The 136,868-nt window shown below is 54.7% G+C and overlaps 8 protein-coding genes and 1 non-coding gene across 14 annotated transcripts in view; 7 read left to right on the top strand and 2 right to left on the bottom strand.

Annotated features, from left to right (window-relative positions):
* The window catches only part of SLC1A5 (solute carrier family 1 member 5), an 11,994-nt gene extending 3,427 nt beyond the window's left edge, over positions 1–8,567 (top strand). Inside the window, exons 2-8 of the mRNA XM_059152229.1 lie at positions 473–515; positions 947–994; positions 1,874–2,040; positions 3,694–3,927; positions 4,859–5,053; positions 5,187–5,321; positions 7,775–8,567. Of these exons, the coding sequence (XP_059008212.1) occupies positions 473–515; positions 947–994; positions 1,874–2,040; positions 3,694–3,927; positions 4,859–5,053; positions 5,187–5,321; positions 7,775–8,009 (1,057 nt within the window). The 3' untranslated portion in view covers positions 8,010–8,567. The remainder of the gene's footprint in view (positions 1–472; positions 516–946; positions 995–1,873; positions 2,041–3,693; positions 3,928–4,858; positions 5,054–5,186; positions 5,322–7,774) is intronic.
* A 4,390-nt stretch (positions 8,568–12,957) lies between these two features.
* FKRP (fukutin related protein) lies at positions 12,958–22,985 on the bottom strand. 2 transcript variants are annotated; one of them, XM_059152955.1, is made up of 3 exons: positions 22,927–22,985; positions 21,270–21,327; positions 12,958–17,007 (listed from the first exon to the last, which is right to left on the bottom strand). In XM_059152955.1, the coding sequence occupies exon 3, from the start codon at positions 16,966–16,968 to the stop codon at positions 15,481–15,483; it is 1,488 nt and encodes a 495-aa protein (XP_059008938.1). In that variant the 5' UTR covers positions 16,969–17,007; positions 21,270–21,327; positions 22,927–22,985; the 3' UTR covers positions 12,958–15,480. The 2 variants fall into 2 exon arrangements, with proteins under 2 accessions (XP_059008938.1, XP_059008939.1); XM_059152956.1 differs by having other exon boundaries at positions 21,270–21,324; positions 22,927–22,961.
* On the top strand, positions 22,561–47,833 carry STRN4 (striatin 4). Of its 3 annotated transcripts, XM_059152954.1 has the most exons (19): positions 22,739–22,873; positions 29,684–29,801; positions 30,635–30,738; positions 31,276–31,349; positions 32,382–32,460; positions 34,239–34,436; positions 36,453–36,594; positions 39,077–39,236; positions 39,789–39,902; positions 40,244–40,359; positions 42,009–42,184; positions 42,269–42,316; positions 42,648–42,769; positions 43,874–44,041; positions 44,209–44,349; positions 44,786–44,884; positions 45,031–45,117; positions 46,380–46,614; positions 46,870–47,833. In XM_059152954.1, the coding sequence occupies exons 2-18, from the start codon at positions 29,793–29,795 to the stop codon at positions 46,547–46,549; spliced, it is 2,007 nt and encodes a 668-aa protein (XP_059008937.1). In that variant the 5' UTR covers positions 22,739–22,873; positions 29,684–29,792; the 3' UTR covers positions 46,550–46,614; positions 46,870–47,833. The 3 variants fall into 3 exon arrangements, with proteins under 3 accessions (XP_059008935.1, XP_059008936.1, XP_059008937.1); XM_059152952.1 differs by lacking the exon at positions 29,684–29,801 and having other exon boundaries at positions 22,561–22,873; XM_059152953.1 differs by lacking the exon at positions 29,684–29,801 and having other exon boundaries at positions 22,561–22,873; positions 40,265–40,359.
* A 2,491-nt stretch (positions 47,834–50,324) lies between these two features.
* PRKD2 (protein kinase D2) lies at positions 50,325–82,986 on the top strand. Of its 3 annotated transcripts, none has more exons than XM_059152949.1 (19): positions 50,325–50,619; positions 50,887–51,312; positions 53,752–53,890; positions 59,347–59,478; positions 62,802–62,956; positions 63,075–63,297; positions 64,569–64,646; positions 64,733–64,886; positions 67,333–67,450; positions 68,187–68,264; positions 69,547–69,805; positions 71,249–71,301; positions 71,432–71,504; positions 72,186–72,292; positions 73,134–73,295; positions 76,594–76,692; positions 79,377–79,644; positions 82,108–82,193; positions 82,526–82,986. In XM_059152949.1, the coding sequence occupies exons 2-19, from the start codon at positions 51,073–51,075 to the stop codon at positions 82,736–82,738; spliced, it is 2,637 nt and encodes an 878-aa protein (XP_059008932.1). In that variant the 5' UTR covers positions 50,325–50,619; positions 50,887–51,072; the 3' UTR covers positions 82,739–82,986. The 3 variants fall into 3 exon arrangements, with proteins under 3 accessions (XP_059008932.1, XP_059008934.1, XP_059008931.1); XM_059152951.1 differs by having other exon boundaries at positions 50,326–50,619; positions 51,223–51,312; XM_059152948.1 differs by having other exon boundaries at positions 50,476–51,312.
* Positions 62,281–62,387, top strand: LOC131819003 (U6 spliceosomal RNA). Its single transcript, XR_009349010.1, has one exon. It is a non-coding gene; the product is annotated as a U6 spliceosomal RNA (small nuclear RNA).
* Positions 82,987–89,501: 6,515 nt separating the features above from the next.
* Positions 89,502–98,972, top strand: DACT3 (dishevelled binding antagonist of beta catenin 3). The gene is made up of 4 exons (XM_059152821.1): positions 89,502–90,024; positions 95,332–95,428; positions 95,595–95,747; positions 96,697–98,972. The coding sequence occupies exons 1-4, from the start codon at positions 89,776–89,778 to the stop codon at positions 98,091–98,093; spliced, it is 1,896 nt and encodes a 631-aa protein (XP_059008804.1). The 5' UTR covers positions 89,502–89,775; the 3' UTR covers positions 98,094–98,972.
* Positions 98,973–107,598: 8,626 nt separating this feature from the next.
* On the top strand, positions 107,599–109,843 carry GNG8 (G protein subunit gamma 8). The gene is made up of 2 exons (XM_059153400.1): positions 107,599–108,893; positions 109,137–109,843. The coding sequence occupies exons 1-2, from the start codon at positions 108,810–108,812 to the stop codon at positions 109,263–109,265; spliced, it is 213 nt and encodes a 70-aa protein (XP_059009383.1). The 5' UTR covers positions 107,599–108,809; the 3' UTR covers positions 109,266–109,843.
* Positions 109,844–116,514: 6,671 nt separating this feature from the next.
* PTGIR (prostaglandin I2 receptor) lies at positions 116,515–121,598 on the top strand. Its single transcript, XM_059151828.1, has 2 exons — positions 116,515–117,630; positions 118,683–121,598. The coding sequence occupies exons 1-2, from the start codon at positions 116,863–116,865 to the stop codon at positions 119,067–119,069; spliced, it is 1,155 nt and encodes a 384-aa protein (XP_059007811.1). The 5' UTR covers positions 116,515–116,862; the 3' UTR covers positions 119,070–121,598.
* A 2,723-nt stretch (positions 121,599–124,321) lies between these two features.
* CALM3 (calmodulin 3) lies at positions 124,322–133,693 on the bottom strand. The gene is made up of 6 exons (XM_059151829.1): positions 133,533–133,693; positions 129,101–129,131; positions 126,797–126,940; positions 126,523–126,629; positions 126,182–126,317; positions 124,322–126,023 (listed from the first exon to the last, which is right to left on the bottom strand). Exons 1-6 carry the CDS (start codon positions 133,533–133,535, stop codon positions 125,995–125,997), a joined length of 450 nt encoding a protein of 149 aa, XP_059007812.1. The 5' UTR covers positions 133,536–133,693; the 3' UTR covers positions 124,322–125,994.
* Between the last annotated feature and the right edge of the window lie 3,175 nt (positions 133,694–136,868).

Genomic DNA, 136,868 nt, shown 5'->3' on the forward strand with positions numbered 1-136,868 from the left:
TTCCCACACACCCAGATCTTCCCCATACCCTGTCACCCACTCAGCCCGGGCACCAAAGCCTGAGCCTTGAGGGAGGAAGTGGCTGATGCAAGATGCCCTGGGTATTAAGTTTGCTGCTTGGGGTGGAGCTGAGGCACAGGGTGACCCTGCCCCAGCCTGCTCTGGGAAGCCAGCATTCCTCACCTCCAGTCCACAATCCCTCGGGGCTGGTCGAGGCTAGCAGGCCAGGCTTCGGGGGCCCTCGGATGCCAGCTCAGACTTCCCACCCCCTGGACAAGCAAGCGGGCCAGGGCCCAGCTCTGCCTGACCACACCCAGCCTGAAGCATGGGTGGGGACCACAGCTGGGTGCCCCTGGGGCCTCCAAGTTTCTTTGCTCCCAAGAGGCCAAGGCAGCCCCCCAGACCCCCGCCCCCCCCCATGCTCCTCCTGGGGTATTTAATAACCTACCGCCCTCCGTGTCTGTTTCTGCAGAAATATCTTCCCCTCCAACCTGGTGTCCGCAGCCTTCCGCTCAGTGAGTCCTTGGGGCTATGTCCCGAGGGGTGGGGGGCAGGCGGGGAGGGACACAGCCAGCGGTAGCCCCTGGGCACCTGCTTTCGGGTGGTTTCTTGGAAAAGCACGCGCATTCACGAATTGTTGAATGCTCTTGGAGAGTTCGTGGGTGGCCTGTGAAACCCATCCATGCCCCTCATCGAAGAAGGAGAATATGGGTTCTGAGCCCCTTTGGGGTTCTAATTCTAGGTGTGTAATCCTGGGCAAGTGCCTTTTCCTCTCCTTGCCTCGGTTTCCACCTCTGGAAAATGGGCACATGGTAGGAAAATGCCACCTTGGTGGGGTTGCATTGAGGGGGTGGTTAGGGCTGGCTTGGAGCACTGTTAGTGCCAGGATGGGGTGGGGTGGGGCCTCCTTGGCATTGATACTGACCTTGCCCACCCCTACCTGCAGTACAGTACCTCCTATGACACACGAAGCATCAACGGGACCAAGGTGAAGGTGAGAGAAGGGGACCCATCCCTCCGCCCATTCATGGGGTTTTTCTCTTTTGTTCCAACCCAGCTTTTGCTTGCCCACCTCTGGCATCTTCCGACATTTGGTGGTATTTGCTTTATACTCTGCTGCCGCTGCCCAATTTCTGTTTTTTCTGGTCTCTCCATTTTTGCTCCTTTCTTCTCCCTCCCTGATGCAGGCTTCTCTCTGTCCCCAACCCACCCTGGCCCCCTCTCTGGTCTGCCCCCTGGTTCCCCCCTTCCCCCTCCCCTCAGCCTGGCACAAAGTAGTCTTTCCCCAAAGCACAAACCTGACCTGTTTCCCTCTTACCCAGAGCCCCTTTCTGCTCCCTAGTGCCCTCAGAAGAAAGCCCAGCCTCCTCGCCACAGTCCATGAGATGCTGCGAGCTCAGGCTTCTACCTAGCCACCCACCCAGCCTTGTGTTTGGACTCTGGCCGGCCTATTCCAGCCCCAGTGGCTTTCCTTCCATTCTTTGAATGCCCATGGGGCTCTCATTTCCAGACTATTGCACATTGTTTCCCCTCTCCAGAATCTTCTACTATGTCTCTTGACCTGGTTAATCCTCCTGTTCTCCAGAGCTCAGCCTCTTCCTCCATGAAGCCCTCCTTGATTCCCCTGCCACGCCACCTACCAAGCCGACATCCCCACTCAGTTCTGACACTCTCCTGGGTTTCCCCTCTTCCAGTCACTCTGGGTGGTCCCCGGTGACCTGGGAGGTCTCCTGGACCTGGACTGTGAGCCTTGGGAGGAAGGGACAAATGAGCTCCAAGAGCTGTTTCATCCACGTTGGGTCCCAGCAGGGCCATTAGTGACTGTGCAAGTTAACTGAGCATCCTCCTGTCCCAATTTGTTCCTTACCCCAAGGTGCCTGTTGGTACAGAGGTGGAGAGTATGAACATCCTGGGCCTGGTGGTCTTTGCCATTGTCTTTGGTGTGGCCCTGCGGAAGCTGGGACCCGAGGGGGAGCTCCTCATCCGCTTCTTCAACTCCTTTAATGACGCCACCATGGTGCTGGTCTCCTGGATCATGTGGTAGGTGATGGCAGGGGGGTGGGGGACGTGGGACGGGGCAGCCCTCGCATTTCTCTGCTCAGTGGAGCCAGACGGCCTGGATTCACATCCCAGTGTTGCCCATCCCCTGGTTGTGACTTTGGGTGAGTGACCTACCCTGCCTGTGCTTCAGTGTCTTCATTCTAAGATGAGGACAGTCCTGTATTCCCTGGGAGCTGAGACTGACGCCAGCCGGGCTGTGGCCATAGCTTAGTGAATGCATCTCTGCTGCAGAGATTTGAACGGGATCCAATGTCCGCGTTACCATGAAGAGGGAATGAGTAATAGGAGGTCTAGGTCAAGCACTTATGAAGTGTTTTAAATGCCCAGTACCTCCTGAGCTACTCTTAGCAATGATCATTATCATTATGACTTCCCATCTGTGCGCCCTATCACAAGTGACTTACCGCATTCTGCCTCAGTTTCCCCATCTGGAAAATGGGACTGACAGTATCAGACACAAATGAGTGTAAACTTCTTGGGACAAAGCCTGACCTATAGCATGGCCACAATAAAGAATATCAGCTAATATTTATCAAGCATGTCCTTGTTTAACTTCTGGGCACCTCCCACTGGCCGGAGCTTGGGCATTTGGCCAAACCTAGCTGAGCCAGATTTGGACTTAACCCGTGGCCCCACTGGGCAATGGGGCCTTTCTTCTGTTAACCAAAGAGGGGAAAGGCTTTGGGCAACAACTAGCCACAGGGATCAAACTGGGAAGGCAGTCTTGGGGGAGGCCTCCTGGCTGGGAGGCACGAGCCCCTCTGGGACTGTCACTCCAGGAGAGGGTGATAATAGCTCCAGCAGAAGTTTATGGATCACTTACTCTATACAAAGAGCTTTCAAGGCACTTCCCGTGGCACCCCATTTCCCCAACATACCTATGAGGCCAGTAGCCTTAATGTACCTGTTTACAAACCTATTAAATTCTTTTTTTAAGATTTTAATTATTTGACAGAGAGAGACAGCTGGAGAGGGAACACAAGCAGACAGAGTGGGAGAGAGAGAAGCTGGCTTCCCACTGAGCAGGGAGCCTGACTCAGGGCTCGATCCCAGGACCCCAGGATCATGATCTGAGCCAAAGGCAAATGCTTAACTGACTGAGCCGCCTAGGTGCCCCTACCAACCTGTTAGATTTTAATTCAACTATGGCCATGGAGGACTAAAATAGGAGCTTGTGTGGCATTGTGGTAGATTCCATTGTGTTCCAGGGCTCAACCCAAGATAAATGCTTCGTGTCTGGGTGTTGTTACTAAGACACGAGCTACAGACTTTTTAATTTTCATGATGCGGTGAGAGATTGTATTGGTTTAAATCACCAAAGGTACTGTAACCTACAAACACAGAACATGTAAATTATTCACTTGGGGGGCCACGGGTCAAGTCCGAATCTGGTTAGTGATTCAACTCCAAGTGGCTTTAGAAAACCCCAGGCTTCTTTATCTCCCTGCTGTCCTATCTGCAAGGGGAAAGAGCTTCGAGGATGGCAGGCAAGGTGCCCAAACTTTGGCACACGCTGCTCTAGGTGTTTCCTGCCCACAAGGGAGGCTGCGGTCAGGCTATGTACTGAGCCCAAAGCCTGGTGCTTCCGTGGACACATGGTCAGAGGCCGCAATCTGTCTCCTGGGTGCTTAGGTATGCCCCTGTGGGCATCTTGTTCCTGGTGGCTGGCAAGATCGTGGAGATGGAGGATGTGGGGATGCTGTTCGCCAGTCTCGGCAAATACATCCTGTGCTGTCTGCTGGGCCACGCCATCCACGGGCTCCTGGTGCTGCCCCTCATCTACTTCTTCTTCACCCGCAAAAATCCCTACCGCTTCCTGTGGGGCATCGTGACAGCGCTGGCCACTGCCTTCGGGACCTCTTCTAGGTATGGCCTCAGGGGAGACTCATGCAGGATTTCTAAGCTTAAGGGGCCTGCGGTAGGCATCAGCTGTCTGGAGACCCTTGAAAAAAAATTTGTTTTAAAGATTTTATTTATTTATTTGACAGAGAGAGAGATCACAAGTAGGCAGAGAGGAGGCAGGCAGAGAGAGGGGGAAGCAGGCTCCCTGCTGAGCAGAGACCCCGATATGGGGCTCCATCCCAGGACCCTGAGATCATGACCTGAGCCGAAGGCATAGACTCAACCCACTGAGCCACCCAGGTGCCCCACCCTTGAAATTTTGTATTTGGAGACACTGGATCTGGGTGTAGGGGACATACTTTGTGAGTTGCTTGTAAGGTTCTGGGATACCCCCCACCTTCCCTGTTAGTAAACCCCTGTCTTAGAGATTTCTTCTTTTTTCCTTCCTGAGAACCACTCCTCCTCCACAAGACCTGGCCCTGGGGGGCGATGCGCTCCACCCTGGATCTAATCCCTTAGGAGCCCTTTCCACTCCCTTCTAGGTGTTTTGTCCACCTGTACCCTCAGAACCCGGCCTTCTCTCCCCAGCAGCGTTGCTGACAGAAAAGCAATTCTTAGACAGGATCTGTTATTGGTGGAGCAGGGAGGGAGTGGGGGTCAGTGAGCTCCGAGGCATTTAGGTTTGAATTTTTGTGTGTATTTTGAAGGATAGCAGTCTGTACTCTTCCAGGGGGTCCAGGACTCCTATGCTTTGGAATCCTGGCACTCTGCAGGATCCCAGGCTCCTCTGGCTCTGGAAGAGTAGAGCATGGAGGGCTGGTGAGGATAGGGTAGGGGTGGGTGGTCTAGGCTGGTGGGCGGAGCCTGCAGTGCGCTGATTGGCCCATGGGACGGTAGACTGGGTGGGGCTTCGGCAGGGGGTGGAGCACGCGCTGACCGCAGCTCCTCCCCTCAGCTCCGCCACGCTGCCACTGATGATGAAGTGTGTGGAGGAGAGGAACGGCGTGGCCAAGCACATCAGTCGCTTCATCCTCCCCATCGGTGCCACGGTCAACATGGATGGTGCGGCGCTCTTCCAGTGTGTGGCCGCGGTGTTCATTGCACAGCTGAACCAGCGATCCCTGGACTTTGTGAAGATCATCACTATCCTGTGAGTGTGGGGTGGCTGCGGCCGGTACTTCCGGCCCATCTGACCCTTCCCCCGAGAACCGACATGGGCTGGAGGAAGCCAGCTCCTCAGGCTTCCCGGGCACCCATCCCTGACCTCCACTTTCTTCCCCCAGAGTCACCGCCACGGCGTCCAGCGTGGGTGCTGCGGGCATTCCTGCCGGGGGTGTCCTCACTCTGGCCATCATCCTGGAGGCGGTCAACCTGCCCGTCCAGGACATCTCCTTGATCCTGGCTGTGGACTGGCTAGTGTAAGTGTGGGTTTGGGGCTTCAGGTTACCTAAAATGTCCTATATCTGTAAGAATGGAATTTCATTCAGCAGTGAAACTGAATGAAGCATCCACAAATTTGTACAGGCTAGCATGTGGGACCCTTGAAAATCTCATGCTAAGTAAACGAAGGGAGAATACAAAGGACCACATAGTGAATAATTTTTTTAAAAAAGATTTTATTTCTTTTAGATTTTTATTTTTAAAGATTTTATTTAAAGATTTATTTATTGGGGCACCTGGGTGGCTCAGTGGATTAAGCTGCTGCCTTTGGCTCAGGTCATGATCTCGGTCCTGGAATCAAGACCTGCATGGGGCTCTCTCTGCTCATCGGGGAGCCTGCTTCCCCCCCCCCCCGCCCCGCCCCGCCTAACTCTCTGCCTACTTGTGATCTCTCTCTGTCAAATAAATAAAATCTTAAAAAAAAAAGAGAGATTTTATTTATTTATTTGTCAGAGAGGGAGAGAGAGCATGTGAGAGCACAGGCAGGCAGAGTGGCAGGCAGAGGCAGAGACAAAAGCAGGCTCCCCGCTGAGCAGGGAGCATGATGTGGGACTCGATTCCAGGACCTCGGGATCATGACCTGAGCAGAAGGCAGAGGCTTAACCAACAGAGCCACCTAGGCGTCTGTGATTCCATTTCAATGCAATGGCCAGAATAAGCACTTCTATAGACCATAGATTAGCAGTTGCGGGGGGCTGGGGGATAAGTGCTTGGTGGGTGTGGGGGTGTCCTTTTAGAGCAATGAAAATGTCCTGGAATTAAATAGCAGCAAAGGTTGTACAATATACTGAATATACTGAAAAGTACTGGGTTGTGTACTTTTATTTATTTTATTTTATTTTATTTTATTTTTTTTTAAGATTTTATTTATTTGTCAGAGAGAGAGAGGGAGAGAGAGAGAGCACAGGCAGACAGAATGGCAGACAGAGGCAGAGGGATAAGCAGGCTCCCTGCCGAGCAAGGAGCCTGATGTGGGACTCGATCCCAGGACGCTGGGATCATGACCTGAGCCGATGGCAGCTGCTTAACCAACTGAGCCACCCAGGCGTCCCTACTTTTATTTTTTTAAGAGAGAGAGAGAGAGAGCATGTGCATGGGTGAGGGAGGGGGCAAAGAGGGGCAGAGGGAGAGAAAGAATCCTAAGTAGGCTCCATGCCAGGTGTGGAGCCTGATGCAGGGCTCGATCTCATAATCCTAAGATCATGACCCAAGCCAAAATCAGGAGTCAGATTCTTGACCATCCAGGTTCCCCTGAATTGTATACTTTTGAAAGGTGAGTTTGGGGACGCTTGGGTGGCTCGGTCAGTTAAGTGCCTGCCTTCACCTCCGGTCATGATCTTGGGGTCCTGGGATTAAGTCCCTGCTTGGTGGGAGGTCTGATTCTCCCTTTCCCTCTACCCCTCCCCCACCGCTGCTTCTCTCTCAAATTATTTTTTAAAAAGGGTGAGTTTTATGGTATATGAATTATAGCTCAATTTTCTAAAATGGGATGTACACACACACACAAAGTATAAAGAGGAAGTGAAAAGAGATATCTAAGATTATAAGTAGAAAGGCCTCAGTGAGAAAGTAGTCTATCAGGGGGAAGAGGAGAGGTAGATGGGTCTTCTGAGGCCCCAAGAGAAGGAAGGGGATGGGGTGCCTGGGTGGCTCAGTGGGTTAAGCTTCTGCCTTTGGCTCAGGTCATGATCTCAGGGTCCTGGGATCGAGCCCCACATCGGGCTCTCTGCTCAGCAGGGAACCTGCTCCCCTCCACCCCGCCCCTGTCTGCCTCTCTGCCTGATTATGATCTCTGTCTGTCAAATAAATAAATAAAATCTTAAAAAAAAAAAAAAGAGAGAGAGAGAAGGAAGAGGTGACTTTTTGAAGTTCCAGGAGGAGCAAATTGTGTGATTTTTTTTTTTTTTAAAGATTTTATTTATTTGACAGAGGTTATAAGTAGGCAGAGAGGCAGGCAGAGAGAGAGGAAGGGAAGCAGGCTCCCCGCTGAGCAGAGAGCCCGATATGGGACTCAATCCCAGGACTCTGGGATCATGACCTGAGCTGAAGGCAGAGGCTTTAACCTACTGATCCATGCAGGTGCCCCCGTGTGATTTTTTTGGAAGAAGAATCATCTGGGCTCCTGGGAGGATGGAGGGAGGAGATCTTTGGGGTTCTGAGGCAGAGAAAGTGTGGGAATACCTTGGGATTCCATGGGAAAGAAGAGAGGTAGGGGGCTGCTTGGACTCTGGATGAAAAGGTCTTTGAGGTTCTAGGAGGAAGGGATAATTTGGGTCCTGAGAAGATGGAGGGATGACCTGGGTCTAGGAGGAGAGCAGGGTTCCACAAAGGAGGGTGCTATGGGGACTCTAGGCTTTGGAGGGAAAAGCCGGGTGGTTGGGCCCTACCCTTGGCTCTCCCACTCACTTCCCTGTCACTCCTGCCCCTTCAGAGACCGGTCCTGTACTGTCCTCAACGTGGAAGGCGATGCCTTTGGGGCGGGACTCCTCCAAAATTACGTGGATCGCTCGGAGTTACGGAGCTCGGTGCCAGAGTTGATCCAAGTGAAGAGCGAGATGCCCCTGTCTCCGCTGCCCGCCCCCACCGAGGAGGGGGACCCTCTCCTCAAACGCCGCTCTGGACCTGCTGGGGACACGGACCCCTGCGAGAAAGAATCAGTTATGTAAGCCCCATAGGGGCATTCCCTGCCCTGATGGGCGCGGCTCTGGACATCGGGATTATGAACTGGGGCTTTGGAGGCTCTGTCTGCACGTTGGGGGATCCGGGGGCCCTAGGCGCTCCTCCCGCCCCCCGACCCGGCATCAGATCTGGGAGGCCTCAGTGCCGGGATATATGGGTATGTGTGTGTTTCTTCCCAAAGCTTCCCCAGTCCTCGATTTGTGTTCCCACCCATGGCTGGGAAACAAGTTGGAGAAATAGTGTAAATGTCTTCTGGGCTCCCCATCTCCAGGCACCGGTTGTCACGTGGACTTCTGCCCTCTTCAAGAGGATGAATGTTCAGTGGGTTACTGGCTATTTTGGTAGCTCTGTGTGTGTGTGTGTGTGTGTGTGTGTGTGTGTTGTGACTCTATGGTACATCCCACCCTGTCCCCAGGCCCTCTGTTCCCTCCACAGTAACAGAAACACTCCATGGGACCCCGCCGGGGAGGGGAGACCAAGAACAATGACTGCTGTCACTCCAAAGGGCCTTTTTGAGCAATAAAGTTGTCAAGCATTTCTTATCAGATGTTTGTTATCAAGTCAACATATGTGCATTTACCAACAGCTCAGGAGTTCCACTTAAACCAAAGAGAAAAAAACTGTCCCCCCAAAGTCTCCAGGACACAAATGTCTTCAGCCGCTCTCCCTGTAAGTGCCCCAGATTTGAAATGTACAAGTTGATAGATCAGTACAATCGTTCTGTGATGGACAGCCACTCTTGGATGCATTCCATGGATAACATTTGGAGTGGAAGAAGCTGGAAACCATTCATGCAACCTGGTTCCATTTCTGTGAGGGTCTGGAACAGGCTAAACCGGTCTATAGTGAGAGAAATCCAAACAGTGATGACCTATGAGTGTGACTTTGTGACTGGAAAGGGACCCAGGGAAACTTCACGATCTGGTAACCGTCCCGTATCTTGAGACTGGCTTTGCTTACACAGACCTATACATTGGAAAAATTCCCCTGTGAACTTAAGATGTGTGCATTTTATTTTGTTTTAAAGATTTTATTTATTTATTTGAGAGAGAGACAGTGAGAGAGAGCATGAGCGAGGAGAAGGTCAGAGGGAGAAGCCGACTCCCCAGGGAGCTGGGAGCCCCATGTGGGACTCTTATCCTGGGACTCCGGGATCATGACCTGAGCCGAAGGCAGTCGTCTAACCAACTGAGCCACCCGGGCGTCCCAAGATGTGTGCATTTTAGCCTGTGTAGACCCATCTTCCAGCTGAGAAACTTCGGGCGACTCCTGGGAAGAAATTGATTTTCCAGTGTAACCAACAAAGGAATGCGGGTGTTCCTTGATACTTGGAACTCTCACTATCCAAACAGTGCCAGTAGGGATATATCCCCTCCCTTCTTTTAAACCCCGAATTTGCCGTTCGAATAAAATTGCCGCCGCACAACTCTTTTTAAGTCCTATTTGAGTCCAGGATGTGGATGGTACCATTGGAGCCTTACAGGCTCTAACGATCCTTGTACCTCTGACCCGCTTTGTACCTTGCTGAGACATGTTACATGTTACTGATCATTATCTTCCCCTTCCCAGGGCCCTACTAGGCTCCTGCCCAGGTGCCTGGAGGCACCACCAATCTGAGTCCAATTACAGATGGTATCTTGAGTATCTTTAGCATTTTTTTGGTTGTTGTTTATTTAGTTACATCTCATGATCGTTGCAGGGTGAAAGAAAAATATAATTCATATTTGATTTGGTGCAAAATCGTTGTGCATTGCATACAAACATAACCACTAATGAGTTCATTAAGTGTTGAATAATGAAGTAATTAGCATTTTCCATGCTTTCCATTATGCCAAAATCCTTGGGTGGTTATAAGAGTGTTTTAAGAGTTTTAATGGTATTTGGGGAAATTGGTTGGGGTTGTTGGAAGGAGCTGGGAGTGCATTATTGTCCCCACTTAAAATAGTTATCTTCAGATTTTCACTTTAATGCTTTTGGGGGAATGGATCAGATTTAGATTATGAAGGATGCCTGTTTAAAGAGATTCATGCACATGTGTGTAATATAGTGCATTTCTTATATTTACGATATATGTGCATACAAGGAATCCATAACTAGCCTAAGTTCCAATTTCCCCATTTTTCTATTCCATTTTCAAGATTTGCTCGGTACATGCCACTAACTTGCCTAAGATGCTGATCTGGGTCATTTAAAAAGTCTGGAACCCTGGGTGGCTCAGTGGGTTAAAGCCTCTACCTTCAGCTCAGGTCGTGATCCCAGGAGCCTGGGATCGAGCCCCACATCGGGCTCTGTGCTCAGTGGGGAGCCTGCTTCCTCCTCTTTCTCTGCCTGCCTCTCTGCCTACTTGTGATCTCTGTCAAAAAAAAAAAAAAAAAAAAAAAAAAAAAAAAAGTCTGGAACCATTTCAAGCCTCCTGAGTGTGGACAGGGGCTCCCACACCTGGACCCCACTAGGATGGGCACTCCACGAGGCAGCCACCTTTGTCCTATCCACCACGGTCTGCCCAGAGTGCAGCATGGTGCTTGGTACATAGACACTCAATAAATATTTGCAGAGGGAGCCTGGGTGGCTCAGTGTCTGGCTCTGGTCATGGTCCCGGAATCCTGGGATTGAGTCCTGTGTCCGGCTCCCTGCATGGCGGGGAGTCTGCTTCTCCCTCTGCCTCTGCTCCTTTCCCTGCTCATTCTCTCTCTCTCTCAAATAAATAAGATCTTTAAAAAATAAATATTTGCAGAATGGATGGATCGGGCTGCAGCTACAGAGCCGCCTGGCTAGAAGAGGCTGTCACCTGGTCGAGATCCTGTTTCTGCTGCCTGCCAGCTCTGTCGCCTAGTGTAAGCATGGCGGAGTCTCCCCCTCTGGTGACAGTGGCTCTGTTATGCCTTACTCCAAGGTTATTGGCAAAGGTTACATAGAACAGAAGGAAAAGCACCTGGACAGACATCCTCTGGGGCCCTGCTCCCACCTACCTCTCCCTCTCTCTGTGGCTCCACCCACCCCTGTCTTGGGGACACCCCTTTTGCTCTTTCGAAGGAGCCTGGCTTGGGACGGAGTCCTCACGCTAGCCCTGCATTGGGTCTGGACTTTTCATTCTAGACTCAAAAGTAACAGGAAGGGGGGCTCTCAAGCTCAGAGTAAGGACCGCTTTGTCTTTCGAAACCTCGCAACAATGTTGGATTCCTTCTCCCAATCCGCTTTTTTTTGGGTGGGGGCTCAACCTTATTAAGATATACTTCGCATACAATAAACCACATCCATTAAAGTAAGTATTTGGATAAAATTGACAGATGCATAGTTAGTGAAAACCACCGCGATCAAGATACACGATACTGCTACCACCCCAGATAGCCTGGTGCTCCTTCGCATTTTGTTCCTCCCTCCGTCCCCAGCCCAGGCAACCCCTGAGCAGCTTTGGGATCGCCAAGGATTAGTTTGTCTCGCCTAGAATTTCCCATTAGTGGAATCCTATAGCAGGTTGCTTTTTTGTGTCCTGATTCTCTAGCATAATACCTTTGAGATTTTGCTATGTTTGTGCATTTATCAGTTTATTCCTTTTTGTTTTTAATCATGGACGAGTACACCACTCTCTGGGCGCAGCAGTTTGTGGCTCCATTCCTGTGGAATGGATACCAGACGGGTTCTGGTTTGGGGCTCTCGTATAGACGGTGTGTCTGTACATGGGTGGGTTGTCTACCATCGATCTCCCATTGCTATGGAAATCTTTTTGTAATGCCCAGGGAGGACACACAAATATTTACTGCTTGGTTAAAGGGAGCAGTTCCTCCCAACAGCAGTGGGGACATGTAACTTCCTTCTTCCCTGATGGGGAGTTGGGGCAGGGGGAGAAGTTCAGGGAGACCCCACAGAGGCATTCATGGTGATGACTGTTTACCAACAGACCAGTAATCTACAATGTAATATTGTCATGTTTTAACCACCATCATGGCCACACCAGCGCCTGTGTTGGCTTGAGTGTCAGCTCTGGGAAAATCCTCTTGGCTCTGCTGACGTGAAGGTCATGGATACTATGACCTACCTGCACGTGATTTGATGTTATTCATTTTTTAAAGTTTATTTATTTAGTTAGTTTTTAGTAACCTCCACCTCCAAAGCAGGGCTTAAACTCCCGACCCTGAGATCAAGAGTCGCATGTTCTTTCCGACTAAGCCAGCCGGGTGCCCCTGGGGCTTGGATAATTCTTAAGCAGGTTTTTCCAAGTGAGGCTAAAATTCAGTTAACGTGCACTAATCTGAAGTGCTGGTTTTGGGACGCCTGGGTGGCTCAGTTGGTTAAGCAGCTGCCTTCGGCTCAGGTCATGATCCCAGCGTCCTGGGATCGAGTCCCACATCGGGCTCCTTGCTCAGCAGGGAGCCTGCTTCTCCCTCTGCCTCTGCCTGCCATTCTGTCTGCCTGTGCTCTCTCTCTGATAAATAAATAAAATCTTTGAAGTGCTGGTTTTTACAATACTGAAAAGCTTCCGTTCTGGCTGGTTAATCATACAAGAGTCAATGAGTGAGCGCTGAAATTCAGTGATATGTATCCTAATATAAACTTGTTAATTCAAGTTAATTGCTACAATAGGTTTCCCCTCATATTATTTACCTAGTTGAGAATAAAAATACTGAATACACAAAGCTGTCAGGCAGGATTATAAAGGCTACAAAACTAGGGTTTTTTGGGAAGATTTTATTTATTTATTTGCAAGAAAGCGAGAGTGCATGAGAGGGGCTAAGTTCAGAAGGAGAAGCAGACTTCCTGCCAAGCAGGGAGCCCGATGCTGGACTCGATCCCCAGACTCCAGGATTGTGACCTGGGCCAAAGGCAGACGCTTAACCAACTGAGCCTCCCAGGTGCCCCAAGGTTACAAAAGTTTTTAGTGTACATTGTTGTTCATTCAGGAACAAGGAATAGAGGAGAAAACACCAAAACACTATGGATGGTGCTAAGAGAAATTCTTTTTTCTTTTTAAAGATTTTTATTTATTTATTTTACAGAGAGAGATCACAAGAGAAGCAGGCAGAGAGAAAGATGGAGAAGCAGGCTCCCTGGTAAGCAGACAGCCCGATGTGGGGCTCTATCCCAGGACCCCGAGATCACGACCTGAGCTGAAGGCAGAGGCTTTAACCCACCAAGCCACCCAGGCGCCCCAAGAGCAATTCTTGATCTGTTGAGACCTCAAGTCACCTAATGGTACTCAGTTTAATGGGAAGTTGCCAGAAGCACTTGATGTGGTTCTCTTATCAAATCACAGCTAGCCAGTGTTATTTTATATATATTTTTATCTAATAAATAAAGTAATTAAATAAATGAATATATATATATATCATATCAATCAAGAAACTGCACCAACAATTTCTAAGTGTTTCTAAATAAAACAAAATCATTGCATGATTTAACAATGATCTGAGTTTCAGCTCATGTTCTTGGCAAACAATTCAAAGAAATATGTATATACAAATCATTTCCATCCTTCAGAGAAGAAAAAAGAAATATTTACATATTGTGATGCATATATTGACATATATATTAATTTGTACCAGTTGCATAAGATTTTGAACATCGCACTCCCTTCAGGAATGTCCAAAGGGGCTTTCAAAACTGTATGTGACAAGGGCCAGTGCTTTACCCTGTGGAGAGGTCCTGTCTATTATGACCTCTCCACCCCTGGGCTATGCTTCCCGAGTCAAAAGCATCACCTGATCACGCTGATAACCTAAATCATCCCCTTATGTTTCCAGAATGTTCCGTGGAAACCCAACAGTCTCTGGGAACTCTTTGCAGGTTCAGTGGCTAAAAACAGAGGCTGTGATCTAAGAAGTCAGACTTTGGATGTCTGAGCCACATTTGAGATGGGACCAGATTTGCATTGATCATCTTCTTCCTCCCCCTCCCCCTCCCCCTCTGGCTTCCCGCTTGGGCAATCTTGCCCATCCCCCACAGGCAAGTCCCTGCCTCCCTGGACTTGGGGGAGTCGCAAGTCAAGGGACTTGCCTAAGATCACAAGTAAAGTTGGCCAGGAGCCACACACAGCCTTGATTCCTGAGCCTTTACCACTCAAGTGGCTCACAAGCACCCCCGTGGGGGGAACGTTCACCACCTGCATTTCCCAGGCACAGAGCAGAGGTTCGGAGAGGCAGAGTCATGGTGGCCTAAACTCCCAGTGGGAGAAAGAGGCAGAGCTGGGTTTTGACCCCAGGCCTCTCCTGCCTCAGAGCCTGTGGTTCCAAATGGGACAAGTCACTAAGATGAGCCACGTAAACAAAACCCTCTTTGCTTTTTTAAAAATGGAATAATTTAAGCCTTATTACTAAAATACAGAACGATAGAAGTACCTGTATATAATTTATAAATAAGTATATTCGGGATACTTGCTCAAATGGCATTTAATCTTGGGTGCATGAGCATAGGAGGAAGGCCACCATGGCTTCACCAGCTAAGGGATGCAGACTCCCGGGGACCCCCCTCTCATGTAGCATAACTAGAGAGGGGGCACAGCAGCCAAATTCAGTGTGCGCTCCAGCCTGACCGCCGGGGTTCAAGTCCCTGGTCTGTTGCTTTCTAAGCTGTCTGACCTTGGGCGACTCTGCCATTCTGGTCTCAGTGTGGCCTCAGAGGGTTGAGGTGAGAGATGGAGCAGTCTCTCCGCATCCAGCACTGAGAAGGACGCTGCGCACACCATATGAGCTGAGTAACTCGAGCTCTGATTGCTGTTCATCCCGCCGCGCAAGTGGGCTACCAGGTGCGGAGCGCTGAAACGAGGAGGTAACGCAGTTAACGTGGAGTGGCTCTGGCATCCAGAGCTTGGTTACCCACTGTGGCAGGTCAAGGCTGAACCCGTTTCCTCCTCTGCAAGATGTGGTTAAGAGCAGCATGCAATTCACAGGGCGCTCGCAGGAGGCCAGGAGGTCACATTCTGGAAGAAGGGAGACAGTCATCCTGTCCCGCCAGGTACAGGGGATTGGAGAGACCAAAAGGTTCAAGTTAGGGAAGCTCCAGGAAGGGTAGTTGTTAGGTGCTTGACTGGGCCTTGGACCCCAGACTAGGACAGAGGTGCCCTCTCGTGGCGGAATCAGCTCCAGCAACCATGCGTCCTGTGGGCTTTTGGGTCGCTGCGAGGACACTCCCTGAATCCTGGAGAAACTGGACACTCACCCGGCCGCCTAATTAGGAAGTGGCAGAGCTGGGGTTATAATCGCGGCAGTCCGGGCGCAGAACGTACACATTTTCCTCTTTACAAAACTGTCTGTGCTCCAAATAAACCCAAGCTCTCGGAAATCTTGGTCGGGGCATGTCTTCCAAGTGTAGGACAGTGCTGGGCCTTGCCCCGCAGCTCCGCATCCCCGACCTGCCCACCAAATGCCAGCAGCACCATAGCCAAGGCCAGGTCCCCCCCAGCCCCCACTCCCCACTCCTTGGCCTGAGTTTTCTCCAGACCCCCCCAGGGCGGACGTAGGAACTTCAGCCACTTCCTGCCAAACGCAGGAGGGACGGGTTGGGGTACTCTGGGTTCTCGATGACCCCGGGGCCGAACTTGAGCTCCAGGAAGCGACGGTAGTTGTTAGGTGCTTGCGCCACGAAGCCAGCAAAGGACAGGGGCACGAGAGGCTGCAGGAAGTGTTCAGGGAACTCGACATCTTGCCGGTGATCCAGCCATGTGTCCTTGGTCATGACTCCATTGCGGGGGTAGAAGGGCCAAAGGTCCACGTGCAGATGGTTGCTCTCACTGTACTGCACACGGAAGAAGTCGCCCTCTACGGCCTTCTCCCACACGAAGCCACGCTCGTCCACCACGGAGCCCGCCTCAGCCCCCCGCAGCTGCTCGCAGTTGCCCACGTCCTCCAGGTAGATGCCCAGGTCCACATCGTAGTCCCACGGGATGATGTCCCCATGGCGGGCGGCCCCGAGCAGCGAGCCGCCCTCCAGCCAGTAGCGCACACCGGCCGCCTCCAGCACGCCCACCACATAGCGGGCGGTCTCCCGCAGAGCGCGCAGGCAGCACGGGGGCGTCCAGCGCTCCTCATAGAGGTAGGCTGGTGTGTCACCCACCACCGTCCCGAAGCAGCGCGGGGTTTCCTTGCTGCAACCGAACCACTCGAGGCGCCCGCCCTCCCCGCTTACCAGGCGGATGCCCAGCGAGCGCAGCAGTGTTGCCCGCCGCGCGCGCCCCTCGCGCTCTGCCTTCCAGCGCGCGTGGGCCGTGGCCAGGGGTGGCTGGCGCGCCACGCCGAACGGCAGGTCGAGTAGCTGCACCGCCCAGCCCCGCAAGGCCGTCTGCAGGAAGAGGCCGGTGCCCAGCGGCCGGGCCAGAGGAGCCGACAGGTTGAAGAGGTCGCGGGCACGCAGGAGCACCACCGCGTCTCCGTCCAGGGCGTCACAGCGGGGCACGGAGGGCGCGGGGCCGTAGCGGGCAGTCCACTCCCGCAGGCTGACGTTCAGGGCTAGGCACCGGGCAGGGTTGGCTGAGGCGACAGGGGCGGCCACCAGGCGTGCCCCTCCTGCCCGGAGCACCTCCACCATGCGCTCCAGTTGGCCCGGAGCCTCGGCCCTCGCCCCGTCAGGCACGAGGGCCACGAACTCGGTGGTCACGTAGGTCTCGGGGCGCGAGGCCGCGGCGGGCCGGTCCAGGGCCGGCTGGAGCAGCGCCAGGCGAACGTTGGGAACCCGGGGAAGGGCCAGGGGCGGGTAGGGGAGTGTGTCCGCGGCCACCACCACGGGCTGGGCGGCGTCTTGTTGCAAGAAGGAGTCCACCAGCTCAGGCACTGCGTTGTCAAAGGCCTCGAACTCCCGCACCAGGATGGTGACACGGGGGCCAGCAGCCGCTCCACGGCGGGGACTCCGGGCCCGGGAGTTCCTGGGCTGGTGCTGCAGCCATGAGACATAGAAGAGGACCAGGAGGTTGAGGGTGATGGCGGCTGCCAGGGCAGCCTGGCAGCGGGTGAGACGCATGGGGCCAAAGTCGGGCCCTAGCTGGGCTTCCGGGGCATCCTGGGGAGGGGGGAACGAAAGGGGAGGCTGGAGGTGGTTGCCAGAAGCCTCCTACCCCTCAACACCCCCATCGCTAGTGCTGCCCTTCTATCCCAGCTCTTTCTCTATTTGGTTTCAGCTCTGACTTCCCCTCCTCCAGGAAGCGCTCTCCGACCTTCCATCCAACCCCTCTGGGGTCCCTCAGCTCCTTGGCTTCTCCCACCCCAGCCCACCACTCTGTGCTATTACTGCGTGGGAACAGGTCTGTATCCTCCCACTGGGCAGGTTCTGAGCTTGTTTCAGTCACTGCTGGGTCCCTAGTTCCCCCCAGCACAGAGCCTGGTGCTTAGCAAGGTTTTTACCAAATGATTCGCCCTCCCTCCTTCCTTGTTCAACTGCATCTAATCTTTATCCTTTTCTTTGGCAACTTCTCATTCAGGTTTGGATTCAGTTACAAATGTCCCACTCCATTTCCAGGCCCCGCTTGCACCTTCTGCTCCACCATTCCCTCCTCCAGGAAGCCCCCCCCTCCCCCATCTGTCTCTCCTGTCCTCTCACACTCTGGCTGGGGTGGGGGGGGGTGGGTGGGGGGAGGGGAGGAACGAAGCTGCTGGCCTCAGCATTGGCCCACCAAGCCCCTCCCCCACTGTCCTCTTTTAACTTCCTCAAACCCTGGACCATCTGGCTGTCTCCTTCCCACTGGTCAGCCAGGTCGTTTTGGTTTTGCAAGAGAAGCTAGAAGTGTTTTCTTAAATCACAACTATCCCAATTTTTAATCTTGACCACTAATTAAAAAAACAAAAAACAAGGCAATTTTATCATATGTGTTAACTAACTAGAATTGAACTAAAAACCTGAAATTAAAAAATATAAATACTTTGAATGCCACATCCTATCAAATAAGAAATTAAAAGATAAAAATAAAATAATGATTTTTTTTTTAAGCCTCTTCTGATAAGCGACTGTGGACCCGAGGACACACCCCGGCCCTGAATTCACCTGCTGTACTCCTAAGCAACCTCCAGAGGGCGCTGTCTCCCAGTTCCCCAACGCAACGCCAAGCTCCCGCTGGTCTCCAGCACAGGAGGTGTTGGGCTCTGAGCAAATACTCAAAAGTTTCTCCATGAAGGATTTCCGGAGGGTTCTACTCCTCCAATAAAGGGGGACATCAGAGACCCGGCCAATCTCGCCTTCAATCCTGGTCCACCCAGATCCCTGTTCAGCCTCCCCTGGTCTCCCGACCAAGTCGGCTGCTCATGGTAGCCAGAGGGATCTTCATAAAGCACAAACCTGACCTCTCCTTCCCTGCTCAGCACCTGCCATGGCTACCCAGTACCCTGAGGAAAAAGTTTCAGTTTCTTATAACATCCCACCAGGCCTGGGAGGACCCTGGGTCTCTTGCTGGTGCACCAGTCCAGTTCCACCTCCTGCCATGTGCCAAACTCGGCCTAAGCCACCTTGGACTTTTCCTCCCACAGATGCCTTTGTTTTTTTGTTTTTTTTTTTTTAAAGATTTTATTTATTTATTTGACAGACAGAGATCACAAGTAGGCAGAGAGGCAGGCAGAGAGAGAGAGGGAAGCAGGCTCCCTGCTGAGCAGAGAGCCCGATGCGGGACTCGATCCCAGGTCCCTGGGATCATGACCTGAGCTGAAGGCAGCGGCTTAACCCACTGAGCCACCCAGGCGCCCTCACAGATGCCTTTGTATATTCTGTTCTTTCTGCTTAGAAGATGCTCTTCTCGAACACCCCTTCTCCCCATGCCTCTTTTCCCCTGCAGAACTCCTGCCTCCGCTTTTAGGCCTCAGCTCTGATGCCTCCTCCTGCAGGAAGCCCTCCCTGAACCCCAAGCTGGGCGATAAGTTGTCTGTGGGCTCTTGAAGGCTCTGGGCTCCCCATCCCAGCCCTGCGCATTCTGCTGGGCACCATCCAGTGATGGGTGTGTCTGCTCCACGAGACTGAGACCTGGGAGGGTAAAGCCAGGGCTTCTTCAGTCATCTCTGTGTTCCCGGCACACAGGTGGGCACTGAAAGTGCACTTGATGGAAAACTGATCCCCCAGGTCAGGGTTCTCAGAGTCTATAAGGCCTCAGGCTCCTGAAGCCAAATTGTACTGTGGCTCAAGGCCCCGGGTCTTCCTGCCTCCTCTCTCCCCTCTCTTTCCTACCAGGAATGCCCTCCTCTCCCTCTTCACCCATCCCAGGCCTGCCTGCCCTCCTGTGACCCAGCTCGGTTGGCATTTAAGAATCTGAGTTGCACTTTAAGAGCAACTTCTTAATCTTTAAAACCTTGGAATCACCATCTGGACCTTAGATTGATTCTTCCTTCCTTCAGTTTTTCCCTCTCTGTGGAACTCCTACAATACTCCTGGCACTGTTCTAGGCATTGGGGACCCAGCAGCAGACACACAGCACACAGCAACAGACAACAACCCTGACCTCACATTACTGTGCAGGCAGGCGGGCATGGCGGGGGTGATGGGGGGAACCTTTGGAATCATAGAATCTTCAAGGTCTTAAAAACCTTAGACTCTTAGAGCTTATGTACGCAGAAGCCCCGGAGAGACCACTGATGGTTCTAGAATCTTCTAAAGACTCTGTAGAGACCCTTTTCCTTCTCTGCCCTCATTCCCCTATCTCCCCAGGGCTGTTCCCCACTTGGCACCCAGAGGGATCGTGTGAAAACTCAAATTAGATTCTGTCCTGCACCTGCTCGAACCTTCTGTGGCTTACAACTCAAAGGAAAAGCCAAAGTCTTCACCTGGGCCCATAAGGCCCCATGTGGTCCCAGTCTCTCCCACTGTCAGCTCCAGCCATGCTGGCCAAACACTAGTCTTCAAATTCTCCCAGGGCACAGCAGCCAAAGCACTGGCGATGCCCTCTGTCTGGACGCTGTCCCCAAGGCATCTGCATGGATCCTCCCTTGTGACCCTTGCATCTCTGCTCTGATGTTACCTGTCCAGGAAGCCCTTTCTTTGGCTACTCTCTTTCAAAACCTATCTCCCTATCATCCATGTATTTCCTGTGCCTCATCCCTGCGTTTTTCTCCCCTAGTTGTTAGCTCGTAGATTTGACTTACTCTTTTGTTCCCTGCTGTGCGCTCAGGGCACAGCTCAGTGCCGGGCACGCACTAGGTGCTCAATAAATGTGTGTGGCACAAACGACTGACTCTGCGTGATCAGATGGGGAAACTGTAGCTCAGGGACAGAAAGGATGGAGGGAAAACCCCGGTCTCTACCTCCCAGGCCCTGGTGCTCGGCATGTTCCATCTGACTGCCTCTGGGCCACGAGGAGCCCGGCAGGACAGAGGACAGAAATCAGGGCCTCGGAGACCAGTGGGTGTGGCAGCCAGACCAGCAGGGCAGGGGACCAGAGAAGAAAGAGCAAGGAATCACCTAGTACCCTGACGCGGTTGGTCTTGGCTTCCCCAACTATAAGGGCTCAAAACTCCTTTATCGAGGCAAAGGGTTTTAAACGATGGTTCTGAAGGTCTGAATGTCTGTGTTTCTCTGAATCGCAGTATGATGATAGTATCAACAATTCTAGCTGCTCACCATAGGGCCAGATCCTTTTCTAAGCACTTAAATTACCTTGTTTCGTTTTTATGTTCTGATTACATTTAAAAAATGAGGACAAAGCAGCACAGAGAAGTGAAGGCACTCATTCAAGGTCACACAGCTGGGAAATGGTGGACTCAGGATTTGACCCACAACCCTGGCTCCAGAGTCATGTTTTCAACCAGGAAGCTCTGCTCTCTCTTAGGTCCACTCAAGACTGCCTAGCTTACTGTCCACCTTCACTGAGCATTCTGCAGCCCCAACCTGACAGGTGTTTTTCAAAGCTGAATATGGCAAATTACTGAATTAATTCACCCATTAACTCAACAGACAAGATACCTAGTGAGGACTCTCTGCGCCAAACCGTGTTCTGGGAACAGGGAAAGATCGAAGCAGTCACTTGGCAGGCCCTCCAGAGGTGGGAAGACAAAAACCACACACAGAACTTACAGATGGGTCAGGAAACCGGCAGGGGGTATGAGAGAGAAAAGGTGGTCTAGGGAGGAGAGGACAGTCAAGCTGAGACTTTGTCTCTCCATTCCCCAGAAAACAATGTAAGTAGACTCAGGTTCCCTTTTGGCCTAGGTTCACCTGGCCTGAGCTCTGCTCTGGACTGAGTCTCGGCTGCCCCATCTGTGGAATGGGAATGTGACAGGCAAAGAAAATGAGTGATACGGGGGGAAGGGCAGTTTCCACAGCAGCATTGGTGACACTCAGGAACTTCTTACCTCCTAGGTTGCTGCGGGAGCTCGGGGTGGGCGGCTCCAGCCCAGCTCAGCTGCACTGCTGAGGGAACGAGAACCAGAAAACCCCAAATCAGCCAATTTTGCATAGCAGAGTACGATTTCACCTTGCCTGCAAAAGTGGCAATGAGAAGGTCAGAGAATCCTTTCTCTTTGAAGTTCCATGAGCTCGGGCCCCACCTGGGGTATCTCAGGAATGGGTGGGAAGGATGTCAGTTATCCCAGCAGCCTAAAACCATCCCTTCTTATATATGTGCCCAGAAAGGTGGGGTTAGAAGTGACCAAAGCCATTACTGTAAAAACCCCTTCCCTAGACCCACTCCATCCTGAGACACAATCTTAAAATTGTCCCCTATCTTCGTGGGCCTGGTTTTTAGGGACCCGGGAAAGGGCACTATCCTTGTATGTCCCTGGTTACCATAGCAACCAGGGGTTGGCCTTGCCTGTTTCTACCTCCTGGTCCAGGCCCTGTAACCATAGCAACAGCTCCTCAGCAGAGCATCTTCTCTAAATAAAAACACCTGGTTGGCTTGGTCCATGGACCTCCCACGATGAGAAAGGGGGGGGGAATGGTTACCATGGTAATGCCAGCTGGGTGGCTAGGAGGAGGGGTTGGGAAAGAGATGTTCTCTCAGCAATCAGTGTCTTTGGGGCTGGGGTCCTTTCTACCTGAGTGCTAGGTGAGGTTGCCATAGTAACCAGATGAAGGTTGGGGCAGAAGGACCACGAGGGACTTAAGTTACCTTAGCAACCTCCTCCTGGTGCAGGGACAGGAGAGGTTTGGGGCTCCATAACCACAAAGAGGGAGGGTTCCAGGCTGGGGAAGGGTTACCCTGACTACCGACCTGGGCCAGGAAACGGGAGAGGATGGGGCCGTTGCTGAGACCACCCCTGGTGGTCGCCCTTTCTCTCAGAGGAACAGTGTCAAGGAGAGTGACATTTGGGTCTGGAGGGAGTTAGTATTTTTCTTTGGGGCGAAGCAGGAAGAGGGGCAGAAAGCGGCTCCTCCCAAAGTCCCGCTCTTCCCAGGCGCGACCCCAGCGCTCCGCCTGGGTCTCGGTTAGCCCTCCTCGGGGCGCGCGTCTCCGCCCCGCCCCTTCCCGCCCACCCGCACGCGCGCGCGCGCTTTTGGGGTCGACCCGGGTGGGCGAGGCGCGCGCACGGCCTCGTTCCCATCATCGGCCCCCCCACCGGCCCCCGCCGAGCGCGCGCGCGGGCGGTGCGGGGCGGTGTGGGGGGGGTGCCGTTGGTACGGCCGCGCAGGCGCGCGAGGCACAGCGGGCGCGCGGGCCGGCCCCGGGGCCTCCATGATGGAGGAGCGAGCGGCAGCCGCGGTCGCCGCCGCCGCCTCCTCCTGCCGCCCGCTGGGCTCCGGCGCGGGCCCCGGCCCGACGGGGGCGGCCCCGCCCGCTGCCCCTGCCCCGGGGCCCGGCCCGGCTGGTAAGGGAGGTGGCGGCGGAGGCAGCCCCGGGCCTACGGCGGGGCCTGAACCCCTGAGCCTGCCCGGGATCCTGCACTTTATCCAGCACGAGTGGGCGCGCTTCGAAGCGGAGAAGGCCCGCTGGGAGGCCGAGCGCGCCGAGTTGCAGGTGAGCGCCGCCCCGGGACCCCCGACCCCCCGCCCGGCCCGGCCCGGCCTCACCCGCCGCCGCCGCCGCCGCCATCTTGGAGCAATGGCCGCCGGGACGGCCGGGGGGGCGGGAGGGGACCGCGACCGGCCCGGAGACGGAGTGAGGGGCCGTCCGAGGGGGGTCCTGAGGGCACCCGGCGGCTGGAGGTGGGAGGGAGACCCCGGGGCTGGAGAGTCCGACCGGGGCCGGCCGAGAGGAGGGGCGCAGGGGAGCGGAACCGGCTAGGAGCTGGAGTGGGAGTGAGCGGACCGGCAGACGGGTTCCCTGGAGAGGACCTCGGGCCCTGAAGGGAGCCCAGGAGAACTCAGCAGAGAGTGGTGGGAGGACTCGGGGTGGGGGGGCTCTTGTTGGGAGTGAGCAAAAGCCTGAAAGGTACCGCTGGCCTCCCAACCCCGTCCCAGACCAGGTGAGGGTTGGAGTTGGAACCTGATGGGCTTCGGGTGGGAGAGGGGGGGCGTCGGGGAAACTTGGGAGCCGCCGAGAGCGAGAGTGAGTCGAGCGGGGAACTGGCCTGAGTGGAGAGAGGAAGTCAGGGAGCCTGGGACCGGGTGTGTTTCGGAGCGTTTGGACGGGGGAAGGAGGTGGGGGGGATTGAAAGATGGCTGTTATATGAGGACTTGGGATGAGAAGAGGGCGGGGGCGGGTTCCCAGGAGGAAGATGTATGCCCTCTCCTCTAAGAGGAAACTTTGGGGAGGCCGGCATGTGTGGCTATCGGGTGTAGGGTGGGGTGTCCCGGGGGTGGAAGCGTGGACAGGGCCAGGACTTGCTCTAGGAGCCTGTATGGAAGAGCTGCAGAGCCGAAACTGCAGTTTGGGGGGTGTGGAGGAGTGGTGCGGAGGGGGTGGGGGGGCAGGCTATGGTCTTGAGATGGGAGGTGTTTAGAGGATGTCAGGTGGAGAACACTGTAGTGCTGTGGCGTCCAACATGGAGATAAAGGGACCTGGGACAGGAGGACTTGGAGGGATGTTCCTGGAGGGTGGCAGGGAGAGGGTTTTGCGGAGCAGGCAAACAGCATTGAAGAAGCATTTCAGAAGGACTCTGGGAGGAGAATGTGTTTGTGGAAGTTTCTGGGAAAGGACCCCATGGTTTGTGGAGTAGCGTGGGAGAGGAGTGTGCCCTGGGATGATGTTTATTAGAGCCTGAGGAGTTGGGCTGGGTTTGGGCTTGGTTTCGTGACCTTGAGAAGTGTGGGTCTGTTTGCCGAGTGTCTGGAGGATGGGGCATCAGAGCTGGGAGGATTTGAGGGGATCCATGGATGGGCCATCAGGACTGAGGGTTCCTGAGCTGGGATATAATTAGCAGAAGCCAGTATCTACTTTTAGCAGCCCAGTTTTCCCCTTCTGGTTCATGGTTTCCTGTCCAGTTGATATGGGGACCCCATATAAAGAACTGATTAGAGTTTTGTCCACAGGATGAATGAAGAGAGCATTCTACATTTCTCCCCCCTCCAAAAATAGGGATCTTAGCTGTGTAGTAGATGAGGGTTGGCTTTGAGGTGGGAGAGGAATCCTTACATAAGCACCCCTCACTTTTGTGTTCAACTCTGTTTCTGGCGCTCTTTCCCAGCATCCATCTCGCTTGATCCCAGGACCCCATTATGGAGATCGGGCAGGTGTCCTTGCCCTCACTCAGCAGTAACGCTGGCAGCTGCTGTTCGTTTGGACACAAAGGAGGTGCCAGGCACTGTGTGTAGCACTTTAGATACATGGTATCATTTCATCCTTGCAACATTCTGGGAGCGAGGTGGTCCTCTTCCTTGTCCCTGTCCCTTGTTTTTTTTTTTTTTTTTTTTTTTAAGATTTTATTTATTTGACAGAGAATGATCACAAGTAGGCAGAGAGGCAGGCAGAGAGAGAGGGGGGAAGCAGGCTCCCTGCTGAGCAGAGAGTCCGATGTGGGGCTTGATCCCAGGACCCTGAGACCATGACCTGAGCCGAAGGCAGAACTCAAAGAGTCCGAGAGGAAAGGGAGGCTCTGAGGGAGAGTCAGGCTGGGACTGAGCTAGGATCCCAGCCTGTGAGCGGCAGGGCTGGTCTGTGGGCTTTTAGAAGCCCATTCTCTGTACCTCCTTACTGCCCAGTGCAGACGAGGAACATGTAGCCTGGTGGCCTCCTCAGGATCATGCAAGCAGTCGTTAGCAAAACTGGGATGGAATCCTGGTCTCTGGGATTTCACACCAGTGCCCCCTACAGCACTCACCGTACCACCTTGTTGTCCTTGAGATTGAAAAGAGAAGAGCTGTGTGTTTATGCCCTTACCCAGTGGCTCTTCTTGGAGTTAAAGAGGAGCTTGCGGAGAGTGCCTGCTTAGGCTCTCCCGGTCTCGGCTGCAGCATCACTTACTGTGTACTGCTGTTTCCTTTTGTCCTGTCACATTAGTAAGAACACAGAGGTCTCACAGGTGTGTGTGTGTGTGTCTGTGTGTCTGTGTGTTTATGTATATATGAGTGAAAAGAGAAAGCCACCCCTCCGTCCTTTTTCTGCTCATCTCTGCAACCGTTCCTGCTAGAAAAGGGGTTCAGCTCTGTGTGTGTAAAACATGAGGTCACATACAAATCATGTTGCAACTTCTTTCACATACCTGTGTCTTGGCGTTCCTTTCCTGTCGGCACCGAGAGCTTTCGTACTATTTTTTTTTTTAAGATTTTATTTATTTATCAGAGAGAGAGGGAGAACAAGCGAGCACAGGCAGACAGAGTGGCAGCAGAGGCAGAGGGAGAAGCAGGCTCCCTGCCGAGCAAGGAGCCCGATGTGGGACTCGATCCCAGGACGCTGGGATCATGACCTGAGCCGAAGGCAGCTGCTTAACCAACTGAGCCACCCAGGTGTCCCGCTTTCGTACTATTTTGATAACTATACTCCCCTGGATGTTTATACCGCAGCTCCCTTGGTTGACCCTTGGTGACAGACTTTAAGCTTCTTTCCAGACTCCCCTCCCTGCCCCCCCCCACCCCCGTCAGAAATGGCTGCAGTGAACGTCTGTATATTCCCCTGTGAGTGTAAAGTGGCCTGGGGGGGCGGGAGGGTAGAACAGCTGTGCTCATGAAACGGAGGTCGGTGCAGGGTGCCCCCACGGTTCCACACACCCCCTTCCGGGGCACCTCACCGCTTAACAGAGGTGTGACTCCTCTTGTGAGATCCTTGCAGGCTTGGCCCGTGTCAGACCTTTGCGAGGAACCCTGAATGTGTCTTCTCCAGATGGCCGAGTCCGGCTGCTCCTGGCACAGGACAAGTTGCGCCGGTGGTGCGCTGGGTGAGGGCGTGGCGTGGCAGGGAAGGCAGCCCCTCATGAGGTCCTGCCAGGAGGTACCCAGATATCAGAGCAAGGAGGTGGCTCAGATGCCATCGACAATAAGCAGGACTTTGTAGGGTGGGAGATTCTGAGAAGCAGGCAGTGAGGTTTCTGCCCTTCAGAAGCTTTGAGGCTAACAGAGGCGGCTGGTCTGCACGAGAGCCTGCAGAGAACTGGGCACACTCGCACCTTAGGGGAGTAATTCGATTGTGTGGCTCTGCTTGAAGCCCCGTGATTATTTGGATGTAAGCATAAGATATTTTAATGAAAACGTAAATTAAGGTCATATGTATTTCTGATTTCAAAGATATGCACGCTATACGTTTAAGGTAAAACAACACAGGATAAACATGAAAGGTCACGCGCAAACCCTATATAGTTTATAGATTGGAGGCCCTTTTGGGGAGGGGAGCTCCCCAAGGATGGGGGACCCTCTCAGGGGAATCTCAACTGGACATTCCTGGAGAAGCAGTGATGGGGGATGTAGGGAGCGAGGTGGGGGCAGAGCAGGTGTGGGGCCGGTCCCTTCCTTACTGCCAGCCTCCCCAGGGGCTCTGAGGGATTTGGGGGGCAGGAATCCCTGCCAGGAGCCGCTGGAGAAGGAGCGTAGGAGATACAGGGCTGGGTGGTCCCGAAGAGAAACACACAGGACTGGCGGCCAGGACGGAAGGGTCCACAGTAAGATAGGGAGAGGCATCCGTCTGCTCCTGGGAGGACTGAGACCCTTTGGGTCCTCGGGAAGCCTTTCCAGTGCTTCCTGGCTGTAGAGAGGGAGCAGCCGCAGGGAGGCCGCAGCTGCGTCTGGGCACAGTCCCCCCGGGGTGTGTGTGTTCTAACATTCTGGCCGGGGTGGGGGGGGTGGGGGGGGTGGATATGGTGGGTGGAGAACTTCCAGATCCTGGGCTTACCTGCCAGCCCACCATTGCACTCAGAGATGAGGCAGCGCCGGCTGCTGGCATTTTCGGAGGTAGGAGGAACTGGCCGCCAACACTTCCCCTCTCTGTGGGATTCCTCCCAGTTGGTTCACTTGAGCCAGATGTTTCTGATTTTCATTTCTCCCTTTGCCAGGGGAGCTGGAAAGGGGACAACAGAGCAGAGCCGGCTGAGTCAGGTTCCCGCACCATAATTAGAAGGGAGATCGGGGCTTGCTGTGGTGATACCAGGGAGATTAAGGGGCCAGGCCCAGCAAGTCTGAGGGCCTGGTGTGTTCCTGCCTTCTCTTTCTTCTCCCCACAGATTGAGTCACCTGTCTTATCAGTCCTGCCTCCTTATTACTGCAAATCCACTAACCCAGCCCCCCTTCCTGGTCTGGGCCACTGTCAGTTCTCCCTGGGATTTCCGGGACTGCCTCCTGGACTGGACTTTAGCAACCCCCCAGCCATCAGTTCTCGGCAGTATAGCTGCAATTGTCCCTGGAACATGCACTGACTACATCTCTCCTTTGCTTAAAACCTTTCCGCGGCTTCCCCTATGCTCTGAGGACAACTTTCAAACTCCTACTTGGTCTGTGGTCCTTTCTCGGTCCTTCTCGCCATACCTGGTGACGTATAGTGATCTGTTCATTATTTGTCCTACACCCCGAGAAGCCTCTCTGCCTTTCCTCGCTAACCCTGTTACACATTCTCATGTGGCTGTACTGGCCTTCTTAGCGTTCCGTAAGTCTGCCATGTAGCTCTTGTCTCTGTCCTCTGCCTGCAGCACATGCTACTCCCCTGGCCAACTTCTTCTTCTTTTTTTTTTTTTTTTTTTAAGATTTTATTTATTTATTTATTTATTTGGCAGAGAAGAGATCACAAGCAGGCAGGGGGGCCGGGGAAGCAGACTCCCTGCGGAGCAGAGAGCTTGATGCGGGTCTTGATCCTAGGACCCTGAGATCATGACCTGATCATGACCCGAAAATTCCAGCAACCTGAGCCAAAGGCAGAGGCTTAACCCACTGAGCCAGGCAGGTGCCCCTCCCTGGCCAACTTCTAACAGCCTTCAGGTCTTGGCTGAGCTGTGCTTCTTACCTCCAGGAGCAGGTTGGATGTTCTCCTCCCATAACACCCTTTGTTCCCTCGCAGTGCCCAGTCACATGGTTTGTTGGTTGTGGATGCTCCTGCCTGTTTCCACACTGCACTGAGAGCTCTGAGGCCAGGAACCAGTCGTCTTCTCCGTGACTCTCCAGTGGCTCATGCGGGATCGGGCTGTCTAGGCAGTCACCAGTGCGGGATGTTGAATGAACGTGGGTGTTCAGCAGGCTGTTCCGGCGCTTGGGAAGTACAGGGCTCACTATGGAAGCCCCAGAGGGTAGCGAGGACAGTGAGGAGGTAGAAACTTGGGGCTTCTGTTTGGTGATTGACCTTCTCTTCTCCACCTCTACCCCCACCTTCTAAAGGGACTGGACAGGGTGGCTTTGGGTGAGTGAGATGATACACAAGGGACAGAAAATCAGACTGCTAAGGTGGTGACCACATGTGAGTCTGCCTGTCTGGCCTTAGGTATTTATGCGTGTATGTGTTGATTTAAAGTGTAGAGAGAAAACGGTGTTCAGAAGGGGGAAAAAGTCCATTCCCACAAAGGACAGATTGGGCCCCCCCCCACCCCAACGCCATACCTGGTGACATATAATGATCTGTTCATTATTTGTCCTACACCCCCCTCTGGAAAATGCAGTCTGTCTTGAGTGCTGTATCCTCTGTCTGCACCTGTACCTGATACAGAGCTGGGGCTTAGTAAATATTGGTGTTGTAAGTGAATGGGTGCATGATACTTTTGTCTTACATTGAGGCAGGGATGCTCCTTTTTATTTTCTGGAAGGAAGCCCACGTTGCACTTATGCCTGTAGGCTACGTCCCTGGAAGTGGACCTGTCAGGGCAAAGGGAGTGTGTGTTTAATATTTCTATAGATGTGACGGAACTGCCCTCCAGGAAGGGTGCATCGATGTATGACCCCCACCAGAGGTATGTGAGTGCACGTTTCCCGAGTTCCCGGCCAGAGGCAGGCATTAATTAGCACGTGCTCAGTTCTCAGCCAACCAAGGGAGAGATCTGGTCCCTAGAGCAGGGCTGAGGCCACAGGAGGCTTGTAGGCACAGAGCTGTGCCACGCTCCCAGAGGTAGGTCCTCTGGGCCCTTCGAGCCTCAAGGAGAGGGAGAGAGTGCAGGTGTGCATCTGAGAGGCTGCGGAGAACTTGCAGTCCTGGAGCCGGGCTCTGAAAATGGGCACGGCCTGGAAAAGGGGTCTGTGGCCAGACCCGGGGCTTCTGGTAGAGTTACCGAAGTTCGCCAGTGAGCATGTGGTATTTGGGGATTGGCTCCAGGAAGATGCAGCTGCCTGTGGGGGCAGGAGGCCTGCCTGCCACGGACATCTCTGCTGGATGGGGCTTGGGTCTTAAAAGAACTGGGCCTGTTTCAGTGTTGTGGAAGAACAGACAGGGAGAAGAAACATGCGGAGAGGTAGGAGCTGGCATTTATTAGCCCTTCTTCTGTGCTAGGCCTCGGACTGAGAAGAACTTAACACATGAGGGGCAGGCACTCTCGTGAGCCCCATTTTCTAGAAGGGGAAATGGAGGCTCAGAGAAGGCCGATGACCTGCCTCAGATCATGCAGCAAGTAAGTGGCCGAGCCCGGCCTGGAGCTCAGGCTGTCCCAGCCTGTAACAGTGGAGCACTTGGGGAGAAGCCAGGGTTGAGCCCTGCTCTCAGGGCTTTGGCACAGGACTTCTGGAACATGGTCAGGGGCCAGGATCCTGCCTCGAAGGCCGTTGGCCCAGTGTCTCCAAAAGACCTGTTGATGGACCAGAGCAGACTGGGGTAGCCCATGCCAGCAGACGGTGTGAAGTGGTTGGCAGGGGCCCTGGGTCATGTCTGTGGCATGTCTTGCTCACCCTGGGCAGACTCCAGTGGGACGCTTGGTCCCCGCAGTGGGGGTTGGGTGGTAAAGCTTTTGCATTGGAGCGGGAGCTGAGCTGAGCCACCCACTCTTGTCCCTAAGCTCCCGAAGTAGCTTCCTACGCCTCCCAGAGACAGATGCTCTGGTAGAAATAGTGAGACACCACCTCCACCAGCAACCTAGGGGACAGCACCTGCCTCGGGGTGGGGGAGAAGGAGCCCGGAGCTCTTCATGCCTCCATCCCCCACTTTCATCCCCTATCTGACTTCTCCCCAAAAGGCAGGGTCCAAGTTACCCATTTTAATGTCAAGGGTTAAGGACTCCTCCTCAGCTCTTTCATGGTGGGTCACATGGCAGGGGACTCTGGAAACAGATCCAGCATGCCCTGTCGCTGCTCCATTGAACCCTGGCTCAGGGTGTTCACGCCTGAAGAAGTGGCCGCTGCATGTCATTGTGGGGGTGGGGGCTGGAGCTGATTGTCCTTGCGTGAGCGAGGGACACGCGTCAGTGAGCTTGAGCCCTGCTGTCTTCCTGTTCCCTTCTGTCCCCCCCAGGCTCAGGTGGCTTTCCTCCAGGGAGAACGGAAAGGGCAAGAGAATCTCAAGACGGACCTGGTGCGGCGGATCAAGATGTTGGAATACGCGCTGAAGCAGGAAAGGTGAGCCCTGCCACCCCGGGTCAGTCCCAGGCAGGAGGCTCCAGAGGCCGCCTGCAGTGCCTTCCAGCCTGGGGAGGTTTGGAAACTGGCGTTCCGTTCCCCGTCACCCAGTACTCTGTGGTTCTAGCACAGGGGGACAGAACAAGACACGGTAGATGGAGTCCAGGATCGGCACTAGTAACAACATTCATAGCGTTGATGGCCCCATGGAAGACTCATTGCCTCACTGACCCCTCCCAGTCCCCTCATGGGGACAGGGGAAGCTTCCAGAGGGGGAGGACTTCTTCTGGGACTTATGGAGCTGGGGTCGCACCCCAGACTGCCGGACTTCGAAGAGTGGGTTCTGCATAATGCTGTGTGTGGTGCCTCTACCACCACAGTGGCTTCCTAAAGGTGGGGGTTGGGGGGTGGGGGTCGGCTCATCTTTAGCGGTCGGGGAGCGGACTGTGGGAGGCCCTGGGATCTGGGACCCCTGATTTGAGGGCTGGCCCTGTCTATTCCTCTGCGTCTGTCATCATTAATCATCTGCTCTTCTAGGGCCAAATACCATAAATTGAAGTTTGGGACGGACCTGAACCCAGGGGAGAAGAAATCAGAACCGGCAGAACAAGGTGCCCACCCCCAGATCTGCCCGTCTGGCCCACCCCACCAGACCAAGCTCAGTGTGGTGGCGCCGTGCCAAGTTGGGCCACCTCTTTGTACTGTGCTCCACAGAATGCAGTCTTGACCTGGGAGTTGGGGAGGGCGTGAACTTCACTCTCAGTGCCCCCTGCATGGGCTGCTCTGCAGGGCCCCTGAGTGGGGAGGGGGCTAGATAGTGATGAAGAAGGCCAGTCCTGTCTGCTGTCCCTCTGACACAGATGGACACTGTCCCTAACATTCTAAGCTCCTTGTTCATCAACAAGTGGGTAGGGCAGGTGTTCCAGGTAGAGGGACACGTGTACAGAAGCGTGGCAACAGGAAAGAGGGTGGTGTGTTAGGGGATGGGGAGTTACTGGGTGTGGCTGGAACACGGTGCAGGACAGTGGAGGTGAGGGACTGGCGACCCATCAAGGCCTTCAGGGCTGGGTTAACAGGGATGTTGTTCTTCATATCAGACCCCTCCCACCAGGATGGGAGTCCCACGAGGGCAGGGCTCTTTGTAGCTCAGGCACCCAGCCAGGTGCCTGGTAAATGCCCAGTAAGTAGCTCATGAGTAAAATGAACAGATGATCTCATTTAATCCTCGCAAGAATCCTAAATGCTAGGTGCTGCTGTTATTAACTGTTCTTCTTGGAAGGGGAAGCTGAGGCTCAGAGAGGTAAACCACCTTGCTCAAGGTCACACAGCTGGTGAGCGGCAGAGCCTGTCTCAAAGCATAGAGTCCGCTCTGCCTGCGCTCTCAGAACGGGGCCAGCTCCCCGTGTGGCAGAGTAACATAAGTTGGTGGGATCTGAAGGAAGGCTGGGGGGTGGTTTGGGGAATGACTTTAGGAGAGTAGAGGGCGTGGAGGGGTGAGGGTAGGTTTCACATGCCCTCAGGAAGGGACTCGGCAGGACCTGTGACAGTGACTGAGGAGGGTTTGAAGGGGAGGAAGGTGAAGGAGGTGATGGGTACCCAGCGCTCCCCGAAGACAGCTTGCCTCCTTTGTCTCCACTCTGCAGTCTCCAATGGCCCTGTGGAGTCGGTCACCCTGGAGAACAGCCCGCTGGTGTGGAAGGAGGGGCGGCAGCTTCTCCGACAGTGAGTGCGCAGGACAGGGGTGCTGGGGTGGGGCAGGGAGAGGGACGTGTTTGGCTGGAGATAAGCCTGAAGACTCTGCAGCCCTTCCTGTCCCCCCTCGGGGTGGGACTGTGGACTGTCAGGACCCCTGTTGGTCACACTGTGGGTGGAGCTCAGCCTGGGAGGGAGGGCACACTTGCTACAGGAGGCAGGGTGGGGGGTGGGGGGGCTCTCTACTCTTGGGAAGTGACCCCAGATATCGCTCACTTTAAAAAAAAAAAAGGTGTTACGTTTTACTATTAAAGAGATCCATGTGTTTTAGAGAATGCAAGAGTTATTGGGAAACACAAAGAAAATCACTCATAATTCCACCACCCAAGGAATCTCATGCCCCTGTAAACATTTTGGCGACTCTGGTGGGGCTGTGTGTGTGTTTTATAAAAGCAGGTGCGTGTTTCTCTGTGTCTTCTACTGCCTTGTTTTCTCAAAGTGCTGTGGACGTCCTTCCACATAATTTAGTTAGGTTGCATCATCGTAAGACCTATGGGGTCGTCTGTCCCATGGATGACCGTCACCTTCCGTAGCCAGTCACTGCTCAGACATCATCCCATTGAAGATGCTTCCATAGCATGACCAGCACCAGGAAGGTTGTTTGTCCCTATCCCCGCTTTCCCTAAGCCAAGTGTCCGGAAGCTTGCTAGCTGACGGTGTGTGCCAGCCTTAATGATGGAACGGTTCTATAGGCAGCACTTGCCGGGGTGCCTGTTACTGCTGCGTACGTGCATTGATGCCTGGTGGAAATTCCCACGCGGCAGTATTCCCCCCAACACAGAAAGGCAGGGAGGGCGTGTGCTGGCAGGAGATGACACAGCTGGTAAGTGAGGGGGTCTGAGATGTGACCTCGGGCACTTGGCCCTCAGAGCCCAAGCTCTTCACCACCGTGTTCCCCTGCCTCTCCTCGGCCCCAGGCAGGCACGCGGGGTGACACAGCAGGTGAGGGCAGGTGTGCTCCAGCCTGTGAGAGGTGGGTTCAGGGGTCCCAAAGGGACCAGGTCATGGTAAATGTAAAAGGCTTCTGAAGGGCCGGATATCCATAATTAATTTTTTTTCCCTGTTTGTAACTTTTAGACCTGTCCCAGCTAGCTTTCATTGTTTGAAATTGTGAAAGTAATAAATGCTCATTTGTAGAAGCGAGTAGAGTGAACTGTAAAGGTCGCTCTTACGTCTCTAATCCCTTATTCCAAAGGTCCAAGGTCACTGCTGGTGCACCAAGTATGTATCTTTCCAGGCCTCATGGGGGGCACGTTTCAAATATGTGTTTGCGTGTGGCCTGTACTTGTACACACGTTAACTCGTTTTTTTTTTTTGTTTTTTTTTTTTTTTTTTTAGTTTTTTAAACAAACATGAATTGTGTGGCTCTCATAACTTAGGATTTTTGTTAAGCTGCTTATTGTGGCCATCTTGGCCCTGTGCCTCTGTTATTTTCTGCTTCGTGTCCCCATCAGTCATTTGCGGCCACAGTCGTCCGCAGTGGGCATGTAGCGTGGCTCCTGTGTCTTGGCTTTTCCGTACGGCATCCCCACTAGCATCTGTGTGACCGCTTTGTGCCTGTATGTAAAGGTTTACCCTGGAAATAGACTTGAAAGTGACGCATTGGGGCCTAGGGTGTGCTTATTTAAAACACAGGCATGTAGTCTTAAATTGCTTCTCCAAAAAGCCTGTCCCCGTTTGCCTCAGCCCCTATCTGATATAAAGAAACCAGGAGACACCCGAGCTGCCCTGGTTCTGTCTCCCTGCAGGTACCTGGAAGAGGTGGGCTACACGGACACCATCCTGGACATGCGCTCCAAACGCGTGCGCTCCCTTCTGGGCCGCTCGTTGGAGCTCAACGGGGCCGTGGAGCCCAGCGAAGGGGGGCCCAGGGCCACGCCAGGTCCTGGGGGGCTCAGCGGTGGGGAGTCACTGCTGGTGAAACAGATAGAAGAGCAGATCAAGAGGTGAGCGCTTGGTGCGTCCTGACAGGCCCGGTCCTCTGTTGCCCCTCCTCCTGGTGATGGTCAGTGTCATAAAGTCAGCAGTGCTCCCGGGTGCTGCGGTGGCCACTTCCTTCCTGAAGCGTACTGTGGGCTGGTTTGTTCCAGAGCCCTCAGTCCCTTCGCTGTGGGATCCTTGGATCCTGTTCTGGGTCACCCTGCGTGTCCTCTCCCATGGCATCGTGTTCATGCCCATATCATGCCGCAGCTCATGCCCAGCCCAGCCCCCCTCCGGAGGCTTAGGCCTTACGCTGCTTAGCACATGGAGTGTCTCAGCACATGGAGGTTGGCCCTGGGTAGTGCGCTGGGGTCCAGTGGGGAGCCAAAATGCATGGCCGCCGGCCCAGGGACTTTTCCTTGTTCCTTCTCTTTTCCGTAGTTGTTACTCGTCAAAACAAGTCATTTAACGATTGCTGATGTTCAGTGCTGCAGGGAAAGGTGGAAAGGAGGAAGGACAGGGACATGGGCAATGGTGAGGGGCATTCTTCACGGAGGTGACAGTGGGCCGAGAACCACAGGAAAGGGGAGAAGAGGCCACACAAGTATTAGAAGGAGAATATTCTAGGCAGAAGGAGTGATGATTGATAGGGTTCTACTTGGCACGTTTAGGAGCCCACAGCGAGTGAGCACATGGGGCTTGTGGTGAGGTTGAAATCTCGGGAGTCAGATCAAATGGGGCTGGAGCGGCCGCGATAGGCAGTTTGGAGTCTACGAGTTGTGGGAAGCCCGTGGTTTTGAGCAGGGGTGTGACACAGTCCGATGTGCTGGTTGGCTTGGAGAAGGAGGGTCCCTGGGGCCAGAGCGGGAGCCTCCTGTGTCTGTGAGACGTGGTGGATGTGAGTGGCGGAGGGCCTCTCCGCAGGTCTGCTTTTTAAAGAAATGGATGTGGGGGAAAGGAAGGAAGCGAGGGGGTGGCTCTGGGGTTTGGTCCAAGCAACAGGAGTGGCGTTGATTACAGTGGGGAGGGTGAGGGGTGGAAGGAATAGCAAGGGGCCTGTCGGGGGCAGGTGGTTTGTGGTGCTGGGTCACCCCCAGAACAAGTGATGAGCCGCCAGCCTGGAGCTCGACCGGGGGGCGTGGGGGGAGCGCTGCAGTCCGAACTCCCCTCCAGTTCACCAGTGTGCAGGTGGGATCTGAAAGCTGGAGGCATAGCACAGGAGGCTGAGTGGGCACAGCCAGGGTTGGGGAGTGGGGGGCACCTGAGCATACGTGCTCCGCCAGGAGGCTGTGCGCATGGTGGCTGGGGAGGGAACACCGGAGAGATCTGTCCTCCGAGCAGTGACCGTGAGCAGTTGGCAAGAACCGTCTAGAGGACCGACCTAGTGGCAAGAAAGAGAGATGTTTCATTTATCTGAACTTCGAATTGCACCTGCGTTTCTACCCTGGACTCAGGTTTGTCAGATATGTCCTTTGCTAAGATTTGTCATACGGTTGGAGGCATTGGACAGTTGGCCAGAAGTGAAAACGGGAGGCCATCTGTCAGTTAGGAGGGGACAGGCTCATTGACGGCGAGGCTGGCAGTAGGGGCGCAAGCATTTGCGAAGTGACCAGTTCCTCTTTCCCGCCGGGCGTGTCTGCCACTTGTCTGACCTGCGCCGGGGTTTGCCCGGGCCGTGGGAAAGTGGGCTGTCGAGTCAGTGGTGCTTTCTCGGCTGCTCTCCTGACTCAGCACTGGCTCAGCACGTGCCCACGGATGCATGGTCAGGCCGGGGCTCGTGCTCCGGGCCTCAGAGCCCAGGAAGGAGGGGCCCGGTGTGGGGTCCGAGTGAGGGTGTTCTTGTTGGGGTGAGTGTGTGTCAGGAGGAGGCTGGGACCTGTGCCCCCTGTGTGATTGGGGTCCACGGTCCTGTGGGGTCACAGTGGACTCAGCCCTCTTAAGAGTGGAGTCCAGGCTCTGGCCATGGCCCCTCGGCACCCTCCCATCTGAACTTTGTCACCTAGTGGGACTAATGCCCCCCTCTGCCCCCATGTCGTGGGCAGGAATGCGGCCAGCAAAGATGGCAAAGAGCGCATGAGTGGCTCGGTGCTGGAGCAGATCCCCTTCCTGCAGAACTGCGAGGACGAGGACAGCGACGAGGACGATGAGCCGGACGGCACACAGCACAGGAAGCCGCGCGTGAAGGTGCGCCCCTCCCCTCTGCCCTCCGGGGGCACAGAGTTGCCCCTGAGGGTGCTCTCTGGGCTCCCTTCATGGCCCGGTCTGTGTGGCCTGACTCTGTACCTTCCCAGGGTCCCTGGCCCCTCTCGGCCAAGCCCCTGCCTCAATGCTGTGTCAGGGCCGGCCTCTCCGTCCCCACCCATCTTCTCCCGTCCTCCCTTCAGCTCACACGTTCCCCAGAGGCCTGGACCTTCCAGCCTGGGCTGGCCATGCGCTGCCCTCTCACAGCGTGCTCCCTTGGCCTAGCCTCATCACTGTTGCGTTGAGATATTGTTGGGGTGGCTGTAGCTCTCTGTCTTCTCCCTCAGTAGACCGCGAGCTCTGCCAGGCAGCGACTGGGGGGTTTCCTTGCTCTTCTCTCCCCAGCACCCAGAATGCATGTGGTGGGGCCCTGGGTTCAGTCTGGGGCCAGGATGGGGGTCCCATGGGGACTTTGTAGGCGCGAGTGTCCTGTCTGCTCTTGTGTCAGGACCTAAGCCCAGGGCCACCCTGCAGGGTAGAGTGCAGATCTAAGCGTGGCTTCACCGTAATGGCTTCCACTGTGCTTCACCCCTGCTTCTCAGCTTCCCGAGCTACCGTGCTGCTGCTGTTCAGTGCCACTAGCCTGAGGCATGGCCTAGGCTGCTCTGGCCAATAAGTGTCAGTTTGGGCCTTGTGGGTCTAGCCCTGAGCCAGCAGCAGCAACGTGGAGACAGAGGTCCAGTCCCTGGCTTGGCGGAGCTTGTGGCCAGCGGCATGCCCATGCAGGGACCCTGTGTGTGGCCTTCCCATCAGAACCCCTTCCTGCCTCCTTCCGCCTCACCATAGCACCCCTCCTCCAGGCAGCCCTCTCTGACCTCTCACCCAGACCACTCTGGGTCTACCCTGCCTGGTGCCCCATGGCTGTGTGGGACCAGCCTTGTCTCCAGTGTCCCCGGTATGGCTAAGCACAGGGACCCGCCTGGTATGGGTGCTCAGGGAACACACAGAGCCAGTGTGCTAGAGCTGGGTTATGGGAAAGTCGGGATGGCGCTGAGTCTGGGCCTCTACCCCTGTTCCTGCTCCTTCCCACCCCTGTTGGGATTTTCACTCCTTTCTCAGTCCTTACCTCATCCTCATCTGGGAAGCCTGCCCGCTCCTCTCTGCTCCTCCCAGTGGAGATGATCACTGGCTTTCCGTGCTCCCTTAGGCCTTTGACTGTCACCGTTCTTGTCCCGCCGGCCCAGTGGGGTGGCTTATTGTGCAGGGGTCCCAAGGCCCCCCAGGCTCCCTCTCACCCGCAGACCTGCAGTGATCAGGCAGATTCAAAAGGCCTGCGAGAGTGGCCGTTGGTCTGGCACTTTGGGCATGTGATTCTGTCTCAGCTGCAGTTTCGGAACCCTTGCCTCTGGGTTGTTAAAGATTTAATTAACATGAACTCATGCCCAGAAAGCCCTTTGCTACGCTGGGTCTGGCCGCACCGAGTGCTCAGGGATGGCAGCGTGAGCCGAGCCGGGCACAGCGGGCAGAACAGGGGTACTCAGGAACCCGGTCTTGTGGACCCGGGAGGACGCCTGTTACGTTGCCGTGCTCCTCTTGAGCCCGAAGCCCCCATTGCCTCTCCGGGCATGCTGGCTGAACCTGGACCCCGGCTCTTCCACGGGGAAGGAAGGGCAGGTCACTGTGTCCTGTCCCTCTCCCTCCTGTCCTCCCACAGAGGCTGGCCTCTGGATGCCTGAGCGGTTTTGACTGCAGTCCTGGCTTGGACTGCTGAGCCTGTGGGAGGGTGAGCTGCGCCCTCGAGGAGCTTGTGGTCTGAGTGTGGCTGGTCCTGGGGGTGCCCGGGCCTCGGTCCAGTTAGGGAACGCTGAGGAGGGACAAGCTTCCCCTGAAGAGGCAGCGTTTGAGGCGGGGGTGGACAGAGCCCCAGTGTAGGGAGGGGGTATGTTCATAAGCCAACATTTGAAGCAGAAGTCAGCATCCGAAACTGTTAGTGAGAATTCTGGGGTTCCCTTAAGCCATTTTCTGCAGTCTCTGAGGTTCTGAGAACACAGCTCCTGGGTGGCCCTTTGTGTACGATGTGGTGACATCAGGCAGAACACGTCACTGTGGAAGGCTGTGCGTGAAAGGCATCCATGTGGGGAAGTGCGGGTGCCATGATGCCCCAAAACCCCAAGTCTGAGCGGGGGTCCCAGTGCACACATCGAGGCACACGGGAGGATGGGTTCCTAGCGCTGGGGCTGGCAAGGAGCTGCCTCTGAAGGCGCCCAGCAGGGGGAGCGCGGCAGCCCTGAGTGTACTGAGGGGGGCCCTGTGGGGGGGTGGGGGGGCGCTCTGGGAGAAGGGAAGCAGGGCCGCCCCTGGTGCAGGACGGTTCTGAGCAGGGCAAAGCCAAGGCCGGGAGCCCTGGCTTCTCTGCCCTGGAAACCCGTTGGGCTCAGGCTCCCAGCCAGAGCCTCCTGACCTGTCTGGCTTTTTCCATGCGCAGCTGCCCTCCAAGGCCCTGGTGCCTGAGATGGAGGACGAGGATGAGGAGGATGACTCTGAAGACGCCATCAATGAGTTTGATTTCTTGGGCTCAGGAGAGGAGGGGGAGGGCTCCCCGGACCCTCGACGGTGCACTGGAGAGGGGACCCACCACGAGCTGGGTAAGCGGCGGGTTTCCTGGCCAGCCTTCCTCACCGGGCGAGGCAGCTGCTTCCTGCTCCGGAGTCTCCACCGGACGGATACGCTTCCTGAGAGGAGGCTGGCCCAGGAGAGCAGGAGGCCCATACCGTGGTGGCCAGGCCCTCACCCCTTCCCTGGAAAATCCCTGCAGGGGTGCAGCAGCCCAGCTTTTCCTGGAGTGGGGCCTCCAGCGCTCCCTGAGAGTGGCTAGTCCTTGGTGGCCTGCAGGGAGGAAGAGGATGAGGACCCTGTGGGGAGAGGCAGACAGGGCAGGGCCGCACCTTCCTCCTGCCCCGTGACTCTGAGCTGTGAGGCCCTCAGTGGTCACGTAGGATGGCTAGGGACTTGAGGCTCCTGCCATGCTGGGACTGACAGTAGCCCCAGCTCAGTCTGTCGTCTCCGCCCATCCCCCACTCCCACCTTGAGCCCTCTGTGGGATTAGCCCTTCCTGGCTGCCCCACATTTGCAGGAGGGGAGGCTGGTGGCTGGGTGGGTTAGTGGGCAACTCCAGCCCTTTGCTTTTGTTCCCCCAGAAAGCCGGCGGGTCAAACTCCAGGGCATTTTGGCCGACCTTCGGGATGTAGATGGGCTGCCCCCTAAAGTGACTGGTCCCCCTCCTGGCACACCCCAGCCCCGGCCACACGAAGGTAAGAGGCCCCTCCCCAAAGCCCGGTCCCCTGGGGCCCACGGCAGAGGGGGGGCTGCAGAGCTAAGCCCAGAGCTTCTGTGGCCTCAGGGTCAGAGCCTGGCCTCTAGTCTGCAGCCTCCCTGTCGCAAAAGTTCGTCTGTCTGTCTGTCTCCCTTTTCTCGTCTGTCCTGCCCTGTCTGTCCGTCTGTCTCTCCCTGTCTCTTTCTTTCCAGCTGTGATTCTTGATCTTGTGCTCTCCCTGTCTCTCTGACTTCTTGCTTATCTCCCTTTCTGCCTCTTTCTGTCTTTCTCTCTCTCTCCCTGCCCCTCTCTGCCCCCTCCCTCCCCTACCCCTACCAGGTTCCTTTGGCTTCTCCTCAGACGTTTTCATCATGGACACTATCGGGGGCGGGGAGGTGAGCCTGGGGGACTTGGCAGATCTCACCGTTACCAACGACAACGACCTCAGCTGTGATGTAAGTTCTTGGGTCCCCCCCCCACCCCCCCCGCGGGTCCTCACTGGGCGTCCCGCATCATGCCTGCTCTCGCTGAGCTCTGACTGGGTGCCCTGCCTGCGCTTGGCCCCCTTGTGGGAGGGTGCTGTGAGGTCATTCGGCAGCTCGCCCTGGTTTACCAGAAGTTGTGGACATGGCCGGGGGGTGCAGGGCTTGAGGGGGTTCCTGAGGTGCGGGACCTGGTGCCCGGCTCCTGCAGGTGCTGCACCCTTCCACCCCGGCTTATGTGCGTCTGGCGTCCAGGCCCCCCACGGGCTCAGTGCAGGGCGAGGGGGCAGCATCTGAGGAAGGGGACCGTGGGGCGGCACAGCACAGGGAAGATGGTCTGTTGGGGAGGGGCGGTGGGCACTGAGCTGACTTGTGCAGCCAGAAACCGCAAGAGCAGGTGCGAGCGGGGCCGGTGGGCAGAAGGGCCAGGAAGGAGGTGTCAGGGCCAAGTGTTCAGAGCCCAGCACTCGCAGCGGGCCCTCTGGCCATCTGGGATTCTGTGCGTCAGGTGCGCGTGTGTGTTTCCCCGTGGCAGAACAGCTGCCACAGCCCTTAGCCAGATCTTGAATACTTGGTGACCCCAGCAAGGTTGGGGCACGGCTGTGGGATGCCCGGAAGGCGGGCTTCCAGGGTGCAGGCTTTGGGCAGGGGTGTGCCCGTGAGGGCATACCCGCACAGCGGCGGAGGCTCAGGGGTGATGGCACAAGTGGGGACCGTGGGGGGTGGAGTCCACGTGAAGGGGTTGGTCAGGTGTGAATAGGACACCAAGTCTCTCCTGACATTCTGCTCGTCCTCTTTGCCAGCTGGTTGCCCCTGGGTTCCCCCCCAGAGAGTCCACCACTGTCCACCAGGGCCTGGGCAGTGTCTCTGGCACACACACGCACCCCTCCCCCGCAGGTCACTGGTTCTGCTCCCCATTCTCCTCCCACTGTGTGGACCTGTCCCCATTTCCACTCCCCAGCATGTGCTCTGCATGCCCTTCTCTTTGCCTGAGAGGCTTTTCTTGACCCCTTAGCCTTCCTCAGCCACCCACATCTTCCCCGGTCCGCGTCTTTTCCCTGCTCTAAACCCTCCTAGACTCCCTGTTTCCATCGGGGTGAGATGCAGGTTCCCGGACGCAGCTCTGGCCTCAGCTCTGGCCACTCGCTCCCTTGCTCTCTGTGACCCGGGCCTCCTCTCAGGCTCCAGACCCGCGCCGGCAGCTGCGGGGACTTGGCACACGCGGTGTCCTTCCTCAGTCAACTCGCCTGATCTGGTTAAGGCCTGCTCCTTTGGTGTCTTCTCAGGAAAGCCTCACTGATGGCCACAGAGCCAGCCAGGCTGCTTGGGCACCTCTTCCCGGTCCGTTTTTAATTCCTAGCGCTGCTTGGAGTTTATAGTCCCGGGCACTGGGGGGCGATCTGACAGTCTTCCCCGAGCCCCCTCTGAACTGACTGCCCCGAAAGCAGCTTGTGCCTGCACTCTGTAGGACTCAGTGAGCGAGGGGGGCTGCAGGCGGGGAGCCCGGGGCTGGAGGCTATTTGGGGGTGCTCCACGGGGCTCTGGCTGATTTGACATCCTGGATGCCAGTCTGTGTCTGCGGGAATGCGGGGGCACTGAGGTAGCTCCCCCTCTTGGCCCAGCTCTCTGACAGCAAAGATGCCTTTAAGAAGACGTGGAACCCCAAATTCACTCTCCGCTCACACTACGATGGCGTGCGCTCCCTGGCTTTCCACCACAGCCAGTCTGCCTTGCTCACTGCCTCTGAGGACGGCACGCTCAAGCTGTGGAACCTGCAAAAGGCTGTCACAGCCAAGAAGTGAGGGTGCAACCGAGGGCTGGGAGGGGGATCTGGGTTCAGGGTGAGGAGGGGCTCTTGGTGACGCTGGGCTTCCTCCCGCAGGAACGCTGCACTCGATGTGGAACCTATCCATGCCTTCCGGGCTCACAGGTAGGGCAGTGCCCCTGAAGGGAGTTTGGCCCCTGGCCTGCCCACTGCTACCTCAAGGGGGCCCTCTGCACACGCACCCCATTGCTCCTGGTGCTCTGCAGACTGAGGTGCCCCATAGCTGGTTCTCAGCCTAGCCTTTGGAGTTGGAAACGGGCCTGAGGAGATGGGGGAAGGCAGGCCTGGGGGGAGGACAACCAAAGCCCCAGATGCTGAATTCCTTTTGGCCATCCTTGAAAAATCTGGCATAAGGCTTGAAGGTCCCATGCAGGGGGCCTGGGGAGGGGTGAGATTGAGTGTTTCATCGCCCCTCCACCACCTGTGCGTCCTGCAGGGGCCCTGTGTTGGCAGTGGCCATGGGCAGCAACAGTGAGTGCTGCTACAGTGGGGGGGCGGACGCCCGCATCCACAGCTGGAAGATTCCAGACCTCAACATGGACCCTTACGATGGTTACGGTGAGGACAGCTCCCTCCACCCACCTGCTCACTGTGTCCATGGGAGCCCCTGCATTCCCCCTGCATCCCCCTGTGCCTGACCGTGTGCCCCAACCCAGGGTAGCATGGAGCAGAGTGTTTATTTCATGATGGGGGTCGGACAGGCTGAGGCAGGAAAGAGATGGCCTGGGGGGACTGCCTCCCAGGGGATCTGGGGGGTGAGCTACCCAGCCCATGCACGGCGGGCTCTGGCGGTGCCTTCTGGGGGCTGAGCGCAGGGAGGTGGCAGCGAGAAGTCGAGCAGGGAGAGGGGAAGTTAGTTGGGTGGGGCTGTAGGGAGTCTGCACTATCCTTGGTATACCTTTAACAGCTAAGTGCAGAAGTGACCACACTCGTTTCTGTTCAGTGTCTGTCCCGTCCCTGGTGATGATTCTTTCGATAACTCTCTTAATGACACACACGGCTGTGTGGCATTTTGTCAGGTGGAGTTTAAAGGTCTGTATCTCCCCTTGAGGATCTTACGCTGTTTTCCTCAAAAACAGTCCCCACCCTGTGAAAGGTCAGGGGGTCAGTCCCAGGGAGTATGCGCTCTGGGCCAGGCAAGCTGCCCCACACTGGGGGTCGGCGGGGCCTGAACAGAGTGGCCCGTGCGGACTTGAGTGACCAGGGAGGCAGGGCTTGTGCCTGGGGCCGGGCCAGGGGGGTGGTTAGGGGGGTTGGGGAGGGCTGCAAGGAGCATGACCAGTCCAACTCAGAGGGTCCAAACTGCAAAGGGTCTGGGGACCCCAGAGCTACCATTGTCCCTTCTCCCCTTAACTGAGAATCACGTACCAAGCGCCTGTTTTGTGGGTCCTGTGGGGTTGGCAATAAACGGGGCATCCCTGCCCTCTGAGCTTCCATTCTGGGTTGCTTTTGGAGCCCTCAGATTTTTTCAGAACCACCAGTGGTCAGAGTATGAGCAGCTGGCTGGGCAGGTTCCTGTGGGGATGGCTCAAGGGGGACGAAGCTGGGCGAATGGGGGGTCCCCAGCCCAGTCACCTGGTTCTCAGTAGAGTTGTGCTAGAGCTGGTTAGGTTGGGGCTGGCGGCCCTGACATGGCTTGTTTCCTCCCTTCGGTGTGCCTAGACCCAAGCGTGCTGAGCCATGTCCTGGAGGGCCATGGGGATGCTGTATGGGGCCTAGCCTTCAGTCCTGCCTCCCAGCGCCTGGCCTCCTGCTCTGCCGACGGCACCATCCGTATCTGGGATCCCAGCAGCAGCCCAGCCTGTCTCTGTACCTTCCTCACAGCCAGCGGTGAGTGGTGGGAACAGGCCTGGAGGGACGCCAACACCTCATGGAGGAGCCTTGTAGAGTTGGAGGCCCCAACAGGAGCATGAGGGCACAGGCTTCCCAAGTCCTGTCCTGTAGCCCCAGGGCAGGACCGGGTCTGTTAAGCAGCCTTCCCTTCCCTCTGTCCTCAGATCATGGGATCCCCACCTCAGTGGCCTTCACCAGCACCGAGCCTGCCCACATTGTGGCATCCTTCCGCTCTGGCGACACCGTCTTGTATGACCTGGAGGCTGGCAGTGCCCTCCTCTCGCTGGAATCCCGGGGGAGCAGCGGTAAGAGGGGTCCAAGTGCCCAGGGCTGGTGTCTGAGTGCCCGCAGGGCCTCAGTCCCTCCTGTGGCTTTGGTGACCCGACATCCAGTGAGCAGAGGATGGTTTCCATACCTGCTTCAGGGGATCTGGGTGGGAAGGAGAAAAGCCCCAGCTGCCACCACTGTGGCCAGCACGGGGCTCTCAGGAAGGCCAAGGGAAGAGAGATCATCAGGGACTTACCTGTCAGGCGTCTTGGAGGAGTGGGTGGCCTGTGTGGGTGACTGTTCCCTATCCTGTGCCACCCCTGGGAGGGCGTGGTGCGCGTCTTGCAGATGAAGCACTGTGGTCCCAAGCAGGAGAGCGCCGGGCGGGGGGCAGGGCTGTGGACCGTGGTTCTCCTCTTGTCTTTGTCCTGGTCTCCCTAATTTCTCCCATGTTCTTCCCTTCTTGCCTTCTAGGCCCAACCCAGATCAACCAGGTGGTGAGTCACCCGAACCAGCCCCTCACCATCACCGCCCATGATGACAGAGGCATCCGCTTCCTGGACAGCCGGACAGGTGAGGCCCCGCCTTCCTGACCCCCGCTCCCTCATGCCCCTGGGGGGACTGCCCACGTGGCAGGCTCTCGGCATCCAAACTGGGCCTCTGCCTTCCCAGGCAAGGTGGCAAGGGACAGTAACCTGCCACCCACCCTTCCTCCCCAGGGAAATCTGTGCACTCCATGGTTGCCCACCTGGACGCGGTCACCTGCCTGGCCGTGGACCCCAATGGTGTGTTCCTGATGTCGGGAAGTAAGTAGGGACCCTCGGGGCTCCTAAGGAGAGGGTGTGTGGGAGCGGAAGAGGAGGAGACTTGGGCAATGGTCACGGAGGGTTGCTCCAGGGCTCCCTGAGGTGGGGGAGCGGGGGCAGGGGGCCTCTCAGCAAAGCATCCTGCACGCAGAGCCTCCTGGAGGCGTTTGCCTGCATCTCGATTCACGCAGGTAACCCTCTCGGGTGGGGGTGTCGTGCCTGCCGTGTGGACGTGTCACAAAAGCGACAGACTTTGGTTACAGCGTAGTGACTTGGGTGCAGGAGTGAAGTTGGGGTCTGGGTTTTGGTCCTCACGGGGTCCTTAGCATTCGGCAGCATGTGCTGTGTATGGATGCGGGCGCAGAAGCCCAACTTCTGTGCAGCCAGGCCCCAGAAGGATGGGGTGGCACGTGGGCAGATGGAGAAGGGGCTGTAGCTGCCCAGGGAGCTGAAGCTTGTGCACGGCTCATCAGGGAAGCCATGGGCAAGGGGCCTCCTGCCACTCGCCTCTGGTCCCCGCCGACAGAGCCTGTGGGAGGTGACGAGTGAGCACACGGGATGGGGACCCATTGTGGCCTGTTCTCCATCTGTCCTGTGATAGTAGCAGCTGATGGTAGAAGAGGTGGTCAGTGAGATCGAGTCCAGGAAGGAGAAGCTTTGGGACAAGGCCCAGGGCCCCTCTGTGAGGGACAAACAGAGCCAGCCTCTACCACAGCCGGCCCAGTCTTTCTAACACCTGAGTCAGGCCGTGTCCGTAGATAGCTCATGCATCAAGGCCCAGTCCTGTCTGCTCCCCACTCTCGGACCACCCCCCTCCCCCACCAGCCCAGTGCTCCTACTTGGGCTCCGCCAGCCTTACCCACCTCTCGCCAGTCCTCAGAACCTTCCCTTGGCCCACCCCGCTGTCTCCCAGGCTCTTCCTCCCGATACCCCCTTGGCCATTCTGTCATCACACTGACCAGGGCCCACAGCACTGCTGAGCCCCTGCAGGATTCGTTCTGCTATCTCGTTTCCTCCCTGCCACACTGGCATGTCAGCAGCCCCAGGGCAGGGAGCTTGGCCTGGTTGGCCTGGTACATTCACTGTGCCCCCCAGGGCTGAGTACACAGATGCCCAGTGAATGCTCCGCCACCGGATGGGTGGATGGCGGGGTGGGCATCCAAAGATGGCTGGAGAAGAGGCTGGTCCGTCCAGAGGCTGAGGGTCAGAGGAGCCAGGGTACGTGTCGGGGGACAGCCCTTTCTGCTCCCGCACCTGCGCAGGCCACGACTGTTCCCTGCGCCTGTGGAGCCTGGACAACAAAACATGCGTGCAAGAGATCACAGCCCACCGCAAGAAGCACGAGGAGGCCATCCACGCTGTCGCCTGCCACCCCAGCAAGGCCCTCATCGCCAGCGCCGGCGCCGACGCCCTGGCCAAGGTCTTCGTGTGATGCCCGCCTGGCCCCACCCTGGCCGCCGCGCTGGCTGGGGAAGGGGCCGGGCAGGTGGCGTTGAGGTGAGGGGTGGGACAGGAGGGAGGCTCGGCCTGGGTGGGTAGAAACCCCCCGCCTCCTCACCCCAAGTGGGACCTCACATGTGTCCCTTCGCTTGGCCCTTCTAAAGGGTTCTGTGTCCCAGGGTGGTGGCTGAGGCACCTTGTGCGAATCATCGAGGTAGCAGCCCCTGGGCATCGTGGGGGGTAGCCAAGGCGGCCTGAGCTCTGGTACCTGGGGCATCACGCTCCAGCCTGCCTTCCTTCTCTCTACCTCAGGAGACTCCCAGCCTCCCTGGAGGCCCGGCCTCTTCCCGCCTGCCTGGGAACCTGGTGGTGCTAACGGCCCTTTCCCCAGGAGGCCATCCCCCACGGCCTGTCCTTCCCCAAGCATCCAGCCTGGGGAGCAGCCTCCTTCAGGAATCCCCCTCCAGGATGGCCTCAGGGAGTTTCCTCTCTGTGCCCTGACACCCAGTCCTGGTATCAGAGCTGCCGTCTCGGGTGTAGCACAGCCAAGGCTGGGTGTCCTGGGGGATCAACTTTTCCAAGATGCCAGAAGGTGCCAGGTTCTCTCTTTGAACCCCCGACTCCCCTTCTCCATCTTCCCAGACCTGAGTGGGAGCTGTGCTTGAAGGAGCCCCAGGTGCCACTACTCTGGGTACCCTGGGAAGCCATGGAAGTGGCTGGACCCTGGGCTGTCCTCAGGGGGAGTGCCCAGCCTGGCCCACCCCAGAAGCACTCCCAGTCTCCCACCCTCCCCTCCAGTTCCCTCAACACAGCTTTCCAGACACTACCCAGCGCCTCCAGGGCCAGTAACTGCCTGGGGAATAGGTGATGCCCTCAGGGGAGGCGCCTACCCCTACCTCCCCCACCGCTCCCAGCACTCTTCCAGAGGCAGCCCCCTAGCCCCCATGGGGTCACCCATGGGGACAGATGGCCTTCTCTTGCCCCTTCTTGGGGCATGGAGGCTGGAGGGGGCCCCCGGGTCCCCCACAACTCCCTGTATATCTGTATAAATAAATGGGATGTTAATGGAGCCCTGCCCCCCACCCCCATGTCGTTATCACTGTGTGATAGTCTGTCTCCTCTCCTGGCCCTCCACTTTCTTCCTCTATTTATTTCACTCTTTTTTGGGTTCCACCCTGGGCCCTCGCGCCCCCTTCCAGGTTCCAGTTTATAAGCCCCCATCCCCCGTGCCCTGGACTTGGATGTGAGAGTCGTCTCAATAAACCCTTTGGAGTAAGATGGGTGGTGGCGCTGACTGTCAGGGGACTGAGGGGGCCGGGACTTTGGGAGACGAGTCTGGAGCTCTGCCTAGGCTGGGTGGAGCTCACGGAGGGGATATGGTGGGCTGGGGTTTTGTGGTAGGGTGGGGGGCGGGAAGAGAGGGGCCCAGAGTTTGGGCAGGGTGTGGGTGGAGGCCCGGAAATGGGGCACAGGACCGAATCTCCCGTGCCCCTCCTTTCTGTTCCTAAGTACTCCCTCCCCAGGGGCCTCAGAAGCAGCCTGGGGACAGAGCCCTGACAAGCAGATGATGTGAAGTGACAGATCAAGGCCTTCCCCTTCCCCCCACCCGCCCCCCCCATATGATGGGTGGTAGGAGGCCCAAGGGCTAGCTAGCCCCAAGCACTTCACCCCCCACCTTCCCTTCTCTCCCCATGTGGGCCTGGGCTTCCGTGGAGCCTCATCTCATATGGAGTGGGGACTGGAGACCCCGAGACCCGCCCCCCAGCATGCCTCTACCCTTTGGGGAGTGGCTGCAAAGGCACCGGCTATGGAGGTACCCAGTCCTTAGCTGCTGGTGCCTTGATGAGCCCCTACCCTCCACCAGGTCAGTTCCGCACTAACAGGAGCCAGAGCCTGTGCTCAGTTCCTCACACGCTGCTTCACTGGATCCTCACAACAACCTCAGGAAGTGAGGATCAGGAACACAAGTTACAGAAGACGAGATGGGGAGGCGCCACTCAGGGCCCCCAGCGGGTCATCAGAATCCGTAGCCAGTCCCGTGGGGCTCCCTCTGCACATCTTGGGGCTTCAGCATCCTCTACAACGGGCCCGATGCCAATGCCCACCCTCTGGGTTGCCAGGGGCTGCGCCCCTGGGCCCAGAATAGGACCTGGCCCCTCTCAGGGCCCTGGGAACATTTGAAGAAGGACGCAGGTGGCCAGATGGCCATCAGGTGAACACTGATAGGAGCCTAGCTACAAGCTCCACGTGGCCCCACTCCCCCCTCATCCTTCTGAGCTCTGAGCATCTTCCCCAGGTGGTGGTTTGGGTTTTCACTCCAGCCTCAGACTTCCTTCCCCAGCCCCCGCCAGCCCCCGGATGTGGTGGCAGAGTCACTACTGTACCGACCTCAGCTGCCCCCAGCAGCCCTTTAGCGGGAAGGGGGGGCTCCTCTCTAGGCCCCTATCCCCCACTAGCAGGGAACCCAGGCGGGCAGGTGGCCTGTCTCTGCCAGAATGCCTTTGAAGCTCAAAGCCAGGCCTTGATCTCTCAGTGAAGGGGGTGGGCCTGGCAGCAGCTCTCATGGTGATCTTGGACAAGTCATTTTGTCCCTAGGGGGTTCAGTTTCCTGAATGTAAACTAAACGGCAGCCGCTCTCTCATTATTAGGTGGGAGGAGAAATCCAGCCTGAGGGGCTCCTGAACGTGCTGAAGAGCTGTTTTAGCCCAAGCCTAGCACCTCACATAGTAGTAGGTCGGCATTCAGTACTGGCTGGCTGGATGACTGAACGAACGGCCTCCTAAACACCTGAGAGCTTGAGGTGCCCACCCCTTTATGTCTAAAGGGTTCTGTGGTGGCCACCGCCTACTGAACTTAAGCCCTGTGCCACCATCTCATTAATCCCAAAACACCGTCTGGGCACACTCCTGTCACTGTCCTATCTAAGAAACGACCAGAGAGGGGAAACCACCTACCTAAAGCCACAGTCAGACACGTGCACACTGCCCCCCGCCAACAACCAATTATCTAGAAGGTGGGATGGGTGTGCTGTCCTCCCTGGGGACCCTTTCAGCTAACCCCCCCAACCCCCCAGGTCTGTGGCTCTTCACTCTTCTGAGGCCTGGGGCAGAGTGGGGAGCTCACTGAGGGAAACGGCACCCCTGCCCCACCGGCCCTGTGTCTGAGCGGCCCTGCGCAGATAACCCAGCCCCGGCCCCTCCAGTTGCCTTCGAGCACCTCGTCAAGGCTGCCAGAGACGGGAGGCAAGGTCCTTCCCGCCCATCAGGAGGTCGCTGTCTTCCCACCCGTGTAATGGGCTACATCACAGCACCTACAGTACTGCCTCCCCTGCGCAGGGTAGGGGAGTGGGGAGGACGACGCTCTGCGAAGAGACAGGCTGAACCCAGAGGTCGCAAAGCGGGCTGGACCTGACACTGGTTTCCCACCTTTTCCCCTGCGGTGGGCGCCGGATGCAGACCAGGCTAGCCTAGACGGTCCCCTACCTTAAAGGGCCAGGCCCCTCCTCAGCCCCAGCCCCGCGACCGGTGGCTCGCCCCTCCTCTCCAGCTCAGGGAATAGTTAACTTTCCAGACCTGGGTGTGTTGGGGGAAGGAATCAGTCCCGGATCCCTACCGGGTATCTCGCACCCCAGACACCCGGACCCGGGCGGGGCTGGTGACGCCCCCGACTCGGAGGTGACGGGCCCGCCCTCCCCTTCCGCCCCCGGCCCCCACCAGGCTCCGCCCCTCTCCAACGTCACCGAGGCCCGCGCGGATTGGCCGACTGCGCCATAGCTCCAGACACTTCCTTCTGGGCCGCAGCCGCAGAGTTAAACTTTGGAGTGGGGAAAAAGAGCCACCGGCGCCCAGCGCCGGGCGACCCTCCCTCTCCCCGCCCCCGCTCCGCCGCCGGCAATGCCCCCTTCTCTGCGGCCCCCGACCGAATTTTTCTCCAACTTCTGAGACCCATGAGATTCCCTGCTTAGCAGCCCGGCCCTCGGGATATCTGCCTATCCCCGGGCCCGTCGGATCCTTGGGATCTACTCGATCACCGACTCAGAGACTCCTGTCCTCCACCCCCAAGGTCTGATGAATCCCTCGGGTCCCCTTCTTAATTGGATTCTCGTCTTAGAGCCACTGGATTGTGGGATTCCCCCTGCTGCCTTCTCAAGGCTTTCTCTCCCCAAGGGGCTTTTGGATCCTGGGCTCTCCTGATCCCTGAGATCCCGACCTACTGGATTTTCTTGATTTCTTGGAATCTCTCAAGCGCTGGGTCCCTCAAACCATTAGATTTCTCCTTTATGATTCCCGGGCGTTTGACCCACAGGATTGCCTTTCTTTAATTTCCCAGGGTCTCGCCATCCTCGAGCGCCCTCAACCTGCTAGGTTTCTTTTCTCGTATCCCCGGAATCCCCGCGCTTCCACCACCAGATTACGGGCTCCCTCGGATCCAGTGACCCGGCTTCCCCGGGCTCCTTCAGCCGCATCCCGGGTGGGCGCCGGGAAACCAGTCCCGGGACCTCCCCCCGACCCACCCATGGCCGCCTCCCCTTCCCATCTCGCCGGGCTCCCAGGCTCTCCCGGGCCGGGGTCTCCTCCGCCCCCCGGCGGCTTGGAGTTGCAGTCGCCGCCACCGCAACTGGCCCAGGTCCCAGCTCCGAGCTCCGGGGTCTCCTTCCACATCCAGATCGGCCTGACCCGCGAGTTTGTGCTGCTCCCCACCGCCTCTGAGCTGGCCCATGTGAAGCAGCTGGCTTGCTCCATCGTGGACCAGAAGGTGAGAGCGCAGGGTTCCTCCCAACTGGCTTGGGGAGAGGTCCGGAGGGGGTGGGGGTGCCGGCAGAGGTGGCCAGGAGCTTGGCATAGAGGAAGGGGAGAAAAGGAGGATTAAGCCTTGGGCGACTGGGGGGATGGAGATGGGGCGTTTAGCCTCCAGTTGGCTCCTGACCCCACTACCCGTTGGAGGGAGGCCTGGGCAGGGGCGGGGTGCTCCAAAGGCCTCCCCAAATTGCGTGTCCCTGCGTGTTATTGTTTTCTGCAGCCAGCAGGGAGGAAGGGAGGGGCCAGCTAGGTGTGGAAGTGAGCAGGAAGGGACAGGTCGGGGAGGGGGGCAGATGGGGGACCTCTCCATTCAAGCCCACCCCGACTTCCCATTTGGTGGAAACAGTAGAAATTGAAGCCGCCCTGGCCATGGCTATCGGGTGACATGTGTGGGTGTGGGTGCCTGCCACAGCTGCCAGGGGCAAGTGAGGTCTCCGAGTCCAATCTCTACCCTCCCCCAGGCCAGAGATGTGTGTCAAGAGGCAGGCACCTCTTTGGAACCCCCAGAGACTCTGGGGACTCTGTCCCCTCTCCTAATCACAGTGTCCCCACCCCTCAGGTCTGATGCTGGCCTATTAAAACCCACCTTCCCCAACCCCACCCTACTCTTAGTTTTGGACACCAGGGTGGGAAACTGGGGATCATGGCAAGGAGAAACCAGGTGGAACTCAGTGCCTGCATTCTAGAATGTTGAAAGTTAGGAGAGTGGGCTTTCCTATTGTTGGAATTCTACACTTTAAAAATGTTGACTATTACAATTCTAGATTATTCGACTATGCCACTGCTAGGTAATCGAACTCCTCTGATATCAAAGTGTCCGGGGGCACCTGGCTGCCTCAGTCAGTGGAACATGGGACTCTTGATCTCAGGGTCATGAATTCCACCCCCATGTTAGGCATAAAGCTTGCTTAAAAAAAAAAAAGACAAAGACAAACAAATTGTCCAAACATTAGGATCCTAGGTTGTTGGAATACTAAAACAATCAAATGTTAGACTAATAGAATTAGAATTCTAGATTGTTCGGATAGGCCACTGCTAGGTAATCGAACTCCTCTGAGTGTTCCAACATTAGATTCTAGGTTGTTGGAATCCTCAAACATTAAAATGATAGAATATTAGATTCCTGGATTGTTGGAATCCTAGAATGTTAAAGTGTTAGAATTTTGGAATGGTGGGTTGTTGAAATCCTTTAATAGTAAGACATTCAAATGAACCCCAGTTTATTAGAGTCCTAGGACATGAAAATACCAGATTGCTCCTGATCTAGGTTGTTGAAATCCTGAAACGTCATGATAATGCACTGGAACCTAAGATATCCGTATCCTATAGTATGTGAGCATGTTAGAATCCCAAAATGTTCAAATTCCAGCATCTTCTCAGAACCCTAGAAATGAATTCTTTGGGCTTCAGAGAAACATGGGGGAACTGTGCCAACTCCCCCATTTTATAGACAGGGAAACTGAAGCTTAGATACAGATCCCACCACCACCACCACCAAGGCAGTCAAGACCCAGGCAGTGCCTGTGAGCTGTGGACCCTCTCCCGGCAGACAAGAACAATATGGGGCTTCCTTGGTCCTCCACCAAGCCCCCAAGCCCAGAGGTCCACTTGTCACACCCAACTCAGCCTGCTCTTTGGAAAGACAGATGGGGGTGGGGTAGAGGCCTGACTGCCCCCTGGGTGTAATTTGTCCAGTGCCCAAACTTGGGCCTCCTTCCTCAGGCCTCACTCCAGTTTTGTTTTCTGTCTTCTGTCCAGGTGTGGCGGGGCCCCTTTCCGTCCTTCCCGCGGCTCCACCTGGGCAGTTTCACTTTCTGTTCTACAGGGTTTCACTTCCTGCCCCCCCCCAGCCCCAACTAGGGACACCTGGGTCCTTTGGACATTGGGTGGGGGGCACCCTCCTTACCTCCATCTCCCTTGAGTCCTAGCCTTCAATGCCTCCCTGCCCCCCCTCCCAGGAGTCCTAAATCCCCTTCTTCCAACTGGCCCCACCCCAGTGCTGGGCCTGGAACCAGGTTACAAGGACTATAGATCCAGGAAGGAAGCTGGGGTGGGGGCTTAAAGGAGGGGGTGTTCACTTAACCCCCCACCCCCACGGAAAATTCTAGGTGCTCACGCTCCCAGAGCCACTCTCCCTGCCACTCTAGTTTCCTGGTCCAGCCACCAAACTCCATGGGCGCTCGCTCCCAGCACACCTGGGGCCCTGGCACCATGCCCTCCCGCTCACTCACTCGCTCTCTCGAGCTGCCCTTGGGAGGGAGCAGGCAGGAAACGCAGGGCTGCGGGGTCTCTGTTTCCGGGGGAAACTGTGGGCCCTGCCCTGGGAGTGTTCCAGACCGCTGCCGCTGAGCAGCTCTGAGCCTTCCCGTCACCACCTCTCTCTCCCGCCCCTCAGTTCCCCGAGTGTGGCTTCTATGGCCTTTACGACAAGATCCTTCTCTTCAAACATGACCCCACGTCGGCCAACCTCTTGCAGCTGGTGCGCTCGGTTGGAGACATCCAGGAGGGCGACCTGGTGGAGGTGGTGCTGTCGGGTGAGCCAGGGGCCGCCTGGGGGCGCCGCCTCTAGTGGGGGGCGGGACTAATGGTGCCGGGAGAGGAGACGTGGGTCCAGAAACATGCTTCTTTTTTTTTTTTTTTTTTTTAATTTTATTTATTTATTTGACAGAGAGAGATCACAGTAGACAGAGAGGCAGGCAGAGAGAGAGGGAAGCAGGCTCCCTGCTGAGCAGAGAGCCTGATGCGGGACTCGATCCCAGGACCCTGAGATCATGACCTGAGCCGAAGGCAGCGGCTTAACCCACTGAGCCACCCAGGTGCCCCTAGAAACATGCTTCTTAAAGTCAGGGCTAGTGGGTTCCAAGCCCTGGTCGCAAATTAGAGTCACGCATGGAGCTTTGACAAGCTACCGCCCGGGAATGGGTAAATATGTTGCGTGTGCGCACCATGAATGTGGCGTGTACGCACCGTGAAATTCGCACAGCACTGAACGCAGGCCATGTCCAGCCACGTGGGTGAATCTCACAAAAACTAACGCGGAAAGGCATTTCCTACACATCAGACTACATATTGTCTAATTCCTTTTATGAAGTCCAGAGAGGGATACAGTTAGGAGCGAGGAAGGCGGAGCCTTCGCAGCAGGGGTCGGGAAGGGTACCACCATCACCTGGGGGGCACAAGGGAGATTGCTGGGGACTGATTTAAACTGCCACTTATCAGGGTGTTGGTGACACAGTGTGTACAGTGTGACCGGTCACTGAACCAGGCACTGGGGATACGTCTTTTTCTAGATGTATGTTGTACTTTGATACAGAGTTTGAAATGTTCTGATGCCCGTTGGTCCTTCCCGCTGAAATGCTAAAGGAAATGAGACTCTGCAAGGTCAGAGAAAGCCCGGGAACGTGTGTTTTCAGCCAGAATCTAGTCACCCACTGGCCAGGCTCATTTTAGAGATGAGAAGCTCTTGGCACTGCAGAGGAGTAGAGAGCCTAGGGTGCTTCTAGAAGGGTGAGGGGTGGGAACTACCTGCCTTATTCTTGGCTGTGTCTCCTCCCCCGGTCCTTGCATGCGCAATGCTCAGTAAAATGGGTTGAATGGATGGATGACAATTTGAAGTTTGCGTTTATAGCCCTCGTGACCTTAACTTAGGTTTTAAATCCTTTCCCATAGGCTGGCTACTCTTGGATTTTCATTCATCTTGGTCTCCCCCTCTGCTACATCCAAATCTTGGTCCTATAGCTTGTCCCCGACACTTTTACTTGGCAGCTCTAGGCAGCTCAGAGATGGTTTGTCCAAGGCAGAAATCTTGATTTTGTCCTCCTTTCTTCCATCAGCATTCACTCAGGTGCTCTTGCCACATGTCCTGGGGACATCCTGGTGACTCCTCCTTTTCTCTCACCCTTTCCCTTGATCTGCATCAAACCAATTAGTCTCACCTTTAAGATACCTCCTGAATCTGTTTCTTACTGCCTCCTCTGGTCCCGGCAGCGGTCACCTCCTGCCTAGACTGTTACCTATTACCGTAGCTCACAAGTCAGATCACGACACTTCACTGCTCAGAATCCTCCCATGGCTCCCCATTACCCTGGGGATAAAATGCAAACTCCTCAATATGGCCTTAAATGGCTGCCCATGATCTGGCCCCTGCCAGTTCCCTGAATTCACCTGTTACACTGTCCCCCTAACTTTCTTTGTTCCTGCCATGGTTGTCTGTTCTCTGTCCCTTGAACAAACTGAGCTTCCTCCCATCTCCAGGTGTGTGTACTAGTTCTCAGTGCCTCCCTCCCCGCCTCTTCTCGTAGCTAGTTCCTTCTTGCTAGTTGGATCTGAGCTTCAATGCCATTTCCTCCAGTGTCTGAAATTTCCTTCTGTGTGTGTGTATGTGTTTCCTGTCTGTCTCCCCAAAAGAATGTCAGCCCACTGAGAGCGGAGTGTTCATAGCTTTACCCTGTGTAAGCAGTGCTTGGCACATAGAAGGGCACAACCCCTTTCTTGTGCACGATAACAAGGACAATAGCTCAATATTAGACTGAAATTTGGGGGTGGGGTGGGGAGGGTAGGAAAGAGGATGAGGCTTAGTGCAAAAATGAAACTTGAAAAATAAAAGCCAATATTTATTGAGGACTTTCTATGTGCTCTATGGGCTTGGAACCCACTAGCCCTGCTTTATTTATTTATTTGACAGACAGAGGTCACAAGCAGGCAGAGAGGCAGGTGGGGGAGGGGGTGGGCGGGATGCAGGTTCCTCGCGGAGCAGAGAGCCCAATGTGGGACTCGATCCCAGGACTCTGGGATCATGACCTGAGCTGAAGGCAGAGGCTTTAACCCACTGAGCCACCCTGGCACCCCTATGTGCTCTGTTTAAAGAGCATTGTTTAAAATTTAAAAAAAAAAAATTATGGAGTCCTGGGTGACTCATTTGGTTGCGTATCTGCCTTTGGCTGGGGTCGTGATCCCAGGGTTCTGGGATCAAGTCCCACATTGGACTCCCTGCTCAGCGGGTAGCTAGCTTCTCCCTCTGCCTCTGCTGGCCACTCCCCCTGCTTGTGCCCTATCTCTCTTTCTGACAAATAAATAGATAAAACCGTTACTAAATTAAATAAAATAAAAATAAATTTTAAAAATTAAAAAAAAATATATGGGGCACCTCACTGGCTTAGTCAGTAGAGCATGGAACTCTGGATGTCAAGGCTTGTGGGTTTCGGCCCCACGCTGGGTGTAGAGATGACTTAAAAATAATATCTTAAAAAAATAATAAGATAAGAAATAAAGAGCACTGTCTTCTTCTTCTTCTTCTTCTTTTTAAGATTTTATTTATTTGACAGACAGAGATCTCAAGTAGGCAGAGAGGCAGGCAGAGAGAGGAGAGGAAATGGGCCCCCCACTGAGCAGAGAGCCAGATGCTTGGCTCAATCCCAGGACCCTGAGATAATGACCTGAGCTGAAGGCAGAGGCTTTAACCCACTGAGCCACCCAGGCACCCCTTTTTTTTGTTGTTTTAAGATTTTATTTATTTGTCAGAGAGAGAGAGATCACAAGCAGGCAGAGAGGTAGGCAGAGAGAGAGAATGGGGGAAGCAGGCTCCCCGCTGAGCAGGGAGTCAGATGTGGGGCTTGATCCCAGGACCCTGAGATCATGACATGAGCTGAAGACAGAGGCTTAACCCACTGAGCCACCCAGGCGCCCCAAGAACTCTGTCTTAAAAGCTTTCCATATAATAATGCATTTAGGCCTGAAGAAAGAATCTGTAGAGACTACTATTATGATACTGGGCATGTTCTTTCCTGGAAACCTACATGGCTCATACCCTCGCCTCCTTCAGGCTTTTGCCCTAACAACAACTGAAGGGGGCCCTCCTCAGCCACCTTCTAAAATTGTACATCTTGTACCTTCCCACTTTCCCTTCTCTGCTTAATTTTTCTCCTAAGCACTTATTGACTTCTAGTCTGCTGTATGTATTTTTTTTTTAGAGTTGTACTTTATTTCTGGAATATATATATTGCATATACTTATATATATAATGGGCAAATATTTATATCATTTACATCATATGTTTTAATATTATATATTTATATAATGTAAATATATAATAAATATAATATATAAATAAATAATAAAATTATATGTATTTACATTAAATAAATATATAATACATATATACTGTATAATATAATGACATGTAATATATAGTATGATATATAATGATACATAACATATATTACATAATATATATAACATGTTATATATGTTATAGTATATTAATATATAATAGATAATATAGTATATAATACTAATATATAATTTACATTATATACAAATATACAAATTGTGCAAATATGTATACTTATATGCATAGTATATGCATAATGTGCAAATATATATAAATATATAATTTTACCCTAGGGAAACATGTAAAATGACACGTATAGAAACTAAGAACATCAGATAAGACCATGCAAGTGTTTCAGCCGGGCTTTGTCTTCCAGAGTACCCAGTTTATGTTGGTTCTCTGTAAATATTCGTCCCGTTATTGAGATAAGAAACAGCTGCTTGACAGTTTTTTTTTATTTGATTATAGTAGACATATGCTGTATATTTTATTACTTAAACATTTCCAAGAGGCAGTAAATGCAGTACTGAAAGCATGAACTTTGGAGCCACACTGGCTCAGATTCGATTTCAAGTTCCACAGCTTGCTAGCTGTGTGACCTTGGGCAAGTTGCTTCACCTTTCTGTGCTATAATCTTCTCATCTGGAAAATGGGGGTAATAACAATGTACTTCCAGGGCTCTTGAGAGAACTGAATTCACTAGTATTTTATTTTATTTTTTATTTTATTTTTTAAAGATTTTATTTATTTATTTGTCAGAGAGAGAGCGAGCGAGAGCAAGCACAGGCAGACAGAGTGGCAGGCAGAGTCAGAGGGAGAAGCAGGCTCCCCGCAGAGCAAGGAGCCAGATGTGGGACTCGATCCCAGGACGCTGGGATCATGACCTGAGCCGAAGGCAGCTGCTTAACCAACTGAGCCACCCAGGCGTCCCAGAATTCACTAGTATTTTAAAGTACTTGGAGCAGTGCCTGGCACTAGGTAACTGCTAGGTTGGGCGATTTTTAAAAAAGAGATATATATATACATATATATATATACACACACACACACATAGACATATACATATATATCTATATTTTTAAAAGATTTATTTATTTACTTGACAGAGAGATGGAGAGAGCAAGCAAGAGAGCACAGCAGGGGGAGGGGACAGAGGGGGAGGGAGAAGCAGACTCCCTGCCCAGCAGGGAACCCAGTGTAGAGTTGGATCCCAGGGATCATGACCTGAGCTAAAACCAGACTAACCAACTAAGCCACCCAGGCACCCCTGGGTGATTGTTAAATAAGAATATTTATTTTCTTTATTTTGGTTGGCTGCCTCCCTTACTAGAGGCCAGGCAGGGAATTTGTTCTGTGCGGTGTCCCTGACACCTAGGGCAATGCTCTGTGTTTGTTGTATTTCCATTTTAAAGATGAGAAAACTGAGAAACATAGGGATTTGGTATTTTTCTCTTGACGCTCAAGCTCCATCCTAGACCAAGCAGATCAGCAGCTGTGAGGGTGGGACCCAGGCATCTGTATTTTTAAATTTTATTTTAAAATGTTTCATTGTGAAATGTACACAACATAAAATGTACCATCTTAGCCATTTTTAAGGCTCCTGTTCAGTAGTGTTAATTACCTTCACGTTGTCCTGCAACAGTCTCCACGAATGTTTTCATCTTGCGGAACTGAAACTCTGTATCCACTAAACAACTCCCCAGTCCATGGCACAGGTGTCTTGCCCAGCGGTGACGCTGGGATTTAAACTCGGGTACCATGTAATATGCACATAAATGAAGGCAGGCAAGATCAAACCTCCCGGCGGGGAGGACTGTGAGAAACCCAGGAACAGCCCTCACCGCTCCGGCTCAACCATCCGCCCCTCCCTGCTGCCTGCAGCTTCGGCCACCTTCGAGGACTTCCAGATTCGCCCGCACGCCCTCACGGTGCACTCCTACCGAGCGCCGGCCTTCTGCGATCACTGCGGGGAGATGCTCTTCGGTCTTGTGCGCCAAGGCCTCAAGTGTGATGGTGAGGGGAGAGGGGCTGGAGGCGGGGCCGGGGGGGTGGGGAAGAGGGGGAATGTCAGGAGGGCGGGGCGGGGTGGGGTGGAGCTCAGGGATAGGGGGCGTGGCTCGGAGAGAGCGGTAAGGGCCCAGAGACACAGCTTTGGGGAGGAGTTGGGGGCGGGGGTTGAGTAATGGGTGGGGGATTGGGCGGGGCTCAGCTGCGGGAGGTGGAGCCTGATGCAGAGCTCCCAGGGAGAGGTAAGGGGGCAGAGAGCTTGGGGGAGGAGAAGGGGACGGTGCCTAGGGAAGAAGGTGGAGTCTGTAACAGGAATCACCAGAGAAACAGCCAGTAGGAGGTAAATATTAAGGGATATTTGGAAGGAATTCGCTTACAGGAGTGTGGGGGCTGGCCCAGCAACTCTGAAATCCATAGGGCAACACGTCAGGAAGGGCAGGCTGGACAGGGAAGAGTTTCTTCATCTGGAAAATCTCAGCTCTGCTTTCTAACCTTTCAGTTGATTGAACCAGGCCCACCCGGATTAACTAGAATACTCTCCCTCACTTCAGGTCATCTGATTGTGCACTTGAATCACACGTACAAAATACCTTCACAGCAACCCCTACATTAGCATCTGAATTACTGGGGCTGACACAGAAAGCTGACCAGCAGAGTCCCCTCCTCACTGACTGGGCCCCTCAGTGTGCAAGGACCTGTCATAACAAAATACCACAGGCTGAGTGGTTTAAACAACACATATTTAGAACTCACGGTTCCAGAGCTTGGAAAGTTTAAGATCACGAGTCGGACAGGGCGTGGTTTCCTGGTTAGAACCCTCTTTCTGGCTTGCACACGGCTGCCATCTCACTGTGTCGCTCCCGTGGTGTGAAGAGAGACAATAGTTTCTCAAGTGTCTCCCTTATATAAAGACCCTGATCACGTTGGATCAGCGCCCCACCTTTAAGGCCTCATTTAACCTTATTTACCTCCTTAAAGTCTAATATGGTCACATTGGCAGTTAGGGCATTGACTTATGAATTTGGGGGATGGACACATGTTCAGCTACAACAAGCACCCACACGCATGTCCTTCGATCATACTTAAAATATAAAGGAACACACCAGTGTGTCTCAAGGTGAAGCCCAAAGGTCAGGTTCTGCAGGTCCACTCTTCCCTGATGAAGACCATCCATTCTGCGAAGACCACACCTCCATCAGAAGTGTATTCTTGAATGTTCCACCATCCAAGGATCTCCAGCTTCACGGCAATGGCACTCATACGGACCCTGTGTTCCAGAAGACCTGCAGCATTGACCAGGATTGTTACCCTGCAGCCCTAAAGAGACCTGTGGCATTTAAGGGCTCGAGGGATGATAGCCACATTGGGTCTGTGGAAAACCAATTCAGCACGTTCAAGGCTGTTGTCAGTACTGCCATCGTGTGCAAACCACATCCAACTCTTGGTGTCTTGACATTTGTAACCTTCATCCTGACGTGTAGTCCTGGTGTCATAAAAGGGAGGTATTTTGTGTTTTTTTGTTTTGAGAGAATGCCCGTGCACAAGCAGTGGTAAGGGGGGAGTAGCCGAGGGAGAGGGGGAGAGAGAATCTTTTTTTAAGACTTTATTTATTTATTTGTCAGAGAAATCACAAGTAGGCAGAGAGGCAGGCAGAGAGAGAGGAGGAAGCAGGCTCGCCACTGAGCAGAGAGCCGGATGCGGGGCTCGATCCCAGGACCCTGGGATCATGATCTGAGCTGAAGGCACAGACTTTAACCCCCTGAGCCACCCAGGCGCTTCGGGAGAGAGAATCTTAAGCAGGCTCCATGCTCAGCAAGGAGCCTCACTCGGGGCTCGATCTCACAACCCTGAGATGACCCGAGCTGAAACCAAGAGCCAGATACTCAACCAGCAGAGCCACCCAGAAGCCCCTGGCATCGTCGATTTTAACGGGCACCCTTAGCACGGATTTCACTGGTTCAGCCACACAGATGATGGCCCTCGTTCATGTGGTTCCAAAGGAGTCCCAAGTGACTTTTTTTTTTTTAAGATTTTATTTATTTGAGAGAGAGGGGGGATGAGAAGGGGGAGGGTCAGAGGGAGAAGCAGACTCCCCGCTGAGCAGGGCGCCTGATATGGGACTCCATCCCGGAACTCCAGGATCATGACTTGAGCTGAAGGCAGTTGCCCAACCCACTGAGCCACCCAGGCACCCCCAAATGACTGTTCTTAATGCCTTCATAACATCTTCCGATGCAAGTTTGACTCTGCCTTGATACTCAGAGAGTCACAGATGAGATTTTGAAGTCCTGTGAAGCACACGAGGGAGCAAAGGCCAGTGCTGGGAAGTGTTTCCTGTTTCCAAAGGTTGTGGACCATCCCGAAGCTCTTCTCATACCACCACCTTTGGGAAAGCCTATGACAGCCAGGCTGCCAGAAGATAGGCTCCATGAGGCAGTCCCAAAGAAGCTTCCAAAGCCTGGAGGAACATTCTTCACTCCAGAAGAGGGAGCCTTCCTGGAATCATTTGGAATCTCTGGAGATGTATGGGAACAAGTGTTCAGGAAGCCTGCTAGGAAGACAACAAGCTGAGCCTGATTCTTTCATGGAAGAGGATTTTGGATTTGTTTTTTTTTTTTAAGATAAATTAAGGAAGAAATGACAATAGAGTCATATTTCCATCTGATTCAGTAGAATTGTCCTGAGTACAACTGAAAACATGCTAACCCTTTTCCCCAGGAGATGATGCTTGTTCACTCTTTTCCTTCGATGTCCTGTAATTTTTTTATTTCTATTTTTATAATGTCATGTAACTTAAATACGAATACAGTGCTCCGTTCGGCAGCACATGTACTGAAATGGGGCCAATACAGAGAACAATAGCATGGCCCCTGGGCACAGATAACACATGTATTCCTAAAGCGTTACATATTAAAAAAAAATGTTATGTCAGATGATGGGAGATAGAAGGAAGAAAGCACAAATAGTTGGTGTACACACAGATAAGGAAGAACTAGTTATTGCCAAGTATGTGCCTCCTTTGTGCAGCTGGTTCCGTGGTCCCTCCGTTCTGCTACTGCCCCCCAATCCACATTCCCCGGGACCTCAGCAAGGGCCTCACCTGCTCGTGGTTCTTTGCCTGGTGGACTGGCTCAGAAACTTCTAGTCCGGTAGCGGTTCTACCCGATTTGGGTTTTTGTAATTTTTCGTTGGCTTTAGTGGCGCTCGCAGGGGGCTCTCCTGAGAGGGCTGCTGTATTCCTAATCTACAGAAAGGGAAGCGGGCGGGGCGGAGTTTTAGAGCCCAGGACTGGTGCAAGGATGTCTCTGATCGTCTGGCGCCCCCCGCAGGCTGCGGACTGAACTACCACAAGCGCTGTGCCTTCAGCATCCCTAACAACTGCAGTGGCGCACGCAAGAGGCGCCTGTCGTCCACGTCTCTGGCCAGTGGCCATTCTGTGCGCCTCAGCATCTCCGAGTCCCTGCCCTGCATGGCTGATGAGCTGGTGAGGGGCTGGGGAGCGGGCGGGCTAGTGGCGGGGAGTTGGGGGGTTGGGGTCGGACGACAGGGCCCAGGCATGGGGCCGCGCACTAATATGTTCCCTCCATTCCTGCTGACCATAGAGCCGCAGTACCACCGAACTCCTGCCTCGCCGCCCCCCATCCTCCTCCTCCTCCTCTTCTGCCTCCTCCTACACGGGCCGCCCCATCGAGCTGGACAAGATGCTGCTCTCCAAGGTGAAGGTCCCGCACACGTTCCTCATCCACAGCTACACGCGGCCCACCGTCTGCCAGGCTTGCAAGAAACTCCTCAAGGGTCTCTTTCGCCAGGGCCTGCAGTGCAAAGGTCAGCGGGACCCCCCTGGGGGAGACAGATGGGGTCAGAAGGCCCGCACAGACACATACTCAGAGGACCTGGGGCCTCTCTCACCTGGGCTTGTGGCAGGAACTAAAACTCCCAGTACTCTGGGGATGCCTGGCTGGCTCAGTCGGTGGGGCCTGAGACACTCAATCTTGGGTTTGTGATTTTTCCATACCCATGCTGGGTATGGAGAGGACTTTAAAATAAAATCTTAAAAAAAAAAAAAAAAAAAAAAAAAAAGAAAGAAAGAAAAAGAATCTTAGGAGCCCAGAGCTTCAGGAGAAGAGTGCCCTGAATCCTGGTGTTCTAGAACCTTTGGAATTTTGGAATCCTAGAACCTTAGAGATTTAGATCTATGAGCCACTTCATATGGGATTCTTAAACCGTAGAACTTGAGAATTCTGGAACCACAGAACTAGAACCATAGGCTTCAGGAATTCTGGATTATCGGGGTCCATGAAAAGAACCACAGAACCTTAGACTTGGAGATCCTAGAACTCCCAGATTATAGATTCTCAGAATACTGGAACTTTAGAACCATCAGATTTGAGAATGGTAGAAGCCTAGAAGCATCAAATGTAAACCTTAGAAATCTAGAATCATATACCCTTAGGGCCATGGGATCCTACAGTCCTAGACACATAGAACATAGAGCTCTGGATTATCAAATTCTAGAACACCAGACATTGACATCCATAAAATTTAGAGTTGTCAAATTCTAGAATTCATTGGAAGAGTCAAATTCTAGAATCTTGGGTGTGTGGAATCCTAGAACCTTGGAATCATCAGATTCTGGATGGTTTGAAGTCCAGAATTGTAGAACTATAGAATCACTGATATCTAGAGTTTAAGTTACCGATAATCCTAAAACCTTGGACATAAAGGAATCTTAGCAGTCTAGACTCTTAGAACTGTAGAATCATAGATGTGTCAAGTTCTAGACAGTCGGACATTGAAATTTGGAATCTTAGAACTCTAGAATTAGAAAAAAAAATAGAATCTTACAGGGATGTGCTAGTGGCATCTAGTGGGTAGAGGTCAGGGATGACCGCTAAACATATATGACGCACAGACCGGCCCCCAACAGCAAGAGATTCCCCAGCCCCGAATGTTCTAGACTCAAAGAGAGACAACCGACCCCAAAACAGCAAAAGCAGAATCTTCTGGGCCTGGGGGTTAGGAGTCAAGGTTCAACCCTTACAGGTGACATCTCTCTCCCCTCCTACATGTCTGCTTGCTCCCTGTCGTCATACCAGACTGCAAGTTTAACTGTCACAAGCGCTGTGCCACCCGCGTCCCTAACGACTGCTTAGGGGAAGCACTCATCAATGGAGGTGAGAGGCTGTGGGGTGAGCAGGGAAGTGGAGGGGGGTGGTGGTGGTACTGGGTAGAGGCTCCTCTGATGCCCTCATCCTGCTAGATGTGCCGATGGAGGAGGCCACCGATTTCAGCGAGGCTGACAAGAGCTCCCTCATGGACGAGTCTGACGACTCGGGAATCATCCCGGGCTCCCACTCAGAAAATGCCCTCCATGCCAGTGAGGAGGAGGAAGGCGAGGGAGGCAAGGCTGAGAGGTACTTGGGGCACCCTCCGGGAAAGGCCCATCCTATCTCTACAATAGCTTGATGTCCCCTGTAAATTTTCCAGGCACTCACACTTTGTTTTTAAATTATACCTTTTTCCTAAAAAATGTACATTTAAAAAATATTTTATTTATTTATTTGACACAAGAAAGAGATCACAAGTAGACAGAGGCAGGCAGAGAGAGGGGGGAAAGCAGGTTCCCCATCTAGCAGAGAGCCCAATGTGGGGCTCCATCCCAGGACCCTGTGATCATGACCCGAGCTGAAGGCAGACACTTAACTATCTGAGCCAGCCAGGCGCTCCCAAAATGTACATTTTTTGAAAAGCTTTCATAGAAGCGGATTTCTAATTTAGAGTATATTTCTCTTTTGGAACTGCTAATCCAGTCATTAGAACAGTAGTCAAACCCTCTGCTTCCCTGCTTTCCCGTCTCCCAGCTGCTTAGCTCCTCCCCCACGAGGATGTCTCTGGGATCAGCTGCTGGCAGGCCCTTCCAGAAACAGTCTTGTTGCAAAGTGACAAAGAGTAAGAACGTGGGAATCTGTTGTATGACATTAGGCAGGAGATTAACCTCTCTGGGCCCTCAGTTTCTTCATCAGTAAGATGGGGATAAAAGTAGGACCTACCTTTGCGGATTGTCCTAAGGGTGAAGTGAATGACGTTCTCTGGGCCGATGGCGCCACCTGTCTTGTAGGGCGATTTTCTAATTCCTTTAGATCACGCAGGTCAAGTGCTTGCCGGGTTGTAAACTCAGAGCAGATGGAAAGAGAATCCTCCCCGGTACTCTGTTCTTGAGTCCCCAAAGTGCGGAGGGTGGGAGGTGATCCATTCTGGAGTATGGGGACAAATATTTGCCTTCCCATTTCTCTTACTTTTAATCTCATCTTTTAGATGTTTTCGCTCTTTTGGCATGTTTTAGAATAATATTAACACACTATTATTGGTATATTGTACTAATACAGTAAGACATTTGTAAATGAGGGTAACCTGTGGATTGAAGCTGTCATCGATGTGTAAGTCTTTATCCTTGAATGAAATCCTTTTCAGAAGGACTGTAAGGAACACCACCCCTACTCCTAGGTTAGAAGATTGAAGTTTACTGGCTTCAGCCGGTCATTACTAAGAGAAAGGAGCTGAGACTTCACCCCATGAGGCCAAGGGGGCATTGATGTGAGGAGGGTGAGCCATTTCCATGGTGCATCAATAGACACTTATTGAGCACCGGCTGGGTTCTAGGACTTCCAAGCACCCAGCTGTGAACCAAACCAGGAAAACTCTCTGGCCTCATAGAGCCAACACTTTAACTGGAGAGACAGGCAGTAAACAAATGCATCCATAGCATCAGGTACCGATGACTGCTTTCAAAAAATAAATAAAAATAAAGATACATTTAAAAAAATAAAGCAAGGGGGGGAACAGAGAATGAAGATACATTGTTTTAGGGCCATTAAAGGGGGGCCTCTCTGAGAAGTTGACATTTGAAGAGATCTAAAGGAGGGCCGGGAGAAAGGAGAGGAAAGGAGACATGTGGAAGATAGTTGGTGGAAGAGCTTGCCAAGCAAAGAGAGCAGCAAGTGCAAAGGCCCTGTGGTAGGGCCAAGCATGTTCCAGAAACAACACTGAGTTTGGTGTGGCTGGAGCAGAGAGGGCCAGAGGAAGGGGATGGGAGACCACCCTGAAGGAAAGATGGATATGCAAGTCACAATAATTACAGAGAGTTTCTTACTGATTCTACCTGACTCGAGCTGCCTGGAAGTTCAAGTTCCCTTTCTGCCAGGTCTTTCCTGAAGTGTTTAGTAACAGAGTAAGAGGCTGTAAGAGTTGGATCTTGATGGACTTGGGTGGGATGGGGGTGTTGGGAGAGGCAGCCTATTTCACAGATGAGGAAACCAAGTCTCAGAGAGGCAAAGGGAAGTGCCAGAGCCACCCGAGTCCTGGTTTAGTGCAGGGATCAAGAGGTGGTTGAGCAAGTCTGTGAATCTCTCTAAGCATTTATTTCCTCTCTATAATAATAGCATGTGCACTGATAAGGGCAATGAGGTACAGAGAGGTTGAGTCACTTGCCTAGTGTCACACAGCTGGCTCCACAGTCACTGGGCTCAGTACTGATTAGCACTTATGGGAGAACCACTGGGTGCCAAGCATTGTGCTAAACTCCTAAGAAAGGTTTTCACCCCTTACAGCAACCCCTTTGGATGGAGAAACAGAGGTACCTTAGAGGTTAGGTGATTTGCCAGGCCACGTGACTTCGGACCCCAGCCTTGTATTGTGACCCTATCTAGCGTCCCCTTCCTCATGGGAAATGTGGAAATCACAAAAGTGTGGCCAAAAACAACCCCACTCCTGGCTGCCCAGAAATGCGCTCTGAGGCCCCTAGTGCTAATGGGTATTTTCCACTTGTAACCTCTTGCCTCTTCCTCTCCCCCTCTCTCCCAGCTCCTTGGGGTACATCCCCCTAATGAGGGTGGTGCAGTCGGTGCGACACACGACGCGGAAATCTAGCACCACCCTACGCGAGGGTTGGGTGGTCCATTACAGTAACAAGGACACGCTGGTGAGTGGGCGGGATGGGGCTAGGTGGGGCGGAGCTAAGGTTAGGGGCGGGGAAAACTCCGCTTTAGGAGGTGGGGCTGGGTGGGGTTGGGGGGTAGGCGGCGCCCATCTGGAGGCGGAGCTAGAATTAGAGGGATGGGTTCTAAGGGAGAGTGGACCGGTAGGGCAGAAGTCGGGAAAGACGCGGGGCTAAGGGCAGTGTCAGGGGAAGCGTGAGACCAAGAACGGGGAAGCTGGAGTTAGGAGTAGGGCCGAGAAGGGCTCAGGTTCTAGAGGATGGACTCAGAGGGTGCTGGCCCGGGCTAGAGGCCTAACTAGAGGTAATTAAGTGGGGTTGTGAAGTAAGGGCCAGGTGGGGCGAAGTTGGGATGAAAGGTGGGGAGGGCTTATAGTGGAGGGGTCTGGGCAGATAGGAGATAGGGGTGGGGCAGGTTTGCTGGAGGCAGACCTAAAGTTGGAGAGGGGTTATAGGGCGGGGCAAGGTGGGGTGAGCTAAGGCGGGAGGGGCGGGATTAATTTGAGAAAGGGACGGGGCGGGGTGGGGCTGCAGTTAGAGATGGGCGGGGCCTTACTGGGGACGGAGCTAGAATTAGAAGGGCGGGCGATGAGAGACGGAAGGGGTGGGGCATTCTGGGGCGGGGCTAGACTTGGGGGCGGGGCTTGGCTCCGGGAAGAGCTGGAGCCCCGACTGCGCCAAGGACGGACCACCTCACCTTCTGGAGCACCTCTCCCAACAGAGGAAGCGGCACTATTGGCGCCTGGACTGCAAGTGCATCACACTCTTCCAGAACAACACGACCAACAGATACTACAAGGTGGGCCTTTCGGCCACCAGCTCCCCCAGACCTCCTCCTCCCACTCCTCTCCCCGTTGCTGCCTGCTTGCATGTCATCGGCAAATGGGCCCACTTGGGCCCACCACTTTCTGGCTGGGGAACCCGGGGCGGCTTACCTGACCTCTCTGCCCTCCCGTCTGGCACCTGTAAAAGGCCTCAGTGACTAGTACTCACCGCAGGGCCGCTGCCCTAATTCAGCGATCACCTCCGCGAAGCAGTTAGCTTAGGGCCGGCTTGTGTGGAGCTCGCTGTTATCATTATTGCTTTATAATGAAATACTGGATCATTTATCCTATTCCTCACCACCCGTCATGGCCGCCGGGCGCTCAGGGCCGTCTCCTTCTGGGGCCTAGCTTCTGCGCTTCCCCCTACAACCTTGTCCCACATAGCAGCCAGAGAGGCTGAGAAAACCATCAGAATACTCCCTTTGCCCTTAAAATAAAACTCGGATGCCTCGGGGTTCCCTGCTTCGCAGCGGCTTCCCACGGGGTGGAGGAGAGGGTGACTTCTCAGCCTGCCCCTATTCTCGGCCACCCTTAGATGCTACCCCCACCACGTCTCTGTCCCCTGCCTTTATAAGGTGTGTCAGTCTGTCCCTGTTTCGTTCTTTCCTTACTTTAATTTTTTTCTCTCCCTTCTGCAAATGTGTCCTGCCCCCTCACCCCCGAGTTTCTCTTCCAGCACTTTTCAAAGCATGCTCTTTTCCTTCTGCACAGACCCTGCCCTTTCTCTCCCTGTCCCTTCCCCTCCACCTGGCCCTCTCAGCCTCCTTTCTGGTCTCGTGTCTCAGTCCCATCCTTTCCTGTCCACCCTCGACGCACAGCCAGACATCTACCCCTGCCTTGCTCTAAACCCTTCCATGGCTCCCCAGGGCCCTGGAGACAAAGCCCAGGCTCCTCTCTGTGGCCCATGAGGCCCTTCATGGCCTAACTTCATTTGTTCACCAAACATGGCAAATCTCCTGTGTGCTAGGTACCACCCATGTAATGGGAATAGAGCATATTCTTTGAACACAAGCCTTTCCCACCTCAGGGCCTTTGCACATGCTGTTTTCACCATCCTCCACCAGCTGGCCTCTTCTTACCTTTCTGATCTCTTGCTTCATTTAACATCTGCCAGGAGGCCTTTTCTGACTACTCTATGCAAATATGCAAATCAGGCCCTTTCCCATTGCCACTGGATTGTGTGTGCTGTTCTGAGTAAGTGGGGAGCCCCAGGGTCTGCCTGGCATCCTCACTGATGCTGGTTTTGTATCCTGCCAGGAAATTCCACTGTCAGAAATCCTCACTGTGGAGCCCGCCCAGAACTTTAGCCTTGTGCCACCAGGCACCAACCCTCACTGCTTTGAGATCGTCACTGCCAATGTCACCTACTTTGTGGGCGAGACACCTGGTGGAGCCCCAGGGGGGCCCAGCGGGCAGGGGGCCGAGGCTGCCAGGGGCTGGGAAACAGCCATCCGCCAGGCCCTGATGCCAGTCATCCTCCAGGATGCACCCAGTGCCCCAGGCCACACACCCCACAGTAAGTCCTCCCCCCACCCTGCCCCGGATCCTGAGAGCATGGGTCTGGAATGTCTTGTGTGGGCTCCCAGGGAAGGGAAGAGCCAGGGAGAAGGCCGGGAATGGCACAGTGGGGAATGTGGCTTCTGGATTCAACTGGCATGAGTCCAAATCTCCATTAAGCCTTAGACCTGATGTGTGGACTTGGGCATGTCACTTCTCTTTTCTGAGTCTTGTCCCAGGTGGCGACAACTCCTCCAGGTTGTTAGTTCAGGCTGTTTCATTCAGGCATTTACTGAGTGTCTTCTCTGTGCCCACCCTATGCTGGGCAGTGCTGGGGACATAGTCGTCACCAAGACAGCCCAGGACCTGTCCTCACGGGGCTCACAGTCCAGTGAGGGAGACCGACCTGTCCCCAAGCAGTGACAACCCAGAGTGATGGGGCTGGGACAAGGGACCAGAAAGCTGTGGGGGCTCAGAAGGGATAGCTGATCCAGCCTGGGTATCCAGGAGGGCTTCCTGGATGCGGCAACATCTGAGCTGAGACCAGAAAGCTGAGGAGGGCTGAGAGAGGGGATTACAGAAGGGAAGGATTTCAAGCAGAGGTAGAAGATGATCAGAAAGTCTCAGGCTCCTGCCTTCTGGAGCTCATAGTCCAGTGTGATAGATCACCCTGCATGAATGACAGATGTAATGTAGAACATGATGTAGCCCCAGGAGGAAAGTTGGAGCTGAGACTGAATGGGGAGGGTTTAATTAAGTCCAGCGGAAGGGACGCACGTTACTGGCAGAGGGAACAGCAAGCACAAAGGCAGGAGATAGGAGGGGACTTGGCTGTATCTGAGGCCCAGCAAGGAGGCCAGCTGTCGGGAGGACACACAGCAGGTGGTGGTTGAAGTCAAAGAGGCAGATGAGGGACCAGTACCTGGGAGGCCATGGGAGGGGGTTGGGCTTCCTCCTGGAGGCACTGGGGAGCAGGGGAAGGACAGACCCAGGTTTGTGCAGTGAATAGGAGAGCACAGAACAGGGGCAGAGAGACCAGGGAGGAGGACAAGGGGCCAGGCCTGCAATGGGAAGGGGGCAGATGTTCAAGCTCAGAACCTTGCGAATGTGTGGCTCCGGTTGGGTAGTGGGTTGGCAAGTTCAAGGGGGAAGATGTTGGAACCCATTTGGACTTTCCTCCTGAGAGAGCCTCCTACAGTGTCCTCCTCTGTAAAATGGGATCAGTGTGCATCCCTTGGCCCTGAGATCTTGGGGTGCGGTGCTCAGTGAAATCGTTCATGACACTTCTCCAGTCCCGTCAGCCCATCACGTTTACTTCTCCCACTGGCCTATGAGGAAGCACCTGTCATTATTCCCATTCTTGAACCCGGGTGGTGTGGCTCCAGAGGCTGCCTCTGGAGTCATGGGTGAAGACAGTCCCGAGCCCAGGCTCCCCTCACCTCCCCCTCTCTCCTCTTCCCAGGACAGGCTTCTCTGAGCATCTCCGTGTCTAACAGCCAGATCCAAGAGAACGTGGTGAGACACTGCCCACACCCCATGGCCCCATGGATGGCCTATGCCCCCCATGCAGCCTGCTGCCCTCCCTAGTCTCCTCAGCGCCCGAGCTCCATCTGCCCCCTTGACCCTTCCCATCCCTACCATGCAGGACATTGCCACCGTCTACCAGATCTTCCCGGATGAGGTACTGGGCTCCGGGCAGTTTGGAGTGGTCTATGGAGGTACGGATGCTTCCGAGCTGATCCAGAGGGGGTCCTGGTGGTTCCTGGGCTCCAGACCTTCTGTGTGCTCACTTCCTGTTCTGGTTGACTTGGAAAGCTAGGTCCTCCAGGCAGGTGGTTGCAAGCCTCTCCAATTCTCACTGGGAAAAGCCAATGGGCTTTCTCCCATTCGTAATAGGGAGAGAGCAGGAGTGCCTGGGCAGCTCAGTGGGTTACACTTCTGCCTTCCTCTCAGTCATGATCTCAGGGTCCTGGGATCGAGCCCCGCATTGGGCTCTCTGCTCGGTGGGGAGCCTGCTTCCCCCTCTCTCTCAGCCTGCTTCTCTACCTACTTGTGATCTCTGCCGGTCAAATAAATAAACAAATAAAATCTTCAAAAAAATAATAAATAAAGGAGAGAGCATTCTGCACTCTGGCCACAGAGCTAGTTCCTAGATTCTGATGGGTCATAAATCTAGTTTCCCATGTGTTAGATTTCCCTCGAAGCTCTTGTCTTTTACCTTCTTCATTCCACCTTTATTCCCAAGGCCTCTCACCCCAAAGAGCCATCTTGATGCTTTCTGCTTACCTTTGTTCAACTATGTGTCTCTGTCATTGGCGGGGGATGGGGCGAGGTTCTCTCTTACCAGGACTGGAAGGTCTTGCTCCCTTCATCCCCAGTCTCCCCTATGTCCTGCCCAGGAAAGCACCGGAAGACAGGCCGGGATGTGGCAGTAAAGGTCATTGACAAACTGCGTTTCCCCACGAAGCAGGAGAGCCAGCTCCGGAACGAAGTGGCCATTCTGCAGGTGACCGGACTCTGGGGCCCAGCTCAGGCCCCACCTAGGAAGGACCTTCCTTTCCCACCTCCTCCTTTCAGAGGCCAACTGACCCAGGCTGGAGGTGGTCAGGGAAGGCTTCCTGGAGGAGAGAACATGCATGTTGAGACTTAGGGGGTAGAAAGGTGTTCTGAGCAAAGGGACCAGCCTGTGCAAAGAAAGGTCTGGAGGTAAGAGGGAACATGAACCCTTCTAGGAATTTGAAGTTTGAGGTTACTAGATGGTTTATGTGTTGGGAGGTGGTGTGAGGTGAGGCCAGGGAGGAGGCCTATGGATTTTCTCCTGAGGGTACTGGGGAGCCCGGGAAAGATTTTTAGCAAAGAAAGGACAGGGCTGGGTGTGTACTTCAGGAAGATCTCTGAGGCTGCCACCAGAGGGTGGGTGGAAAGTGGTAGGACCATAGCCTAGAACCCAGGGAGGAGGTTGGGTGGAGACCTGGAGGGTAGAAATGGGGTTAGGCCAGGCAGGGTGTGCCGGGGAGAGGGAGGAGAATTTACAACATAGAGACGCACAAAGATCCCGTTGTTCCATACTTCTGCTCCCTCCCTCTCCCCCCCCCCCAAATCCTGGACCTTCAACAGAGCTTTATGACATGAAGATCCTTCTAGATACCTGGTGGTGTGGGGATGTGGTTCTGTCTGAAGCTCCTTTCCCCTCCCCCAGAGCCAGCCTTGGGGAAGGAGCTGCTGACCCTCCGGGGACATCCTCCTCATTTGTTGTCTGTCTGCTCCTGTGGCTTATCTCTGGGATCCCAAGTTCACAGGCGACCTGGACCCTGACTGCCACCCTCTCCTCCTCACTCCTACCCCAGAGTCTGAGGCACCCCGGGATCGTGAACCTGGACTGCATGTTTGAGACACCTGAGAAGGTGTTTGTGGTGATGGAGAAGCTGCACGGGGACATGCTGGAGATGATCCTCTCCAGTGAGAAGGGCCGGCTCCCCGAGCGCCTCACCAAGTTCCTCATCACCCAGGTGCGCCTGCCCCCCACCCCCCTGCCTGCCTCCACTCGCCTCCCCACCTGCCTTGAACCCAGCTCCCGCAGACACTGGCAGGAGTCCTCCTAGCGGATAATAAAAAATAGTGATAATAACAATAGAAAAAATAATAGAATGATAATTTCGAAATAATTGAGTAATAATAGAACAGATTGTAGAGTAATAAGAGTAATAACAATAGAAAATAAGAAAACCGTAAGGAGAGAGCAGTAGTGATAATTATATTAGTAGTATAGAAAAATCAGAAATGATGATTGTATAATTTTTATTCCTTTATAGAATGAGGTTCCCTAAGGCCTGACTATATTCGTGTAGGAAAAGGGAAGGGGAGGGAGGCTTTTCTGTGGGGACCTCATTCATCCATTCCTTAGGTGGTTCGCCAAGTTCTCGGTCTTCCCCTGCTCTATTCCCAGCAGTGCTGGGGACACAGCTGTGACCGAGATAGCCCCAGGACTGGACAGTGATCTCCCAGAGTTGGTGGGGTGGGGGAGGGGGATGCTAACCATGTTTTAACTCATTGTATCTGCATCGCAACTCATGTGGTAGTGGCTGTGATCAATTCCATTTTTTTTTAAAGATTTTATTTATTTATTTGACAGAGAAATCACAAGTAGATGGAGAGGCAGGCAGAGAGAGAGAGAGAGGGAAGCAGGCTCCCTGCTGAGCAGAGAGCCCGATGTGGGACTCGATCCCAGGACCCTGAGATCATGACCTGAGCCGAAGGCAGCGGCTTAACCCACTGAGCCACCCAGGCGCCCCTCAATTCCATTTTTGAGTGGGAAAACACCGAGGCTCAGAGACTTTAAGTAACTTGTCCAGGGTCACACAGCTGGTGGGAGCAGACCCTAGGATCTGAGCTTTTAACTAGTAAGGTCAAAATCACTGGTTTCACCTGTGTGTCATTCTGCCTCTTACTTTCTTAACTTTATTTATTTATTTTTTTAACTTTTTTTTTTTTACTTTTTCACTTTAAAAGTACTTCTGGAAGGCTATTCTATTTCCATATGTAGTGAGCAGAGCTGCCTCTTTTTCTTAGTTGGATCCCATGGTGGATATCACCAAATCCTGTAATTGCTGAGTACAGAGGTTGTTACCACTTTTCCACCATTACAGACAACATCTGGTGAATATCTGTCCACACACATTGCTGGGCTCTGGTGGGAGAATTTCCAAAGAACACGTTTCAGACAATAGACTCCTAAGTCCAGGGAAATGTGCTCTAGGAGTTTTTTAAACACGCTGCCCAGCTGTTCTCTAAAATCCCTTCGGTCTGCTCTTAACAGCAGCTAACTCTGGGTGAAACAATAAGCAGTCTTACAGGTGGAGATGTGGCTTCGTTTAGCAGTTTAAAAATTATGGGTGAAAAAAATAAAATAGAAATCATGGGTGAGGTTGAGTGTATTTCCCTATGTTTATTGGCCTGTGCTTTTTTTCCCATTGCCCATTTTTCAGTTGGATTATTCTTGTTGAATTGTGAAAGCTCTTTGTATATGAGGGACACTGGATCCTTGTCACTTGTGTTGTTCAATTTTTTTTTTTTTTTTATTCCAGCATTTGTTTTCCTTTTCATTTCATTCCTGGCTTTTATTTGCCATCAAGAGTTTAACTTTTACATTGTTAAATGTTGCCTTTTGTAGCTTCTGGGTTTTACAGCCTTCCTAGAAAGGCCTTCCCATCTAGCTTGTCCCTCACCTGATTCTGGGACTTGTTCTCTTGGATGCAGAGTCCCTTGTGCTGTGCTTCCTTTATGGAGGTCCTGCCCCCTCACTGTCCCCAGCACTGCGCCTTCATCAGGTTGACTTGTGGGGGGAGGAGAGAAGCCCACTGAGGCAAGCTCATCCAGACTTAAGGTGGGGAGAGGGAACTGCCTGCCTTCCAGCAACTGGTTGATTTCTCTTTCTGGTCTTCCATCACTCCCTCCCTTTTTGCCTCTGCTCCTCTCTCTCTCTCTCTCTCTCTGCAGATTTCTGCCTTCCGCCTCTTGTCTGCCCCACCCCAAGTCCTGTTTATGGGCTTGTTTATGCTTCACAATTGCCCTCCGAGGTAGGTATTACCAGCACCCCCATTTTAAAGGTGAGGAGACTGAGGTAGAGGAAGGGTCCATGTCCTGCCCAAGGTCACACAGCTAGGTGGCAGTCTAGCTGAGATTTGAACCCGGATCTGTCTAGCTTCCAACCAGCCCTCCTTGTTCTCCTCCTGTCCTAGTGGGGGAGGGAGGTGGTCAACAAACAGGAAGTGGAGAAAAGGGGTACCTACACACTGGATCTCAGTGTCCCTGGCCGAAGTCCGAGGATTACACAGAATCAAGGAAGATCATGGTGTCCCCAGAGAAAGTAGCTTGAAATTGTATCCAGATTTTTTGCTTTTTGATTCATAAATCAGCTCACCTTGCCACCCTAGAACACTCTTGAATTAACAGAGCAGGAAAAGCTCTATCTGAAACATGCACAGGAATATGTTTATCCACAGGCCATCCCGAGGAGAGTAACAGGTACCAACAACAGTAATAGCTAATGTCCTGTTTGCTCTGTGCTGGACACTGTCCTAAACACTTTCTATGCCCCAACACATTTAAACTTCACAGCGACCCCTGAGGATAGGTACTTTTATTACCCACCCCCCCATTTTACAGGTGAGAACACTGAGACCCAGAGAGTTGAAGTGGCTTGCCTGAGGCCACGAGCTAGTGAGTGTAGAGCTGCGTTTTCCACCTGGGCAGGCCTGCTCTAGAATCCCACCCCCCACCCCCAACCAGTACTGCATTTGATATATAATGTAGATCATGTTGGTATTTGTAGTGTTTCATCTTAGAGATTTTAATGGATGAAACGTACTTTTTAAAAAATGGAGTCACACAATAGTACCTTCTTAAAGGCTGCTACTTTACCAATAGCCCACCCCTGCCCCCAGCTTTTAGGGTAAACTCCAGGCCCAAGGTTGGGCTCAAACTCATGATCCAGGAGGTCACAAGTTGCTAGCTCTGTGGACTGAGCCAGCCAGGAACCTCACTCCTAGCTCTTTTTGGTCACCACAGCTTACCACATGCCTGAGGGTCTCCGTCTCTTCCCAAACCCACTGCTCCAGTCTAGTCTTTCTGGAATTATCCAACTCCTATCTCAGGTGTCATGGTTTTGGGGCTCCAATGCATCCCCTGGCCCTGGGGGATATCTTTAGGGGTACAGAGAAGGGCATGGATGGAGTTTGGAGGGCTGGCGGCAGAATCTGGGGCAGGTAGCTTCCTACCTTTCTTACCAGCCCCATCTCCTCCCCTCAGATCCTGGTGGCTCTGAGACACCTTCACTTCAAGAACATTGTCCACTGTGACTTGAAACCAGAAAACGTGCTGCTGGCATCAGCCGACCCCTTTCCTCAGGTCAGTCATGTTCCGCAGCTTGATTTGGGGAAGTGCAGCTAATCCTGGGAGGCGGGTGGGGATTGTATGAATCAGGAAAATTGGACACAGAGACTCAAGATAACAATGACTTAAATAAAACAGACGCTGGTTTCACACTCATGTAGGGTCCAGCATGAGCATTTCGAGGCTGAAAAAGCGGTTTCTTAGAGTCAGGTACTCGGCTCTGAATGGCTTGTTCTGGCCTTTCTATGATGTTCTAGACCGTCATGGTTCTTGATAGTCCCCATCAGGTGATAAGATAGTAGAGGGGAGGAGGAAAGAAACAGGTGGAGGAAATGGACACACCCCCTTCCTTCTCTGAACCTATGGAAGTTTACAAGGCATGTCTTCTAGTATCCCATTGGCCAGGACAAGGTCATGTGGTTGTGGCTGGCTGCAAGGGAGGGCAGGAGATGTAGTTTTTATTCTGCGTGGCCATGTGGTCCATTCCATTCAAGATTTTTATTATTATGGGTGAGAGCAGAGAACAGATATTAGGGGACAAGTGGTAATTTCTTCTGTAGGTCTGTTAGGAAAACAGTTCTGATGAGCCTTGGATTGGGCGGTGGGAATGCTTCCCCCCACCCCCAGGGGCAGAAGCAGAGTAAGTAGGGGTGACAATTGTAACAGATACAATTTATTGAGTGCCTACTGTGTTTAAGGACCTATAGCTACAGGTTGTCATGTAGCCCTTCCATGTCCTGGAAAGTTCTTGCTTTATGATCTGTGTTTTGCAAACACTGAGTTCCTTTCATTTCAAAAGCCAGGGGTTCATTTTAGTCAACTAAGATTGCTGTGGAAACAACTTATATCAACCTCATGGTTTCTTTCTGCTGGAAGTCGCTCAGTTGTTAGTGGCAGCCTGGGATGGAACATAGGATCAGTTTTTAAATGTAAATTAATGAAAATTAAATAAAATAAAAACTAATTTGTCTTGCCACATTTGAGTGCTCAGTAGCCACAGGGAACCAGTGGCCACCATATTGGTCAGCACAGATCACAGATCAAGAGCAAATGTTGATCATGCTGTCACAAAAATAGAATTATATCTGTACTGTGTTCTGTGACATGGTTCTCTGAGCTCACGTAACTCTAAAGCCCATTTGGACAGTCAGAGAAAAAAAAACCCACTCTGAAGAAAGAGTAGGAGTCCATTTTTTGGATGGGCAAGTATTCCAGGCAGTGGGAACAGCCCTGGCAAAGACCCTTTGTAGCGAGGTGATCTGTACTTTTTTGGGAACAACTTTATTAAGATATAATTCACACACCATATAATTCACTGATTCAAAGTATACAGTTCAGGGGCACCTGGGTGACTCAGTTCGTTAAGCATCTGACTCTTGACCTCAACTCAGGTCTTGATCTCAAGAGTTGTGAGTTCGAGTCCCACATTGGGCTCCACACTAAAAAGTAAAGTGTACAATTCAGCGGCTTTTAGTATTCACAGCGTTGTGCAACTGTCGCCACAATCAGTTTTAGAACATCTCATCACCCCAAAAACAAACCCTTGTACTCTTTAGACATCATCCTCCAAACTTAACACCCCTCATCCCGACCATGAATCGACGTCCTGTAGATTTGCCTATTCTGGGTGTTTCGTATAAGCAGCACATTCAGTAATAGCATATGTGGCCCTTTGTGACTGGCTTCTTTCATCTAAGTTCATGTTTTCAGAGTTCACTTATGTTGTAGCATTGATCAGTCCTTCCATTTCTTTTAACAGCCAAGTAATATTCCATTATAACATCTGGAGAAAAGGGTGGATCTTTGAAAAGGATTTTAGGACAGGATATGGTATGGCTGTCACATTGAGTCAGTGGTTGGGTGTGGCTGTTTTTGAGGGTAGGGGCTTCAAGGGTTTGGAGAGCCAAAGTGAGCCACAGAACAGTTTTGAGCCAGGGAGGAACCATATATGAACAGAGATGGCGGCACAGAGGTGGTGCTGCCTATGGACTTGGTAGGAAGGTGAGCAGGACCTTGAACCCCGGTGTGGCTGGCTCCAAAGCCTGTCTGTGACCCTAGACTGCCTCCACCATCAAGGGAAAAGTGGCCGACCACCTGTTACTGACTGCTGGCCATCACGGTCGCAGTTTGCACTCAGGATCTCATTTAATCCCCAGGGAAGCCCCAGAGGAAGTTGCTATTAACATCCGAGATACAGATGAGGCCGCTGTGGCTGGGAGAAGTTAGCTCCCGGCCCTGAGACCAGTGAGGCTCATTCTGAGCTCCCAGCACTTTCCCTGTATTTATTCATTCAATCCATACAACCACCCTTTAAGGTAGGGATTTTTCGGATCTCCGTTGTGCAAAAGAGGAAATAGAGGCACAAGGTTAAGAGACCTGTTCAGTGTGGCGGAAATACAGGAACAGGTGGCATATATTAAGCGCTCATGACTTATGAGGCATTTCTGGTCCCCTGAGCCTTAGATGGAGAAACTCATGTAATCCTCATGACGACCGTTTGAGGTAGGTGCTGTTTTGATCCTCCTCCTCATACAGATGAGGAAACTGAGGCACAGAGAGTAAGTCACTGCCCAAGTTCCTCAACTAGTGAGAGTCGAAGCTCGGTTTTCTCTGAAACGCTGTAGAGGGCGTGGGGGTGCGTTGCTGGGCAGGTGCACCCTCAATGCTCCTTCGGCCCCTCCACCCCACGCCCCCTGCAGGTGAAGCTGTGTGACTTCGGGTTTGCGCGCATCATCGGTGAGAAGTCGTTCCGGCGCTCGGTGGTGGGCACCCCTGCCTACCTGGCGCCCGAGGTGCTGCTCAACCAGGGCTACAACCGCTCGCTGGACATGTGGTCGGTGGGCGTGATCATGTACGTCAGCCTCAGTGGCACGTTCCCCTTCAACGAGGACGAGGACATCAAAGACCAGATCCAGAACGCCGCCTTCATGTACCCAGCCTGCCCCTGGAGCCGCATCTCCTCGGGAGGTGGGTCGGGGGCGGGAGAAGGGGGGAGTGGGCGGGGCCATAGAGAGGTGGGCCCTGGAAAGTCTAGGCTGTGGGGGTGGAGCCTAATGGTGGGTGGGGCCGCAGGGAGGGCGGTCCTTTAAACGGTGAGGTACCTTGAACCTAGAACCTTGGGGCAGGGACTCAGGGATGTGTATGAAGCTGGTCAGGCCTGGTTCCTAGTTCACAGAAAACGAATTACTCCAGAAAGACTGAGACAGGCACCTGGTGCTTTGGGGGCTGAGCGAGGTTTGGTCTGTCTAAGGTGGGACCAGGAGAGGGACTACTGGACCTGTGGAAGCCATACAGCTGGGGGTGGCCAGGGGAGGGGGCGGAGCCTTCCTCCCAAGGCATGGGCTGGGGCCTGGAATCTTGGGGGTTACGACCCTGAAACGGTTAGCCTTGCAAAAGCAGTGGCAGCGGAGGGCAGGGTTGGGGAACAGTTGGAAAGAAGAGGTCATGTGGGGAGAAGGTTATAGAGCAGGGAAAGGCCCTGTAGGGATATGGCTTCGTGGAGCAGGTGGAGAGGGGATTGACATGAGGGTTAGTGCAGGAAAAGGTGACAGCAGTGGGCGGGAGAGAGGTAAGCACTAAGTGGTAAGAATGGATTCATTCGTACTGGAGTAATACTGGAGGTCCTCAGCGTTGTCTTTTGGGACCTGCTCAGAAGTGTCAGTAAAAGTGTGTCGAGTGTAGGAGAGTGAATTTGGTGCAGACCGACGTGTGTGAGGGTGGCCGTGTGGACAAGGCCTATACTTAGAGGGGTTCACACAGTGAGGCCTTGTCCTTCAAGGCTTCTGATCAAGGAGACAGTCTCTCCTGAGTGTCGGCTTGTCTCCAATGCCTGATACTTGCTAATTTTCCTCTTCCTAAAGAACAGGTCTATCTCTGAGACTCTGTAGGAAACCACTGACTACCTTCTTCTTTTTTAAAATTAAGATATAATGTATTATTTGTTTCAGGGGTACAGGTCTGTGATTCATCAGGCTTACACAATTCACAGCACTCACCATAACACATACCCTCCCCAATGTCCATCACCCGGCCACTCCATCCCTCCCAGCCCCCTCCATTCCAGGAACCCTCGGTTTTTTTCCTGAGATTAAGAGTCTCTTGTGGTTTATCTCCCTCTCTGGTTTTGTCTTGTTTTATTTTTCCCTCCCTCTGACTGACTGCCTTCTAATAATGCTTATTTTCATCTTATTTTTGTGGACATAGCAAGTGATCTTTGGATTTTCATTGACTGGAGTGATATGATATTTCCATTATAAATAAATTCATGTTCCCCTTAAGGTTTTCAATGGTAAAATGAATTTTTATTTTTTTAATATTTTTTTATTTAAAGATTTTATTTGTTTATTTGACAGACAGATCACAAGTAGGCAGAGGGTCAGGCAGAGAAAGAGGGGGAAGCAGGCTCCCTGCCAAGCAGAGAGAGCTCGATGCAGGGCTCAATCACAGGACCCTGATATCATGACCTGAGCCGAAGGCAGAGGCTTAACCCACTGAGCCACCCAGGTGCCCCGGAAAATGAATTTTTAAAAAATGAAGTGATCTATAGCCAAATGTTATCGATTTTTGCTTTGATCAAATAGTGACATGGCTCGTACTCGCTTTGGCAGCACATATACAAATAGTGACATGGCTCAAATTCTGAAATATACAGAAGGGTCTGCAGTGAAAATCCTCTCTCACTCCTTTGTCTGCCATTCTTCCCAAAGGCATTGGCTATTCAAAGTCTTTTAAATACGTGCATTTGACATATATTCTTTTATTTCCTCCTTTGATACAGGTGGTAGTGTCCTATACATGGTGCTTTTTAACTTGCCTTGTCCTCTTCACAGTTTATCTTGGACAAATGGTTTGGCTTAAAGAAAAAAATAATATTTTAAAGATTTTATTTATTTATTTGTTTTAGAGAGAGAGAGAGCATGTGCGAGCAGGGAGAGGGGCAGAGGGAGAGGGGGAGAGAGAATCTCAAGCTGACTCCACGCTGAGCTCAGAGCCCCATGCAGGACTCGATCCCACAACCCTGAAATTATGACCTGAGCTGAAATCAAGAGTCAGTGGCCCAACCAACTGAGCCACCAAGGCATCCCTGGCTTTAAGAAAAACACTAAGTGAAGAATAAGACAGGTGTACCTGTGTATACCTCTGTATGACAAAACTTACAGAGGTGACATAGGAATGGGGAAACTGAGGGAGAGGCTTGGTGAAGACACTTAGGAGCTAGTTTGTGTGTGCAGTGTCGGAGGATAGGTGGACAAAATGGTAATTTGATGAGGAAATGGGTGAGTGAGCAATTGGTGCAGGTGAGGCTTCCAAGCTACCTGGGCCAGTGCGGAAGGCAGGCCGGGATGGTAGCAGGTCGCCTGGAGTGGCCTGTTGCAGGAGGGGCAGCCTCTACCGCGCCGGGCTTGAACTGTCCGTCTCCTCCCCGCGCAGCCATTGACCTCATCAACAACCTGCTGCAGGTAAAGATGCGCAAGCGCTACAGCGTGGACAAGTCTCTCAGCCACCCCTGGTTACAGGTGATGCAGGGGGCGGGGCTTGAGAGAGGATGGGGAGGGAGGTCTCATTGGCTGGGTTGGAGGAAGGGGTGGAACCCGATGGCTTATTGGCTCTATAGCTAGTGAAGGCTGCAGGTGCATCTTCCGTGGCTCCGAGCATGGCTGAGCCTCCTACTGGCTGGGCTGTGGAAGGAGGCGGAGCTGAATATCTATTGGCTGGGCAGGTTGCAGAGGGTGTGGCTTCACCTTCATTGATCCCGGGCCTGTCAGCTTCAGGGAGGATATAGCATGGGGCGCAACTCAGCCTCTGTGGGCCCTGCTCTGCAAGCTAACCCCTGTTCTCCCGGGCCCAGGAGTACCAGACATGGCTGGACCTCCGAGAGCTGGAGGGGAAGATGGGTGAGCGGTACATCACGCACGAGAGTGACGACGCACGCTGGGAGCAGTTCGTGGCACAGCACCCGCTGCCCGGGCCTGGACTGCCCGCTGATGGGGACTTCGAAGGGACCCTCCTGCCGCAGGACCATGAGATGCAGGGGCTGGCCGAGCGCATCAGTGTCCTCTGAGGCCCCATGCTCCCGTCTTGGCTGTCCCGTGCTGCTGTCCTCCGGTCCCTGGAGAGCAGCCCTCTGCGCCATTTCAGCAAGGAACTGTTGTAAACAGAAGCAGCTTTCTGCCCCAAACGGATGGGACGCACCCTGGGAGAAGTGGGGGTCCTTGGCGGGTCAGGGGTAGTTATTTCCAACCTGAATTCCCCAGCAATTAAAACGAACTCATCTCTGGCCCCATGGCCTCGGTGTCTGGCCACACTGCACTGTCTTATCATGAGTCTGTTGTTCCCCAAGACGGAGTTCCCCTGGAAGGAGGACTGTCTGAGAAGAAGGCAGGAGGGAGGGGGCACGGCAGAGGGTTGGCGGTCCGGGAGAGGAGGCTGAAGGCCGAGGAGTTTCGGAAGGAGGACTGACTAGGGTGGGAAATCTGGAGGGAGGACTAGAAGGGGGAAGACACAAAGGGTAGCCTAAGGACAGGGAAGAGAAAAGAAGAGTTCGGAGATGGAAGAAGGATGCCAGGCTGGGAAGATGGATGGAGGATCATGACTGGAGGGAAGGAGGTTTAGAGCAAAGTAATCCCGTGGCTTGTTTGATCCACTGTTTCACTCAGTAGCGTCACCTCTAACAGAACTACTGATAACGACATGCCATTAGCGCAGGTCTGGTACACAGCAGAAACTCGATCCACAATATTTAATGTTTTCTTTTCAATTGATGGGATGACTTCCCTATGCACCAAATGTGCGCATTGACCGGTTCACCCATTTGTTATGGTGGGGCCTGGGTGATGCTGGGGACATCCAGAGTAGGAGGGGCTGGGGTGGGCAAGTCCAGGAAGGGAGGCATCCTCCAGTGAGCCAGAGGGTCAGGAAGGCGGGTCTTTTGAGCTGACTTCTCAAGCCTCATCCTGGCCTGGAGGTGGTAGGCAGAACGAATATCTCTCCACCTTTGCTCCCTGCCCTCCTGTTCCCCAGCTCCTCAGTGTCACCCAGACTTGTGACCCTGCAGCTGAGGGCAAGTGATTGGAGGGTGCACCTAAACAAGGTCTCTCGAAACACTCAGACTTAGACACCATGAAGGCTTTCCTGAAGCCTGGAAAAACAGGCCAGTGTAGGGAGCTTACTCTCTGAGGCTTGCTGCTGTATGTCACCTAGTCCATCTGTGGGTTGGCTCCAGATCTACAGCTCTGAATAAAGAAGCTCAAAGGTGTCTAGGTGGCTCAGTCGGCTAAGCATCTGCCTTCAGCTCAGGTCATGATCCCAGGGTCCTGGGATCAAACCCTGCATCAGGCTCCCCGCTGAGCAGGGAGCCTGCTTCTCCCCCTGCCTCAGTGCTTTCTCTCTCTCTCTTTCTCTTACACTTGCTCTCTCTCAAGTAAGCAAATAAAATATTTTTTTTTTAAGAAAGCTAAGAAGAACCTCAGTCAGTGAAGATCTCCAAATGAACAAGAATGCCTTGAAGGTATAATTCGAGCTAATAATATTGGGAAATACTGGAGTCTCTCGGACTGCATCCTGAATGCCTCTCCCGCTGATGCTGATTAGTCTGAGATCCAAGAGGATAAGCAACAGAGGGACAACTCCATCTCCAGTGACAAAGGCAAGCTAGGGAATGTATGGACCGACTATCCGGGCACGATCCTGAATAATCACTTGGCTTCCATCTTGGCCAACAGTTTTGTTAACACCCTGAGACGGGAAGTCAGAGATATGATCATAAACATAATGGTAGGGGTTCCTGGCTGGCTCAGTCGGGAGAGCAGGAGACTGGATCTCCGGATCGTAAGTTCTAGCTCCACGTTAGGTGTAGCGATGACTTAAATGAATAATTGATAACTTAAAACCAAAACGCCATAGGTGCCCTGGGTGACTCAGTGGGTTAAGCGTCTGCCTTTGGCTCAGGTCATGATCCCAGGGTCTTGGGATCGAGCCCCGCAGCGGGCTCCCCACCCAGTGGGCAGTCTGCTTCTCCCTCTGCCCCTCCCTCCATCATGCTGATGCGCGCATGTGCAAAAATAAATAAACTCTTTCAAAAAAAAAAAATCTTTAAAAACCTCATGACGTCAGCTGGGAAATGCCTTGACTGCAGAATCCCATGAGGCAGTGCAACACCGTTAGGATGCCATGGCAGAGGAAGTCAAAGCCAAGAATGTCACTTAAGGTCCCGCAACTTAAACACTCAGGGATGGAAAAAGCCCATCCTATCAGGGCCATCAGATACTGCCAACCCTGATCTTGACAGAGGCATTTGTAGGGACTGTAAAGAAAAGGGACACTAAATTCGAGGGGTTAGATTTCGTCTCCCCAAGGATTCTCTCCTGGCACGCTTTCTCCTCTGTGCCTATAAATACCCCTCAAGCCACAGGGGGAAATGATTATCCCCATTACTGGGTATCCTGCCCCATTTTAGACATGGGCCACACCCTCCCCATAAATATCCACCCCCTCCCCTTTCCCCCTGCCCCAGTACACAGCAATGATTATGATGAATCCCACAGTTCACCATGTGCTTACGCTTGTCTAAGTCACTCTGTGACTCACAGGCCCCCTTACTACCCAGCACGGTTTATCCTCCATGAAATCTTTCAGGAAGGGTTATTCTTTCAATCCAGAATGTCAAGATTTCATGTTCACAAGAGAGCCTATGTCTGGAAGTCCCAGACTGCTCTGATCCATCTAACACCTTACCCTTCCTACTCCCCTGCTCCCTCCCTCTCCCCCCAAAACCCCATCAACCTTTCCCTCAGCCCACATATTCTAGACACAGCTGCCCCGCATTTGGATTCTCTTTGGGCCCCAACCACATAAGGCGCATCTTGGAGGCTGACCCTCTCTCAAAGTGGAAATGGAAACTTCTTGCTCTTCCTGAAACTGACTTCAGGTGCCTCCATCCATCACCTGGGGTCTCCTAATCCCAGCTCCTGGCCCTTGCAGCACTCCTGCCTTGCCCATCAAGAACTCCAGACTACCATGGGGATATGGTTAGTCCAAGACCCGAAGGCCATAAATAAAATAGTCAAACCTAGGTTCCCGAGAGTTCCCACTCCACACACTGTCCTGGCCTTTCTCTACCTTCCAGCACCCCCCACTTTAACACCTCCTCTACACATTCATATCCCTCTACGTCTGGTTCATCTTTTTGTTTTCACCTGGGAAAGTCAACAATACACGGGGACAGGTGGGCTCAAGGGTTCACTGAAGCCCCTGCTTAATTTTCCCGGACGCTGAAGGCTAATTTGCAGGACGTGCTTTTCCCTTGCAATATCCCTTGAATCCAAAATGTGGATGATCCCTTGCTGAACTCACTCTCTGGCAATACCTATCCCAAGCCCTTGCTCACAGGGACACAGTATCTAGGGAAGGATTATAATCACGTAGGTCACAAGGACGCCATCTAGGACATGACTTCGCACCTGAAGGCTAACTTTATCCATGGAATGAATTTATCCGATCGTTAATTTCACTTTCGCCCAAGACTAAAACGTGACTCCAGTGGTTTCTGGGCCTGTTATGGGTTCAATTCTGTCTCCCCCCACAAAAAAAAAAAAAAAAAAAAAAAAAAAAAAGTTTGCTGAAATCTTATCCCCCAGTTCCCCGGAATGTGACCTGATTTGGAAACAGGATGGTTGCAGATGGACTGAGCATCGTCCCCTCAAAGACCGCTCCCAAATCACCACTTGATCGTCACAACAAAACTCTCCCTATCCCTACCATTAGTGAATCAGGATTTATGTGTTCCTTTCACAACTTCCCTAACGGCCCCTGCAGGGGACTCAGTCTCCGGAAACTTTCATGTGGTAAATGACACAGTAACAGCCCTAATGGCAGGAACCACCTCCTCACTGAACTCACCCAGATTTTCCAGCTATCAAAATATTGCCAATCCCAAGTCAACCGGTGCTGCTCACAATTTCTCTTGGTATCAGTGGCATCACCCGTCTTGTGACTCATTTCATGGTCCCAGCCCCATCCCCGCATCTTCTCCTTGGTTCCCACCCCACCCTTTTAAAATTTTATTTATTTATTTATTTATTTTTTAAAGATTTTATTTATTTGACAGAACATAAATAGGCAGAGAAGCAGGCAGAGAGAGGAGGAAGCAGATTCCCCGCTGAGCAGAGAGCCAGATACGGGGGTGGATCCCAGGACCCTGGGTATCATGACCTGAGCCGAAGGCAGAGGCTTTAATCCACTGAGCCACCCAGGTGCCACCCCCTTTTTTAAAAAAAGATTTTATTTATTTGAGAGGGAGAGAAGCAGATACTACCCCCTGAGCAGGGAGCATGACACAGGACTCGATCCCAGGACCCCAGGATCACAACCTGAGCTGAAGGCAGAAGTTTAACGGACTGAGCCTCTCAGGCACACCTGGTTTTCCGCCTTTAATCAACGTTTTAAAAAACAACCAAAAGTAAATAACAACCAAAAAACCAGGAACCTGAATCAAAAAAACGAAAACAAAACCCACAACATTTATTTTCTGACCCCTCAAATAAATTAGACAATTATTTTCATGAGTCTTGGGATTGCCCCAATGATGTGTATTTTATGGGTAAAGATTTGCAGACTGGCATCTACTTACCAGAAGCTGACTGACTTCTGTTATCTTGCCAATCCTGTAAGTCCTTTTCAGGGTCTTGATTCCCCTTCATTCTATCAATGTCTAAACTTCACTATTTCTTGACTCAAACCCCCATCAAATTCCCCTCCCCAAACATGAGAGACCTGTACATCCTGTGAAGACTGGAAGTCACCACCCAGACACAGGAACCAGGATGACCCTGAGCCCCCCTTTCATTAGCATTCAAAGGAGGCTTGGAACAAGGAGCCAAATGTTCAGCAGTAAGCTCCGAGGATTCCACACCACCTCCAACCGTGTTTGGGCAACTCTTGTATCAGGTTAGGGACATCGAAGGGAAGGACTTGTAGCCTGTGGTTGGAAACACCTGCTGCATGTTCATTTCCGGGGACTGCTCAGACATCATGATCATCAGTAAGAACATCAAGAGGCCACTGAGGAAACCTGCAGAATTAGAACCACTGTTCTGAGTCCACCAACCAACCATCTCTCTGTACCTCCTTCTGGGAGCCCTGGCAACTGGCTGCCCTCAGGCCTCTGATCCTGTTGTTACTCTCTTATTCACCCAGTAATAATTCTCTTTTTATTTATCTTCCTAGGAATACCCATCCGCGAATGCCCAGTGACCAAAACCTAAATCCGTTCTAGATCCAACATTTTATGCAAGAGATGGTTCAGGCAGCTCTGCACGAACAGCAGAGATAGAAAAAAAAAAAAAAAAAAAAACCAACCCTGACATCACCCCAGACATGAACTACTAAGAAAATCTTGTTGGAGAGCAAGCTCCCCAGATCCACCTATCAGAAATCCCAACCATCTCCCCACTGTCGGAAAATTAAGACTGTTTAAGGACAATCTAGTCTGTCTTAAACAAGAGGAGAAGTGAATAATTTGTCTCTACTTAAAGTCCAGGCTCATTTTTCTCCTCGGGATTATTTTGGACTTATTTAACAGACCCTTCTGTGGTTCTTTATACGTGGAAAGCACTGAGCAAATATCTCACTCAGTTCTCAGAATGACGGGATAAGTTAGACAGTATTATGACCCCCATTATACAGATAGGGACACTGAGGTACAGAGATTAAGCAAGTTTCCCAAGGTCACACAGCTAGAAAGTTGCAGGGGCTGAGGATCCCTTCAAAACCAGCCCCACCCCCACCCCCCAGCAGTCTGGTTCCAGAGTCGATGATAATCACTGCCTCTCCAGCTTACGACCAGATGTCTCCTGGTGCCATAAAAGAGGGGATCATAAAAGAGGAAAGTTCTCACGTGATCATCTGGGACCTGACTATTAGTGAGTCAAGGTCTGTCTGAGAAATGGGTATGACTATTGGAGCTAGATCTCTAAGGTTGTAGGGACACACACTCGGCGTAGTGACACACGTTGGCCGCCTGAGGGGGCGCCAGCCCGGCTCGCGGAGCCTGGGGAGCCAGAAAGGAACCTTGGAAACCAAAGTCAGGCTCAGACTCTTAGGACCACAGAACGTTGAGAACAGAGCATCTTAGAATGCTGAGAACAAAGCCTCTTAGAACGTTGAACAAAGGCTCCTGGAATCGTAGAATGGTGAACGCAATGCCCCCCACACAATCTGGGAGACAAAGGACGCTCAGATTCTGTTCTGGTCGGATAATAGAATCTTCCACCCAGGCTGGTCTTATAATTCCAGAATTTGGGATATAACCTATCTGACTCTTAGGAGTCAGCCAATATTAAACCAAGCGCGGGCCCCTCCTAAGCTGGTCACACGCCCATGAAGCCCGTCCCGCTTAGAAGCATTATTTTATGGAAGGCTATCGTTCTTGGCTGCCTTCTAGTTTTACAGCTGAGTGTCTGGGAAGCCTTCGTGGAAGAGGAGGCAAATCAGGGCTCGACTCGAGAACCTTTTCCGCCCCCCGCACACCCTCAGCAGCTCAGGGTCGCTAGGGGTGGGGGGAGAGGGAAGGTTGCCAAACTGTCACGTGGACCCATTCTCTATTTATAGATCACCCCTTCTCCTTTCGCGGGACAGTCCAATGGTAGCCAGAGCTCGCCCGCAAGGGGGCGGAACCAGCTGCGGGATCGGGGAGGCACGGGCCAATGTCGTTGGAGCAAGGGCGGACTTGTTTCATTGTGACGCGAGAGGGGGGCGTGACTGGAGCCCGAAGGCAGCAAGCGGTGGGGCGTGGCAAGGCCGCCCAGAAGCAAAGCGAGTAGGAAGCTGCGAGCATGCGTCGCGTCGGGGGGCGCGGGTGCACCGCCGGGCATATTCGTAAGGGAGGGTACCAGCCAATAGGCGACGGTTGCTCTGTCGCCGGGGGCGTGGTCATGCAGATAAGGCGCGGGTGGGCGGCCCAATGGGCGGGCGCCTATGCAGATGAGACGGTGACAGCCGGGCCAGCGGGCGGGCGGGCAGGCGGGCTGTTGGGGCGGGGAGGTGGGACCCGGAGAGGGGTGGCCGTGGGGCCCGGCCGGGCTGGGGTGGGGGGCCGCAGCCATGATCCGGGCCTTCTCGTTCCCGGTGAGCCCCGAGCGGGGCCGGCTGCGGGGCTGGCTGGAGGGCAGCCTGGCCGGGCTCTGCGAGTTGCACTGGCTCCGGGAGAGGCAGGAGTACCGCGTGCAGCAAGCGCTGCGGCTGGCCCAGCCCGGAATGGGGGGCGCCGAGGCCGAGGACGAGGAGGACGCCGATGAGGACGAAGATGCGGCGGCAGCGCGCCGGGCCGCAGCGGCCCTGGAGGAGCAGCTGGTGAGGGGCCGCCTGTCCGTCCATCCCTCCGCCCCCGTCTGTGTCTGTCTGTCTGTCCGTCTCGGTTGGATGCTCAGACACCCGTTCCGGTGGGGGAGGGGCAAAAGACAGGGGGTGGGACTGGAGACCCTGGAGTATGGGCGCCGGGCGGGATCTGGCCTTCCCACCCCCAAACTGGGGAAGGGGGACAGCATCGCTTCCGCTAGAGCCTCGTGAAATGCACAGGCCCCTTCCCCAAAGAAAATTCTTCTGGGCGCTAAGTATGTGTCAAGCCTGGGCCGAGTATTTGGCATGCGCTGTCTTCTTGAAGCTTGGGGGAGAAAGGGGTGATAGTCCCCATTTTACAGAGCAAGAAGCTGAGGCTCAGAGATGGCAAGCGACTCACCCAAGGTCACACAGCTGGGATCCAAACATGCCCCACTCTGGCCCCGCCACCAGGGCTCCATCTTCCCTAAGTCCCGGTGTGCTTGGAGATCTCTGGAGGGGGCGGGGTGGGGGGAGGGGATCCTTGGGCTTCCTGAGGGAGGGATCACCGCTGGGAGGAAGCTTGCAGTCCGCGATGATCTTTACTCTGCGGTGACACTTTCCCTCCTTTCCTAGCTGGTCCCAGCCTTGGTGAGCCCCAGAAGAGGCAGGTCGAGGCAGCATGGGGGTCTGGCTTCTGAACTCCCTGAGTGTTCTAATGGTAGAAAAAGAGGCAGAGGTCTCCAGAATGACTTCAAGAGCACCACCCCTCTCTCCTTCTCTGTCATTCTTTGATTTTTCCCGACCTCTTCCTGGATTTCTCTCACTCTGTCTCCCTACTGCCACATCTCTGACTTTCAGCATCTGTTTCTGTCTTTCTTAATCCTCCGTCTCTCTGGGTCTCTCTGTCTCCGTCTCCCTGGCGTTCTCTTGCCTTTCTGCACCCCTCTCTCTTCCCGCCCCACGTCCCTGTCCCTATCTCTCTCTTCCCCTCCCCCCAGCCTGCCAGGCCCCAGACCCTGGCTCCCTCTGCAGATCCCATCCCCAAGCCTGTGTGTGGTCAGAGCTTCCCGTTTGGGGAAACCTGAGCCCGGGCAGCGGGGGAGGGGGCTCTCCCTGCTGCTGACCTCCACTGCCCCCTCCCCAGATGGAGAATGGGGAGGGGGACTGACGCCAGACTCCGGGGCTGCACGCACAGCCCCTCCCCCGACCGGGAGTGAGACCCTGCACATTCTTCTCTGGAAGCAGAAACAGCTGTGGGAGGCCCCACCCCCTCCCAAAGTTAGAGACGCCTTGTGGGGGCCTTCACCAGCTCCCCCCCCACACCCCACCCCAAGCTGGCTGGGCTTGGGTAGGCACCTCCCACCGTACGTACAAGAAGAGGGAGAGAGCATGGGGATGGGCGAGCTGTGTCCTTCCTTCCGGTCCCTCAGTCTGCCTCAGTCTCCCCTCGCTGCCCTTCAGCTTCCCTATTCCTGCCGCTGAGTCTCCCCCCTTCTCTGCCCCTCTGTCTACCCCGCCCCCCAGGAGGTGGTAGTGGAGAGGCCTCTTTCCCCCACACTCTCCAGGCAAAGCTCCGTCCCAGCGTCAGGGAGGAGGCGGTGGCAGGCAGCGGGAGGAAGGCAGCGGCGCGGAGGGAGGAACAGAAAAGCGCTAAATATAAACGTCTCTGCGGTTGGGGGTTCCTGGGTCCTTCAGAAGAGGGTGTGGGTACCTCCTCTGATCCCGAGCCTCTGTCTTGTGATGCTAACCCCTCCCGCCCCGCACCCCCTGCCAAGGAATACACTCCCTTTGAAGCCAGAAAGATTGAAGCCAGACTCCATTCGTTGCTAATAGGAGTAGCCCGGACGCAGGTAAAGACTGGGGGTATCTCAGAGAAGAGAGGTCAGAATCCTGGATGGGTGTGGGAGTTCCATTCTCTTCCACCAAGAAAAAGCGTCCCCTTCCAGCAAGAAGGACTTAAGTTAGACTTGAAGAAGGACTTCCAAATCGCGCTAAAGAGAACGGGACACAGACTAGGGGCATGTGAGCAGTGGGGAACACAGGTCTGGAAAAGTTTAGGCCATGGGGTCTCCAGGGGTCCTCACCTAAGGTTTCACCCGTTAAACCTATCCAACTGAACGACCACAGGCCTGCTGGCAGAAGGGCTTGCAAAGAAAAGGGGATGGGGATGAGGGGTATTGTGGGTACATGGGGAGCAGGATTCAGACCGAGGTCATTTGAAGAGTCATCACTTTGCACCCGGAAGGGAGGGGGTCAAACTTACCAACAGTGGGAGTGTGGGGACTTGGGGTGGTGTTGGAGAACCCAGGCGTGGGGGAAGAGGAGGCCTCTCCGGTTTGTCCCCCTTACCCCTGCTCTTCCCTACAGAGCAGGAACTGAAATTAGACCCATAGAACTTAGCTCCCCTCCCAGTCTACCCTTTTATGTTTATTTTTAATTACACAAGTAAAACATGACTTTATATTTTGCTGGTTGGAAATTCATAGCTTTCGTGTAAGAATAAAAGCTAGCAATTATTGAGCTTAAAAGGAACCGCTGTTTTAAGTCATATAATCCTCACAACACGCCGTAAGAGAGGGAGCTGAATGAGGCCATGTTACAGACGAGGAGACCAGGGCCCAGAGAGGGGAGTAACCTGCTCAAGGTCACACAGGGTCTCCTCGGAGATCACCGCCAATGTCACGTTGGCATGAGTCCCTCTAGATCAATGGATTTGCTTGTAGGAAGAGCTTACCTGCCAAGAAATGTAGGGTTTTGCTTCGCTTCTTGCCATTGCCAGTCTCTTGGGGTGGTCCCAGAGATAACACCAGCGGGTCTCAAAGTGTGGCTGCTGGGCTAAGCAGTGTCACCTCGGAACTTGTAAGTTATGCCGATTCTTGGGCTCCAGGCTGGAATCAGAAGCTCTAGAAGTGGGACCCAGGCCCTGCAGGTAAATCTGACTCCCGCTCATACACGACACTTTTCTTTTTCTTGTCAATGCTGTGTCTTAGTGATGATTTTTTTTTTTTTAAGATTTTATTTCTTCATTTGAGAGAAAGAGAGAGAGAGAGGGCAAGTAAGAGAAAGCAGGGTAAGGGATAGAAGGAGAAGCAGACTCCACACTGAGCAGGGACCCCGATGTGGGGCTCGATCCTGGGACTCCAGGATCATGACCTGAACCAAAGGCAGACGCTTTACCCGCTGAGCCATCCAGGTGCCCCCTCTTAGTGATGATTCTGTGTAGAAATTGTGTCCTTCCATTTTGACAGGTATATAGTATTCTGCTATGTACATTCATTTTCACCAAACATTTCCTGAGCACCTGCTTTGTTCCAGGCACTGTGCTGTTCCCTAGGGGTGGGTGGGGGGGAATCCTGACATGAACAAAGCAGATTAAAATCTCTGCCTTCCAGGGATGACTTTTAGTGAGACAGACCCGATGACGACCTGATGCATGCTTTTGAGCCAAGAGGTCATTACTGCTACGGTGCAGGGAAGCCGGGGGCGGGGGGGGAGGGGAACAGGTCAATGGGTGCAAAATGATGGGGAAGCTATTTTGGAAAGACTGGTCAGGGGAGGGATTGTGTAAGGAAAGATCTGAATGAAGCCAGAGAGGGAGCCAGGAAGAAATGCAGGGGGAGCACATCCTTACTGAGGTAGGAACACCGCATAGTCATCCAGGGAGCGTGGCTGGAGCAGAGTGAGGGGAGGTGATTAGTGGGGGACATGACATGGGGTACCTGGCCGGGGTCTCCGACATTGTTTTAGCCACCCCTGATTGTGTACAATCCGGCTGCTTTCCTGGGTTCTGCTCCAAGATGACGCCACCCTGAGCATCTCTGCACACCCAGGGCAGGAGCCCAACATGGAATGATTTGTTGACTTTCCTCCCATAAACAAACCCAGATGGGGGCTTCTGTTCTTGGGGTGGGGGGAAGGGGGAGGACAAGGGGCCCAGGAGAGCAGCCACAGGAGTAGGAAGCAGGGATGGGGGATGGGGGGATCCGGCCAGTCTTTCTGCCCTAAATAGGCAGGGCTGGGCGACTGGCCTCCCGGCTCCTCCCCCCTCCTTCCCTCCCTCCCGCCGTCCAGACAAGCTGCTTTTGTCTGAGGGTCAACCGTCAGCCTGTGGTGGTGGCCACCTCTGGCTTTGCCCTAGACCCACGTGCGACTCTTCCTGGATCTGGCCCTGTTTTTCCAAAATGGGGTTAGGTCCTAGCGTCTTGGAAGCCCCATCTGTGTTATCTTAGTCCCTTGACCCGTCCCTGGTCACTGTCACTCCCCTAAAAGGGTTTTCACCTTCCTTTATTCTCACCTGATAAATGCTCGTTTTCTGCAGCAAGAAGGATCCAGGATAGACTCAACTGGACTTTCTCATGGGGATGAGGTTCAGGGGCAGACATGGGAGGCTTCCGGGTGGGAATGAAGCAAGGGTGGGAGAAAGATGTTGTTCCCTGGGGCCAGGGAATGGGCTGGGGCTTGCTACTCTAGTATGCTACGGGCTAGACTCACAGAAGGACTTCCTAGGGTGCTCTTCCTGGGGGAAGGACTGAAGGCTTCTACGAGTTGTGGTCAGCCTGTTTTATCCATATGAGGGAAAGAATCAGTCTGCAGCAGGAAGGACTTAAGGAAGACTTACAAAAGGACTTTGTGCTGATGATAAGGGGCAGAGGGAGATGATGGGAGCATCTGAGAAGAGAAAGTCAAGGACTGGGAGGAGGTGGACCAATGGCTAGGGGATCTGCTGGGTCCTGGGTATTTTGAGGGCAAACTCCCCTTACAGTGACACCATGTAAACTGAGACTCGAAGAGGAATGTTCTGATAGGGGTTGAGGGTTATGGAGGAAACACCTGACAGAGAGGGGGCGAGGAATGGGAACTTCTGAAGCTTATCCCACCTAAGAAAGGTTAATGTAGCTGCAGCATGAAGGACTTGAGTTAGATAATCACTGGGACTTTTTTTTTTTTTTTAAAGATTTTATTTATTTATTTGACAGACAGAGATCACTAGTAGGCAGAGAGTCAGGCAGAGAGAGAGGATGGGGAGAAGCAGGCTCCCTGCTGAGCAGAGAGCCCCATGTGGGATTCTCGATCCCAAGACCCTGAGATCATGACCCGACCTGAAAGCAGAGGCTTTAACCCACTGAGCCACCCAGGTGCCCCATCGCTGGGACTTCTAATGGGATGAAGGGACAGAGATCTTGAGGGTGATCCTGGGACCTCGGTACTGCTTTTAGACTTTTGAAATTAGAGCCTCACTGTCAAAGTGAAGCTCTGCCTATCGGGGGGATATATGGGGAGGGGGGCACACGACAGAGGATTGGGGATATTCTGACTATCCTGCTCTCCCCATGCCCTCAGGAGGCCTTGCCTGGGCTCATCTGGGACCTGGGCCAGCAGCTGGGAGACCTGAGCCTGGAGTCTGGGGGCCTGGAACAGGAAAGCGGGCGCAGCTCAGGTGAGCATGCGTAGAGGGAGAAGGGTCTGCCTGGGACATCCCCAGCTTTCCTACTGCCCCTACCTCTCAGGTTTCCCTGCCTCTGCCTCTTGGTCTCTTCCTTTCCCCACCCCTGGTTTCCCCGTCCAGGCCCCTGATTGTCTCTCCTCCACTCCTTGGAATCCAGGCTTCTATGAAGACCCCAGCTCCACGGGAGGTCCAGACTCACCCCCCTCTACCTTCTGTGGGGACAGTGGCTTCTCTGGATCTGGCTCCTATGGACGCCTGGGTCCCTCTGAACCCCGAGGCATCTACGCCAGCGAGAGGCCCAAGTCCCTAGGTAAGGTGGGTGGGGTTGGGGCCCTGAGAGGCAGGGAATGGGCAGGAAAAGAATGCTTTTGAGCACAAGCTTCTGAGTCAGACTGACCTGGATTCAAACTCTGGCTGTGACCCTTCCTTCTCATGTGATTTTGAGCATGTTGCTTCTTTCTGGGCCTCTGTTTCTCCTTTTGTTAAAATAGGATTATTAGCAGCACCTGCCTCATAGGGAAGTTCTTCATACTCAATGAGCCTGAGCCCTCACTACCATTGGACTTGGCACTTGGTAGCCACGTAAACAGCAACTCCTGTTGTTCACTTATACAAGTCAGTTTCGGAGCCCCTACTAGGTGCCAGCTTAGATTTGTTTCAGTGGCGAGGAATACCCGGAGGGAAAGAAAAAAAAAAAAATCCCTGTTTTCATAAAGCTGACTTTGCAGTGGGAGAAACAGATAATATACAAGATAAATAAGATATAGACATATAGGAAGAGAAGAAAGTTAGGGAAGGGAGCTGGGGAGGGCATACCCTTTTGAGTTGGGGAGGAAGTTGCAATTTTAGGACACATGGCTAGGGAGGGTGTCGCTGAGACTCTGACATTTGAGTGGCGCCCTGAAGTAAGCGAAGCAGATATCCTCAGGGAAGCGTGTTCCAGGGAATGGCAAGTGCAAAGGCCCTGAGGCTGGAACGTGACTGGCGTGTGCTTCCAAGAGGGCAGCAGAGCCCAAGACCTAGAATTATAGAAGACAGGGATTAGATATGAAGGTCAGAGAGGCAGAGGCGGGACAGACCCTTCATGGTCTTGTGACGATTTTGTTATGAACCTGATATGCCGGGAAGGCTGAGAGCAGGGTTTTGGATGACAGTGAAGGAGGGCAGGGTAGGCAACTAGCCCCTCCTAGGCTCCTTCAGCAAGGACTTCGAGGGTCCCTCCACTCTCTTCCTTTTTTTATTCTTGCCTCCCTCCCTAGGAGACGCCAGTCCCAGCGCTCCGGAGGCGATGAGCGCTCGGGCAGCCGTGCCGCGATCATACTCGGCGCCCTACCCGACGGCAGCGGGCTCTGCAGGCCCCGAGGCCTGCTCCTCCGCGGAGCGGCGGGCGCGCGCCGGGCCCTTCCTGACGCCCAGTCCATTGCACGCCGTGGCACTGCGCAGCCCGCGGCCCTGCGGCCGGCCTCCCGCAGACTCGCCGGACGCCTCGGGGGCGGGGCGGCCCCTGGACGGCTACATCTCGGCGCTCCTGCGCAGGCGCCGCCGCCGGGGGGCGGGCCAGCCCCGGACCAGTCCCGGGGGCGCGGACGGGGGCCCGCGGCGCCAGAACAGCGTGCGCCAGAGGCCGCCGGACGTGTCCCCGCCCCCCGGAGGCGCGCGGCCCGCGCCCGAGCCCCCGGTGGAGCGCGCGGGAGGTCGTCCCGCCAGCCCGGCCGCCCTAGGCCGCGCCTGGGCCTCGCAGTGGGAGTCGGAGACGGCGCCCGAGCCCCCCGCGCCGCCCGCCGCTCCCTCGCCCCCCGACAGCCCGGCCGAGGGGCGCCTGGTGAAGGCACAGTACATCCCGGGCGCGCAGGCCGCCACCCGTGGCCTCCCTGGCCGGGCGGCCCGCCGCAAAGCGCCCCCACTAACCCGCGGCCGCAGCGTGGAGCAGTCCCCACCCCGGGAGCGTCCCCGGGCCGCCGGCCGCCGCGGACGCATGACGGAGGCCTCGGGCCGCCGGGGCTCGCCCAGGGCTCGCAAGGCCGCGCGCTCCCAGTCCGAGACCAGCCTGTTGGGCCGCGCGGCCGCGGTTCCTCCCGGGCCCCCCAAGTACCCCACGGCCGAACGGGAAGAGCCTCGGCCGCCGCGGCCCCGCCGCGGCCCCGCGCCCACGCTTGCGGCCCAGGCTGCGGGGTCCTGCCGCCGTTGGCGCTCCACGGCCGAGATCGACGTTGCGGACGGGCGCCGCGGCCGTCCCCGAGCCCCCGCGGCCCGCGGCCCGGTGCCCGGCCCATCCCCGTCCGCTCCTCAGCGCCGTCTTCTCTATGGCTGCGCGGGCAGCGACTCGGAGTGCTCGGCCGGGCGCCTGGGGCCGCTTGGACGCCGGGGTCCCGCAGGTGTTGTGGGCGGCGGCTATGGGGAGAGTGAATCGAGCGCCAGCGAGGGGGAGTCGCCGGCCTTCAGCTCCGCATCCAGCGACTCAGACGGCAGCGGTGGTCTGGTGTGGCCGCAGCAGCTGGTGGCAGCCACCGCGGCCTCTGGGGCAGGGGGTGGTGCAGGTGGAGGGGCGCCTGCGGGCCCCGCCAAAGTCTTTGTGAAGATCAAGGCTTCCCACGCACTCAAGAAAAAGATACTGCGTTTCCGTTCGGGTTCTCTCAAGGTCATGACTACAGTGTGAGTTTGGGAGTTTGCTTGGGCTCCCCCTTCATGGCCTCTGCACCACCACACTCCCAATCACTGACCCTTCCATACCTCCCTTCCAAAGACCACCATTTTCTCTGCTTCCAAAGACCCTTCCTCACTGCCCCCATTCACTGCAAGTCTTGGTTGAAAAGGCTCCCCCTCCACCATAGGGAGGAATGGGGGAGGAGCCCTGTTTGACCCAGTTCAGCTGCTGGCTCTGCAGCCTTTGGGCAAGAAAGTTCCCTTTGTCTGGGCCTCACTTTCCTCATCTGTACTATGGGTGTACTATGGTATGCAGAAGGGGTAATTCAGTTTGAATTTCCCCATTTTAGTTTAGACACTTAGTCCGTTTGTTCCCGTTCGCTTCCGTCACTGAACCCTCTTATTCCTCCTTTCCATGCCCAGATACAGTGTCCTCCCCCCACTCCCCATTCACAAAGTGCCCCCTGTCCATGTCCCTGGATTCTTAGGATATCCCCTTGGCACCATGGTCAGAGACTCTGTGTCTAACTCAGGTGGTGCCTGCAGAGTGCCCTGGGAAAGGAAGGAGCACTGACTTTGGGGTTTTGAGGGTCAAGTAGGAGGTGGTAACACCTGGAAAGAAAGACTTTTCACCTCTATCCCTGGACAATTATGGAGGATTAAGAGGTAGAAGAGGAAAGGAAGATGACTTCTATCTCATGCCCCCTTTCTCCCCTGCTGAGAGGGAGTGTGGGGAGCCCAGGAAGACCCTCAACTGTTCCAATCCAGTATTTTTTTTCTTTTTTAAAAATCACTGTATTTATTATGACGATGGTGACTCCCCAGTGCACAGGGGGGCCAGACTCTGTGTGTTTCTCTAACCTCTTTGTAAATAAATGCACAGTGTTACATATGTGGTAGACTCTTCTTCTGTGGTTAAATAAGAGAAATGGTTTTCCTTTGGACTAACATTTAGTGTGCAACTACTGTTTGCTTTGAATATAGTAGTGTCCAGAACCAGATGGCAGATCTCAGGGTGGGTCTCAACCTAATTTTCCTGTCATGGGCTATAAAGAATCTGATCTTTGATTGAGTTGTGTTTGGGCATAAACATGGTTTCATAAAAATACGGGTAAAGGGACAACCCCAAATCCCTTCTTTCAGAAGTTATCATAATTAGTTTGTTGCATATTCTTGCATGTTTTCCTTTATGCATTTGCAAATATATATGAATCTAAGTAACTATACAAATGTATAACTATTATATACATATACATATTTATATATATATGTGTATATATATATATATATATATATACACACACACACATATAAATTGAGCTATATATTTGCCTTGTGTATCACTGTTATTTTGGTGGTGTTGAGTCATCTGTGTCCGGAGATTTTTTTTTTTTAAGATTTTATTTATTTATTTGACAGTCAGAGGTCACAAGCAGGCAGAGAGGCAGGCAGAGAGAGAGAGGAGGAAGCAGGCTCCCCACGGAGCAGAGATCCGATGTGGGGCTCGATCCCAGAACCCTGGGATCATGACCTGAGCTGAAGGCAGAGGCTTTAACCCACTGAGCCACCCAGGCACCCCATGTGTCCAGAGATTTCTTTATGGGAAGGATTTCAGTTAAGAGTTGGATTTTTGTAGGCATGTCTTGGTGGCTTAGTTGATTAAGTGTCCGACTCTTGATTTCAGTTCGGGTCATAATCTCAGTGTTGTGAGATTGAGCCCCTTGTTGGGCTCCACACTGGGCATGGAGTCTGCTTAAGATTCCCCCTCCCCCTCTTCCCCTCCCCCCACTCCCTGCTCCTGTTCCATCTCTCCCTCTTTAAAAAAAAAAAAAAATTGGTTGGGGCGCTTGGGTGGCTCAGTGGGTTAAAGCCTCTGCCTTCGGCTCAGGTCATGATCTCAGGGTCCTGGGATTGAGCCCCACATCGGGCTCTCTTCTTGGCAGGGAGCCTGCTTCCTCCTCTCTCCGCCTGCCTGTTGCCTACTTATGATCTCTGTTTGTCAAATAAATAAATAAAATCTTTAAAAAAAAATTGGATTTCTTTGATGGTTACAGGACTATTTAGCTTTTCTATTTCGTCCTGTGTCAGTTTTACTAAGTTGTATTCTTCTAGGAATTTGTCCATTCATCTAATTTTAGATGACATATTTTCTGTTACTGTGTTGTTATTTTTTAAAAATATTTTATTTATTTATTAGAGAGAGAGACAGAGATAGCAAGAGAGAGCAAGAGCTGAGAGGAGAGGGAGAAGCAGGCTTCCCGCTGAGTAGGAGCCAGACATGGGGCTCCATCCCAGAACCCCGGGATCATGACTGGAGGTGAAGACAGACACTTAACTGACTGAGACACCCAGCTGTCCCTAAAGATTTCATTTTTAAGTAATCTCTACCCCTAGTGTGGTGCCTAAACTCACAGCCCTGAATCAAGAGTCGAGTGCTCTATCAATGATGCCAGGTCCCCCATCACTGTATTATCAATGGCTGCTTTAGCATCCACTGTGGGATTGTCCGCTCTCCCAGTTCTTTTGCTGTTGGGGACTTCGCAGCAGTAATGTCCTTGTACCTACCTCTGTGCCTATATGTGTGTATTTCCAGAGGCTCCACTCTAAGAAATAGAATTGCTTGGTCATTATAATATATTCATTTAAAAACTTTTTTATTTTTATTTATTTTTTTTAAAGATTTTATTTATTTACTTTTCAGAGGGAGAGCGAGCACAGGCAGACAGAGTGGAAGGCAGAGTCAGAGGGAGAAGCAGGCTCCCCGCGGAGCAAGGAGCCCGATGTGGGACTCGATCCCAGGACGCTGGGATCATGACTTGAGCCGAAGGCAGCTGCTTAACCAACTGAGCCACCCAGGCGTCCCCATTTAAAAACTTTTAATCGACACTGCCACACTTCCTTCCACTAAGCGTGCCCTCAGCTGACATTTCCAAAGGCAATTTCTGAGATGCCCATTTTTCCATCAGTTCACCAGACATTTTTGCCAGTCTTATGGGGGAAAACTGTGTTCTCTTTTAACTACCACGTCTCTCTCCCCGTTGCCATGAGGCAACACATTTGTATCTCTTTTAGGCCACTTTTAATTCTATGAGTTGCCTGTTCACACCCTTTGCCCATATTTCTATTGGATAAGTTCAGTAATCACACAGATTTCATGGGTGCATAAGGAGAAGTTTGGAGAGGGGCCTTTACTAACTGCCGCACAGCAAGAAAGAGGGAGCTAAGGTTGGGATCCAACCTCCACCCAACTCCGCAGTCTGAAGAACGGTACTTACTCTGTCTTGACCTTTGTGTTTACATGGGTGGGTCCATCTCTCTGTAGCTTTGAACCCTGAAAGAGCAGAGACCAGACCTACTCTATTCACCTGCATGTCCTGTGCCCACGGAGGTGATGAGGAACAAGAAGAAAGGAACAAAACCAAAAAAAAAAAAAAAAAAAAAAGGTCCTTCCTGTGGAATTTCCATTCTAGAAGGTGGGTGGGTAGTGTGTGTGTATGGATAAGCACGTATTTCTTTTGGAATACCAACAGATAAAAGTCAGTTTTGAAAGTCTGCCAGGAAAAGCCATTGCTTGTCAGGCCTTTGGGAATATTTGCCCCATCCCATTCCATCAAAGAGGCAGCTACACTCAGGGGATGGGACTTGTCAAAGGCTACACAGGCTACTTGGTGGCCAAAATGGTTGAAGTATATATGGGTGGCCATCCTTCTTTTTTAAGATTTTAGTGCTTGTTGGGCGCCTGGGTGGCTCAGTGGTTAGGCCGCTGCCTTCGGCTCAGGTCATGATCTCTCGTCCCGGGATCGAGTCCCGCATCGGGCTCTCTGCTCGGCAGGGAGCCTGCTTCCTCCTCTCTCTCTCTCTGCCTGCCTCTCTGCCTACTTGTGGTTTCTCTCTGTCAAATAAATGGATAAATAAATCTTTAAAAAAAAAAAAAAAAAAAAAAGATTTTAGTGCTTGCTCATTAAAAATAATAAGACAGTAACAGCGGGATACCTGTCTGGCTCAGTTGGTAAACACATGACTCAATCTCGGGGTGGTGAGTTCAAGTCCTACATCAGACATGGAGCCTATTTTTTTTTTTTTAAGGATTTTATTTATTTGACAGAGAGATCACAAGCAGGCAGAGAGGCAGACAGAGAGAGAGGGGGAAGCAGGCTCCCCACTGAGCAGAGAGCCCGATGCGGGGCTCAATTCCAGGACCCCGAGATCATGACCTGAGCTGAAGGCAGCGGCCTAACCCACTGAGCCACCCAGGCGCCCCTGGAGCCCATTTTTAAAAACAAAACAAAAGAAAATAACAGTTAACAATAAATTGAGCATTTACTGCATGCCAGACTCTTCTTGGTGACTCACTTAATCCTCAGAACCTTGAGAGTTTATTAGATATATAGATACTATTATGCCCATTTTACAGGTGGAGAAACTGAGGCACAGAGATGTTAAATAACTTGCCTCAAGTAAGTTAATAAGTAGCAAAGCCAGATTTAAGTTCAGGCTGCCTACGAGTCTATGTTCTTAAGCACTGGCCTATATAGCCTGTTTGCTATATGTTTTATTTCTAGAAGGGTGCAAAAGGAACTGCTTACACAGGTTGGGAGCTAGGGAAGGGGCAAGGCCATTGACTTAATAAGTAAATAAATTGTATAATTTGTTAAAGGTGATAGGGACTATGGGGAAAAAACTGAGCTGAGATATGAGGGACTTGGGTGGGATGGGGGAGCGGAGTGATCGGGGATGGTCTAATTGAGAAGATGGCATTTGAACAGAGATCTGAACGAGGTGGGGGAGGGAGGCTTGTGAATGTCTTGGGGGGACGGACAGCAGTGGTGAGAGGACCCAGGGTGGTGGGCAGAAAATGGTAGGGCTCACCACATTGCATGGGGTGTCATGGGCCTTGGTGACAATTTTGATTTTCACTCTGAGGGAGGTGGGCCACATGGGAGAATTCTTAGCACAAGAGGGACTTGGGTTTTTCCCAGTGGGAGGGGGGAGGGAGGGAGGTGAAAGGATTAACAGCTCTACTAAGATATAATTCACCTACCATAAAATTCACCCATATAAGTGTAGCATTCAGCGGTGTTTCATATTTTCACACAGTTGTGAATATTCCCATCCGATTAAGAAATTTTGCTCCCGTAGCTGTCATTGTCCACTATCCCCCCGCCTCTGGAAACCACTCATCGGATTCTCTCTCTGTCCCTTTATATTGGCCTATTCTGGACATTTCATATCAATGGAATTAGGCAATACATGGCCTTTTGGGACCAACTTCTTTGATTTAGCACAATGTTCTCAAAGTTTAGCCCATGGCAGCACGTGTCAGTACTTTGTTTCTTTTTACTGCCAAATGCTATCCCACAGTCTGGACAGACCACATTTCGTTTTTCCACTCATCCGTTGATATTTGGGTCATTTCCACTTGGGGGCTATTATGAATCATGGTGCCATGAACGTTCATGTACAAATCTTTGTGTGGATGTATGTTTTCGGGGTTTTTTAAAGGTTGGTTCCTAGGAGTGGAATTGCTGGGTCATATGGGGACCTTAACCTTTTGAAGAACTGTCAGACTGTTCTTCTGCTGAATGAATGCAGAACAACTGCTACAGTGGCCGCAGCATTTTACTTCCCACCACCAGTGTGTGACGCTTCCAATTTTGCCACCTCCTTGCGAACATTTGCTATTATCTGGGGACTTCATCTCCACAGGATCCCTCTGGCTGGTCTGTGGGGACCAGGATGAGAGAAGCCAGTGAGGAATAGTGGCTGGACCAGAGTGTGGAGAGCAGAGGAGGTGAGAAGTGACTGTGCATTGGGGACAGACGGAAGCTGGCATTAATGGCATTTGTCACGAGATCAGTGGTGTGAGAGAGGGAGGGAAGTTAAGAGTTACTATCAGATGGTTGGGACTGCAGTAGGAAGAGGGTTTGGCAGGTGGAATCTGGAGCTTGGTGCCATACCCACCAGACATCCAGCTGGAAATAGACAATAGCGATGGGGTATTCGACCTTAGAGTTACTGTTGGCATTCACTGCACACTTCTTGAATAATTAAAGCTAAAACTGGGGGCACCTGGGTGGCTCAGTGGGTTAAGACCTCTGCCTTCAGCTCCGGTCATGGTCTCAGGGTCCTGGGATCGAGCCCCGCATCCAGCTCTCTGCTCAGCGGGGAGCCTGCTTCCTCCTCTCTCTCTCTCTGCCTGCCTCTCTACCTACTTGTGATCTCTGTCTGTCAAATAAATAAAATCCTAAAAAAAAAAAAAAAAAAAAAAAAAAGCTAGAACTGAAGCCAAATCCAGGGTCTCGGTTTCCTCCTCCAAAAAATGGGCACAATACATGGACTCCTAGGCTGTCACGAGGCTGGGGCCATTCCTTTGCGGCACAAGACAGCATTGCACACCTGGAAACTAAAGTTATGCGGGTGGAAAGAAGGCTGAGGTTTGCAGCTCCGGCGAGAAATGGAGGTTATGAACGATTCGAGCAGCGTCGGTCAGTCCGTCTCCCCAGCCCCCTCCCAGCGTCTGGCTGCCGTCAGAGACCGGGAAAGGAGACTGGGTCGTCACCCTGTCTTCCCCCACTCTAAGCTGGGTTTCCTCCTTGGGGGCGGCCCGGGCCAAAACTGCTGATGGAAACCAGCTGCGGGAGGCGCAGAGGCTGGGCGCAAGCCCAGGCCCCTCCCCGGCGCCGGCAGACCCCGTTAAGGGGGAGGATGAGGGCGCCCTAGCTTCCCTCCCCCTTCTGCAGCCGAGCCCGGGGCCCTGGCACGTCCGGCGCGCCTGATGCTTTCCAGATGTGAGCCCGGTTCCCCTCCCCCACTTAGGCCCGTTGCTACTTCGGGGTTGGGGGCGGGGGAGTCAGGGTCTGATACCCTCATATCAAATCGCTGCCAGGCACCTGGGCCGGCGTCCCCTTCCAGCCGGTGTCGCTTCCCCATGCAGTCGGTAAAAACCGAATTTGGATGGGCTGACTGCGTGGAGACCCCCCGTTTCCCCCAACACCCGCCGCTCGGGACACGCCTCCGCCAGCCCACGCCCTTAATGGTCAGCCCGGGACGCGCCTCTTCCGAACCCTGCCCCAACCACGCCCACCAGAGCGCCCGGGCCACGCCCCTGGGGCGCGCCCTGCAGGCCCCGCCTCCGCCACCCGCCCCTGTGGGCCGCGGGGTGTGCGAGTTCGTTCGTCTGTTCGCTTCTATGTTTCTAGGTGTCTGCGTTTCTCGGTCCCTGTCTCTGACTCTCTATATTACTTTTCTTTTTAAAAGACTTTATTTATTTGACAGAGAGAGAGAGCACAAGTCGGCAGAGCGGCACGCGGAGGGAGAGGGAGAAGCAGGCTCCCCGCTGAACAGGGAGCCCGAGGTGGGACTAGATCCCAAGGACTCTGGGATCATGATCCCAGTGGAAGGCAGCTGCTTAATAACTGAGCCACGCAGGCGCCCCCGACTCTCTCCATGTCTCTCTGTGTGTCTCTCCTATACCCTGCATGTCTCTGTCTCTGCCTCCTCTGCCAGTCTCTGGTGCACCTACTCCCTAGGTCTCCATCTCTCCAAATTTCTGTCTCTGCCTCTCTTTCTGCCACACTGCCTCTCTCGGCAACTCCCTACCCCCTCTCTTTGAACTTCTCTGTCCCAGTCCATCTTCAGTTCTCTCCCTCTGGCCTCCAGCCCCCGCCACCGTTCTGTGTCCTGGTCTTCCTCCGGGGTCTGCAGCTTGCTCTCCCAACTTCCACCTCCGCCTACGGCTTCGGCGTTGGCGGGCCACGGGCTCCCCCGTGTGGCTATCAGGGAGCAGTCGCGAGAGACCCGAGGGCTGAGTGTGGATGCCCGCAGGCATGTGCCTGAAGCTGGAGAGACACCGTGGGTGCCCCTGGGGAATGGTGTGTGACGCCAAGAGACTGTGTGAGTGTGTACTACCGTGAGATTGTGCATGACGCCAGAGGCTGGTGTGTGGCTGTGTGACCTTGGGAGGTTTTGCTACTACCAGCCAAAGGGTATGACTGTGAAACCATGTGTTACACTGAGAGATTGTGCCCGATGGTGTCTGTGAGATGGGAAAGATGACGCGCGGGTGACTGCGTGGGACCCCTGGAGGTTGGGTGTGCCTGAGACACTATTCGGGGGACCGGTTGAGACATTAAGAGATTACGTGAGAGCGAGAGATTGTGTGGCACAGTGTGCAACATGGAGAGGACACGAGTGCTGTGTGTGTCACACAGCAGATGATGTGTGACAGAGAGTGAGACCGGATGAGTGGGACACACTCAGAGGTGGTGTGAGAAGGTGGTGTGACAGGCCCCAGGGGAGTGGGGGTGACAGAGGGACCATGTGAGTATGACAGTATATGTCAGCCACACTGACGGACTGTGAGAAACTGTATGACTCTGTGTGGCACAGATCGTGTGGGATAGTGAAAGACTGTCACAGTGTTGTGACAGCGTATGAGGGCGTGTGTCACTGTGTGGGGCCCTTGGAGATGAGAAGATGAGCGAGATCTTGTGCCTGTAAATGTGTGCGCCACACAAGACTGCAGGGTGAGGGTGGGGACGGCTGTGTTCGGTGTGAACTGCGCAAGGCTTAGCAGGAGCTTGTGTGTGTGACAGTGTGTGGAGGGGACACTCTGTGAGGGACTGTGTGAGACTGTGTGTGACACCAGCAGATTGTGCAAGAGCAAGCATGACTGTATGTGTGTGTGTGGGTCACTGGACGTGTGACTGTGTCTCACCATGTAACACCACAGAATGTTGTGGTTGTGTGACAGCGCTCCCAAAGATGTCATGTGAGTAATTCCACATCACCGTGTGAGACCCTGGTAAAAAGTGTGGCGGAAGTTGCTGTCAGGTGTGAGACCCAAGTTTCAGCTGCCTGCGAATGTGTGTGATGGACGTCTCGAGAGACTGCGCGTGACACTGGGTGAAATTCTGTTCGCACACGGGACAGTCTAAGATAGGATATCTGTGCTTGTGCGAGGTGGCATGGACGCTTTATGGCAGTTTGAGGGGTTCAGTGACTGTGGCACCATAGGGCCCTGTGTGTGGAGGGTGTGGGTTAGTTGTGAGACAGGTAGTGTGCATCTCTGTGTGAGGGGCTGGGGTGGGGTGACACAGGTGGCAGGTGTGACAGGGTGGGAAAGCACATGTGATGGAGTGACAGGCTGTGCGGGACTCACAGGAGATGTTTTTGCGATGTGGGATATGGACAGGGTGTGGGACACACTGGGAGAGATTGTCTTTTCCTGAGAGGGAGTGTGTGTGTGCCCGTGTGAGTGTGTTCCAGAGGGACAGAGACCGAGGCAGAGGCAGAGACTGAGACGGGAGATTGGGAGAGAGAAAGGGGGAGAGCAAGAGACACCCAGAACAGGAGCAACAGAGACACAGAAACAGAAAGACAAAGAAGGAGACAGACAGAGGGGACCCAGAGAGACAGACCTGAGGCGGCCAGGGCGCTGAGGACAGCGGCAGTGGCAGCAGGAGGAGGCGGGCCCTCAGGGGCTAAGCCCCGGGGGAGGGGGTGGGGCGGGACTGGGGATGGGGGGGGACCCAGACGCTTGCTCCCAGCCACCGCCACCTGCCCGCCATCCTAGCCCGGAAGCAGCAACAGGTAGGAGGCTCGGATCTCCACTGCACAGCTAATTCCTCTGCCGATTGCAGCCTTGGTCTGTCTGCCTGGGAATGAACGAATGAGTGAGCGAATGAATGACTTTCTACTTCTGCGTCTCCAACAGTCTGTCTCTCCCCCAGCCCTTCCAGTCCCTCCCTCTCTCTGTTCCTCTGTCCTCTCCTCTGTCCCTTTATCCCCGCTGTGCCTCACTCTGTCCCTCCATTTGTCCATCTCTCTCTCCTTTCCCACCCCCTTACTCCATCCCTCCAAGATCCTCCACCTCCCCTTCTCTGTCCCCACTCTGTCCCTTTGTCCCCTTGGATCAACCTGTCCCTTTCTTTACTGCCCTATCTGTCCTCCCCTCCCTCTACTCCTTCCGTGGCTCCATCCCTTCATCTCCACCCCCCCACCCAGTCTATTTCTTCTGGGCCTCAATCTATCCCTCTATCACTTAGTCGTGTCTCTCTCCGACCCTCCCTTTGTCCCTCCATCCTCTCTGCCCCTCTCCCATTCCTGCCTGGGTTACCCCCCCACCCCCACCCCCAGCCCTCTCTCTGGCTGCTAATGAGCAGAGGAGCCTTTGAGGTGGCCAGGGCTGGGGTGGGGGAGCTCCCCAAGGGGGCCGGAGGGGGCAGCTGCTGCCAAGGCCCTAATGAGGCCCCCTCTGCGCCTTTCCCGCCGCGATCTTAATTCCATGTTCTCCCCGGAGCCACCGCTAATTGGCCTGGGGAGGGCCCCCTCCTGGCTCCTGCTCTATCCGCCAGGGGGCTGAGGACACCTGGATCCCGATCCAGCACCTGTGGCCCTGTTCTCCCGTCCCTCCCTCCACCTGCCTCTAGGTACCCCATCCCATGTACCCCTCCACCATCTTCCCATGCCCCTCTCCTCCCTGTTCCTCTGTCCCTCCTTTGGCCTTCCTCTTGGTCCCCCATCTGTACGTCTCCTCATTCCTCTTTCTCTGTTTTCCTGTCCCTCCCTCCATCTCTGGGCACCCCATTTGTACGCTCTTCCATCCACAAGCCTGTCGCCGGGTCCCAGTATCACTGCCATCCTTACCTGGGGACTCAGACTGGCCCCAGTCTAACCCTCTCGGCCCCCCACTCCCGCCCTGCTTTTAAACTCTTCCCCGCCCTCAGCCATGTCCAACAACATGGCCAAGATCGCGGAGGCCCGCAAGACGGTGGAACAGCTGAAGCTGGAGGTGAACATCGACCGCATGAAGGTGCGGGGTGGAGGTGGGGAGGAAGGCGTGGGCTCCGGGGCTGGGGTCTGGACCCGGCGCCGCTGGGGTAGGGCGGGTGGGAAGATTCCCTGCAGAACTGGGCTGGACCCGGGGGGCGGGACTCGGGTACGGGGCGTGGTCACGAAGGGGGCGGAGCCGGGCCCGGGGAGGGGTTGGGGCGTGCCCGGGCAAGAGGCGGGGCCTTGGGAGGCTGACGGACGGACCTCACGCGGGCGCCCCCAGGTGTCGCAGGCGGCGGCCGAACTCCTCGCCTTCTGCGAGACGCACGCCAAGGACGACCCGCTGGTGACGCCGGTACCCGCTGCGGAGAACCCCTTCCGCGACAAGCGCCTGTTCTGCGTTCTGCTCTGAGTCTTCCTGACCGCTTACCCGCCCCTGCCAAACTATGGACCCAATAAACGTGGTGACTGTGGTGGGACCCGTGCTTTGGGGGAATGTGAGGCACGCCCAGAACTTGGGACCGTCATGGAGGAACCTGTGTCCCTTCTCATCTCTTCTGAGTGTGTGTGGAATGTGTTGGGGGGCGAGGATTCGCGGGGTGTGTGTGGGCGCGAGGCTTGCACGGGAGGAAATGCGCTCTCTGGGCTCTGACCTCCACAGAGCACTCCACGATCCTGAATTTATTTAATCATTTCCATAGCCCCAGAAGGCAGCTGGCTGCTTGTATAGTACCTATTTTGCAGATGAGGAAACTGAGCCAAAGGAGGTCCCTTATTCCAAGTCACAGAGTTAGGAGGTAATGGGGTGAGGACCATGGCCTCCAGCGCTGAATCTCCAACCCCTGAGCTGGCCTCTCTCCTCTCTTGGGATGTAGATTTTTAGGAGTCCCTGTGCCCGTCGCCCCTTTCTCACCTCCCTGAATGACCAACCCCTGCCGCAGGCTTCTTACCTCTGTCCTTAGCACTGATCTCTGTTTGTTGTTCATTCATTTCTGTGGTAGCTGCTGTGCGACCAGTCTCGTTGGGTGAAGCTAGGAACCTGGTTGTGACTGAGACATCCCTGGCCTTGCCCTCTTGGGACTCAGAAACCCTTGGGAGGGAGACAGACCTATTCCCAGATAATGGTGACCCTGAGCGGGCAGGGCTGGGGTGGGGGAGTTCAGAGGGTATACTTAACTCAGCTTAGGAATCAGGGAGGACTTCCTGGAGGAGGGGACACCTGAGCTGAGACAGGGTGATAATAAAACTTGGGAACCAGGAGTTGGTGCCTGGGTGGCTCAGTTGGTTAAGGTCTGCCTTCAGCTCAGGTCATGATCCCAGGATCCTGGGATCAAGCCCCACATCGGGCTCCCTGCTCAGTGGGAAACCTGCTTCTCCCTCTTCTGCTTCCCCTGCTTGTGCTGTCTCTCTTTCTCTCTCTCTCTCTCTCTCTCTCTCTGTCAAATAAATAAATAATCTTTAAAAAAATCTTACAACCTGGGGACCAGGAGGAGAGAGAAACGTGGCTAGAGGGGGAGGAGACAAATTAATATGTACTATTCTTTCCTTCAACAGTTATTTCTTTGTCCTGAGGACATAGGGAGGACTGTGACAGCTTTGGTTCCTGCCCTGTGTTTCTCAGTTCACACATGGGTGGCCCACAGGACATTTCCAGCCTGCAGTTCTATTTATCTCATCTTTTATTTATTCATTTATTTTTGGTTCTTTACTTTTGGCCTACATAATGTTTAAAAAATGTTCTTGACTTAGTGACCCAATGGAAAAATAGTAATCCTTTGCTTAAAAGTCCTTATTTGCAGCTTCTCCCAAAGTGGAAGTGTGGGTGATCTCAGACCCATATCCTTCCTCCTCAGGGTGACCAGAGACTGGGAGGTGGGACCTGGGCTTTTCAGCTCTCCAACGTCAACACCATGCCCCAACATCTCCTGCTTAAGAAGCCTCAGTGCTGGGTGTTATTTTTCATGGAGCCTAAGCCAGGGGCTTCTTAAAGTGGAATGTATCACATCCTGAATGTCTGCTGAAATGAGATGAAGGGGTGCCTGGGTGGCTCAGTCGATTGGGCGTCTGCCTTCGGCTCAGGTCATGATCCTGGGGTCTTGAGATCGAGTCCCACATGGGGCTCCCTGCTCAGCAGAAAGACTGCTTTTCTCTCCTCCTGCTTGTGCTCTCTCTCTCCCTCAAAGAAATACATTAAAAAATCTTAAAAGGAAATGAGATGTAGATTGGGTGAGCTGTGGGTTTGGTCAATTATTTTACCAGGTTGGCTAGAGGGCCATGGGGTTAGAGACCCCCTCCTGTCTCCTCATCCCCACTTCCTCTTTTCTCTGGAATAACACCTGTGTTCCCCAGCCTGGGGCTAATGGGGACCAGACCCCCGAGAATCTGGATGGAGCCGGCTCACTGGGCCGTGTGTGTTTCTGGTGAGTGCTCCATTATTCACATTGGATTAGGGTCCCCTGGGCCCCAACTCTGAGCTTCCTGTTGGGTTGAGGCAGGACCAGCTGTAATTACATCTTCCTCCTGCCTCTCACCCCTCTCAGCTGGCTCCAGGCCGACTTGCATCATGTCTGTGGGAGCCCCGGGGGACACTGGGGACAGAGAGAGCCAAGGATGAGCTGGGGGGCGGAGTGGAGCTGGGGAGTAGGGTTACTGGGAGGGAAGTTGCCAGAGAATTCTGGAATTTCTCAGACCCAGCATCCTTACATCCTAGAACCTGAGAAGCAGAGGAATCTAGAATTGCGGACCTCAGAGGGCTGGAATTCTGGAGTATTTCGACCCTGTGGGGCCAGAATCTTGTTCCTTTGTCCGGCTGGGATCCAGAGCTCTGCAACTCCAGGAATGTAAGGATTTCCTGAGCCTAGACTGTAGGGATTTAGATCCTTTTAGAGCTGACATCGTGGGGCTGTGTATTGTGGATCCTTCCTCCTTTACATTCCTGGTCTTGGGGAATGGAAATCAAAACAAGCAAGGGGGCTGGATGAAGGGAGGGCTGGCAGGATGGAGGTCTACCTGGAGGAGGTGTGGGAGGGAGGCGGGGGTGGTGGGGGCAGATGCTGGATGAGCCAGACAAGGGAGGTCCCATGTGACCAGCATCCATGCATGCAAACCTGGGTAATCTTGTTAGTGGGTATGACTGTAGTACCAGCTTCTGGCTACCCTCTGCTCTTTCCGGCCAGCCTCCCCTGTGAGGTCAGCTCTGGGGTCGGAGCCAGGCCAAGAGGCAGAGAGGGCACCACCTGAGGTGCTTGCTGCTAGCAGTCCCTTCCCACTTCACCCCAAACCCTGAAGGGCACTAGGCTGCCCCTCCCAGCAGCTGTCTGCCCTTTGCACTCCACATGCTCTGAGCTCTGCTGAGGGGGGTTAGGGGAGGGGTGGCCCCAAGTCACAACTATGGCCATCATTTATTGGAGTCCCATTTCTGAAGCCCCACCTCACTTAATTCTCAGATGATCCCCCAAAGGACTCTGTTTACCCCCATTTTATAGGCATGGAATCAGGCACAGGGAAGTGACAGCCCCTGGCCAGTTGGGGCTTGAGGTTGGAGTGGACCCTGATGGATGAGGGTTTAGGAGGGATTGGAGGTGTTGGAGGGGGTCCTGAAGGACAGAAGTGAGGGTATCTCAGAGGAGGGGCCCAGGCCAGGCAAAGGCAGGGTGGGGATGGCAAGAGTAGAGCCCCTTGAAGCAGGGACGAGAAGCAGAGGCTGGCAAGGGCCCATTTGGGGTGTAGGAGAGGGAGGTGGGCAGAGACAAATGGTTCCTGTCGGAAGGCGTTGGCACCTGGCAATGAGGGACAGGTTAGGAGGGTCACAGAGCAACTTCCTGCAGCAGTGGAAGGACACAGGTAGACAGGTCGGCTTGGCAGGTGTGAGCAGGAGATGGGATGTGCAGGAGCGCCTGCACCCCTTAGTGTGTGTGTGGGCGGGGAGGGGTACGAGGTGGGGGCCAACCTCTTCCCAGGGCAGGGTCAGAACACCAGGGAGTCAGGAGAAGGTCAGGCCCCGGGTGAGCAGGGTCTTAGCTCAGGGGCAGGTCCGGAGGGGGGCCTGGGCAGGCAGCTGGAGGCACTGGCCAGCAAGCAGGCGTGGGAGAGGCCCAGGGCTGCGGATGACTCAGTGGAGGATTTCTGAGCTCAGGCTCCTGCTCTGCCCTTCCTCGCCACTTGGGAACACGCGTCCATCAGATGGTGCCCTCAGAGCCCCTCTGCAACCCCCACCCTCGGCACCCTGGAAGTGGGTGAGAGTTTGTCGAACGAATAGCAGCTGGTTTGAGGGCTTCCTGGAGGCAGGCAGGGGGGACTCGGTCCCTAATCTCTCACCACACCCCCAACAGGGGCAAGGCAGCCACGGCGACGAAGAACATCCAGGCTGAGCTGGGGAAGTTGTTGTCCAGAGTCTCACAACACAGCAAGTGACTGGTGAGGGGCAGGAGGGATGCTTCCAAAGCTGCTCTCTTCCCCCTGTGCCAGGCAGTCCCTCCATGCAAACACACACACACACACACACACACACACACACGGAGACACAGCCATAAAGAAGTCCATGGGCCCACAATATAACCACGCACGCACAGACCCACAACGAAGTGGACAAAGGAACACAGATGTACAAATAGGTAGTTGAGAAAATCATGCCCACTCACAGCCACGGTGCCCACAAGCACACACTTTCACGGTGCTGTCTAAATGCGCCGGTAGGGGGCGCCTGGGTGGCTCACTGGGTTGGGCGTTTGACTCTTGGTTTCAGCTCTAGACATGATCTCTGGGGTTCATGGGATTGAGCCCCATGTTGGGCTCCACACTCAACCAGGAGTCTGCTTGTCCCTCTCCTTCTGCTCTGCCCCCCACCTCGGATAGATAGATAGATAGATAGATAGATAGATGATAGATAAAATATTTTTTAAAAAGATTTTATTTATTGAACAGAGACACCGTGAGAGAGGGAACACAAACAGGGTTAATAGGAGAGAGAGACGCAGCCTTCCCGCAGAGCAGGGAGCCCATGTGGGGCTCGATCCCAGGACCCTTGGCTTATGACCTGAGCCCAAGGCAGACGCTTATTGACTGAGCCACCCAGGGACCCCAATAAATAAATATTTTTTTTAGATTTTATTAATTATTTGACAGAGAGAGACACACAGTGAGAGAGGGAACACAAGCAGGGGGAGTGGGAGAGGGAGGAGCAGATCTCCAGCTAGGCAGGGAGCCAGATGCAGGGCTTGACCCGAGTACCCTGGGATCATGACCTGAGCTGAAGGCAGACGTTTAATGACTGAGCCACCCAGACGCCCCAAGAAAAATATCTTTTAAAAATGCTCACTTCAGTTCCGCAGACCCCACTAATGTCACACAGACCCACGCCTGAAGTTCACGTGTCCGCCACAGCCCCTTGCACGCCCTCTCCTGGGTGCCCATCTTCCCCTCCCAGGGACTGTGCCGGCCATTCCCGGTTGTCCCTGGGCGGCCTCCTTCCTCTGCCCCTGTCCACAGTCCTTCTGGGGATTCCCGAGTACTGTTCAAGCCGTGGGAGAGAAGAAGGGAGGCTGATTCACCTTCCTGGAGCTGTTCCTTCCCACACTCCCCCCCACTCCCAGTCCTGGAAGCTGCCCGCTCACAGCCCAGCTGGAGTGACTTCTCACCCCCAAGACACCTGAGGGAAGAGGGACCCTTTGTGGCCCTGGCTGTGGGCGTGGTCACAGATGGGCAGGATGCCAGGGTTCTTGTAAAGGAGTGGAGGGGGTCCAGCACTGAAACCAGCCTTGGGGACCTCTCATTAGAGTCGCTGCCTCCCCCACTTGCCCTGGATCATATGATGGATGCCAGGGATGCGAGCCCTCCTGGCCCCCAGGAGTACAGGTGCATAAACTGAGGCCTGGAGGGGGGCAGGGTGCCAGAGGCCAGGCTACACTGGGCCTGGGAGCCGAGTGGACTTCCTGAGTGCTCATCGGTCCCTGGTGGGGACAGGAAGCCAGGGGGAGGGAGGCTCCAGGAGCCAGAGCCTCCCCGCCCCGCCCCCAACTCCCCTGATGCTGCCACAGGACATAAGCCCGCCAGGCATCATCCCTCATTAATATCATATAACTTCCTGAGTTCCTGCTGGTCTGCCTGGGGATTGCAGAAACCGGGGCAGTGTGGGGAGCCGCAGAGCCAGGAGGCCCGAGGCCATGGGCTCCGGGGCACCTCCCCAAGCCCCTGGTGTGGCTGGAGCTGAGGCCGGAAGCTGGGGTGCTGCTGCGCATGGGTGATAGGGAGAGGGGGAAAGGGGTGAGGCAGTTGTGGTGACCGAGGTGCTTGGGTGCAGAAAGGGGAAGTCTGCAACTACCCAGTGTCCAGCCCTTGGCATCGGGAACATCCCCTCCAGGGCTCGGACGTGACACATGTGTGCACACGCGCTCCTTGTCACAAAGAGGGCTCTGGCAGGGGCCACTGGCCATGGCCGGCTGCCTGGCCCATGAAGCTGGGTTTACCCCCATTGTACAGATGAGGAAGCTGAGGCACACCAGCTTCTCGTTCTCACCCAGGTCATCACGCTGCAAAGAGGTAGTGGGATGGGGACAGGAACTCACGTCAAATAAATGAGCCCCCGAGTTTGTAATCGCTCCACTTAAACTGCCTCCCTCAGAAATAAGGGGCATCTGAGAGGGGCTCTGGCCCTTCTGGGTGGGGAGGTTGCATGGGAAGCCATTGACTCCGTGGGGCCCGGGGCTGTGACCACTGTGTGGGCAGCAGGGACATGCGGGCTGAGCACACGGGCCTGGGGGTGGTGGCTAAGGTGTGTTTGGGGAGGTGTGGGAGAATTGGACATGACAATGATCTTGGAGTCCTGAATGACTGTTTGTGGCCCAAATATTAAAATCTTATTCCTGGAAGTCAAGGTCTCCGGGGTTGGCCTGGGGCCGGGGCTTGCTGGAGCGAGAAGCAAGAGCGTGGGAGGGTACTCCCCTCTGATACTCTTGGAAGTCCTGGGGCCTGTCCCCGGCAGACTACTGGACACCAAAGCCCTCCTCCCCAGAATCTGTTGTCCCAAGACTCGGCCGGGTTGATAGGCTTGCACCCTAGGACAAGCTCTAGGGACTGGCGTTCTTTCTCGAGCCCCACCACCTCCTTCCCCGGCCTTCTGGAAGGAGCGAATTGTATCTGGGGGAGCAGAAATCTCAGTAGTGGCTGAAAAACACTACATCGGGGAAGAATTTCCTAGTCATTTCTCAATCCCTGGGCAATGTCCTAACCCTGGGGCCTGAAGCCCAGAATAGATCCCAGAGGCCACCCCCAGACAGCCTCTTGGACTGGCCAGCTAGGCCCCTCAGGTCTTGGTGTGCTCCAGGGTGTAATGACTCAGGGATCCCCATGCTGCCCGAGATGCTGGGGAGGGGCAGAGAAGGGCAGAGACCTAGGTGTGGGGAAGTGGCAGGTGGCTCAGGGAATGAGACCAGGAGAGGAAGCAGGGAGGGAAGGAGAGTGGACTGGGCTGCACTGGGCAGGAGAGTTGGAGGGAGCGGGCCAGGGAAGGGGGGAGGAAGCAGGGGGGGCCCTCTGGAACTGGCAGGGGGAGAGAAGGCGGGGCAGTCAGAGGAAATGAAAAAGCTGGGGCGAGCAGGCTAGACGAGAAGGGAGGAGGGAGGAGGAGGGAAGTAAGGAGCAGCTTTCTCGAAGAGGCAGAGACTGGTAGCGCCAGCAGACGGGAGAGCAGGGCACAGAGGAAGGGACTGAGCGAGAAGGCAGAGGTGCTGTGAGAGCAGGTAGAGGGCCGCTGGGGGAGAGAGGGAGAGGCAGAAGGAGAGACAGGGTGGTGGGCAAGTGGGGGAGAAAGACAGAACTAGGGAGAGGGAAGGACGCAGGAGAGAGGAGGAGAGAGTCAGAGAGCCGGCCGGCCAGCCAGCCGCACACACAAGGGGAAGGGGTGGCCCATGGGGAGGGCGGTGGGCGTCTGAGCTCCTCCTCTCCCTCACCCCGACCTGCGCCCCAGGGACCTCTCTAGTCCAGTCCGCACAGAGGCCGTGGGGCGTGGGGGGATGGCCGACTCGTGCAGGAACCTCACCTACGTGCGGGACTCGGTGGGCCCCGCCACCAGCACCCTGATGTTCGTGGCGGGCGTGGTGGGCAATGGGCTGGCCCTGGGCATCTTGGGGGCGCGGCGACGCTCACGTCCCTCGGCCTTCGCTGTGCTGGTCACTGGGCTGGCGGTCACTGACCTGCTGGGCACTTGCTTCCTGAGCCCGGCCGTGTTCGTGGCCTACGCCCGCAACAGCTCACTGCTGGGCCTGGCCCGGGGCCGGCCCGCCCTGTGCGACGCCTTTGCTTTCGCCATGACCTTCTTCGGCCTGGCCTCCATGCTCATCCTCTTCGCCATGGCCGTGGAGCGCTGTCTGGCGCTCAGCCACCCCTATGTGTACACCCAGCTGGACGGGCCGCGCTGCGCCCGCCTGGCCCTGCCTGCCATCTACGCCTTCTGCGGCCTCTTCTGCGCGCTACCTCTGCTGGGCCTGGGCCAGCACCAGCAGTACTGCCCAGGCAGCTGGTGCTTCATCCGCATGCGCTCCACGGAGGCCGGAGGCCGCGCCTTCTCGCTGGCCTACGCCAGCCTCATGGCCCTGCTGGTGGCCACCATCGTGCTGTGCAACAGCTCCGTCACCCTGAGCCTCTGTCGCATGCACCGCCAGCAGACGCGCCACCAGGGTCCCCCGGTCCCCGGGCCCCGGGCGGGAGAGGACGAGGTGGACCACCTCATTCTGCTGGCCCTCATGACCGTCATCATGGCCGTGTGCTCCCTGCCCCTCACGGTAAGTCCCCCTGGTGGCTGGGGTGGGGGAAGGGGGTCCGGCGGGTGGGGGGCAGGTGGAGGAGGGAGGAGGGCAGCCCCCAGCTAGGTCTGCCAGCAGGGTAGTCTAGTTCTCAGACGGGGACACTGGGGTCCAAGAGGTCAGAGGCTTTGGGTGCGGTCAGACAGCTCCCAACTTTCTGGAGAGGTGTCTCCCCTCCTGAGCCCTTGGCTCGCCCCTTTCTTATCTGCGGCAACCCCCCCAAACACACCCCATCCTTCCCCCACTCCCTGTAATGGTCAGAAGATAATGAGATCCTCCCGTCCTGGAACCGTGGTTCTGTGTCTCTGCCCTGTGCCCTGCGGTTCACAAATTCTCTCTCAGATCGTCTTCAGATGACCTTAGGTACCCCTTCCACAAGCACTTGGCAAAGAGTGGAACCAAGTTCCTGTCCCGTCATTGTTTTTACAGACGGAGGGTGACGGGGCTTGTCCACAGTCACACAGAGCCAGGTCTGGACCTCAGGCTCATCTGATTCCAGAGTCTGATCCGCCCCCCCTGCCCCCGCACCTCCCAGCCCCGCCCTCACCCCCTCACCTCTGCCAGGGGCTCCCTGGGCCTTGTCCTTTTTGGGCAGAGCTCCTGCCTGCCTCTCAGGAGTTGGATCAGGGGTGTCCCCTGTAATCATCCTCCCCGCCTCTCCCCTGCCCTGTACTCTGGGCCTCGGCTTCTCTTTCTGTAAAATGCCAGAGCTCGTCATCAAAACTTTGGGGGGATTACAGATGACTCACAGGCTGGAAACGTGGAGAGCCACATAGCTGTAGCCCCAGGCCTTACCCGCACGACCTCCGACCTCTGGGCTGGTGGTTTCTTGGGGCTTTCTCTCCCTTTGCTCCCCAGATGCATTTCTCACTTACTTTTCGTCATATCTTATTTCCTGCCCCTGCAGCAGGGAACCCCTCCCTCATTCCTGCCAGGAAGCGCACGGAAGGAGGGGGGTGAGGGCGGGGTGGGTGTTGGGTGGGGGGCAGAGGATTCGGGGGTGCTTCCTGACGCCCCCACCCTGTCCCCAGATCCGAGGCTTCACGCAGGCAGTCGCCCCAGACAGCAGTGAGATGGGGGACCTCCGTGCCTTCCGATTCAACGCCTTCAACCCCATCCTGGACCCCTGGGTCTTCATCCTCTTCCGCAAGGCTGTCTTCCAGAGGCTCAGGCTGTGGTTCTGCTGCCTGGGTCCCAGGCCTACCCACGGCAACTCGCAGGCACCCCTCTCCCGGTCTGCCTCTGGGAGGAAGGACTCGAGGGCTCCCGCCACTCCCGGGGGGAAAGAGGGGATCCAGGTACCTTTGTCAGCCTGGGGCGAGCGACGGGGGGCACCCGGGCCCCAGGCGCAGCAAGCTGGCAGCACTGTGGGTACATCATCCAAAATGGGGTCCGCAGCCGGCTGCTCCCTCTGCTGACATCGGCTGCCTGTGATCTCCTGCCCTTGGCTGCTGGGAGCAGGAGCCCAACGCTCAGGGCCGTGGTTGTCTGTGGATGAGCGGCAGTAAGCCCCCGGAGTCCTTGCCTGCCAGAATCTTGACCCCCCTGAATGCAGGGGGGGCAATCAGCTGCTATTTCCCTATTTCTCCTTCTCCGGGGGTGGCCCCGACAGGCTCTGGGAGAAGAGGGAGGGAGAAGGGGACTGTCTGTCCTGGAGCAAAAAAGAACACTTCTCTCAAAATAACCCCGGGCCCAGCCAGCCCAGTCTGGCCCTCGCTTGCCCATCCATCTCACTGTCTAAATATTTAGAAGGCAGGAAAGTTTCCCAGAAGCTTCTGTGCATTCAGGTCGGCTCTGGTTTGGCTTCCGGCTCTGACACACACCTGTTCAGGGTGCCCGACTGCCCACCCCAAGCCCCCACGAACAGCACAGGTCCTCTCCCAAGCCGCTCTAAAAGCCAGACCCTCTCTGCCTCCTGGGACCCAGCGACTCCTGGACCAGCTCCCGGCCTCTCCTCACTCCTGATTTCCCATCAGACTTGGAAGCCCCTGCCCCCACCCTCCAAGGGGGAGGCCAGAGGAAGGAGAGACTGATGCATTGCAAGGAGCATGGCTGGACGCATACCGCGGTGGGCCGTAAGATGTGGACCGTGGGAGCCTGGGTGTGTGTGTGTGTTGGTGGGGGGATGGAGAAGCTGAAGGACAAAAGCATGGGGGTTAGGGATCCTGGGGTCCCCCGCAGGGGACACAGCCTGTCTCTGAATGAGTAGCTGTGGCTTACCTACAAAGCCTGCCCGCATCTCCTGCATTCTCAGAGCCCTCGCAAAAAGCTCATTCATTCATTCAACAGCGAGCAGCAGCCCGACAGACCAGTCCCTGCCCCCGCCCAGACTCCGCTGGGGTGATCTCCATCCTTCAGGCTTCTCCTGCCCTAAAGAAAGGCCCAAGATCAAGGGTGCTCAGGAGGGAGCCAACTGGCAGAAGGGAAGTGGTGTTTACGGGGAAATGGGAAAGCCCTTTTCTCCCCCCAACCCCACCCAGTTCCTCTTTGAGGTTGTTGGAGGGTTGAAAGCACTTGATCTGGGGTTAAAAGGGTAAATGTGAACCTGGGGACAGGCCGGGTAGGGAGGCATGGGCCTCTGGAGAGATAACAGCACCTCAGCCCTGCTGTCATTGGAGCCCTTCCACAGACCCTGGAATCAAGGTCCAGAGAGGGTAATCGCCAGCCCTAGGTCACACAGCGAGGAGAACGTCTCAGTGGGAAGCTGACCTTTCGGTCTCCAGAAGCCAGCTCCCTTGTTTGCTTACCAACTTTGCCTCTCTGTGCCTTGCCCTCCTTTGGTGCAGAACCGCAATCGATCAGTAATCTAGAATTCAGTTTATAGGGTGGTGCAGAGGATTAACTGATTGCCTCTGATAAGCAGCTGAGCACTGGGCCTGACTGGAATAAATACCACAAAAATGTTACAGTTACTGCAATCCTGTTGTTGCTGCTATTGTGTGTGGCTAGGTGGACAAATGTGGGCTGAAAAAAAGCAACATTTCCTCCATGGGTCTTTCCACCGCTTTGATTCAAATCACATTTCAGAAGAACAAGGGGGTGTCTGGGGGGAGTTAAAGATTGGTCAGGATAACTGGTTTATGGGGTATGGGTTTCCTTTTGGGGTGATGCAAATGTTCTGGAAACCAATAGTGCTGAGGGTTGCATAAGATTGTGAATGTACTAAATGTCTGAATTGTACATGTTCGAATAGTTTATTCTATGTCATGGGTATTTTGCCACAATAAAAAAAAAAAAAAGTAACACTAAAAAAAAAAAAAAAAAAATGAGGGCGTTTAGAAACATGTATGAGTCTTGCCAGAATGACATATTGGTTGAATTTGGTAATGAAGAGTTGACCTGTTCAAAACCCAAACAGGGCAAGAAGCATCAGGTGGAGTCCTGCCTTTGTCACCAAACCTGGCCCAGCCTCGGTGGGGCCCAAGCCAGAGGGCTCCCCAGGGGGTGATGGGAAAAGGATGGCTTGGGTGGAGGGGACCCAGAGCGGTATTTGGGGAGGGAGGAGCAGGATAGGGGGCCTGTCGGCCTGTCCAGGCAGGACCGCCAGGGGGCGCTCGCCTCCACGCTTGGTGCCGTCCCAGAAAGTGGGTCAGTCTGTCTCTCCAGCCTCTTAGGGCTCACTAAGTGATGGCCGCGCAGGACTGGGCATTCCATTCCACAGCATCCAAGCCCGGGGTAGGCACTATTACCATCCCCATTTTTTCAGATTCGGATTAAGAGGTTAGTGAGGCTTCAGCACGGAAGCTTGTTTTCTGCTAGCTTTTTCCCTCCAGGCCTAACATCTCAAGAATCCCTCTGCTCTCTGCAGACCACCACCGCCTCTGGCCTGTGTGTGTACACCCATCTACCAGGTCCGGGGTTTGCAAGCATTTCCTGGCCCATCTATCTGCACACAGCCCCTATGGGATGATTGGGAAACTCCTCTCCTAGCTCATGATGCTGGGGACATGGCAGTGACAGAGACAGCCCTGGCCCTGCTCTCCTGGGGCTTGGAGTCCAGAGTGGGCAGAGCTGTGAGATGGGGGTGGGGTGGGGTGCAATCTAAGGGGACATTGAGGAGGGCTTCCTGGAGGAGGCGATGGCTGAGCAGGACCCGAGGATTGGAAGAAAGTGAGCCTGGGAAAGAGAGATGTTTTGTTGTGCTCACAGTTCTGACTCTGGCCTCCTAGCCCCCTGCTCCTTCATTAACTCAACAGATTCTCTGGGATCTGCTTGGGGCCCAAGGCTGCTCTGCGCCTGCTGGGGATACAGCAGTGACTGACACTGTCTTGGCCCTCTCTCACTCGCGTTCCAGTTGGATGACAACTTCGTGATCACAGAACCAAGTATTCCAAGAAGCAGGGGGGAAAAAATAGAAATTTGTGAGCTGGGTTATGTGCCGAGGTCCTAGCCGAGGGGTTTGCCTAGTGTCTTGCGGGTGTTAGGAAGCTAAGGAGAATGTGTGCATTTATAATTCGTTTTATTCATTTCTTCCTAGAACTGGGCCTGGTCCACAGATGGGACTCAAGCACCATCTGTCTGTCTGTCTCTCTCTCACACACACACACACACATACACACACATTGGCTGGTCCCCAGGAGTCCCAGCTCTCCGTGGCCTTCAGTAGTCACTGCCCCACCTGCTGGTCAAAGGGGGAGTGACATTTAGAAATGGTCCCAGTGGCCACTACCCTGGGGGTGGGGGAGAAGGGAGGGGACCCTGGGTGGGCACCTCCCCCTGTGTCCCTCGGCTAGTCCCCGCTGAGGACAGGTGTGAACTGGTCCAGCGGACCTGAGAGCCGGAATTGGAAACGATTCCCACTGTCAGCCTCCTGCTCCGGGCTGGAATCAGCTCCCTCTGGGCCTGCCCTGCGTCCATTAGAAGCTCCGAGTGCCGTCTATGTGTCTTTGATTAATAAAGCATGGGAAAGAGAAGGCATGATTATTTAATAAAGCAGCCTATCCAGGAGTAAAAAAGTCTTTCAAAACATAGGGCCCAAGGGGGAGAACTAATGAGAGGAGCCAGAGCTGCGTGGGCAGCTAGGGGCGCTTGGGATCTGAAGGATCCAGGGTTTGAGACCCAGCTCAGCCGCTGCCCGGAAGTGTGGTGTGAGAGGCATTACCTGCTCCGGGCTTCCGGTTCTTTACTGTCAGGTCTCGACACTTAATTCAGCCTCTGCTCACCTTCCGTGGCCTGCATGCCGACTGAATGGGGTAGGTCTAGGAAGTGGTTAGCACAACCCTCTCCAGTGGGCATTCTTATCTTCCTCCTTTAGGGTCATTATTCTCCATCTTGCAGACCAGTAAACTGAGGCCCAGAGAGGTGAAGTCACCGCCCCAAAGGTCATCAAGGAAGAAGTGGCAGAGAGAGACCCTGAGGGTTGAAGAGCGCGCTGACCTTGGTGTAGTCTCTTCACTCTTCTGGGCCTCAGTTTCCTCATCTGGAGTCACAGTGTCCTGGAGGCAGAGCTGAGAAGCACGCCTGCAAAGTGGGAGCCTTCAGTGAAGAATGGCAAGTGGTTGCTGTGCCCCTGTGTCCCTGTGGGCTCACTCGGTCCTCAGTGGCCCCAGGGGCAAGTGCTCCCATGTGCCCATTTTACAGACGGGCTCATCTGCCTAAGGTCGTGGAGGAGGCCCCAGGACCAGAGCTCTCGTCCATACACTCCACCTCCTTCACTTAGATAGACCTAGAGATAGATAACTAGGTGGTAGGAAGAGGGGGCACAGACGCTGGGGTGCTGTTGAAATGGCCTACCGCTCCCGACTTCCCCACCCACCGTGCTGGGCTCCAGTGACGGTGCCACGCTGGATCGATCCAGGGCTGGCCTAGGGTCTCTGCCACAAGGAAGGCCCCCGAGGTCGGGCCCTGCTGCTGGGCTTCTCCACCCTTCCAAAGCTGGGTGAAGAGTGAAAGCAAGTTTTTTTTTTTTTTTAATTCCACTGGATTAGGTCTCTGCTTCCCTCCAGCACCGCCGCTGCAGCCGCATGTGAATGGGTCATAGGCCAGATGGTGTCTGCGAACTGTTCACTCCTTGCACCCCTAAATCGGTGAGCACTTGGGATTTGCAGCTGGAGGTGGGGCTCCTCTATTTTGGGAAAAGCCCCTAAGGATTCTGTTCTACGTCTTCCTACAGTACCACAGGACCCTGGGCCCTCTCCACATCCCCACTTGTGGCAGGGGAAGTTAAGGGGCTTTCTGTTCCAAATCCCTCTATCCCCGTGCCCTCTGGGGGGCTAAAGCTCTGTGAGCGCAGGGCCCCAAGACGTGCAGGCTGCTTGACATTGACTTGCATATTGAATGTCATCCCTTCCCTGGAGCACCCAAAGAGTCCCCCACCCAGGTCCTACCTCCAGTGGGCTGCTCTCGTGGCCCCGAACCGGCCCCAGGCCCCCGCAGTCCTCACGAGGCACTCATTCATGTGACTGACACGAGGGCCGGGGCTGGCCTCCATGCTCCTGTGGCCCACCCCCCACCCAAAGCTGATGGGCTGCACCGCCAGGCCAGCTCCTGCCTTCAGGGACCACGAGATCCGGCTGGGATCACAAGCCCAGCCCAGAGGTCCCCCTCTGCTGCCATGACCAGGATGAGGCTCTGGAGTGAGCTGTGTGCAGGAAAGGCCCTTCCAGGGCAGGGGTGCAGGGCCCACGCAGGGAGTAGGCCCAGAAACAGAGGCAAGCTGGGAAGAGCCACGTCAGGTAGTCACTGTATTTTATTGGAAAACATTGATATATATTTTTCTTCACAGCTTGAACTGAACACAATATTGCCCGGTTTAAAAAAAAAAAAAAAAGAAAGAAAGAAAGAAAGAAAACCCAAACCAAAACACTCCGAAAACGTCCACAGCCTCACGCCTACCTGCCCTTCCCCTCAGCTCTTGGCTGAGTCTCCCACGATGCCCCATCCCTCCCCTCCCCTCCCCAGGAGGCTGGGTGCCAGAGGGTGGATGAGGAGGTTCTCAAAGCTGGGCAGGTCCCAGGAGAAGCCACTTGAACAACCTGGGTGGGGGTGGGGGGTGGGGCAAGATGAAATGAACAGAAAAAAAGAAAAGAAGTATCCAGACGACCGAACTGCCCACATTGACTTACTTGTCCCAGAGGCGAAAATCAGAAGCAAGGTCACGGATCATGCTGGGGGAGTGTGGGGGGCAGGCGGGGGTGGGGGGAGGGGAGAGAGGGCACGGAGACCAGCACAGGTGTTACGGAGCCAACCGAGTCACCGCGAAGAAGCGGGAGGGGCCGGCTAACCAGGCCGCGGAGCTGCCCTCGGCCGCCGCCGGGCCCGGGCCAGCTGGCCCTTAAGACTGTCTTATTGCAGGGATGTTCTCTCCGGAGCGTGGCGGGCTCATTTTCCCTCTCTCCACCCTCCAACTAGCCCGGCACGGTTTTCAACAGGACCAGTTTTAGGGGGAATAAAGAAGAAAACCAAAGGAGAACCTGTACAGGACAAAGCAACATCCCTGGCTCCGCGGCAACAAGGGGCCTTTGGCGCCGGGTGGGGGAGGGTGGGGGGGGTTGCACGGGGCAGCGCGGGTGGCATGGGACGTTAGCACCAGGTATTTACAGAACAGCTCGAGAGCGCTTTAGGAACACGGGCACGTACAATTCGCAGAGCGGCCATCTCAGCAGCCCCCACCCAGCCCACCCCCAGGAATTTGATCGGATGGTCTCGCATCAGCCAGTGGGACCTGAGCGGCATCCACTCTATCCGTCCCCTTCCAGGAGTCGGCCCCCTCCAGCGGGAAAAAGAATGCCAGCTTCCAAGACTCCCTCGTCCCCATCCTGGACCATATCTAGTCCACACCGCGACTCAAGGCCCCCCCCCCCTCCCCCAGCCCTTCTGGAATGCCTCTCTCGGCACCCCTGCCCGAAAGGCTGCTGGGATGTGCACAGGGAATCGTAGGGCCGGTCGCATGCAACAGCGGAAGGCATGCTCTCCTGCCTGGGCAAGGCCTCATCCCCTCCCCAGCGGGGCCGGGGACAGGGCCGGCAGCCACCCCAGCACCCAAAGTCAGAGGACACATGAAAGGAAACAAACCAAAAGAGAGGAGAGCCACCCGGGCTGGAGGAGGAGGGCAGAGACTCCCCTCGGGGGAAGAGGGCTGCGTCCAGGAGTGCTTCAGGCCTCGGAAGATGAGAACGGAAAGGGGGGAGGGCGAGAGGAAGAGATGAGGGGCCTGGGAGGAGACTCAAGAAGGGAGAAAGAGCAGTCATGCAGCTTGGGACAAATCTTTTGTTGCTTTATCAGATTCTCAGTCAATCAACTGGTGTTTGCTAGAACCGGGGAACGCAGGGGAGTGTTGAAGAGAGCGCGCGCGCGAGAAGAGAGAGAGCACGAGAACGGGCATCACCAGCTGCCCAGGGGCCTTCACTTGGCAGTCATCATCTGTACAAACTCTGTGAAGGGAAACAGAAGGAGCGGGTCAGAGCGGGCAAGTGGGCCAGGCCAGCGGCCCTCCCGGACACAAGGGACCAGGGACTCATTCCTGATGTTGTGACGCGGACTTGCTCTGGAGACGGCCCCCCACTCCACCCCGCTCCCAGCAGCCACTTACCTTCATAATTGACCTGGCCGTCCCCATCGATGTCGGCCTCTCTGATCATCTCGTCCACCTCCTCGTCGGTCAGCTTCTCACCCAGGTTCGTCATCACGTGACGCAGCTCGGCAGCACTGATGTAGCCGTTGCCGTCCTGGGTGTGGGGACAGGGCAAGGCTCTGAGCCGGCCAGGGACTGTCAGTCACCCCCACCAGGCAGGGGAAGGGGTGAGGTCGCAGGGCAAGCAGGCAGCGGAGCCGGCACTGGGACCCAGGCCTCGGGGAAGTGGCGTCCCGGGGCCTCACCCAGTCTGTCCCTCTGCCGGAGCCCTAGAGCTACTGTGGGAGATGAGGGCCTACCTTGTCAAAGACACGGAACGCCTCTCGGATCTCCTCCTCGCTGTCTGTGTCCTTCATCTTTCTGGCCATCATGGTCAGGAACTCCGGGAAGTCAATGGTCCCATTCCCTGGAAGGTAGGCAGGGGAGTCAGGAATGTTCTTGGCCCGGACCCTGGGAGACTGCCCCAGAGCACTGGCAGAGGGGACGCAGGCTCATCCGTCGCCCCAAGGGAGGCTCCCAATGGTCCTGAGATGCGACGGAAAAGGGGGCCACCCCCCACCCCACGGGGCTCACCATCCGCGTCGACCTCGTTGATCATGTCCTGTAGCTCCGCCTCAGTGGGGTTCTGTCCCAGGGATCTCATCACCGTCCCCAACTCCTTGGTGGTGATAGTCCCATCTCCATCCTTGTCAAAGAGGGAGAAGGCCTCCTTGAACTCTGGGGTAAGAGACGGAAGGAATCAGAGGTCAAGGATCACGGTGAAAGCCTCAGTGAAAGACGGCCCCAGGAGTCCTCCCAGAAGGAGCCAGGAGCCTGCCAGTCCAGGCCCCTCGCTTTGGTGCTCGGGGCAGACCCCTTCCTTTCTTTGTTCAACATTTATTAAGCATCTACTTTGGCCAAGCTAGCTCAGTGGGGACCAAGGGGAAAGAGGCTGACAGGGGTCTGCAGAGAAGTCTACATTTCTTTCTGGTCCCTGGCTTCAGCCTCTCCCTCCAATGATGAAATGGACTGCTGTCATGGAGTGGACACGAGCGGAGAGAACTCTCCACGGGAAGTACGCCGGCCAAGGTCAGCTGGCTGGGAGGGGCAGGGGAAGCTGCAGAATGCCTTGAGCGGTCCTCCCAGGCCAGTTCCCTGCACCTAGTGGCGGTGTGTGGCTGTGTGCGGTGGCGTCGGGGGTGGGTGCGCGGCGGCACCGTGGCGCGGCGGGTGGAGGGATGGAAGCAGAGGGGATGGCTGCCAAGCTGGGATGAAGAGCGAGTGGCGCTGAGTGGGAAGGCCACAGCTGGGGACGCATCAGGCGCGGGGAGAGGAGCACGTGGCTGCTGCCCTCCCACTGGGCCCATTTTGGCACCGGGTGCTCCCTACCCCCAAACCCTGGGAGAACAGATGCCTGGCAGCCTATTCCCAGAGAGTGTGGGCTGGGGTGAGGTGGTGGACAGTTTGCTAATGGGGACAGGGTGGGGAGTGTAGTCTGTGTTTGTGTCACGTAAGGGCAAGCCCAGGCGTGGGTGGCAGGTGCTGCGGGAGACGCACGCACAGCCCAGAAGCTCTGTTCCCCAGCCTTTGGGCCACAGGGATAGGAGTCTCCTTGGGGATGCCGGCACCTCTCTGTACTGAGGCCTTGGGCCTCTTGTGGAGGGCAGGACCCGGAGCTCATGATCACTCCACAACCAGGCGGTACTCCAGCTTTCCTCCATGGGTCTCCATGGCCAGAGTTTAGAAGAAGAAGGTGTGACTACATGGTGGGGGCGGGGGCAGGAGGAACAGAGAGAAGGCGAGTCCAGTCCGGCCTCCTCCCGCCTCGACGGTGTACTCGGCACTTAGCCTGCAGCCTGTTGGGCCTGACAGCAAAGCTGGGGCTGGATAGCTGCTGGGGCCCAGGGCCCATTCTGTGAATCCTTCCGTCTGTCTGCTCTGCGCTGGCCCAAGGCTGTGGGGGAGAATCCAAGAGCTGGCTTTTGTCCTAAGCAGCTCATGGTCTTGGGAGAGGGAGACCCAGAAGCCCACCGAGTGACACAATAGCTCCTGTAGCGGTGAATTAGATGGGATTCCAGGATTTCTGACAGCTTCCTGGGGGATATACTGCCCTTCCTTTATTCACCTACGTGGCCAACAAAAATATACGGAGCTTCTACTATATTCTAGGCACTGAAGGTACAGCAAGGACCAACAGAAACAGCCCCCAACGCGAGGAGCTACGTCTAGTGACAGGAGATACAGCAGGTGAAGACACGAAATACTTTCAGCCGTGAGAAGGGCCACAACGGCAATACACAGGGCGACGGGCCGGAGGGTAAAGGAAGGCTGTCTGTCCGCGCCGGGCAGGGAAGAAAGGCCTCTCCGAGGTGACATCGGAGCAGAGACCCAGAGAATGCAAAGGAGCTGCTCAGGCCAGGAGCTGGCGGAGAGTCCTCTCTGGCCGAGGAAAGTGACTCGAGACGTGTGAAGGGGACTGCGAAGCATAGACAAGTGCAGAGAGGGCAGTGACAAGCCATCCAGAGGATGGGACAGGAGCTCCGCAGCCCCCGGGGAGGCTCAACTTCGGAGCCCAGTGGCGGGAGCTGGGACTGAGAGCTGGGTTTACCCTGCAGTCACCAAGCAGTAAGAGGCCCCCAATGGCCCGCAGCCAGGAGAGGACACAGCTCTGACATCTGGTGCGTGCCCGGCTTAGGGCCACAGGGGTCTGTCTGGTGTTCCGGGGGGGCAGTGTGCTGCTACACACGGTCCCCAGCGTTCTAAGCACAGGACCCAGCACGGGGGCAGGGACCACACGAGTCCAGCTGTCAGCTGCTGCTCCCGCCAGGGTGAGAGCTAGCTGGGGATGCACAGGCCTTCCTGGGGCAGGGCAGGGAGGAAGAGAGTAGGCAAGCTCACCTGCGATCTGCTCCTCGGTCAGCTGGTCAGCCTGGAAAAGCGAGGAGGAGACAGTCAGTCCCGGGGCTCACCCGCGGTGGTCCCCATGTCCTGGACGGCTCAGTCCAGCGGCCCCCTGGTGAGGCCGGCTCCACAGGCCATCCCCTACTCCTGGGCTAAGGAGCTGCACGCCAGGGTCCAGGGCTGCAGGAAGGCCAGGTTCTGGGAGGAAGTGTGGGGATTCAGGACTCTGGGAACTAGAGTGGACTGGAAACCCAGGCCTGCCTGCCACGGGGCCCAGTTAAGTTGCCCAGATCCAAGGCCTTCCAATCTTGACCCAGCGCTTGGGAGCCAAGATGGGTGGGGAGACGTCCTGCTCCTGCCCAGCCCAGCCCAGCCAGCACAGCGGGTTCCTGTCTCTGCTTAGCTGTGGCACTGCTGCCACCGAGAGCCCCAGGGGCTGAGTGAAGGGAGCACTTGCCCTGGAGGCCTAATCAGGAATTTCTAGAAGGCTCCAAACTGAAGCAGGCCAGTCCTTGGGTAGGACAGAGGGAAGATGTCTGGGGCTCTCGGCTAGTTTCTGTGTCACCTATTTGGACGCAGCTGGCAGGAATTCTCCTAACTGGTCGCTCTGAATCACTCCGGGTACTCTGGTCGGGCCACAGGCAACCGCCCCACTTCCCTGTGCACAGGGCAGGCGCAGGGCACCGTTCTGTTCTGTTCTGTTCCTTTGGGGCCGGAAGGGCCAAGGCCAGGGAGGGGCTGTGGGACCCAAGTCAGCTTCCCTGGGCTTTGCTGCAGCTTTTAACCCTTTCCAGTCCTGTCCACTCTGGGGACTGGCCAGGTGGGGGCAGGGAGCCCTTGTTGCATGCTGGGTTTGGGGGTGGGGCAGGGGAGAGGCATAGACCAGCTTTTTCTGCACTGGTGTCCTGCAGAGGAGCTGGGCAGGCGGCTGAGCCCCAACATTTAGCTTGAGGCAGCAAACACATGAATTCCTTGGTTTTTGCCAATGTTGCCAAGAGGGCACCACCCTGCCTGGTGCCCAGATGACCGCCCCCTCCTTTACTTCCTTGTACAATTGGGAAAGGGGCTCCGCATCTCCGTCTCCAGCAGGGCTCCAGCCTGGAAGCCGAGAGCCCTCAAAACCAGAGCAAAGAGCAAACCATCTGCACCATGGTTCCAGAGCTTCCCCGGCAGGCTAGCGGTGACCCGCCCACCCCCACCCCGTCCCAAATAGAAGAACTGGTCACATCAGAACTGGTCTAAAATGTCCTTTAGGTTTTTTGTTGTTGTTGTTGTTGTTTTTTAAATCAAAGGGGGAAGGAACTTGAGGCCAAGCCCCAAAAAGGCAGAAGGGGAGGGGAAATCAAAGTGATGATGACAGAGGAGAGATGGCTAAGGGAGGAGGGAAGAAGGAAGGTAGAGAAGGAAAAACACGCACATTCTGGAAAAGTCCAAAGACTAAAGGGAAGGTTAGGAAGCCAAACAGAGACCCTTTTGCATTGCCTCCAAAGGAGACGTGGGGCTGCTGGGCTCTAGATGCCAAGCCAGCAGCCCCGGCCCACAAGCCCCCTGCTTGGGCCACTGCCTTTGGCTCCCACGGGCAGAGAAGCCTGGTCCTGACACCTGAGAAAGCTGCTCAGGGAATGTGAGAAGATAGGATGGGCTTCTGGTTACCAAGGCCAGGCAATGCCAGGGGAGAGGGAAGAGAAAGAACCGAGGGCAGAGAACAGTCTGGGGAGGAGGGCAGCCATTCCATCTGCTCCTGGTTCTCTCTGCCTGGCCCAGAATGGAAGGAGCCAGCCCATGCGGGAGGCTTTCCCACCCCTACCGCCCCGCTCTGCAAGAACCCCAATTGTTCCCCCACTTTGGGCAGCCCTGTCAGCGGCTGGGACACATGGCCCCGCATAACCAGGAGTGGCTCTGAAGGGCTGGGGCTGCCACCCGTGGCTGGAAGGCAAAGATGATCCACACCAGGTCCGGGGCTGGGGCTGCGGCAAATAGGCGTGGCTCTGCTTCTGGAGCCCGTCAGACACTCTCCTGCCTATTAGAAGACCCTCTCCCCGGCCCCTGCGACGTGAAGGAAAGGTCCCAGCTCCCAGCTATGGATCTCAAAGCAGGGCTGCTGCCCACAGCACGGATCACCCAAGAAACTCTTATCGCGGGGACCCTTTCTCAGGATTTCTTCCCTTTCACAATCTGAGAATTTTATGCTTCCAAAAAATTGTCTCCAAAACAACCCAGCTGGTCTCCTGCTTCCTTATCCCTCATCTTCGGCTCCAGTAAGGGGCCGGACAAGAGAAAAAAAAAAAAAACCCTGGGGTGGGGGAGGGAAGAGGTATTATTTCTCTGCCGTGACCCAGCCCCCAGCCAATGCCAGAGAGCAGTGTTAGATGAGAGCAGAAACCAAGGCCAGGGCCCCTCACCCGGGCCAAGGAGAGCCACAGCGCTCAGGCCAAAGTCCAAGGCTGGTGACCAGGGCTCGTCCCACCCACACCTTGCCGATTACAAGTAGGAAGAGAAACTAGCTGGGGCCGAAGCTCAGGTCCTATTTGGGACGCCATGGGTGGGGGGGCTCCTTGGCACCGGCCAAGAAGGCCTTGAGGGCCCCTAGAGCAAGGTTCTGCTGGGGGAAAATAGGGTAGCGGCAAGAGGAGCCACTAGGTCTGTGTCAGCAAGTCTGAGATCTGATACACAGCAGCGGCTGCTCGCTCTCCCTGGCCTTGCCAGGGAGGAGGGCTGCGCGCGGTTCCGAAGCTGAGCCTGGGGGGGCTGTGGGTGCTGTGGGTGGTAGGGAGCAGGAAAGAACCAGTCTGCTGGTTTTCTCTCAAAGCTCCAGCTGTGTGAATGAACAGAGGCGCTCAGTGAGGGCCCCGGACGGAACAAGTAGCCCTCGGGCAGAAGAAGGGGTCCCTCTGGAGGTCCTCTCTGTTCCAGCTCTGCAGCCCCCACCCCGAGGCCACGGGAACAGGCGTCCGATTGTCACCGACGCCACATTGTACTGCACTGTCATTTGGCACAAGTGAGGAGACGCGCAGAACAGTGCCCGGAGCTGGAGACCACAAGAAAACCAGCACTCCTGTGTGGAAAAAGCAGCTCTCTCGGTCTGAAAGGGGCAGCGAGGGGGTGAGATTCGAGGCTTAAAAGGCTGGCTCATTTGATGCATCCCAAACTTTGGTCCCCCACCCCCCCTATTTCATGCTGCTTCAGTGCGCAATAGGGGCCTGAACAACTCCGCCCACCTGCTCCCACAGCCAGGGCGCCTCCTGCCCAGCCCCATCCTTCCTGGGGAAGGGGGACCGTACAGCCACTCCCTGCAGCCTCTGCAGCCCACTCCCCATTTAGACTGAACAGTCTTTGTCCCGGTCTTTCCCTGGAGACTTCCAGGGAGCAGCCCACATCCACCTCCAAATCTAGGCCCACCTTGGCTGCCATTCATTTTCTCCTCCGACAGCCCCCCACCCCGCCCCCGCCCTTCTTCCACCTCACCTCCCACAACCCAAGCCAGGCTCCTCTTTTACCCCCACCTTCTCAGGGACCCAATGCAACACTCCGCCCCAGCCCCCTCCCATGAAAACCAACCTCCCTAGTTCAACAGCCTCAACCCACTAGTAACCTCAGAACCTTTTCTGGCCACCCCCCAAACCAACCACGAGGTCTCCTGCTCCCCCACCACTGGCAAGCACCAGTCTCACCATTCCCTCTTAACCACCTCCCCGACCCCAATCCTCTTCAGTCCCTGCAGGCTCCCAGAGCATCTTCCAACCTCCACTGCTACCCACCCCAGGCTCTTCCTGCCCTAAGCTTGCACCTCACCCTCCTCCTCCTCCTCCCTCTGCAATGCTGGTCTTCCCAGACACCCCCTCTTCCCCTCCGGGGTCTGATCTGCAGAAGTCGCCCCCATCCCTGCGACTCTCCCCACCCAGGTCCAGCTACACACGGCCCCCTCTCGGGAGCTCGCCGGCAGCCTGGCCTTCCTCTGATCTCCCTTCCCCGCATCCTTTGAGGACCCAAAGTCTTCATTAGGGCCCGAATAGCCCCTTCCCTGGCCAATGCTTCTTACCTCGCCCTCCAAGGGGTCCAAACACCCCACCTCAGAGATCCAACGCCCCACCCTGGGTCCAAAAGTCCTTTCTGGTGTCCAAACCCCCTCTGAGGGTCCAGAGGCCCCATTCTGGGTTCAGATGCCCCCTTTGAGAATTCGGGTGCCCATTTGGGGGTCTAAATACCCCACCTGGTATTAAAAGTCGCTTTTGAAGCTCCTAACGCTCTTCCGGGATCCAAACGTCCCGCTCTGGGTTCGAAGGCCCCCAACAGAGGGGCCGAGAAGGGTCCAGGGGCGCTCGCCGGGGCCCCGACACCCCCTATACCGGGTCCACTCGCCCCTTCAGGAGTCCTGCCCCGCCGTGCCCGCCTAAGAACCCCCGCCTGGGCGGACCCCAGCCTCACTCACCATGGCGAGGCCGGGGTGTCCGGAGCGCGGGGATCAAGGTTCCTCCGGCGGCGGCAGCAGCTGCAGCAGCTCGAGCTCCGCCGCGCGTCCGCGCCTCCACACTCACTGCCCGCAGCGCGCGCCGCCGCCGCCGCCTCCCGCCCCAACGGTCCTTCAACGGACGCCGCGCGCGCGCCCCGCCTCGCCCGGCCCCGCCCCGCCCTGCCCGCGTGCCGCCGCACTGCGGCTCCCGCGGATCCCTCCGCGCCACACACCGCACCAACGGACCTGCGGATCTCGCGCCCGCCCCACACAGAGCCGGGCTTTGCCTCCGGTCGCGCGCGCGCGCGGAGCCGCCGCGGGACTACTTTTCGTCGCCGCGCGCTCCGCCCCCCTGCGTCCTCTCCACTTGCCCCCCCCGGCGGAGGGACACGACTGGTGTGGCGCGTGACGCGTCCCTATGTGAGCTGTGCCGCTATTGGGCCAGGGCCATGGCGGAAATGAGAGCACGGTGCCGATTGGTCCGGCCTTCCCTGCAATGCGTCAAACTGGGGCGAGCCACTGCGTGGTGGCGGTGGGGAAGCCTGAAATGTGTGGCTGCGGGGAGCCGTGAGGTGTAACGAGGCGAAGGGAGAAGCTGTGTGGATGTTAGAGATGCAAACACATCGTCTTGGTGGCCAGGTAGTGTTGAAAGGGCTGGCGGAAGATGCAGAAGGTGGATCTCGGGTCTCCCCTCTAACAGGTGGAAGATGGTGCAATCCAAAATGCTGGGGTCTGGAGGCCCCGCCCCCAACTGGGCCCTACGAGGTGGCGGGGTCTTCAAGGTTCTGCTCTTCAAGTAAAGGTTCTTCCAGTAAAGGTTCCACCTGTGGGGGCAGGTGTGCGTGCCCCGCTTCACGCTTGATCAGCTCAGAGTCTATGAAATTGGGGCCGTCACAGGACAACCTCTGGGAACAGGGCACTCATGCATGCTTGCATGCATTCATTCAATAAGCAGGAATGGGGCGCCTGCTGTACACAGGAACCTGTGTTTGGCTGGACTGGGGAGACCGTACTTCCCAGCCATTCTCCTGGTATCTCCTAGATCCACCTGATTCTTGCACTTCTCGTACCAAGATTCCAGCCTTAGGAAGAAAAAGAATGCGAAGATTAGCTGAAAACTGTTTCCTGGAGCTCAGAAAACAACCTTTTTTTTGTTGTTGTTTAGAATAGGAGATGCCATTCCTGTATGTGCCCCGCCTGTCATCCCCCTACCCCTGGCCGAGGAGGATCGGGGAAGTGAGTCAGACTGGGCCAATCCTTTTGTCCCACCTGGAACAGAATGTACAGGTTGAATCAATGAATGAGTCTTTCCCTGGGTTTTTGGATTTGGAGTCTGGGTGCAAGAAGTCTTTTCCTTTGCGGGGGGGGGGGTGGGGGGGAGGGGTGGCGTTCTGGCTGGTTCAGCCCGGAGAACATACCATTCTTGATCTTGGGGTTGTGAGTTCAATCTCCACATTGGGTGTAGAGAGTACTTAAAAATAAAATCTTTTAAAAAAGAAGTCTTTTCTTTATGGGTGGTGAGGCTTTGAAGGAATAGGTCCAGAGCTGTTTGTGGCCATTTTCCCACTCCTGGAGGAGAGAATAAAACTGACACCAGGGAGAAGCAAGTAAGAGATGGAGTGAGAGCCCTGTTGACATTTATTACCCTGGTTCCAGTACTCTCGAGGCCGGCTGCACACCATCATGTCAGAACTTTGAGTACACTAACTATTAAAATTTCCCTCGAGGGGCGCCTGGGTGGCTCAGTGGGTTAAAGCCTCTGCCTTCAGCTCAGGTCATGATCCTGGTCATGATCCCGCAATGGAGCCCGGCATCTGGCTCTCTGCTCAGCAGGGAGCCTGCTTCCTCCTCTCTCTGTCTGCCTGCCTCTCTGCCTACTTGTGATCTCTGCCTGTCAAATAAATAAATAAATAAATCTTTTTAAAAAAAAATCTTTTTTTTTTTTAAATCTTAAAAAAAAAATTTTCCCTCGAATCCCAAACTAGTTTGAAATCAGTTTTTATCACTTGCATCCAAGCAACCTGACTGAAAAGCCCACACTCCTAGACACCATTATACTACCGGTGAGAGTGATTTGTTTGTCTTTGATTATCCATTCTCCCTCTCTTCTAGAGTAATAGAAACATAGCTGGGCACCCCCCCCCCCATAAAAACGACGTTCCCCAATCTTTGGTGTGGTCATCTGATTGAACGAGGGCCAAAAAGGAGGTGAGCAGAAATGATGCGTGCAACTTCGGGGTATCCTCTTAAAGGGAGGGGACGTGCCCTCCCTCTCTCTTGCCTGCTGCTGGAGTAGCCATCGTGGGCGTTAGGAGAGACACCAGTGGTGAGTTGGGATCTTGATAATTTCCTGGAGCAGAGCTCATCCTTCCAATCCCACTGCCAGACTTTTATTTAAGACAGAAATAAGTTTCTGTATCACTTCGTTACAGCAGCCAAACCCACACTTGCCTCCCAGCTCTGTGCCACCTTGCTTACTCTCCTAGGTGACTGTCCTCGCTTTGGTGGAAGCTGACCGTAATGTTCAGTGTGATTCAGACATAAGCCAATCAGCAGGTCTTACGTCCTTGCCTCTGAACCAATCAAATTGCTCTGATTTGTTCGGAGCCCAACGTGTGAGGTTTTTTTTTTTTTGTTTTTTTTTTTTTTGTTTTTTTTTTTTTTTTTTTGTATCTATGGCATAATTTCCATTCAATAAAATGCCACAGATCTTAAGAACTCAGTTTAGTGAGTTTTGACAATTGCCTGCAACTTCATAACCACTATTCAAGACAAACTATGGAACATTTCCATCATCTCCAAAAGTTAGCTGCCTTGTGGGAGCTTTCCAGTCAATTTCTGTACCCTTCAAGCAACCACTGTTCTGGCTTCCATCATTAAAGATTAGTTTTGCCTGTTCTAAAGTTTTATAGAAATGGAATCACTGAGTATTTTGGGGGTTTTGTTTTTGTTTATCTCGGCATTCTTTTGCTCAATGTAATGTTTTTGAGCAAAAGTTGCATGGGACATTCATCCAAGGAGCCTCTATTTGATAAATCTGGTGGTCCTTGTCTCCAAACACCTCCTTTCCAGGCTTGGTAAATGATCTTACAGACCTTACAGGGATCTTCCTGGGTCTCCAAGCCTCAGGTTGTCCTAGGCTACAGCCAGCCAAGACTCTGGGTAGTGGCTTCAAATCTTCTGAGCCGGCGTACCTGGGTGGCTTAGCGGGTTAGGCCTCTGCCTTCGTCTTGGGTCGTGGTCTCCGAGTCCTGGGATCGAGCCCCACATCGAGCTCTCTGCCTAGCGGGGAGCCTGCTTCCTCTCTCTCTCCGC

The sequence above is a fragment of the Mustela lutreola genome, chromosome 16 (genome assembly GCF_030435805.1).
Source record: "Mustela lutreola isolate mMusLut2 chromosome 16, mMusLut2.pri, whole genome shotgun sequence".
Classification (NCBI taxonomy): Eukaryota; Metazoa; Chordata; class Mammalia; order Carnivora; family Mustelidae; genus Mustela; species Mustela lutreola.

Bases quoted from the DNA above. Each gene is read 5' to 3' on its own strand.
- STRN4 (XM_059152952.1), top strand. From the start codon at position 22,592: ATGATGGAGGAGCGAGCGGCAGCCGCGGTCGCCGCCGCCGCCTCCTCC. The intron at 40,360-42,008 runs GTAAGTTCTTGG...CTCTTGGCCCAG, and splicing joins ACAACGACCTCAGCTGTGAT to CTCTCTGACAGCAAAGATGC. The intron at 45,118-46,379 runs GTAAGTAGGGAC...GCACCTGCGCAG, and splicing joins TGTGTTCCTGATGTCGGGAA to GCCACGACTGTTCCCTGCGC.
- DACT3 (XM_059152821.1), top strand. From the start codon at position 89,776: ATGATCCGGGCCTTCTCGTTCCCGGTGAGCCCCGAGCGGGGCCGGCTG. The intron at 90,025-95,331 runs GTGAGGGGCCGC...CCATGCCCTCAG, and splicing joins CGGCCCTGGAGGAGCAGCTG to GAGGCCTTGCCTGGGCTCAT. The intron at 95,748-96,696 runs GTAAGGTGGGTG...CTCCCTCCCTAG, and splicing joins CGAGAGGCCCAAGTCCCTAG to GAGACGCCAGTCCCAGCGCT.
- FKRP (XM_059152955.1), bottom strand. From the start codon at position 16,968: ATGCGTCTCACCCGCTGCCAGGCTGCCCTGGCAGCCGCCATCACCCTC.
- PRKD2 (XM_059152949.1), top strand. From the start codon at position 51,073: ATGGCCGCCTCCCCTTCCCATCTCGCCGGGCTCCCAGGCTCTCCCGGG. The intron at 53,891-59,346 runs GTGAGCCAGGGG...TGCTGCCTGCAG, and splicing joins GGTGGAGGTGGTGCTGTCGG to CTTCGGCCACCTTCGAGGAC. The intron at 64,647-64,732 runs GTGAGAGGCTGT...TCATCCTGCTAG, and splicing joins GGAAGCACTCATCAATGGAG to ATGTGCCGATGGAGGAGGCC.
- PTGIR (XM_059151828.1), top strand. From the start codon at position 116,863: ATGGCCGACTCGTGCAGGAACCTCACCTACGTGCGGGACTCGGTGGGC. The intron at 117,631-118,682 runs GTAAGTCCCCCT...CCCTGTCCCCAG, and splicing joins TGTGCTCCCTGCCCCTCACG to ATCCGAGGCTTCACGCAGGC.
- CALM3 (XM_059151829.1), bottom strand. The intron at 126,941-129,100 runs GTGAGCTTGCCT...CTCTTACCCCAG, and splicing joins GACCGAGGAGCAGATCGCAG to AGTTCAAGGAGGCCTTCTCC. The intron at 126,318-126,522 runs GTAGGCCCTCAT...CCCCACACCCAG, and splicing joins CGTTCCGTGTCTTTGACAAG to GACGGCAACGGCTACATCAG.
- GNG8 (XM_059153400.1), top strand. From the start codon at position 108,810: ATGTCCAACAACATGGCCAAGATCGCGGAGGCCCGCAAGACGGTGGAA. The intron at 108,894-109,136 runs GTGCGGGGTGGA...GGGCGCCCCCAG, and splicing joins TGAACATCGACCGCATGAAG to GTGTCGCAGGCGGCGGCCGA.